Raw genomic sequence first — 139,694 nt, forward strand, 5'->3', positions numbered from 1 at the left:
AAAGCTTATGTCATGTACTTTAATTTGTCATGTGGCACTTTTTAAATATTCAAGATGGACGACGAATATTGACAAATATGTTGGAAGCTTAACAAAAGATTCGAGTCTGCAGCACCAGTACCAGAAATACTAAAAAGCCATTCCTTCCAAATCTCAAACAAAAAGGAAGTGATTATTAAAAGATTTTCCAATTCTCCAGAAGAAAAAAAAGTTTTACTGTGAAAAAAATCCTGTATTATGAAAAAAAAATTCCAATTTCAGCAATTTCCTTCAATATTTATATTCAGCAGCGAACCCAGAAACCCTCGAGCATCATGTCAATATTCGTCGTCCATCTTGAATATTTAAAAAGTGCCACATGACAAATTAAAGTACATGACATAAGCTTTTATTTCGGCATAGGGAAACATTTTTTTTATAAAAACTGTTCTGGGCAGATGGGGGTGTCCGGTTGGCGAAGAATGCCCCATATATATATATATATATATATATGTATATGTATAAGTTCTCAAGCTAAACTTATAGGAAGGATATACACCAGAGGTCTGCAAAGAAGCTAGAACAGACTTGAAGAAAGATTGCGTGAACCTTTTGATGTTAAGTATTTAGGGTATTCACAAGGGCGCGACAGTCCCCTCAGTACTTGCGGGCAAAGTAGTATTGTACAATATGCATAATAGATTTTAGGAATTAAAAAAATGCGTTTAAAAAATGTATAAAGCGTTAAGTATTAATTTTTTTTTGATCCTTTTTGTAACATTTCTCCTTTTAAAGCATTTTGAAACATTGGCACTTTGTTGAAAATCAGCACCATCAACTATTTTCGGTCCAGGTTAGTTCAGATAAAGAAACAAAAATTAAGCTTGGTTTCACGTTTCTTTCAGAAATATTTTTCTTTCTTACAAATCAAGTATCATATTTTTTGTGCTGAAGATGGAATATTTTAAAACTGTCCTTTTTATAAGCTTCTCTGCTTTCTTGCACGCGGAGGGTTCCAAGATACAGGTGTTGCATCAGTAATTGAAACAATGTTAAGTCCACCCATTTGAAGCCCTTTAATGGCTGACTGTAATTATAGAAAAATTAATGTACAAACAAATTATACTGTTTATAAAGTGTTACCATTCGACCAGGCCCCAATCCCCGCACTTTTACTCGAACGGTCTTCCAACCGAGTTCTACGGCTTTCTATAAGTAAATAAAAAACCTTATTGCCTGAAAATCGTTTGAAATTTACCGCCTACTCACTTCGCTTATAGTTATTGCAGTAGCTTGGGCAGCAATATTTGTGCCTTTTCGAGTATTTTTAAAGCCCTCAATGCCACAGGACCGTATAAGTCTAGGAACACCCTTGCTATCCGTAACACTTATTATAGTGTTGTTAGGAGATACACGAATGTTGCAAACAGGCAACTCAGCAAACGGAATTCCATTAAATAATTGTTGCGAGGTTTGATCATCTGGGAAGAATTTTTCTTTTCTGTCGAATATAGAGCATTAAAAATATCAAATCATGTATGTTAATTTGAATAATCTTTCATTTAATAATATTACTTCTATTATATGTTAGGAATCATTCCTTGCCGTATATTAGTTTTTTTCGTACGCTATTTTGGTGTCATAAGACTTTGTGCTTTACTATAATGTATAGAATGAATTTTTAGGCTGAAAATTTTAATAGATAATTTTAAAGTAGTTCGACGATTTTTTATATAAATTAAAATTGCATGCATGAATCTGAAGGGTTATTACAGCATCAATAGCCAGTTTCAATGTGGCGCAAAAGTGGTTACCCGATTTTATTTGGCTGTAATTTCTTAACAAATGAAAAACTTCGGTTCTGATTTTGGATTATATTTATTTGATATCTAAATTTTTTCCTTTCTTATCGAAGCCAGTGTTGATGACCGCAGAATTAGCTGGCATAATTCCCAGGTTATCGGTGGAGCTAGAGCAGGCTTTTGAAGCCAAGCTTAAAAATAAAGCTGACACAATGGTAACATAATAACATTAAAGCTAGTATAATGTGAAAATAACACTTTTCTTCCATATGAAGATTGGCAAGGTTTCACTTGTTGGACTTAAGGTGATTGAACTCCTCTTTGGTTAGTATTATGTACATAGTAAAAAGAAGAGTATCTACGAGTTGTTAACAATTTTTTCATTTATTAGATATTTTCGCAGGAACATCATAAGAGGAAATTCAATTCCAAAACATATAACTTTAAGCCACAATAGGAGTAACCAGAAAAAATATATTAATAAAAAAATGTTTGCTAATAGAGTAGGATAGGTATATAAAAAAGTACATATTAACAAGAAAATGTAAATAGTAACACTAAGTAGTGTATTGCAATATTATTTTTATACAATAAGATACCTAAACTTTTTTAAATAAAACATTTCGTTTGTAAAAATAAAATTGTTAATTTTCTATTTGTGTGCTTTATGCGGTAATGAAGACAAACACGAGTAGTTTGATCATTACTGCTGAGAACTGTATGACGATAAAAATGAGTAGTTTGCTCATTACCACCCACCACGCCCATTAGAAAGAGCAAGGTCATACCATTATAAATTTTCAGTATTTGTAAAAATATTTGTTTTTGTAATATCCCTATATGTATATTTGAAATCAAAAAAGCGCCCCTATAAATAATAAAAATAATAATAAAAGAATTGTTCCCTTTTGGTTGACTGGGTTTTTCTTATTTCGCTTTGTTCTTCTCTCTCTCATCGTTCGTTTGACAGTTCGCTCCTCAAATTTATTCTGCACGGTATTACAAACGGTTGGAAGACCATTTGTAATAATAGAATTTTAATAGAATTTGGAGTATTATTTAGTAAAAATAGCTTTAAATCGAATCTTAATGTAATAAAGAATGTTTATAAGTGATTTTATTACTTTTCTGTGTTTGTATTTAAGTGAAATAAGCGGTTGTAATAGGGCATTTTTTCAAGCTTATGCAAAAAAGATGCACTTTTAACGTTAAATATTGCTATTAATTCTTAATTTTAATTTATAAAAAGTAATATAAATCAAAAGGCTGATATAGTGACTACATTTGCGTATTATAATTTTTAAATTCGGTCCACGCACTTAGACATTATAAGCAAATATATCGTGGTAGAAATGGAAAGCACAGCCGTATATTTTAACGCACATTCACATATTACAGTTTCCACACACTTTGATTTGATATTTTTTTTTATATAATATATGACTAACACTGAAAATATTATTCCATACAATGAGCGCATCCATGAAAAATTAAAATAGCGTAATTTTTGTCTGGGTTTCCTACGGTTTTATAGGAACTCTATGTTAAGACTTTAATAACTGGAAAAGTTTGTCTCAATCCCCTGCGCTCGCCAACCAAATACAACGTGGGTGTAAAGGAAAGTTTTGCTGCATTTTTAACAAGTGGGGTCTCCTACTTCTCTTCATAACTACTTTTACTTTACACATAAATACATATAGAAATATAACTAAGTATAATTACTTGTGAATGAGGGTATCTATATCTATTGATTTTTCACCAGCTGTGCCTTCATCCTTATCCGGTAATGAAGCCATCATACCCTTCCGGTCTTCTACTTTTAGCAAAGCTATTGTTGTATGTATTTCACATAGTTGTTTTCTATTGAGAAGGCCAACTGTCCTATCGAACAACGAAGTTATTGATCTTCGCAACATATTTTGCTCGAATTAGAATAAGTAATATTTATCAAAGGAAAGTTACGTCAAGTCTTAACAATTAAAAAAATCGATAAATAATTGACGATTTTCTTCGCTTATCACAATATTAGGTTCACACAAAGGCACAATGAGCAGCACGCTGCGAATCTTTACAACATGTAGGTGATGGCTGGTTGTCAAAGAAAGAGCATTTGTATATATGTAAGTTCTTCCTTCAGCTGTAATTTGACAATAATCAGAAAAAATTTAGTATACTGAAACATGCTTTGAAAAAATAGGTTGTAAGGGGGGATAGAGGGGTGTATCACCATTTTAAAACAGAAAACCGTGCCCTCCGAAGGCTTGTAGTTTTTAAGTAATTTATTGTTAAAGTTGTGTAATTTAGCGAAAAGTTGGTGTTGCCTGACATCTGAAATAAGAACTAACTTCGGATGCAGCTTCATTCAGCTTATAAATCTAGAATATTTTTTGCTTTCCTGTAGAATTGAGAAACATTTTTTAAATATAAACATATAAAATTGAATTTTACAGGAGCGTCATCTAGAAGGGTTTTTGTAAATATGTAGAATTTTTGCTTAGACCTTTTTTCGGTGGGCAGAATTCAGCCGCGCTTCAAAAAAATAACGCTCCGGCTAGCCATCGACAGTATTTTTGCATAGAACTGCTTTCCACGTTAAAACCATTGAACCCAAATTAAAACGTCCTATGCGTGTGTGTTGTAAGGAGGTACAATAACCTCCATCCCCATCATCAACACTCCACTGAAATATTTTATTTTGGTTCATATTTTTATTTTTATTTGCCGGCATACGGCAACACTAACTGTTGTCAATTCCAATTAATTCTTATTCGTGTTTAAAATTGGAAAGTGATTATATGGGTAATGCATTTGCATTTATTCGGGTACAAGTATAAAAATAAGTAAAAACTCGCGTGTGAGTATATATTTTGTGAAATTAAGTCAAGTTTATAAAAATATATATTAATAATGTGCCAAACTATAGTGAAGTTCCCGAGGGCAATTTGAAGGCAAATAATTACCAAACTATTATTTCCGGAACAATTGGGATTTATAAAGGTTGTTTCTGAACCACTCCCTGACTTATCCAGAGAATGTAAATTCATATGGCCTCTGGTGACGATACAGCATGCTTGACTGAGCTTTATATGTGTTAGTGCAGTCGGGTGGCGTCGTGTCACACATACTTGTTGTCGGTAAAAATCAAAAATTTTAGATATTAGCGTCAAGCACCCGACACGCACACATATAAAGTTCTTGTCAAACAATGCTTGACCGTCACCAGAGGCCAATAGAGAAGGCGCAGTCCCGGCCCGTTCCTCATTTTGGGCTCTAACGAAACACGGGTAAAAAATTCAACTCAGAAATTACTTCACCACAAGCTAACAGTAGGAAATCAATTAATATGGCTGCCGGAGAGAAATGAGAGGGAGAGAGTGACACGCAAGTGTGAAAAAATGTAGTTTACATTTGCTTGTGTACAGAATAGATTTGTTCATTTGACATGAAATGATTTTTATGCATGTTTACGGATTTGTTCTCCTTGGTTTTTTTATGCAAATTGCGCGAAATTGTATGTATGCATGTTTATTTATATATGATGTATTAGAAAGAATGTTAGCGCTGTAGGCTAGCTACAGGCACTTTATCATAAAAAAATATGCTAAGATCGAAAGCGACTTAAAAAGAGGAAATCATCCAAATATATATGTCATACATATATTATGTCTGTCTAAGGCATCTTCTGTAACCTTTGTTTAATTCCTTTCAACCAAATCAAATCCTTCATAGAGAATTGATTCATTACCAGGCACTCAGGAAGATAGCATATGCAAATTTAAATATGTGAATTTATATTCATATGCGCATATATATATATGATGGTATGTGCTCTTACCACAGAAAAAAATATTACGATTCTCTAAAACTTCTCAAGAAATCCAGCGCACATTCATAGGCACAGCATTGTATGTACAGTAACTTTCAAATATGTACAGTAACCTTAAAATACTCTGATTTCAGAGTAAGTTTCCAACCTCGCAGATAGTTATATGCATATGTTTTTGTGCAATTTTTATCAATTGAAGAACTACATACGTAAAGTATTATACTAATTAACTATTTACCTACTATCAGAGAGAATAAAGCAATTGTTTCGAAATTTTCTCCTGGTCCGACACAGAACTTTTTTATAAGCTTTTTTCTGTAGCTTACTGTACGCTCATGCGCGCACTCAACGCACAGCAGCTGCGGCTGCCCAGCATTTAGAAGACATATTTACATACATATATTGATGCATACATATGTACGGAGCCGCGACCATTCGACATGACAAAAATTCAAGATTTATCAAATATTGGCAAATAATTCTACGGGAAATATTCCAATATTGACTATTTTCGAACTGTCGATGTAGGTCAATCAGGATCTAAATGGTTTTGAGCGAGAAGGATGAAAGAACAATTGGATAAATATGATCGTCTCGATTAGGCACCGAATTATTCGACAAGGATGGAGTCAATCTCTCTAGGTGAACTAGCTTGACTATAAAGTTTTGTATTTTTATATTTGATACACCACATTATTCAATCTGTTAATCGTTTTGTATGAATCTTTTCAGGGCGCTTGCAGTTTTGGAGAAGCGCCTTACTTTCTTTGTGGGTTATAAACAAGTACCAAATGATTCGCCGATTTCTTGGTCTGAATACAACTCATTAGGTACTCCAAACCGAGTCACCCAGTTCTGCACGAAAAACTCAGCAATGATTTTGGCCTCTTGGTTTGGTAGATCGTAAACTTCTGACTTCTTACCAAAACAATGAGCACATATTTGTTGCTATAATCATATGTGGGAAACGGACCCACAACGTCTATGGCCCTTTGCTCAAACGGCGAGTTCGCGTTGTATTGCTGTAATCTTCTACGACTTCCCCCACGACTAGACAACTGATCCTCTGGAATTTACCCAGTAAAACCGCTGCTTATTCTTCTTCAGCGTTTAAGTGATACCCAGATGACCTTCACTTCACCCATTGTGGAGCTCCTTTAACACGGACGTAACTCTGGATTTAAGAAAATAATTTGGAAAACAAGCGCTATAATCCCCATATTGAAACCTGGAAAGCCTGCTTGTGAATTCTCTAGCTACCGCCCCATCTCTTTAATCCCTTGCCTGAGAAAACTTATGAAAAAAATCGTTGCTAGGCTCTCCTGCTATCTTCATTCCAACAATCAAATCCATCCAAATCAGGCAGCCTTCGAAAAGGGCCAAGGCACTATCGATGCACTCTTACATCTAGACCAATTCATATCTGATGCCTTATCCAACAAAACCATTTCTCGTTACTTTCACTCGACTTTGAAAAGGCCTTCGATCGTATTGGTATACAGGTCATCCTAAGGCAACTCATCAAATGGAAGGTTGGGCCTCGAATCTACAACTTTGTTAAATCCTTTATTTCCAAACGCAAAATCAAAGTTCTTATTCCCAATATTTCCTCCCTCACTCTACCTCTTGATAACGGCACTCCTCAGGGTTCACCACTATCTGTCATTATCTTCACCATACCATTTGACGAAATAAGTTCTATCCTGTCTAACTTCCCCAATATTCGGCATCAAACATATGCCGATGACGTTATTCTATTTTCAAAATTTTCTTGCCTTAACTCGACAGTTTCTACTTTCGAGGAAATTCTCTCCAGTTTATCCTCATGGTCCTCTTCCTCCGGCGCTTCCATTTCCTATACTAAATCCAAGTTACTACATATTTGCAAAAAAAATAATTGTAGCTTCCCAACACTTACTTTCAACAATACAAATATTCCATGCTCACATACTTTCAAGTTTTTTGGAATTGTATTAGACAGCAAATACTCATTTAAATACCATTGTCAGTACCTCCAAGATAGACTGATAACGAACTCAAACATTGTAAAATACCTGCCATCCATGCGTTCGTTCATTGGTCAAGCTTTACTGGTCAACGTTGTAAGAGCTCTTATCTGTGATCAACTACGCTCTGTAAATCTACGATCATCACGCAAAAAATAATTTAAAAATGCTTGCGGCGCCATATCACACTGCTATTCGCAGAGCGCTTCGGGCATTTCCCACATCACCTATAAAAGCATTTTGGCGGAATTGGGGCTACCGTTCTTGAAAGACAACATGGAGGACAGTATCTGTAAACTTTACCCTAAGCTCAACCACGGCACCTACTTTACGCTTCGTAATGTTTCTACTCATCTATCTACATATGCGCTTTATTCACCAAAGAAAATAACTTACCACTAAAAAACCCTCTCTTAGGTAAACTCGTAACCCTCTGTGGCTGGTTTCAAAATCGCCATTTATAGATCAGTTAGCGCTCTTGCCCAAATCCAGCACTCCCAACGCAGTCTACAACGCTATGTTCGGCGAATCCTTGGTTCGATTCAAACAAGATAACTGGCGGTTTATTTTCACTGACGGCTCCAAAGCAGTACACACTACTTTCGCTGTCGTAAGCGAGAAAAATGAACCAATTTTATACGGCCTACTTTTCCTCTACTGCTCCATCTTTACAGCGGAAGCTACTGCAATATTGCGACTAAAAATACAGGAAAATACATAATTTGTACCGATAGACAATCCTGTTTTCACGCCACCAATCAAGGCAATAATACCAATAACATCATCAGCTGCATTAGACACAATCTCATCTCTTACCCAAATAAGATAAAGATAATGTGGGTACCAAGCCACACCGGCATCGACGGTAACACCTACGCAGACAAAATGGCCAAATACACGACTTTCATCCCGACAGTCACATCCAGCCTCTTCATCAAGAGCGACATATATCGCCTAGTCAACCAAAAAAGGCGCACCAAGCTGGCTCTCGACTGGATAGATTACAATCATAATTACTTCAGAATCAACCCAACCCGGATCAAATCTCACTACCCTTCATCCATACCGTCAACCATGCTCACACTTTTTATACGGCTCCGAATCGCACACATCATACTCACACATGCTCATCTCTTAGAAAAGGGGCGGACCAACCAATGCCCCTTCTGTAATGCCCCAACAAGCGTTCTCGACCTAATTTCTTTCTGCCCAGGACTCGATGCCAAAAGACAACAGAATTTCGCTGGAACTGACCCCACCGCACTTCTTATGAACCCATCTGAAAAAAAACATAAGAACAATGTATGGATTCCTAAAAGTCGCCGACCTACTCCGAAGGATTTAAAACCGTTCATACTTCCCGGACAGCTGATAGCCTCTGATGCTAGTGCTGCATGACAACCCAGTTTATATAATAGTTATTAACATTGTATAAGCTTAATTAAAATTAAAAAAAAAATCCAATTGCCCATGCGTATGCACCCCGTCTTATATACATGTCTGGCAAGTTCTGTTATTGCAGCACCTTACTAGTCACCTGTCGTCTTCCTTTAACTCACCCAGCGGTAGACCAGAAAGCGTGCCCTATCTCGTTATTTGCTGTTGCCATCAAGGCTAATTCATGTTTTTGGCTTGCATCTCTTTTGCTATAGTTGCCGGTCTGTACGCAAAACTTTGCTATAGTAACAATATATATAAATGCATTATATAAAGTTCTACATTTAGTATATTTATTCATATATTATCTTCTATGTATGGTGTTTTATACTGTTAATTTTTAGGGTATCTGACCGCACTTCTTTTTGTTGGAATAACCAAAATAGGCCGCCGCAGCCGCAAAGGAATTCAGAGAAGTTGGAATCTCTGTGAAACACCATAATAAAGAAAAAGTTTTTTCCTAATAGTGGTTGCCCCTCGACAGGCAATGGCAATCCTCCGAGTGTATTTCTGCTTCATAAAAAATATCTGCCGTTCGGAGCTGGCTTGAAACTATTGATCCAAGAAAGGGTGTACACGCCAATTATATATAAATGACCAAACTAGAAGAATTGTTGGTAAGTTTTACAAATCTTGAAATCGAATAACTTGAACTAGAACTTTTTGAAAGGTGGGATTTTCTTTACAAAATATAGGAATTTTGCAGGTATCTGTCATATGTTAACAGGTAGATTAATTTTGTGGATTTGTTGCTAATTATTGATCGTACTTTTAAGTATGCAATTTTATAGTATCTTCTTATTTATAAAACTAGAAGAATATGGTATATAGAAGGCAATTGTAAATATGGTATTATACACCTGATTTTGTTGCAACTCTGTCAATTATCACGTGGAAAGGTGTTTTTGTAATAAGGCTTTCTGTAATAATACATTTAGTGAGAGAAATTTATTTGCCCGTGTAAACATGGCTCTGAAGAGATTGAAAAGTGTGTAGATAGAATAAGACAATATAAAATGTATTATAAATATTTTTACACATTACAGCCAAAAAGTCCAAACGACAAACTGGGCGTCTGAAACATAAGATTGAGAAAAAGGTTCGTGAGCACAATCGGAAAGTACGTCGGGAAGCCAAGAAGAATCCCAAGAAGGGAAGCAAGAAACAAAAACTTATACAGATACCAAATATTTGTCCATTTAAAGAGGAAATATTAAAGGAAGTTGAAGAAGCCAAAAAAAGACAAGAAGAGGAACGAAATCGCCGCCGTGAAGCGTACAAACGTGAACGAAACGATAACAAATTCAAAAGTCTTCAGAACTTGGTGGAAGATGCAAATGCTCGTGTTGAATTGCATGCAGCAACGCATGGTGAAGATAACGTTGTTGAGGTACATCTATTTAAAAGCTATCTAATCAAACCAAATGGTTGATACTCAAATAGAGTTTATAATAACTATTTACATATATATCTGTATATATATACACTTGTGCTAGAAAAAGTTGTTTCTAAAAGCAAACGTCCTAGTGTAATGTGTCCTACTGTACTCCACCACTTTAGAGGTTGTTATAGCCGCGTCCAGTGCCTGGATTGCAGCTTGGCTATCCGAAAGAATAGCGATATTGCCCTTAAAAGAGAAATCCGTGATTAGTAGCCTACAAGCTTTGTTGTTGTTTTAACAGCATAGTTAGCCCTGTCAGTGTAAGTATATCATCGGTCGTCTTCGTCTAGCTCATCTAAGGGTAGGCCCAGGAAACATGCTGTTTCGACAGGTTGGGTCCAGAGCATGATGCAAAGAATAATGTTTATATCATTCTTGGGTCCAGAGGGAGAGGGGGGTTAGATGAGTCGATTTGAGGGGGCATGTGAAGAGGTGGTTAGTGTCGTGCGGGGTACCTTCACATGCCGGACATGTGTTTGGTATGTCGGGGTCAATTCTGGATAAGTAGGAGTTTAACCTGCTACAGTATCCAGAACGTAATTGTGCCAGTGTTACACGTGTCTCGTGGGGAAGCTGGAGTTCTTCATCTGCTATCAGTGGTGGTTGGACTCCGATTACGGCATTCACAGGACGGGAGTTCATGAAGGTGGTAACGGTCTCCCGGTGAATGTCGTTTATTGACTGTCTAAATACTGTCTGGTCCAGTAGGTTTCGGTCAGTTTTGTCCTGGAGTTCGTCAGCGTAGTCAAGGAGGTGTCTCCTGACGTGCCTGGGAGGCGGCTCAGGCTCAAGCAGGTGTCTGCAGGGGTGAAACCTGCGGTAACACCCCAGTAGGAACTGCTTGCTGAGCAATTTGTTGTGCTCCGCAACTGGGAGCATTTGTGCCTCGTTGTGTAGATGTTGGATGGGTGACATCAGGAGGCACCCGGTCGCTGTCCGAATGGCGGTATTTTGACATGTCTGAAGCTTTGTCCACTGCGAATCACTAGTTCCAAGCGACCAGACAGGCGCAGCATAGTTTAGAACCGGCCGGCCAATTGCCTTAAATGTCGAAAGCAACAGTTCTTTGTCTTTGCCCCAAGTGCTGCCGGCCAGTACTTCCACCTGGAAGACACTGCTGGTATTAGGGAGACACACCGATTTTTTAATTCCTGGTCTATGGGAAAATATACCAGCTCCAACACCACAATCCATTTTACTGCCATCTGTATAGACTGTGGTATCGAAGTTGTTTAGAGAGAATCCCTTATTCCATTCTTCCTTAGATGGAAAGAGTGTGGCAAAATTCATATTGAAAGTTACCATCGGGACGATGTAGTTAGTCCTCACCGTGATTAACTCAGCTTGTCTCAATAATAGACTAGCGTGACCATAAGTTATTTCTTTCCAGTGACCCGCGTCATATAACCTAAATGCACTCATGGTTGCCGTCTTCTTTATATGTAGGTCTATTGGAATAACGTGTGTCAGTGCATTGAGAGCCTCTCTAGGATATGATCTGATTGCACCGACCGTTATTGCACAGGCTGATCTTTGTATTCTGTCGAGTTATTTGGTATTGTAATCTCTCCCTAGAGCTTTCCACCAAACTACCGAACGAATACGATAAAATTTGTCGTATAACCGCCTTATACAGGCATAATGTATGCTTAGGTTGAAGACCCCATCTTCTTCCAAGCATACGTTTGCAGGCATATAAAGCAATTTCTGCTTTCCTTACCCTTTCTTCGACGTTTAACTTCCAGCTAAATTTGGAGTCCAGAATTACCCCTCAGTACTTTGCACTGGGTGATAGTGAAAGAGTTTGTCGGTTGATATTTTGTAGGGTGAAAGTTGGTACCTTGTATCTAGTGGTAAAAAGCATGGGTTCTGTTTACGAGGGTTTAAACTTAGGCCACATCCTGTGGCCCAAGTGTTAAGCTCGCCTAACGCCCTTTGGATGATCCCACTGATCGTATTGGGACACAGTCCTGACACCATTAGCACCACATCATAAGCGTACGCTACCACTTTTACCCCACCTCTATTAAGTTTTATTAAGATTTTGCTGAACATAGCCAAAGAAGTGGAGGTAATACTCCCCCCTGTGGAGTGCCCCCGTGAACCTTCTTGGTTATGTTGATATTACCCATATTGGCTTTGATGATCCTGGTTTCTAGCATAGAGATGACCGAGTTACTAATGCAACTGTCCACCTCTAGGTCTATCAACGGACGTTGGATGGCACCTGTACTAACATTGTTAAATGCGCCTTCTATATCCGTGCCGCCATGGCATAATGTTTGCTCTCTAGAGAGCCCTCTATTGTTCGGATTACCTCGTGAAACGCTGTCTCCGTAGATTTGCCTTTAAGGTATGCGTGTTGTGCAGTTGATATACCAGAGCCCTCCAAAGAGCTTCTGAGGTGTATATATAAATGTCTTTCAAAAGTTTTTAACAGGAAAGACGAAAGACCTATTGGCCTGAAGTTCTTCGCTGATTCATGTCCTCTCCTACCTACTTTTGGTATGAAGACGACCTTGACTAGTTTCCAGCTATCTGGAATATGGCCTAAGTTTAAACACGCTTTAAAAATTTCCTCTAGCCATGGTAGGATACAATCCAAGGCTTCCTGTAACATCTTTGGAATGATCCCATCTGGCCCCGGAGATTTAAAAGGTGAGAAAGATTTCATTGCCCATGCAACTTTCTCCTTGGTAATTATTTCATTTGCAAGATGCTGTGGATTATATTGGCTCCGCCTAATATTTCTCCTCTCACTTTCGTGAGCGCTGCATCCCGGAAAATGCGTGTTTAGCAGAAGTTCTAGCAATTCTTCTGCCGTAGCAGTCCAAGTTCAATCAGTTTCTTAACCCAAGAAGCCATTGAATGGTCTTTGGAAAGAACACGGCTGAGCCTAGCAGAATCCCTGGTGGATTCGATTGACGAACAAAATTCCCTCCAGCTCTCTTTTTTGGCGGCCCTGATTGCCTTCTTGTACTGTCTCCTTTCTCTGTACAATTCCCAATTTCCCGTCGAGTAGCTAAGGTTAAACGTTGATCCAGATTTTTCCCTTAGTTTTAAGAGCTCACTGCTCCACCAAAGAGGGTAAGTTTTTTTACTAACTTTTATAGGGTAGGACGTTTTGTAGGTCCTACTAAATGCCTTTTCCAGTGTTATGACCCTACTCGCAAGGTTTATCCGTGAGAGTGATTTGAGGGATAGGAATCTTTCCTATCCTCTTGTTTACTGCATTTTTGAACCTCTTCCAGTTGGTTCTTAAAGGATTTCGATACGGTGAGGGTGGATCTACCTTAAGATCCAAATCGTAGAGGATCCAAGGACTTTTTATTGGATATCCTCCAATTATCTTCTCTTACTGAGCTATTTTCAGACAGTAAAGTAACATCAATCACTTCCTCCCATCCTCTGAAGTACTCCGTAGTAGGGAAGGTGAAAGTGGGAGTGTTACCCTGTTACATACCGATAAATAAAAAAAAAATATTGATAATAAAATTATATTAAGACTCAGCTTGATCGTTTGTCTCAGAGCTTCCCCACAACGCATGCCTCGCGTTGACGTCACATCCGAGTAGAAGGATTTTGTTACAGGTTCCTTCAAGCACAAGCCTCCTCGGGCGGAGCTGGCCGATCATGTGCCATATAGATGGATGCAAGTGTGATGCTGACACCGTCAGCGGCTTCCACCTCAACGGCCGTCACATCCTGTGAACTATATGATGGGATTAAAAATATGTTTAAGTGTTTTTTGGCTACAATACATGATCTAGGATTACCTTGAGTACGCTTATAGTAAAGATTGTAGTTTCTTTCCGGGAACCCCTTCACCTCGTTGCTCCGCACCCAGGGTTCCTGGATTAAGGCTATGTCAACGTTCTCTTCCCCTAGGAGAACGGTTAGGTTGTCCGTTGCAGTCTGTGAATCCTGCAGGTTAATTTGGACAACCTTTAACACCATTTTTTATTGGTTTGTTTTCCCAGGTTCAGCGTCATTTAATTGCATGCCAGTCAGCAGTTCGCAGCAGTGCCGTCGACCTCATCCTGCTTCTCCTCCGTATTCGCAGAACGGAATATCTTCAGCTGGGCCTTCCGTATCCCAAACCGAAGTTTATTTTCCACTTTTTGCAGTGGTTCAAAGTTCTCTTCTGTGATTTGAAGAAGGAACGACACGCTGTGCTTCTGCGGAGCCTCCGCTTTGATGATCGACCAATCGGTCATCGGCACTGAGCCTGGAGATAGGGAATTAATTGATTGGCTTCAAACTCCATGTTTGGTATCCAGATGTGAGTCCTCGGCCTTCGTGGTATCCCGCTGGCTGGAATGAGCTTGAGCCTCAAGCCCTCCCAACTGTTGTGAATTTCGCCAATCGCGTTTGTCAGGAAATGCAATCAGTACTGGCCATCACATTTGATTACCCTGCAACCGCAAACCACTTCCACCGAGTCGAAACCTGGCGATTGACCCTCCGGGTTCGTCATGACATGGTCGACGATTATGCGAGACAACCACGCCTCAATCTCCGACCATTTGCCAAGCACAGGTTTGCCGCGGTTGGAAGTTTCGTCCACCAGTGCCATTTGAAGATGGTGCCGTGCCACCTCACTGAATTGTTTGGTAAGTTTGGGGACAATCGCACCCTGATCTAAGATCTTGTGCTTCTTTGTTGCCCTCTTGTTTTCGTCTTGCAAACGGTTAGCTTTTTTTGGCCTCTGTCTTTCGGGCGGTTTGGAATGCCAGGTATTCGTCCCCACCTTTTGACACCTTGCCTTGTCAGCCTCATCTTTGGGATGCGAGAAACTTCTGGTAGAGCTTATACCTTGATTGGCCATTATTACCGCGCTTTTGCCCCATGGCTTTAGCGGATGTTGTCGGTTCATTTATAGTTGTTGGCGTGCTGTGGCCCACAGCTTTACCCTCAACTGTTTCCTGGCTAGAGGCCAGGAGCTCATCCTCCGAGGAAGATCCGATCCCCAGTTTGTCATGGGTGACCGATCGTTTGTCCTGTCGCCTAGTATGTGTGTCCGTTTGTCTGTCCTATGCTGTGAATGCGTTCGTCTCTCTTTCCGTCACTGTCCGTCTGTTTTTCGCCACTACCCGATTTTTGTTTTTTGTTTGCTTTTATGATTCTGGTTCGTACGGTCACCTGCCCCGCCCAGGGAGCTGCGCATGTCGCCATACGCGGTGACCAACCCCACCAAAGAGGCACGGGTCGCATCACACCTTGGGTTGAGGGAGTTTTTTTTAACAAACTTTACGTTTTCGGCCTGTGTGGTTCGCGGGAGACCTACTCTCCTATCTTCCATATCTGGGAGGTGTTTCCATATCCACCACCCGGCGATGCACCCTCTAGGGATAACAGACTCCCCAAGGGATGACGACTGGACGTCACGTAAATTTAAATTACATGACATATGCCAGGCTGAAGCTCTAGCAATTGACGCTGTACTGAAGTGGGCTCAGAAAGAATTGAAAATGGAAAAACTAGTCATATATAGCGACAGTCGCTCTTGTTTGGAAGCTATCCAAAATCGGAGCAATCATAATCCCTTAATTGCATCAATTCATCAGCACCTGCACCTTCTTCGCCAGGGACACAGAATTGACTTTTACTGGGTCAAATCACATATCGGTATTGAAGGAAACGAGCGCCCAGATGAGCAGGCAAAAGAAAATACAAATCAAGGAGTCGATCTAGTATACACTGAATTTCCTTTAAGCTATGCTTTACGGCAAATACGTCTTAAAATATGCAAGTCATGGCAGCAGGAGTATGCCTACGATACCACTGGCTCCATTACAAAGACTTCCTAATTCTTGAAGATACGCAACTAGAAGTATTCTATTGCAGCATTTGCCACAAACGGCTCCACCCGAACTCTACCTCGGTTAGGTGCACTAAGTGCAACGGGTGGAGCCATCTTAAGTTCTGCTCAGGCCTTAAGATACAGGGAGTGGTCCACACGGTATGTGGCCACGTGTTGCTCCCGCCAGGCTCATAAAGTCGACTATCAATCTTACTCGTAAGTCGGTTACAGTTCAGTTGTAAGAGTTTAAAACTCCTCGGGAGTGTGATCGTAACTCGGGGACTGAGGGACGCGTGATGTTGTCTGCGTTGGTCCTGCTGTGCATTTCGCAAGAGTTGTGGTAGCCTGACGTTGACGGACGGCCGCGCCGCAGAGGGCGGTTGCGGGTGCAGAGCTCTGCAGCAGGGGGCAACGAAGTCGCGTGTCCACTCACGGGTGGTGCGCAGGCCCAGAGCACCTCCGAAAGTGGCACCAGCCATTGCAAGAATTGCATTGGACTGTTGTCAGGTTCCGAGGGATCCTGGTCTGACACACGGGATAGGAGCAGGAGGGCTGTGCGTCGTTGGGGAAGTTGTGTTCGCATGAGGGCTCTTTACCGTTGAAGTGTTGGTGGCGGCAGTTTGAACGGTCTTCTCGTGTCGAACTGTCACTTTACTCTTTAAATTTTTATGTAACGAATAATCTTTTGCTTTCGAAAAATTATTAGTAGTAAAAGCTAATTAGATATGGTACCAAATGTATGCAAAATAAGTTCTTAACAGTAATAGCTATGCAAATAGGGCAATTGGACATTCCAGCCACTTAACTATCTTCAAATGGCGAGTGAGCACATGATACTACTCATTATCATTCTGAATTAACTTTTTCTTATTTTGAATTTACATATTCCAAATATGAATTTATATTTCTCATTATTAACTGTTATGTTCCCAATATAATTTAATACTTTCTCATTTTGATTTATATTTTCTCATTTTTATCTTAAATTTATCAATTTCAATTTACGCATTATCTCTATAATTTTACATTTTCTCATTATTATCTAACATTTTCTCTATTGAACTTGAAATGTGTAGTTTTGCAAAATTTTATCTCAAATCAAATTTCTTACAGATAATAGTTTACATATTATTATTCATATTTATAGAAGACATATTGTTCTGCCAATAGTAAGGAGCAGTCATTGAAACAGTACTTTAAAGAATTTAAAAAAGTGGTTCAGAATGCTGATGTTATTTTGGAAGTGGTTGATGCTCGTGATCCCCTTGGAACTCGATGTTTAGAGGTTGAACGAGCTGTACGATCTGCACCAGGCAACAAGAGGCTGGTGTTAATATTAAACAAAGCCGATTTAGTCCCACGTGAAAATCTTAATAGTTGGATCCGGTATTTCCGGCGTTTTGGTCCAGTAACTGCCTTTAAAGCGTCAACTCAAGATCAATCTTCAAAATTAGGACGCCGAAAACTAAATCAAACAAATACCGAAAAGGCAATGCAAGGTTCCGTATGTGTAGGAGCCGAATTGTTAATGTCGATGCTAGGTAACTATTGTCGTAATAAAGGAATTAAGACGTCAATTCGAGTTGGTGTTGTCGGCATACCGAATGTTGGAAAAAGTTCTATAATAAACTCTTTGACTCGGGGGAAAACTTGCTGCGTCGGCTGCACTCCAGGTGTTACAAAGTAAGCATAAATCATAAGGTTAAATTTGAATTTTTTTAGATTTCTTTCTAAATTTAAGGGTAATGCAGGAGGTGGAACTTGATTCGAAGATAAAACTAATTGATTGTCCAGGAATTGTATTTACAAACTCTGGAAAAGATAATACGGAGGCTGTTGTTCTAAAAAACGCCCAACGAGTAGGAGATCTTAAGGATCCTTTTACGGTTGCTGAAAGTGTACTTAAGCGAGCAAGTAAAGATTATTTCTGCAAGCTCTATGACATTACCGAATATGACAGTTTTGAAGAATTTTTTGCGAAAAAAGCAGCTCGTATGGGTGAGTAAATGTATCTGCAGATCTTAATTTTTCATTTTCAATTGCATGTATATTTGCATACTGTAGTTGTCTAGCTTACAAGTGCCAAATATGATTAATGTATGACACAATTTGCAAAAATTATAAATCTTCCGATAGGATGATTAATTTTGCTTCACCTGGTACTAATATGTGTTGCTCTGCCTTTCACGCAAAATACAGAGTGGTCCATGTGGTGGTTTTTTTGTTATAAGTTCACACAATTAACAAAAATCAATATTATTGTATATAATATAAATATTGGGTATGGGAAAAGTTTCCGCCCTCGTAAAAGAGGTTCGCTGCTGATACTATTTTTGTGTTCGCTCTAGTAATATACTGGTGATTTGCAGGTGTATATTATATTTGAGAGCTCCTTTTTTATCTGACGTCAAAAATGTCTACGTTCGTCCCGAAAAAACAGCATTTGCGGGAAGTCATGTTTCATTATTACCTTTTCAAGAAAATTGCAGCTGAAACGTGTCGTATATTGATCAATATTTACGGTAATCACGCTCTTTCAAATACAACTTGTAAAGAGTGGAGAGGGATATCGAGAGACGTTAGGTAACGTGTGAGATGCTTCTCGAACGGCAGAAAAGAAAAGGTTATCTGAACTGTATCGTCACTGGCGATGAAAAATGAATTTATTATGAAAGCGTCCAAAAAGTTAGAGCCTGCCAGCTGAACCAGGTCCATCGAAAGCGAAAACATCCCCGAGAGTCCCGCGTAACCTTGGCACAATTACGTTCTGGATACTGTAGCAGGTTAAACTCCTACTTATCCAGAATCGACCTCGACATACTTAACATATGTTTAGCATGTGAAGGCACCCAGCACGACACTAACCAGCTTTTCACATGCACCATTAAAACCCACTCATCTAACACCCCTCTCCCTCTAGACCCAACCCGTCGAAACAGCTAGTTTCCTGGGCCTACCTTTAGATGAGCTAGACGAAGACGACCGGTGATGATGACCGACGCTACACTGACAGGGCAAAGGTACTGCTACAACAACAATAACAACAGCGAAAACATTCTCATGGTAGCCGGAATGATTCGGGTTTTTCCCGACCAAGTGCTGCCGCCCCAGCAATCTTGCTCCAAATACTTCTCCTCAGGGCTGCTATTGAATACAACCCTGCGCCAGAGGTATTCTATTGCTGCGTATGCCATAAACGATTCCACGCGCACTCCAAATCGGTTAGGTGCAATAAGTGCAAGGCATGGAGCCACCTTAAGATTTTCTCACGACTTAGGTCACACAGGGAGTGGTCCATACGGTATGTGACTCCCGCTAACAGGCGTCCGATGCCTCAACGGCTACTACCCCCCCTGATAGGCCAACCGCCACCACAACCCATACCTTTGGTATGCACCTATCGGTGCAACACAACTCCCCCAACACAGCCCATTCCCTTCCCTACTACTCCAACCCCAGTGCGGGGACAAACCAGCAACTCTTGGTCTGCCGCACGGTCTGTTCTATGTGTTAGATGCTCCCTGTAATGGAGCACAATAAACTGCTCAGCAAACAGTTCCTGTTAGGGTGCTACCGCAGGTTTCACGAGATCCAAGACTGACAATAATCGACATTCACCGGGAGACCGTCACCACCTTCCTAAGTTCCCGACCATCGAATGCCGTATTCGGAGTCCAACCACCACCTATAGAAGATGAAGAGCTCCAGCTTCCCCGTGAGACCCGCGTAACATTGGCACAATTACGTTCTGGATATTGCAGCAGGTTAAACTCCTACTTATGCAGAATTGATCCCGACATACCAAACATATGTTTGCATGTGAAGGCATCCCGCACGACACTAACCACCTTTTCACATGCCCCTCAACCCACTCATCTAACACCCCTCCCCAACCTGTCGAAACAGCATTTTCCTGGGCCTACCTTTAGATGAGCTAGACGAAGACGACCGGTGATATACCTTACACTGAAGGGGCTTGTATTACTGCTACAACAACAGCGAAAAAAAATATTCATGTTTCAAAGGTTATGCTGTGCATCTGGTGGGATCAGAAGGTTGTCTCTATTATGAACGCCTTAAACCATCTGAAACCATCACTGGCGATAATGCGTTTGAATCGAGCTCTCAAAGAAAAGCGGCCTAATGGGACGGTAGACATAACAAACTGATTTTGCTGCATGACAACGCCAGGCCACACGTTGCTAAATCGTTCCAGAAATATTTAGAGGGAATGGGAATTCTTAACCCACCCGCCGTATTCCCCAGACAATGCATCTTTGGATTACCATTTGTTTCGATCAATGCCCTCAGTCCTAATTGGAGAGCGGGTCACTTCTTAAGAGAGCATCGCAACCTGGCTCAATAATGGATCAAGTCAAGTTGTTAGAGGAGTCCGTATGCTGCCCGAAAGATGGAGTAAAGTTTTAGCTTCCTCGGTGACGGTTTTTAGCTCTATCTCTAAATCGTTATTGGTTTGTTTGTATAACATCGGATATGAAAAAGCTCCTCATAAAACCCCACTGCCGTTCGGAGGAGATATAAAATTGTATTGTAGGTCTCTCTATTGTGTAACATCAAGACGCACACTACAAATTGGGGGAGGAGCTCGGCCAAACAGCCAAAAAAGGATGTAAGAGCCAATTACATTACAATGGTACCCACTTTTTATATACGAAGGAATAGTGAGTAACACAATAACAAGAATAAAAGTCAGAGAGTATACAGTTTTAAGCTTTGCTTTGGCTGCTTACCCCCTCTTAGTGGAGTTTGGCAAATAATTGGTGTAAATACCTGTGAAATTGCAGAATTGTGCTGCATTTTTGCAGTTTGAAAATTGTATGATTTATTCACGCATTTCGGCTATAGACACGCTTCTTTTGTAAGTTTATTCAAGTTATGTTGGAAAAGCCTTCCAGGAGAGACTAGCATAGTTATTGCGTACACACATATTTTGCGACTTTATGTACTTTACATATAAGTAAGGCGGCGTAGAACTGTAGGTTCCTCCATTTGTGGAATGACATCAAGACGTCTACCACAAATTAGAGGAGGAGCTCGGCCAAACTCCTTGCAAAGGGTGCTCGCGCCAAGTATATACACATATAATATAATATGTATAATGGTATGTATTAATATATTTCATATTTACTTAACAATTACAGGAAAGTTTTTGAAAAAAGGAGTGCCAAATGTCGTTGCAGCAGCTCGCAGTGTGCTTAACGACTGGAATAGTGGTAAAATTAAATATTGTACACAACCGCCTGAAGCTGAGCAAGGTGATGAGGTCCACGTTAGTGCCTCAATAGTACATTCTGATGCTCGTGAATTTGATGTGAATAACTTCCATGCAATGGAGACAGACATTTTAAATAGTTTTAATGTCAATAATGAGGAAGTTATGAGAATTGATTCAAGTGGACCTGTGGAGTTGCAAATGCCGTTGGATGATGATGAACTGAAGCAGTCTTTGAACGTCGTAATTAATGAAAGTGTAATTACAAGCAAAAAACGTAAAATGAAAGACTCTGATGATTCTAAAAAGGATCTTGCAATGAATTTAGAAGGTAATATGTGATTAAGACTTTACATTCTGTCAAAAAAATATCGGGAATTGTTCATTTAAAAAGTGCGCGTTACACATACTTATGTCTAAATTTCTTTTGCTGGAATGTTGGTACAACTGTCCTCTATAGTGTCGCAGAGTTTGAGCGTGATCTGTCAATTAGCTTGTTTTTGGCATTGAATTATATCAGTCAACCGCTGGTGTGCTCTGCGATTTTCACTATGGATAAAAATATCCAACAAAGAATTTGTCTTAAATTTTGTGTTTTGAACGGGATTTCGTGTGCCAAATCGCTGAAAGTGTTGCAGAAAACCTATGGCGAGTTATGCTAGAGCTTCATCAAAAACACGGGTCTACGAGTGGTATAAGGCTTTTGCAGAAGGCCGAGAACTCGTGGAAGATTTGCCCCGATCTTGTCGCCTATCAACGTCTTCAACGGATGAAAACGTCGACAAAGTCAAGGAAATTGTGCTGGAAAACCATTATTTCAGTTTGAGGGAGGTAGCTCCTGACCTTAGAATGCCTCACGAATCAATTCGCAACATTTTATACCATCAATTGGGCAGAAGAAGATGACTGGACTAATCGTTGGCATTGGTGTATTGCTTCGAATGGAGCCTATTTTGAAGGCGACAAAATAAATTTCGATGATTAAACAATTATTTTGAGTTTTATTGAACAATTTTCGGTACTTTTTTGACAGAATGTATGTTAACTTTTAACGTCTCTGATTGTAGCTATAAAATGCTTTTAGTCAGATAATGTCGCTGACAAAGAGTTGCCACAAGGTTCAATAAATATATGAAAAGGTGTTAAGCCGCATCGTGAGCATTAACAAACCTAACGAGCTACCAGCTCAAATAAATGAAGCCACAAATGAGCTCACACAGATTTTCAAGTAACAGTCCCTAAATTCTCGTTTCTTCCGCTCTTCCAAAGATTTCTAATTTTTATAAATTTAAAAATTCTAATAATAATATATTAATAAAATGGATCTCTCATATCGAAATGAACAAAGCTATTTTTTAACAGTTAATGAACATGAGTAATTTTCGTTCTATCGTTCATGTAGTACGTGACTAGGGCGGTGGGGTCATCAGTTGTTCTTTTTGCAGCAGTTTACAAAACTCTGCTCAATGTAGGGAATCTATCGGTCATCGTTGTTGTTCTATCCCATCCAATGGCAGGCCATAAAAACGGCTGTGGACTAGTGAAGAGGTGGTTAGTGTCATGCGGTGCCCCGCACATCCCACATACTGAACATGTGTTAAGTATGTCGGTAAATTCTGTATAAGTAAGAGAAAGTTTTAAGCAAAATGAAGAAATGTATTTTGTTATGTATTAGTGGGCAAATGATTATTCAAGAATGTAAAAACTTAATAATTGTCCTATTACATTAAAATTTTTTACATTACAAAAAAGTATAGTACTTCAAATATATAGTACGTACGTAGATTTATCATATTCCTTAATAAATGTTTGTTTCGATAGTTTGATAAATGCTGTGAACAATAAAACATGGCAACAATAAAGAAGCTGGGCACATTTAAACCACCAAATCGCAAGAAAAAAAACAAAAACAAATTAGCTGCTAAAACGTGCATGAAGCACCAAAAGTTTTTTCTAATAGCGGTCGCCCCTCCGCAGGCAATGACAAACCTCCGAGTGTATTTCTGCTATGAAAAAGCGACTCAAAAAATATTTGCCGTTCGGAGTCAGCTTAAACCTGTGGGTCCCTCCATTTGCCGAACAACATACAACATCAAGACGCACACCACAAATAACTAGTAGGATCAACTCAGCCAAACACCAAGAAAGGGTGTAAGCGCATTTATATATGTATATATAATATAGTATATATGTATGTGTATATATATAGTATATATGTATATATAGTATAATAAAAAATAGTAATAGATTAGAATTGTATATACGCATAATGATTTTTCAATGGAAATCCAGAAAATTTTGGTTAAACAATTATAATATGAAAATACAGTATTAATGTATTGTACTAACAGGAATTACTCTTTTTCATTTCTTTAGGTAATCAAACTCTGAATAAAAACATGAAAGATGCAATTAAAAAACGAAAGAAGCAGAATACACGCAGCGAAAAGAAAATTTCTCAAATAACTGATGTCCTTGATGGGTTCAGCCTGGAAACAAATACTGATAATAAATATGTCTTTAACGAAGACTATGTAATGGAATAAAAGGATGAATAATCATATGTATATAGTTCAAATTAAGGATTTTTAAAATGCTTGTACGTTAGGACACAAGTTGTATCGTATTTGCAGAAGAGTTTATTTTTGTCACCCCCGTGCATTTTCGGATAGCTTGGGATTAAAAAAAAAAACAGACATCCGCATTGGTCTTTGGACTTAAATCCCAAAAATTGGCCAAAAATTATATAAAACTTGGTTGAGTAATACCTACATCTTAAAATGATGGGTTGTCAAAGAATAATACTCTAAACAATTGTATGTATAATGAAAGCAGGAATATTTCTTTTGCATAGATTTTCGATCTACGAGTGTCTGTTCTTGGTCCTTAAGAAGTCAAGGTAAAATGAAAAAAAACTTTTTACAGAGAAAATACATAAAAAATTATGTATCCGAAGAGGACGCCTAAGCGCCAAGTAATGAAGCGGCGCGATGGTAAGCTTGGCCAGTCACAAAATTTTAGTTTCAAATGTCAAAAGGTGTAGTCAAAATTCTATGGTCGTTCACAGCAAAGCACATTCGTCAAATTGCCAATTAATAAATCGCCAAAGTAACGAACTAGCGGGAGTACCCCTAGTGAGTTCTATAAGTTTTATTTTGTTAAATAAAATATTTTATGTACTTTGATTCATGTACTTATTTATCGCTAACCCATTATTTTAAAAAGTATTAGTCTATAAAGCTATAAATTATTTTTGGTAAATTTTTGGACTTTAATTTTAAACTGACTGGGTTTTCCCACTACAGATAGTCAGTTTTGTGTACATCTTACTCTGCATCCCCTAGCTATCAGAAAATTCGCGTGTAGTGACAAAAATTAACACTTCCATTATTTGTATGTATCAAAACATAAATATATAGAAACAAATACTGATTATAAGAATAATACAAATATTACATATGTAGTATGTACGTACATGAGAATAATCAGTAATCTAGTTTAAAGTATTTTGTACATACACACATGCTTATTTTTTATGTATTAATACATATGACTTGATACCAAGGCACATTAAATAGGTTGCAGGAGCAATGTACAATACATTTTGCAAATTGTGATTTTTTTGTATTTATTTGGCCTGTAAATTGTTAAATTTTGTTAGGGTTACTCTGATCTGTCAATCCTTGTTTATAGATTTTGACATTCTAGGGACCAAAAGCAAAAACAAAATGCATTGCTCTTCTTTTTGCTCTACTTCTGCTACCTGTTTAATGTGTCCTGCTTGGTATGCGCATTTGAAATAAAAACATCCGTAATAATATGCCACAGAAATTAACGTCTGAAAATGCTTTATTGTTTAAGAAAAAAAATTTGTTTATTGCTTGTTGAGAAATGTCGTCCGTTCTACTGTATATTGTTGAGTCCAAGTCTCGAAAATTGGACAAAGACACGATACGTTTGCAGTTTTTTTGTTGGAGTTTGCGTAGCTACGGTCCTGTGGTGGTTACTTCTACTTAACTTGAATTTTTCTCTGAAAGCAGCTATCGTAATATTAGCAGCAATGGACGCTTTAATTGGTAAGCACGATATTCGAAGAGTTTATATTATGTTTATTTGCGCTGCGGCATGGCATACATTTTCAAAACAGGAATAGGCTTTTTATTCACTTCGAGTATAAAATGTATTAGCTTTTTAATACTGGCTGGAATGGCAGGCAAATCTGGAAGAAGTTATTTAAGAGCTTTGAGCTTCGCATTCATCATATCAGGTATTTAAAACAAAACATGTTTTTATATTTCACAATTTGGTTTCCATTCATACATTTTCAGGACCTATAGCTAATTTGGCAGCAAATGGTGGAGAAGTTGTTCACGTATTTGCTTGTGCCACAACACTCACATATAACTTGACAAAGACCCGGTTGGATCTCATGACGAAACCATTTCAAAACACTTTAGCTACTATGAAGGGTGATGTGGCTGATGTAGGAACATCGTTTGAAAAAATAAGTGAAATCTTGGAACCAATGCGTGCAGAAGTAGAGGGAGCATACGTTGATCCAAATTATGTATTACCTCGTCGTAAAGTCGAAAATATGGAAGAGTATATACAAAGGACATATTCCAAAAAATTTGAAGACCGATGTAAAATGCAGCTAACAAGAGGCGAACAACGTTGCCGTGGAGCATTTGCTAAGGCATATGTTGAATGTGAGATTAAATTACCCCGAATTGTTCGGACCTTGTTATGCTGGCCGTTCCAAGCCGATTTTATATGTGGTATGAATTTGTTGGGAAATCCGGACAATCTTTGTAATCCTAGTGAGGTACTGCCCAACAACTTCGGAGAAAGCTACGCTCAGTTGGATGACGCTGAAAAACTATTAAAGCAGAATGCCTCCGAAGTAGAAGTGAAATACAAAATCAAATCTCCTGTACCACAAGCTGCTCAAAGGTAGATGATTTTGATTTATTTGATTGGTAGCTATCTAGTTGCAGCGTACGCTCAGAATCAGGGACCGGAATCATTATGGGCTTGATCTAAAATTAATATTTAATTATTATTTTGCAACTTTCAAATTTGCGATCAATAATAATAAGTTTCTGAGTTCACCTCATCTTAACCCTTGTGTTGCCACCCGGGTAGTAGCCGGGTGCCCATTGGCCCCCAAATGGTATTCCAAGCATTTAGATCACCGCACAAAATAAATTGAGAGGAGAAATTACAAAAGATGCGCGTGATTTCCACTGAGGAAAATTCTTGGGTGGGAGGAATGTACATGGTCATGGCTAAACAGCTAATGTTGAAATACTGGACTAAATTTGAACTAATTTGTTTGGAATATTTTTCCTAACAAGTATCGCTACTCCCTGTTTCTTTGCAGTTATATGGTCTAAGTTATGGATATAGCCTACATACATCTTGGAAGTATAAGGGTATTGGCTATGAGAGATGTGAGTTTCATTAACTCACGTCATTTCATCTCATGAAACTTATGCCACTGTGCCGCGGAACCGTGGAAATATTGACGATAGCCTGCTCAACCTAGTGTTATGTAATGCTATCTTTTATTTGTATGTTAAGATTGAAGCATACAACTAACTATCAGCATAATGGAAGGATTAAAATGAATCAAAAGAAGTTTCACTTTTGTAGCGCGGCCCCGGCGAAGTCTTTTTTATATATTTTTTTCAATAACCACAGATACGGGAGGCGTATTGTGTCAACCTGTTTTGGTGCATAACCTTCAATTTCATTAATATCCTTTTGCAAATCGCATCTTCAGTCTCATTGTCGGAGTCTTCATTCAATCTAAACACTTCAATTTAGTTGAGAAAGTTTCAAATTGCATCCGAAGCAGACGTAGGGGTAGAGCATTAAATTTTCAGCCTCACTAATTATTAACTAGTAAAATTTTCCAGTAAACGATTATACTCATTAATAGTGGGCTTGGATTCTATTCCTTTATGAATGGAAATATGAATAGGTAATATTGGGAAATTGCTGCCAATAGAATAATATGTGAATGGAATTTATGCTGTGTTAACAAATCCCTCCGAAATTCCGATCGTCCCCGATTGTTTTTTGGCTTACGCTTTTATGCTTTGAAATTTTTTTGTGGCATATGAACATACCATAATCTGTGCTTTGAATAATAATTGGCTGATTTGCGTGTCCTGCATGTTAAAAGGTTAAAAGCCCAAAATGAGTTAGGATGTTGGATTTAATTAGCAAATTTTAAGAATTTTATTTTTTAACGTTTTTAATATTTAGCTCTATCATGAATTTTAATGATAGCATTTCCTCGTATTCTGAACAAGAAGAAGAACGGTCTCAGGCAGCGAACTTCTAAACTTAAATTGTTTATTGTTATTGTTTCATTAAACGATTTTATAAAATACGATCCCTTCACATTCCTTGGGATATTGTTAGTATTTGTAAATTTTTCGTTAAAATTATTTAGCAAAATCAATCCATTTTTTTATTTCTGCATGAATTTCTAATATATTTTTGTGCATTTTTCATTTTCTCAGTTTTCAGTTTCATCTTGTTTACATATTTTTAGTTATTTATTTCTCTACAGCTGTTTTTAGGCCATAGTATTTGCTATTAAATTTCAAGAAGTTTTCAAATATAACTTTCAAAATAGTGCAATTTTTACTTAAATGTTTAATTATAATAGATTTACAAATGTCTTTTCCGGTTGAATATCTGCAAAATTTAGTGATTCTTGCAGAGAATGAAATAGCATATTTTCTTCTAAAAACTTTACATATGTATTTATTTTGTGAGTTCTTTGAGATTATGTAACTATTTATTATGTAAAATATGGCAGTTATTATTTTACCTTTTCTGCAATGTATGGATGTAAAGTGTGGGATGGTGGGGTATTTTTTTTATTGTGGTGAGTATTTATGTCTCCTGGGATGATCGAGTATTCGGTAAGGTTTATATCGTGTGGGATTCATTATCAGACTATGAGTAATCGAATACTTCAATCGAACCGTAGCAAATTAAGTAGAGGGTTAAGGAAATTAGTGTTCTAAGAAGAAAAGAAAATATGAATGCGTTAGTTTCGTATACGGACTTTATGGACTATTTTCCTGATTCCGTGGTTACTGTGGAGTGTCTGTTGTCTTTAACTATTTCTTCTTTGTACCTTTTTACGAGTTTGGTTCTTATTATTGGTTTATTCTGCCCAACAAAATTTTGTCTCTGGCTTTATAATATGTAGTTTCTTGCCTATGGAAAATTATTTCAAATTTGTATGTACTGGTTGACATTTCTAATGAAGAATTAAGTTTTCTAAAGAGCTTTCGCTACTGTTTACAGTAATTGAATTTAAATTAGAAGTAGGTAGTCTTGAAACGGAGCCCGCAACGATGCTCAATTGCCTGATTTGTAAAATTGTTCATGATTGTGTTTTTCTAATTCATTAAAAAAAGGTCTGCTGCCTTGGAGAGTACAGCTCCTAAAGCGTAATTGGAAGCGTTCGTGGCCAACTCAAAGCTTTTTTCAAACTGTGGTTAGGGAAGTATATTATCATCAGATGGCAAGCAATTTTTAAATTCTTTAGAGGTTGCTACTTGTACTGTTAAATTTATATAGCCTTGGCTAAAAGTATTAATTACTGAATTTTTCGTTTTAAAAATTTAATTTATTAATAAATCAGTATAAATAAAAGGAATTAATGATAAAACCATTAAATTTTAGAAGGTCTACCCTTTGCTTTAATAACAGCGTCAATGCTCTGGGGCATTACGTTCTAAAATAACCCACATGTGGTCTATGCGGTTTAGATCTGGAGATTCTGCTGGCCGATCTAACAAAACAATGTTTCTTCAAACCAACGCATCGTAGTCGCTGATTTGTCAAAAAGAGCATTGTATTGTTGTCTTGTAACCAGAGAAAAAGTGCAGTTTCTAATACAAGGTGAAGTCCAAAATAAACAAGACTGGCGTCATAGAAATGTTTTTTAATGAGTTAGTGCGTTGGAAGTCATCCCTAGCTGACTTCCAGTGAAAGCTTGGCGACATTCGGTTCAGTGGAAGCGAAGTTATTGCGTCTAATGTGTCTGTATGTATGTTTGTATCATCGGTACAAAAATGAGTTTCGAACAAAGAGTTAATATCAAATTTTGTTTTAAAATTGGTAAAACGTTTACCGAAACATTTGAATTGATGAAAAAAGTTTATGTCGATTGTCTATCTCGTGCCAGAGTTCATGAGTGGCTTACACGTTTCAGAGATGGTTGTGAGGACATAAATGACAATGAACATACGGGCCGCCCAAACTCAGTAATTACCGAAAACTCCATTGAAATAGTTCGTAAATTTGTCAAAAACTGAAATCATCGTTGAAATTCATAGAATCGGAGTTGAATATCTCCAAAACATCGAATTATCGCATTTTAACTGATCATTTGGGCTTCCGAAATGTCTCTGCACGTTTCATTCCGCACAAGTCAACTGAGGATCAAAAATTGCTCATAAAAGAGGCGAGACAAGACGAGAACTTTTTTTACAACATTTAATCTGGTGATGAAACGTGGAGTTTCCAACATGCACCTTAAACTAAGCGTCAAAGTGACAAATGGAAGGCTGCAGACGAGCCATCACCCAAAAAATCGCGCTTGAAGAAGTCAAAAATCAAGTTGATGCTCATTTGTTTTTACGATTCCAAGGGAATTGTCCACAAGGAGTTCGTGCCAACAGGCCAAACCGTGAATGCAATTTTCTATCCTAGCGTTTTGGAGCGTTTGTAGCATCGAAGTCGCCCTGAATACCGTGAAGGAGGAACCTGATGATTAATGCATGATAATGCACCATCCCATCGATCCACTCTTGTGACTGATTTTTTGACTAGAAATCGCATTTTAACCATCAATCACTTACCGTATTCGCCTGATATGGCTCCCTGTGACTTCTACCTATTCGAAAATTGCATTTGGCCATGAAAAGAAAACGTTTTGCGTCCGTAGAGGCCATCCAAAAGCCTTGTACCGACATCCTGAAGGACATTCTGATCAATAACCTGAAACACTCTTTCGAAAAGCTTTTAGATCGCGCAAAACAGTGTATCGAGGCCAGAGGAGACTATTTTGAATAAATAAACTCGAAGTTATCAGAACAAAGCTCCTGTCGATTCTATTTTAGATCAGTCTTATTTATTTTGGACTTCACCTTGTATATTTATGTACTTTTGACCCATCAGCAGTCATACATCCCCAGATCATATTGCTTCTTCCCCTTGCTAATCAGCGGGTACCTCGCAATCTGAATGGTATTCCTCGGCAATCCGCCGCATCACGAATGTCACTCCTGGTGTTACAAATACCTGTAGGAAAAGAAAAAAAACCGTTTTATAAGATTTGGGTTATTTCCTCGGACTAGGGTAGGATGCTATGGGTGTTGATATTTTAAAATGATGTAAACTAACTCGAAGTCCCAATCATCAAACCACAGAACATTTGATCAATCTTCCTCTATAAAATGTTGGTATCGGGGAGCCTATTTTAAACGCTTTTTCTGAAAACCATGGTTTGTCTCCGATTCTTTTCAATTCCTTCCGACAGGGCAGCTGCAAGGGCAGAGAGTATTTTTTACGATCCTTGGCAGACTCGCGTACACTAGTGAGGTGTTTTCCCCACTTTTTGATTTATGTGATACATTCGACTGCGCAGCGCGAACATCCCACCAAATTGGCAATCAACCTGATACTTTCCTTCCTCACTTAAAACTTGGATTCACACTATTTCGTCGTAACAAAGTTGATTTTTTTTTAGTAATTTCGATAAAAAGAAATTATTTATATCCGCTTGATGATTTTGCATTAAAGATTACGCACACATTGACTACCAAATTTAAAATGCCAAATTATTTTAAGTATACTTTTAAAAATGCCACTTTTTAGACTTTATGCGTCAAGTATGCCATGGCTTTTCCCATAATACAGTTTATTGTTGTAATCAAAGGTTAAACACACTAGTGACACATCTGCAGAAAGCAGCGGCCACTTTGGTGGCCTCATTTGAAATTACTTTTATTTTAATGGGGTTCCTATTCTGGGATTCATATTCTTTCCAGTTTACCTATTAGTATTTCCGTGAGAGGTTTTGGAATTTGACCGTGTGCTTTTATAAATTTGCGATTATGTTCAGTCATTCCCAAAAAGAAGGTTTCTGGTCCTTGGAAATATATTATGGCGTGAGATGCCGTAGTGTAGATACCATTTCAACTAATTATTATACCAATAAATTCCATTCCTTCTTTGATACATTCACATTTCTCGAACTGTGCTTTTAAATGTGGTCTTTTGAGAGTGTCAGTGATGATCTTAAGATCATTAAAATGCTGTTCTTAACTTTCACTGAAAATAATTGTCATCGACATAGACGTAACATCGAACACCGATATGTTCTCTTTTCACATCGTTCCAGGTGCGTTGTACAATAGCAGGCTCATTTCTTAAGCCGAACCTAGATTGGTTAGGATAGTGGTGATATCTGGAATGGGATATTTATCTGGTATGGTATCATTTAATTTGCGGTAGTCGATTACTATACGGAATTTTTTCAACTCTGAAGAATCTTCTTTTTTCGACGTCGGAGGATTATTAGGACATTTGCATATAAGAATATTTGCATTTTTTGAGTAATGTAAAATAATAGTATTAGTAATAGTAAAAATGACTTCAAAAGTTTTTAAATTTTTAAATTTTATTTAGTTTAGTTTTTAATAAGGTTTGTAATAAAATTTTTAGTTCAATTTAACTTTTTATATTAAAACGAAAATATGTATGGCAGTGAGGATTTTAGTTTAAAAAATTGATGTTATCACTAGAGGGCATTCCGTTTTTTTTTGTCAAATTCGCATTGATAGTCTTTGCGAGGACTCGCAGTATTCTACAAGATACTGCACCTTTTCATTGTTTCAGTACTATAAACCCTTTGAATTTTGTTAGAAAGCGGTATCATTTGAGAAAGAGGTCTTTTGTTAGCTTGGTTATTACTAAACCGCGCTGGTGTATTATTAAATTTGTGTGGTTTATTATTGAAGGTTTGCTGTCTTTAAATGCTTGGTTTTGTTGATATTGTAGCCTGTTCTGAAAGAACATCGAAGGTATTGCAAATGAAACTAGAAACATTTGATTAAACTGGGGACTAACCAAAAAATCGGCGTGGAGCTTAGATTATAAAGTCCTCAAATATAATACAAGGTGGAGCAAAATTAATGTTCCTATCGGAACATTTATAATTTTTACAAATGGCGTTGTACGTCAATCATATTTTACACTTGTGAACTGCACAGCAGTATGTAAACAGACAAACAATGGAACACGTAAAAGTCAAAATAAAGATTTCTATCACTCAAAATAATTTTTTTATTTAGTAAAAAAATTATTCAAAGACAAAGTTAACTTTGCGCCACCTTTTACTATTATAAGGCCAATGAACGAACATTAACATAATTCAGTCCAAAACGCTAAGAGCATTATGGTAAATATATATAGAGTCTTTCAAATAGCTATGGCCAAAGCTGAAGTGAAGAATAGCAGAAAAACATCGAAACCACACCAATCCGTTGGTAAATACCTTCTGTAACTGAATAAATATGTTATATCAAATGAAGCAGAGCCTAACCAGCCTTTGAAGGGCGACATTTATCCAACAGGGCTCAATCACAGAACTTGAGCTAATAACACATCAAACAGGATTTGAAATTTTATTTCTTATTGTTAGGCTTTATATATGTATAAGCAGATTAAATAAATAAGTCATATTTTTTTAACGAGTGTTGCCTGCTAACTTTTTGTAGCAAAAGATTTTATTTCTAGGCTATTGAGTACTTTTCCTTAGAATTTGCTTTAAAATAAAAAGTAGCTTTCCCAAGAGAATATCACGGATTTATTAAGTAGCTCAAGATGAGCCGACCCAGGGGGGAAATCAGACATTTTAAAACATGGGCTAAAAAGTCACGGTCCTAACACTTAGATGGCACTAGTTTTGTTGCATTCACCTCTTTTTCAGTTAGTACTAACCTGCAAAAACAGCTGTTAAAGTTTCATTATATTCTATTCATTAGTTCGAGAGTTACTCTGCTAAGATTGTCGCTACTTTTGTCATTTTCAAAACAAGCGTTCAAGAAAAACAATGGCTTGAAAAGAGTTATGGGGACTACGCTGCAATAGAAACACCAATAAAACGATGGTTTGCTGACTTCAAACGTTGTCGTAGAGACACCAATGATGCATGAGGCAGTGGACGTCCAAATGAGGCGATAACACCGGAAATCATCAAAAAAATCTACAAAATCGTTTTCAATGACGATTCAAGTGGAGTTGCGTGAGTTGGCTAACATCGTAAAGATATCGAAAGAACATATTGGCTTTAAATTTCATGAGCATTTGACTATAAGAAAGCTATAAAGTGGGTGTCGCGTTTACTCACTGTTGATCAAAAACAAGATCTTTATGATCCTGAGCAGTGTTCGGCCATAATAAACCGGGATCCTTTCCGCCAGATGTGATTCCCAGCGACTACTGGCTGTTCGCAGCCGGTAAGAAATTTTAGCTCGAATGAAAAGGTTATCGCTGAAACTGAGGCATATTTTGAGGCAAAATATAAATCGTTTTACAAAAGTGGTATTGAAATGTTAGAGCGACGCTGGAATGATTGCGCTGTTCTTGATGGAAGTTACGTTAATGAATAAAGCTAATTGTGAACAAAAACAAAACGTATTTTCATTTTTAGGCCCGGGACTTTTCAGCCCAAGTGTTATATATAAAAATGTTTCTCCATATCATATGGAAAAAATATTTTGTACATGGGGTGCTGGTACTGGCACTCCATTAAATAAAAGAACAGTATATCGTACAGCATATCATCTTATTCGTATCAACTTCTGCTGTGCGGCAATCCCAGAAAAAATCAGAAGCAATCTGTATTCGGATATATATGTATATACTAACAGATACAAGAATAGGTAATTTAAGAAAATTATGCTCACAACTAACAACTCTATCTCTCTCTACGTTCGTATTTTTGTTCTCTTCTGCTAGATTTCATTACAAGAATCGAATTATCTGCTCGATTTTTTATACTCGTAATTATTTAAACATTTGTAAAAAACCACTGATTACTTTATACATACATATATGACATTTTTTTTTGTATCACTCTATCTTTTAATGTCATGTTTATGTCACATACGTAACATGTTCATTCTGCAGGGCTGCTACTGGTTATAATTGTGTGCAGAGTACGTAATGGATATAAACGTTTCCACCGCTTCATTTCATTTTATTTGTCAGTAATATATATCATCTTTAACAAGCTTCCAAGTATGCCAAAAAATCTGATGGCTTGTAAAATTTGGCCATATCTAAGTTTACCTGATTTTAAACACTTCGTTATTCGTATATCCTGTATTTCATTATTTTATTACCACATTTATATCAACTCACTTTCTTATTTATCATTGATTCAAAGATTTTAGTGGGAACTTTGCAGTCGGTTTTTAAGAAACTTAACTTAACTCTAACTAGAGACTTAAAACGTTAATACTTACATGAATAATACCGGATTCAATTCAATATTTAGCAATTTGTTTCAGTTTTCAACGAACTTTATAAAATATACAGACACTTTTAGTTTCACACTTACTATAGATATGTTTAGGCAAGACTAAAAAGTAGAAAATGAGACTCAACTAAAAACAAATTTTGTGTACCACGTTTCCATACATGGATTAAAAAGTAGAAAATAATTTTTCCTAGACTCATATAACCAGTTTTGAATTAAAATTAATTATTAAGCTTTGAATTTAAAATTTTAACAACAGTCCATGATTCACTGTCGAATTGTCGAATTCGGTATTACGTTTTCTCCAGACTCGAATCCTTTCATCCAATTGAAAAAAGTTGAACTCTCGTCGTTAAAAATAACGTTGATCCAGAAATCAAGTGGGTTATTTTTACATTCCTTTGCGCACTCGATTCTTTTATTTTTATTGACTTTGCTGATGAGTGGTTCCTTCGAGCCATTCGCGAGCTATATGCGGCACGTTTCAAGGACCTGCGAACTGATTTCAGATGGACTTCTTTATTAATCTCTTCAAGAACTTCTGCTACCACTTGCGTTGATGTAATTTTTGGATTCTTTTTCATTTTTCTTATTACATGGCGTTCATCACTGAAGGCCAATTTGTGAGGTCATCCAGTATGAGGTCGGCTCTTAAAATTTCTTTCCCCTTTAAAACGTTTTATCACTAGAGTAGAATGGGGTAAGATAGGTCTTTTTTTTTGAGAGCTCTTGCTACGGTGGTTTTGCATTGATTTTGAAAAATAAGCAAGATTTTGAAAGGTTATTTATCTGCTAACATTTTGGTTATACTGACTTATGTTTGGTTAAATATTTTGGAAGCTGCATTCAATAAGACAAAGGTACTTTTTTTTCGATATTTTCAAAATCGGGGGCACGATAGGTCACTATATGGGAGGGGAAAAGAACAATGTACATGGCTTGGAAATTAACGTTTTAACCTTTATTTATAGAGTATGAACACTGCACATGATATAAAAGTTAGGAATTTTTCTTTAATTCATCACGCAAGCACGTAATGTTTCGAACGGAATTTTAAATTGTTTAGAGGCTGATCGAACACTAGCGCGATCTCGGACTGCCGCGATTGCGTTTTTCACGTCCTCTTCATTTCGTTTCGGCGTTTTTCGCACATAATTACGCACCATTTTGCTGCAAAAACAATTAAAATTTATTTTATTCCATTAAAAGTAGTGACCTATAATGCCCCCAGACGGCTGACCTATAGTGCCCCCAAGCACATGTTTTATGTTAGTGTCGATATTTTTTTAAAAAACAAAAATATCAGAAAACTGACACATCATTCGTGTTCAGCATTATTTTCTACGTCAAATAAAACTCACCTGACAAATATTTACTTACATTAAAAGCACTGCACCGTAGAATAAAAAAAATGCTATGTCGGAGAAAAGCTCACAAAAAACTAAACGACGCCAGAACTAGGATAACTAATCAATGGTGACGGCCGAAATGACAGTCGCGAACGTTGTTCCCCACCACGTATTCAATTCACATAAGACGAGTGATCTCTGCAAAAACAGTGCGACGAAAACCCCACCTACCTATTGTGCCCCATACCTATTTTACCCCATTCTACTCTACATATTATAAAACAAAGTCGCTTTTTCTGTCCCTATGTCCCCGTATACGCTTAAATCTTTAAAACTACGCAACGGATTTTGATGCGGTTTTTTTTTAAAGATAGATTGATTGAAGAGGAAGGTTTATATCTATATAATGTGAAGAAATATATAAAGGGGGCGTGGCAATCGGTCAAAATGTGGCAAAAAAACATAGTTTTTTTGTTTTCACGGCCATAAATCATAAACGAATCAACCAATTAAAATGAAACTTTCTTAGAGTTTAACTTTGAAATATTTACTTTCGTTCTGCTTAAAAAAAAAAAATTGATATATTTGTTATTTAACCAAAATTGTTTAAACAAAAGCAGCTCTTTTTCCAAAAAAAGCTGTTTGTGTGTTTGTTCGCTGTCAACCGAATGAAGCAACAGGCGTTTAGCGATAATCTCACCACACCTCATTAATGTTGAATTACATCGTATGGTGACGTATGTATGTATGTATTTACGAATCGCTCGCATTATTTCATTTCGGACGTATGTACATATGTATCTACAGTATCGGACGAAACATTTGCAACTAAAATGTGGGCAATGAAAACTTTCGATTGCTCAGCCGTTATTTGTTTGGAACCTGTTAATTTCACTTTATTTGTAATAAAAGATGTTGATTTACGTAAATAAAACAAATTTATTCAAATTCAATAGTTCATATCTTAAATTTAAAAATCAAATCTGTCCAACACCTGTATCTAATAAGACAAAACAATTGCAACTATAGGAAATCAGTAAACTATTTTTATTAAACTTAGTATTTCGTGGCAAAACCATTGCTCTGAATAACAGCTCTGCATCGTCTCGGAATTGAAGCTATCAAATTGTCAACTATCGTTTGTGGTATATTTCTCCATGCCTCCAGGACTCTTTGGAAAAATTGGTCAGTATTTGTCACATTAGTCCGATCAATTCTCTTTTTTACTATTTCCCCATAGGTTTTCTATGGGGTTAAGATCTGGGGATTGTGGAGGCCACTCCATTACGTCCACTTTATTCCTCTAGTCATTCCTCTAGTCCTTCGGGTCATTATCCTGTTGGATGACCCACTTCAAGGGCATTTCCCACTCAGCATGTGGCAGCATTACCGATTCCATAATGTCCCTGTAAACGTACTGGTCCATTATGCCCAGAATACGATGGAGTGGTCCCAAACCAGCAGCAGAAAAGTATCCCCAGACCATAATGTAAGCACTATGCTTGACAGTCTTTACACAGTATGATTTTTGAAGACGCTTGTTACGTGGGCGTCGAACGTAGGATACGCCATCACTTCCGACCAAATTAAATTTGGATTTGTCGCTGAAAAGAACAGCTTTCCACTTCCTTAATGGCCAATCTATGTGATCCCTTGCGAACTGCAATCGTTTTTGTTGGTTACGCTTACTAATAAGCGGCTTCTTTGCTGGTCGGTACGTCCGTAAATCAGCTTCAGCCAGGCGACGACTGGCAGTTTTTGAGCTGATTGGTAACCCAAGCTCCTTTACCAATTGGGGAGCACTTCTAAATGGATATTTTTTACCTCTCTCGCTATCAGTTTGTCAGTTCTTTCATCCGTTTTTCTTTTTCGGCCTCCTCGATGCACTACCGCGATAGTTTTGTTTTTTATAAAGTTCGCAATAATTCGAGAAATTGATGACTTATGAATATTATATTTTATGGATATATCTTTCTGGGTCATTCCTTTGTTATATTCATCTACAACACGCGCGCGTAATACTTCACCGAACTTATTTCGAGCCATTACTTCATTTAACTCAACTTTACAAAAAAATTGTGTTATCGCCACAAATGTTCATGTTCACAAATTGACACGATTAAACTAAACTCAGAACAGTTAGAAAACAAAATTAAGCTCAAGCATTTTTACCGTTATATAGCTAAGCTCACAAGGTTGCAATTGTTTTGTCGCTCATAGTTGCCAAATAATTTAATTTTTTTTTAAATACAGCTACAAAAAGGAAAGGATCTTGAAAAGATTTTTTGGAAAATATTACTCAGATGCTCTAGTATCCATAGCGTGAAATTGAATTGCAATTGAGTGAAGAATGACATTATGACAAAAAATAAATTGAAGGCTGCATTGCAGTTGTAAATGTTTTGTCCGATACTGTATGTATGTACTGAATTCCATGTAATTATATGCACATACAATTTTACAGCGAAATAAAACGCTATTTTCACGTTCTATATTAGTAATTCCCACATAATTAACACGTTCCCTGTCTGCTGAACGTGCGCCTGATAAGCACTGATACGTTCCTGAGCCATATGTGCGTCAGGGGGTGACTAGGGTCTCAAGATAGAGACCAAAACGTGGACCCTAGAATGTGTTTGTACAATATGGATATCAAATTGAAGCTGTTGGTGAATGCTTTAGTACAGAGTATTTTTCATGCCGCTCCGTGACTGGGGTCTCGAGATATAGGTCAAAACGTGGACCCGGGTAACCTTTGGTTGTGTATGTACAATATGGGTATCAAATGGAAGCTGTTGGTGAATGCTTTAAAAAAAATAAATAATTGGCGCGTACACTTCTGTTAGGTGTTTGGCCGAGCTCCTCCTCCTATTTGTGGTGTGCGTCTTGATGTTGTTCCACAAATGGAGGGCCCTACAGTTTCAAGCCGACTCCGAACGGCAGATATTTTTATGAGGAGCTTTTTCATGGCAGAAATACACTCGGAGGTTTGCCATTGCCTGCCGAGGGGCGACCGCTATTAGAAAAATGTTTTTATTAATTTTGCCTTCACCGAGATTCAAACTAACGACCTCTCGGTGAATTCCGAATGGTAATCACGCACCAACCCATTCGGCTACGGCGGCCGCTACGGTGAATGCTTTAGTTCAGAGTATTTCCATCCGCTCCGTGACTAGGGTCTCGAGATAGAAACCAAAACGTGGACCCTAGAATGTGTTTGTACAATATGGATATCAAATGAAAGCTGTTGATAAGTGCTTTAATACGGGGTAATTTTCATACCTATTGATGACTAGGGTCTCGAAATATATGCCAAAACGTGAAACCGCCGTGTCTTTGAACCGAATTAAACCAAACTTACACACACTGTTAAGTAGGTATTGAAGATGATTTCCGTATAGTTTGAATACCTATTGGTAGATAGGGTCTCGAGATATAGGTCAAAACGTGGACTCGGGTAACCTTCGGACGTGTATGTACAATATGGGTATCAAATGGAAGCTGTTGGTGAATGCTTTATAACAGAGTATTTTTCATGCCGCTCCGTGACTGGGGTCTCGAGATATAGGCCAAAACGTGGACCCGGGTAACCTTTGGTTGTGTATGTACAATATGGGTATCAAATGAGAGCTGTTGATAAGTGCTTTAATACGGGGTAATTTTCATACCTATTGATGACTAGGGTCTCGAAATATATGCCAAAACGTGGACCCGCCGTGTCTTTGCACCGAATTAAACCAAACTTACGCACATTGTTAAGTAAGTATTGAAAATGGGTTTCGTAAAGTTTGGTTGTAATTCGGAGCAGTGGCAACGGGTACAGCGTTCTTTTGAACCAGCCATAATGTCGCTTACTTTTTTAACGCTTAGGGCGGAACTGAACTGTCAAATTGACAGTGTGAGTTACAATGTGTCAATATTTCTTTCTGATTTGGATGCCATAAGGAAAAAACGTAAGTGCAACATGTAAAAATTGTTTGTGAATTTTTTTGGAGTGGATTTTGGAACAGTGAATAATTTCTTACGAAATTTGAGAATTTAATATGAAATCCGAATGAAATTATGTGTTCGTGGAAAAAAAAATTTGTTTCGTTTTTTTTTTTTTGAAAAATATAAATGGATAATGGTTAAAAAAGCTCCAATGCTTAATAAAACATATAAATTGAAACGAAAAATTCATGGATGATCAGGAAAAAAAGACGATTGTTTATTCATATGCGATGATTTGAAATTTAAAAACAATCTTCTTTTTTCCTGATTTTCAATTTATATTTTATATTTACTCAAAAACAAATAGAAAAACAAAAAATATTGTTTATGCCAAAGCGCTTGAATAAAGAATAAAGAATTAAATAATATGAAAATCATATATTTTCTGTTCTAAACCATATCTATTCTATTTTAGTGTGCCCAGCGAAGGGGGCCGGGTTTGCTAGTTATGCTATAAATAGTACAACTACTTCGATTCACCGTTTGACCGATTTCTGCACATGATTTGCCCTCATTATACATACATATGCAAAATTATTTTTCTTTCAACTTCAGTTGTGTCTGCTTGATTCGGACCCATGATGTACTAATAGCGCGAAAGCAAGACTTGAAATAACCGAATAAGTTGAGTTTCAAATGATCATATTCATAACGGCACTTATTCGCTATTTGCTTTGAATATATGAAGAATCGTATGATTAAGCTTCCTTGATCCAAATGTGACTGCCAAATAAGCGGTAATTTCGTTTAATTTTCCTCGAATGTGATTGTGAAACATTCTTATGACACTGATTTTTACTTCCAATCTTGTTAACGTCCTTATGTGTTGATGATGGTTTATGTGCTACTTCTAACTAGACGAAAATTTGCATGCGAAAGCAACAACAAAGTTATTGAGCAAGATTCGCCGCTAGCGAGTATAGTTATACCTCATAAAACTGATATAACTCACTATTTTACAAACACATGTAATTTTAGGCAGTTCTATTGCAGCGTCATTTATACCAGCTGCTTCATCTATTCGCCACTTGCCAACGTTTGGCGAAAAGAAGAGGCCTATAATAAATATCTAATTGTAGATTTTTCTTCCAGAAGTGCTGACCGTACTGCTGATTTGGTCATGGAAGAATTTTATGCCAAAAAGAAAATATTCAATACCGTAATGCATATTGCTCAAATGTTTTTATCACTCCTTTTCCTCAAATTGATTATTGGTAAATTCGTACTTGTAAAGTATTTGTAACCTCGACGATTTAAAGACAAATGCATTTCTTTACAGGTGCCATATTGTATCACAAAAAATACTTAGGTAAAATTGATTTTGATAACTTTTATATATCGGAATATTTTTATAAGATAGATGATCGTCGAAAGGGAGTCAAGAAGCCAACTATCTTACCATTGAAAAAGGTAAACTTTTCACATACGCTACGCACGCAAAATTTTAATTCAATTTCAGTTTTCATTTAGTTTGAAAAGAAGAATTTAGTGGACTTGAGGCGTACCTGTCAACATACTGATAAAGAATCGAAGGCAATAATTTTTAATTTATTTAAATTTTCGTTGGAAATTTTGACCGCATTTTTTTTCTTAATGCTTGACTATTCGGTTGTGACATTGCTACATATAATACGCATTAAGTCTTTAATTTCATATGTCCAAGAAGGGGAGCATACAATTAATTTTCAGGTAAATTATAACCATTAATTTCAAGCAACGATTACAAATAACACAATTAACATATGCTTACGATATGATATGTATATATAGATTATATACAAGTATATATAGGATGCTTCATATGGTGTTTTTCAATCGCACTTCGACAAAGGTAGCTCTTTCCCTTCGAAATCTTGACTAACAAAATAATTAATAATACCACACCTCGACTTACTACGATATCAAAAGTATTTTTGCGTAAATCTCTTCTCTTTTATGATTCTTCTCTCTACTATTGCATGATTCAGATTAAAGATTTCTTTGGTCGATTCTTGTAGTTGAGAACACAGTGCTTAGTGCTTTTTGACGAGTCTCCGAGTGAATTGCACGATATGATCGATGCAATCCATGATTATAGCATTCAATAGGGCCTTAAAGTAAATTAGACAAAGTCAAAATGCATGGTGTTTAGAGAGTCTAGCAGAACTCCTTCTTCTTATAATTGGAGGTTTGGCGACGAGAATATCGAGATTGTTAACGAATATAAATATTTGGGCGTAAACTAGCCTAGTCTAGTGCAACATACTCCATCTGGGCGTGCTGCTTACATACAAACTCTCTTATGCGAAATATTTAAATCTGAAGCTTGCTGATTGTAAAACCGCTATTAATGCAACTTGGCTTAAATATATTCATAATCCTCGAAGCTGCTTTTCAAATAAACTAAAAATCTACGATGCGTGCTCAAGGTCGATCATGTTTTATGGGGGGCAAGTTTGGGGTGTCGACGAATACGACTCAGTTCAGAGACTTATACGTCTCTTTATTAAAGAATTATTTTTTTTTACCGCTAAATACTCCGAACTATATGATTCCCATCGAAACATATTTGGTTCCGCAATATCTACATACACTCCGAGCTTATATGTATCATACTTTGGCTTGTGGTGTTTTATTATGCCAAGTCACAGGCTTCCCCGCAGGCAGGAGGCTGTGCGCCTCGGCGCTCAGTGAGTAAAAAAGTGGAAGCACATCTCGCTAATGATAAATATGAAGCCTCTTACTGCTTTTATTCTGAGTCTTTGTCTGCGTTCATACCTTCGTTTTTGGACAATCTTAAGAATAAAAAACTTTCGGACTCTGCTATTAAATCAGAATCACACGACTTAGCACTTAGAGATATTAAATATTTCAGTGATGATTTTTCAGCCTACGCTCTTAGCTTAATTTTTCGTGCAAGAGGAAGTCTTCTTAACCTAAAAGCGAGACCTTTTAAGATTGTACTTTCTACCGCCTGCACAGTTTGTAACTTGGTTGACCCCGAAAACATCCAACACGTTATAAGCATCTGCCCAATTTATAAAAATTTTTGTTTAGAGCGTTTTGGTGAAAAGACGTTAGATCTATCTTATATTATAAATATCTTAAATGACTGTGATTATAGAGCTTTGTATAAAATATTTATCCTGCTGTCTCAAGTATAAGGAAATGATTTTAAATGAATTTTCATAACTACACTTTTGAGTTTATATAATAATATTTTTTGCGCACTGAAATTTTAGTTATTGTAGGCATTTTTGCAATAATACACTTGAACCTTTAAATTAAAAATGCAGAAAATGTACCATCATATACAATACTTATTTTAAATAATTCCTACTGTCAACTATAAGTACCCATTGTATATATACATTTGTCTTTTGAGAATAAAGAATGTTATGTTTTTCTATTCACACATTTGAAGAAAGGTTACAGGTCTGCTTATGCAAGCGCGCGTAATTCAAATTTGTCAGGTGTTAGAAATAAAAAACAAAGTCGGATACTTTTCTAACAGACCTCGTACATACATACATACGTACATACAAACAGTGACACAATTTATAAACGGATACACCTAATACTTACCACGATTATTCATAGGAACAAAATTTTAATATATTCTTAAAAAATAACATTTTTATTCAATATTTAAGGAATTTAATTTAGACGTTATTCATTTCAGGAATTAGAGAACTTAAGGTAATAACGAAATAAGGCACAAATCCATGCAAAAATATTATTCGTACATAGTCATATAAAGAAAGTTTATTAAAAAAAACAATAGAAAAAACGAGTATTCAGTATTTTGTTGGTACAGTACTTAAATAACTGCCTCCAAACGTCGATGCATACTTTTTACCAATACATTGGTTTCATTAGCTGCAATTTTCCCCCACTCAACACTTAATGCTCTCTTTAATGACGCCTTTGATGTTATTTTGTGTTTTCTGATTCTCGTTTCTAAGAGCTCCCAGACATGCTCAATTTGGTTCAGATCCGGTGATTGGAGGTGAATATTTAAGCTGCTTACAGTGGTAAATAAGCCATTCTTACGCGAGATTATCATCAATAAAAACCATTTTTTCCACTCCATATGCAGAGCATCCTCATCATCCGACCTTAACGATAGAATAAGATTTTTTTTCATGCAGTTCTGTATTTTCTTTTCGCCAAACTTTTGAGGGCAATCTGATCCGAAAACATTAAGTTTCGACTCATCACTGAATTCGGTTTGCCAATTGTTTTGCCGATTTCGCGCGGATACTTTTTTTCCAAGTACAATTTAATAACAATTTTACGCATTTCTGATGGTAAATCCGCACTTCGTCCCATTTGTCACTAAATCGGCGATAAAAAATAAGAAAAAAAATCTTATTTCGTTTTCAGTAATATTAGCCAAAAAACACAAACGATTTTTACTGTTATTTTTGCAAGCAACAATATCATGAGCTGAAAGTGTACGAATAAATGTTTTGCAGTATTTTGCAGCAGACGTAGCAAGTCTGCCTGCTTTCCTTGGAACCCTTTAGCGTGAGCTGAAATAACAGAAGTTTTGTTTGCGGCAATTCACTACGAATGTAACATTCTTACATTGATCGAAATGAAATATATTGTTACAGCAAATATTTTGCGCAAAGTTAAAATTTTTTACATCCTACGTAGGGCGTACGAATAAATTGTGTGAACACTGTACATACACACACACACTTTGGGAGTAATAGCAGAGCAACAAAAGCGAGGGCAGTAGCGCTATCTAGAGCACACATGAATAATTCACTAGTAGTACTCCGACTACAGAGAGCACTTAAATTCTTTTTTTGATTATTGCTCTAAGCTACTAGCAGTGAAGAAATGTAGCTAGAAGCGGAGCAAAACAATTGCTCCCGAGTTTTGCGCTACCTTCTCTGTTCAGGTTGGGAGCACTAGCGAGAGCTATGAAATAGCGTGCCAATTTCAATCACTGGAAGAAATCGTTAGTGTGCGAATTAACAATGGCTAAGGCAAGTTTGAATTATTTGTATAGAATCACAAACTTTCTGGAACTTTTAAAATATCGAGGTGGGCTTCAGCCCCTTGAACCACTCACCTTGCTAAATACTTAACTGCTTTGCATGATAGGGATATACCAAAATTTGGAATGCTATTTGATTACGATAGGACGCTTATTAACGAAACGTGCTTTGCATAATTAGATTTTGTACGACTGACGTAAACTAATGGTACCCATCGTAGGTGGCGAAGGGCCATTAAAATTCAAATTTAACGAAGACGTTAATATTTAGAAGTCGTAGAAGGAATCGGTTCATTAAAATTTAGAGATCATAAGGTGGATTTAATGAATATTCTCTGAATTTTTTGGAAGTGTTTGCTAAGTGCAGATCCGTAGCAAAAGGAATACTATTGCGTCGGATAAACTTATGCTCATTTATTATATTTTAACGATTTTCCTTGTATTCTCAATAAATTTTCTTAAAAACACCATTTGTGATTGGATATTTGCTAGTTTTAGATTAATATTATAGTATGTGTAGGCAAATTCGTACCCTACTCATAACTTTTTTCAAATACATTTTTTTTTTGTTTTTACTACGTTACTCTCAAAAAACATTGTTGTCAAAAACCACATAAGAAAGTTATCTATAGAGGAACTTAACGATGAAAATATTTTTGTAATACCTACAAACCTTTACAAAAACTCGTTTCTGCTTGCCAACAACATAATCAACATATCGTAAAATGCAATATTTTGAGATATGGCAGATGAATAACGAAGCATTTTTCTGTAGATTTAGTTCAGCTTAATTAAATTTCTCATTGGTTTATAAAAATATCATCGATTTTATTAATTATAATGTTTTATTAATAAGTATAGTTATATTTGTCGGTAACAAAGTTAGTAAAGATTATTATCTACTTATATACTCGTATACCAATTGGAAATAAATGGCAAGGGTATTAGTTAATATTTTGGTGGGTTTTGGAAATTTAAGTAAACTCCCTTCTAGCTCAACTTCCTAGAGGTTACATTAATAAGAGTATCCGCTTCGAGAGAAAGTTCAAGATAGGACTAGGAAGTAAGACAAATTAGAAAGAGCTTGTTTTATTTTTGAGTAACCTCAGTAACTTGTGTGTTCTTCTTATCTTACGTTATGATAATGATCTGCAATACCAATATATGTATGTAGTTAGGTTGAGATATCGCTCTTTGAGACGTACAGCGGTCAGCTCTTGCAACCAATATGAACAGTTGTGTATCGCTATGAACTGATTTCTGATAACAACGCGCCATATGGGAGAAGGTGATACATATGTAGACATCCAATATATGCTAGCGGTCACTTGAGTGCATTAAGTCATTTCCTCCTCCGAGCTTCGAGATTCCTTTTATAGGAAGCTTAGGGTCGAGAATAACTCTCAAAAAGTGGGACTCTTTTAACTGTTTTAGATTTATGCCATTAAGTGATTCAGTTTCGAAGCAGCGTATTTACTTTCAGCGTGGATTAATCATTTGTTCAGTCCGGTTATATATAAGCCGCATCAACCGTTTTTTCTGCAACTTTTCCTTCCCACTGCATCTATGGTATTAAAGGCTAAGGGAGAGACGAACTATTTAGATTGTCGTCAAAGGTTATTGTTCTTTTGAGAACGGTTGATATAATATTGTCCAGGCCCGGAGATTCATTGTGTTGGAAAATTTTAATAGTCAATACTTCTTTATTAATCTGCCCCGACTGCATGCAGTGGTCAGTATTGCTGTGAAGTCAGTGATCCCTCCATTATTATCACACACAGAAAAGTGTAATACATGTGCTGAAAAGTCCCGGTTCTAACACTTAGATGACACTAGTTTTATTGCATTCACCTCTTTTTCAGTTAGTGCTAACCTTAAAAAACAGCGGTTAAAGCTTTATTATATTCTATTTATCAGTTCGTGAGTTATTGTGCTAAGAGTGACGCTACTTTTTTCACAACAATGGATCAAAGGGAACTTTGTGTTTTAATTTTACACTGCTCCTTGATGGGGGAAAATACCGTTCAAGCGAAGGCTTGAAAAGTTTTATGGGGACTCCGTTGCATCAGAAAAAACAATAAAACGATGGTTTGCTGACTTCAAATGAGGCGGTAACACCTGAAAACATCAAACTCGTTTTAAATGATCGAAAAGTGAAGTTGCGTGAGTTAGCTGACATCGTGAAGATATCAAGATAAGGTGTTGGCTTTATATTGCAAAACATTCGACTATAAGGAAGCTCTGTTCAAAGTGGGTGCCGCGTTTGCTCACTGTTGATCAAAAACAAGAACGGCACAAGTCAGTCAAAACAATGGCAAAACTACATGAATTGAACTTTGAATTTCTCCCACATCCATCATATTCCCCAGACTTGGATCCCAACGACTACTGGCTGTTCGCAGCCCTAAAAAAGTGCTCGCCGGTATGAAATTTCGCTCGAATGAAGAGGTTATCGCTGAAACTGAGGCCTAGTTTGAGACAAAAGATAAATCGTTCTACAAAAGTGGTATTGAAATGTTAGAGCGACGCTGGAATGATTGCGTTGTTCTTGATGGAAATTACGTTCATGAATAAAGCTAATTTTGAACAAACAAATATGTTATGAACATTTGAAATTCTAAGATTTCGAATCTGTTATCTAAATAATCGGCTTTCCTGAAAATGATTCGAGATCTGCGCAGAACTCCGACCATAAGTCTTATTGAAATCGTGACAATAGGGGTACTGTCCTGTACATTTTTAATTTTGTTCTTTTAAAAGCTTTCCTAGTCGCTATCTTAAGTAGTTTTGGCTCCTTTGTTTACCAATACGCGGTTTATTTGGCAGCTTTGTTTTCGTTCAAATAAATTAATGCAAAATAATTTATATGCTCCATGGTACAGGTTCAGGGCAATGGGTTGATGGCAAGGTTATTACGCAAAACCCTTCTCAATTTTAATATGCACGAAAAGGTGTCTACGTATCTCACAAATGAGGCTTGTTTACCCACTCCGTATACTCTACCAAGACGGTGTGTCTTTTGAAGTTCATTTAATTTATAAAAGCTATCTTACTAATAATTTTATAATTTTTCCACAGGTTTTATTTAAAACTCACCGCGACGTATGCAATTATTATTGTACTTATTTACAAAAGCACATTCTTTATGCGCCTAAGGCGATTAATTTGCAGTTACTTCTATCGCAGACGCGAGAAACAACGGGTACTATATTTGTATAATAATTTGCTTCGAAAGAGACGTACTTTATTCGAGGTAATGCGAAAGGCTGTAGAATTTAATGTAGTCAAACAAAAGATGCGAAGACGGGTCAATCTTGCATTGGTAAGTCATTGCACATTGTGTTAATTTTGAGCTTATGGTTTTCTTATCATTAATTTTAGCGTGTACGCTTGCGCTGGCCCAATTGTTGTGACTGGCTGAAATTTTTTACTATCGCCAGACTGAAATGCTTAATTTGTGATTCATTAGAAGGTAGTAAAATATTTAAATTTATTAAAATGGTGAAGAAACTATGTTGATTAATTTTATTCCAATACTTATTTGTTATAAAAGCGGTGATATGAATGATATACCGGCTAATTAGAGTATATTTGTAATTTTAATTTCATTTAGATGCACTTATGTTAGTTCCACACTTAATGTTAGTCATGTTAGCCATTTGACTTCTGCTGTTACTAAGACACTTTCATCGAAGCTAACAGATGGAAAATTGTAATTAAGGTTTTTCATCTGTCTTCAATTCAATTCCAATTCTATTTTATAAAATAATAAAAGCTGGAAACCCTGAGCATCTTCTCAATCAGAAGCAAGTTTTCTATTTAAAAAGAATTATTGGATGGTATCGTTCGGATTAGTTAGGCTGTTATTTTGAAATGGCATGATATATAGGAAAGGGGGAATGTGGTTAACGTTTTGCAATATTTTAGTGAGTATGGTGTTTATGGACTTCTATTTTCTAAATGTACGTATTCCACCAAATCTTTCAAAGAAACGTTTATTGTTTCATCAGCTGTGATCGAAAAATACGGTTTCGCAAAATAAGTACATACATATGTAGATAAAGTTGCTTGACTAGCCAGTAATTCAATCCGTTTTGCTAATTTTATGTATGTACGAATGTAGAGAGCATACTACCATTAGGACCGAGAGGTAATTGATGAGGCAAAACGGAAGGATGCATCGTAAGTGAAACTAATAATCCAATTTCGTTTTGGAATTTCGATTAATGAGAATCTTTATTTTGACCTTTACGTGGTCCATTACTTGGCTGTTTGTATACTGCAGCTGTCTAATTCACAAGTCTTAAATTTGATGCCATCTGCAAATAATATATAAATCTAAAATAAAATATCAGGCCAGTTCATAAGTTCGTGCGTATTTTACCCATAATTTCACTTTTGTACGATTTTTGCATACAAAAAATCATTCGCGGAATATAACGGAAATTTTATATTTTCTTTGATATATTGTGCATTCAACAAGTGATTTTAATCGCGGATAGTAGCACGTCGGCTGTCGTAGCCGACTGGGTTGCTGCGTGACTACCATTCGGAATTCACGCGGTGAAAACACCAAAATTAAGAAAAACATTTTTTCTAATAGCGGTCGCCCCTCGGCAGACAATGGCAAATCTCCGAGTGTATTTCTGCCATGAAAAGCTCCTCATAAAAATATCTGCCGTTCGGAGTCGGCTGGAAACTGTAGGTCCCTCCATTTGTGGAACAACATCAAGACGCACACCACAAATAGGAGGAGAAGCTCGGCCAAACACTCAAAAAGGGTGTACGCGCCAATTATATAATATATATATATAGTAGCACGTGTTGTTAAAAAATAAAATGGAATCTTCGAACGCGTATAAGAGGCATATTTTGTATTTTTTTTATAAAAGTGGTAAAAATGCAACAACTGCTGCTGCAGAAATAAACACTGTTCACGGAGAGGATACCGTGAGTGTAAGGACTGCGCAAAAGTGGTTTTCAAAATTTCGAAGTGGTAACTGCGACGTGGAGGATGCCCCGCGCACTGGTCGTCCTGAAGTGTTTAACTCCGACGCCTTGCTCGAACTCGTGGAAGCTGAGCCAAATTTGACAGTCGATATGATAGCTCAGAGGTTAAATTCATCGCATGGAACAGTTCACAGGAACCTGGTTCAGTTGGGAAAGGTTTCAAAGCTGGGAAAATGGGTTTCGCATAGACTTTCCGTCACCAACCGTCAGCAGAGAGTGAATGTGTGTTCTCAGCTGCTGCAACGGCTTGAAAATGAAAGTTTTTTGAACCGTATTGTTACTGGTGATGAAAAATGGGTCCTTTACAATAAATAAGATGAAACACCAGAACCGAGTGCACCTTGTGAGTGATTACACAGGCCTGCGAAATTTATTTTTTTTCAGTTTCTAGAATGGCTGTACTTGTTTCTTGTAGTTTTTTATGCGCTGAAAACGAATCTGACCTTCAAAATGCTCCATCACGTCAGGATTTTTGGTAAATGAAGCCTAAAAGGTCAAAAAATGGCCATTTTAGCGTTATACCCAACTATTGGCGTAACTGAAACTGTTAATTTCAAAATGTCATAACTTTTTTTTAAAAAATCGTACAATAATTAAAAAAAATGGGTTTTAAAGCTAAAGAATTGTACTATGCAACCTTTTCGTCGAAAATTGAAAAACAAAATTTTCTATCCCAAGAAAAATTATCAAAAATGGCTAAAATGGCCATTTTTTGACCTTTTAGGCTTCATTTACCAAAAATCCTGACGTGATGGAGCATTTTGAAGGTCAGATTCGTTTTCAGCGCATAAAAAACTACAAGAAAAAAGTACAGCCATTCTAGAAACTGAAAAAAGATAAATTTCGCAGGCCTGTGTAATCACTCACAAGGTGCACTCGGTTCTGGTGTTTCATCTTATTTATTGTAAAGGACCCATTTTTCATCACCAGTAAAGGGATATCGAAGCGTATTTTGGCTCCAAGGACAAACAATTTTTTGAGTAGGGAATTAAAAATTTGCCTAAACGTTGGGAAGACATTTTAAATAAAGAAAGAAAATATATTATTGATTAATAAATACTTTAAACATCTTTTTTATTAATTTTAAAACCACCTTTAAAAAACGCACGAACTTATGGACTGACCTGATATAAATCTTCAGATAAGGTGATTAATTTTGCGCCATCTGGTTGATGTTTCGGACAACCAATACTGGTTACGCTTTAATTCATTCCGCTACTGTGGCCGTACAGTAGGCAGGGTTGGGATTGATTCGATAAATATGTCGGTGCAGACGCATATTTCTTTATTACCAAGGCGCATAGTTTGAGGCTATTGGTTTTTAGTTAGACGTTATCAATTGAAGATAATAAAGAGACTCAATGCTTACATATGCAAATTTTAATCTTCTAGAGATTTTCAGGAGCTAAAATTATTGGAAATTTCTCTATAAGTAATAACTGCACCATTCATAGATTTTATTGCAAACAAAGTCAATTTCAAATGCCAAAATTAATTTGGGTTTGATGGATTGATGTCGACATACTTTTATAATATTATATTTAACTCTTTTCAGATAATGATTTTATTATTTGCAAAAACCCCAAATGCCGAATTGGATATTGTTATCAGTGTTGGCGAGAAATGGGCTTGTTATGTATTTCCTGCAAAGATGTCATAAAGACAATTGAAATTCTAGAATTCAATAAATTTTTCGAACTTGTTGAATATATACCGTAAACTGTAAATTTTTAATTGAAATCTATTTTTATATTCATGTTTACATAAATATGTATTGTTATTTAATTGTTGTTTGTTTACTATTGTACGTCGCGCAGCTTCAACTCGTACGGGACCCAATGTCCTTGCTTTTGGATCATTCCCATCGCTTTTAGACGCTTGCAAACGGTTGATTTATCAACGCCCAATGATCCAGCAAGCTCTTCTTGGGTTTGGCACGAGTCCTCGTTTACCAATTCCCCCAATTCCGCGTCCTCGAACTTTTTGGGCTGGCCAAGACGCTCCTTGTCTTCGGTGTGAAAATCACCACTTTTGAATCGTCGAAACCAGTACTCACATGTTGAAATCGACGGAGTATGGTCTGGGTAGGCCTCCTGCAGCAATTCACGGCTTGGGCTGTATTTTTTTTCAAATTGAAGCAGAAAAGCAAAGCTTCCCGCAAATTGCGTTTCGACGGCACGAAAGTTGACATACTCGGAGCACGAAAACACTGCGTTGTTTATACTTCAGCGAAATGACAGATACTGATAAACAAAGCCTAGGGATGAGGCTTTGTCATGAATATATATTCAGTATTGCCAACGCGATAAAGTGATAAATAGCGCCATCTGTGTGCCACCTTTAAAACTAATTCAACCTCCCAATATATATTATAGGGTATGTTCAACAATGCATTATAATGCGCAACATACCATTTCAGAGTGAGCAGTACATTCAAAAATGCAAATATGACAGTACTGCAAATGCAACGCGTTCTTAAACGTCATTTTTGTATCAAAAGTCGTGCATTATTTGCAGCAAAAATTTTCACACTGCCAATAAATACGCTAGTACAATGTCTGATGAAAAGTGGGAATTTAATTATTTATTTTAGCTTTTAATACAAAAATTGATGAAAAATACGATATTTAAACTTTGTTTTATTATACTTTTCTTGGTTTTAGTGATTACTTTAGTACATCGGAGATAAAATTACTGCTCAGAGTCCGACTGATATTAAACTTTTGACTAGATATGTCCTTCTTTTAAGCTTTACACGGTTTTTTTTCTTAAATTTAATAAAAGGCTATCGGTTTTTTCCTCACATACATCGTCCATGACCAAACTTAGTAACAATTCCATTTTACTGCACAGCGCGTTCATAAATGCAACAAATCTATTTGCAATTTTTCAACAAATCTATCAGTTGTATGAATTGTCACATTGACAGTGCTGCCAGCACTGCAAGTACTGCGCATTATAATGCGTTTCTGAACATAGCCATACATATATTACCGTTCGAATTAGCTTTATAGAGTTTATAAAATGATTTCATTACTAAAAATTTTGTATGTACATACATACATCATTTTTCTAATAGCGGTCGCCCTCGGCAGGCAATGCCAAACCTCAGAGTGTATTGCTGCCATGAAAAAGATCCTCATAAAAAATATCTGCCGTTCGGAGTCGCCTTGAAACTGTAGTTCCCTCCATTTGTGGAACAACATCAAGGCGCACACACCAAATACGAGGAGGAGCTCGGCGAAACACCCAAAACGGGTGTACGTGCCATTTATATATATATATATAGGGTATATTCAGAAACGCACTATAAATGCGCAGTAATTGCAGCGCTGGCAACACTGCCAATGTGACAAGTGATGCAATTGATAGATTTGTTAACGATTTGCAAAAAGATTTGTTACATTTATGAACGCGTTTTACACTAAAATGGAAGTATTATTGAGTTTAGTTGTTGACGATATATTTGAAGTAAGAAGTGATAGTTTTTTGCTAAATTTAAGAAAAAAAAGACGTGTAAAGCTAAAAAGAAGATCACATATAGTAAGATGTTCATTAAAATGAAAAATTCCCAAAAATAAATCTTTTTTTCCTAGTCGCTAATGCTTTTTAATTTATTGTGATTGTAATTCACTACTTTTCCAATTTTCAAAAAAAAAAAAAAAAATCTTTTTTTGAAACAATTAGAAAATTTTCGCTGCGCGATTTTCCCGTCTATTTTCAAATCTTTATTCACTTTTTTTATTTCTTCCGCCACCTTATTCCACAAAACACTCTTTTTCCTCCTCCCTGAAGCAAATTCACTTTCCATGCTCAGTCGGACTCTGAGAAGCAACTTTATTTCCGATGTACTTAGATAATCGCTAAAATCAAGAAAAATGTAATAAAATATTGTTTTAATAACGTATATTTAATATATCTTTGCATTAAAAGCTAAAAAAATTAGTTTTATACTACTTGAAAACATCAGACATCATATTAGCGTAATCAGCAGTATTAAAATTTTTCCTGCAAATAATGCGTGACGTTTGATACAATAATGGCGTTTTGGAACGCGATGCATTTGCAGTACTGCCATATTTGCATTTCTGAACGCATTGTCAACACTGCAAAAGTACGTTGCGCATTATAATGCGTTTCTGAATATACCCTCACTTGTAAACATTTTTTGACTCAGAATACTCTCACCGTATGCCACTGTCAACATTACAAGTGCTTCCATTTTTTAGTCAAAATTTGATGCAACTCTTTGATCTATTTTTTTCGATAGCAGAAAACCCCGAACACGCAAAACACTTGTCTTATTTATGCCTGTAACAAACAAACTAAACATGCTACATTGCTAAAACCGTGAACATATCTTCGAGACGAGTGGACCAGCATAAAAAAAATAAGGGAAAGTCGAATGTATGTAGCCCGCGAAATTTAAAAACTCCCCTTATTTTTCGAACACACCTCGTATATTTAGAGGAGTTCGCAGATAAAAATGGACTGTCGCAAATATTTACATGTATGTACACAATTTTATTGTCATTTGAAAAAAACACCTCAACCGCAACAAGAAAATTACAGATGTACACCAACAATGTAAAGAAGTTTAAAAGTAAATGAGGACAAATCTGTACAAGTAATATTTACGACAAGAACTGAGCAGCAACTATGCGGATTAAGCTCAACAATAAAAATTTTTTTCCTTGTCAACTGTGCCCCACAAGTAATAATCAAGAGGATTGCCAAAAATCTGCTGACCAGTGGTAGGGTAGGTTATTCTTGAGCCAAGCCTGAGTCTTCTTTGTCTTGTGAGCAGGTGCGGAGTCCTGCTGAAACACATATTCTCTTCCAGCAGCCACGCGGTCCATCCAGGGTTTAACAACTTGCGTTTTTTTTTTAATCAATTTAGGGCTTTTTCCGGCGCGAAGTGACTCTAGTATCGCAGCTCTTCTGTCCTGCTCTCGACTCATTGTTTCACTCGCACTTACTCCGGCACTCCAATGTCAATCAGGAAACAATACACTAAAAATATGTCCCTTTATCAGCGGTTTTAGACTTAACGCTACTGCTCCAGAGCTTTCGAAATGTTTTCCGGATTTACCTCGACAGCCCTGTACCAAAGCAACAAAAAAAAAATAACACACTAATTCGACACTGTCAATACACCGTTTTTATAAACTTTAATATAGGTTTTTTTTATTAAATACATGCTGTGAATACGTATTTAATAAACTTTTTTTGATTAATTTAGTATTTGGTATGATAACCGTTAGCTTCAATAACATTTTGCAGGCGCTTTTTCATGGAATGGACCAATTTGTCCATGTCGCATACGTTCGGTATATTCTGCTGCATTCTTTGGATGCCTTTTAGCGACTCTTTTCTCCAAACAGGTCCACAAATTTTCAAACACGTTTATGTTAGGTCTCTGGGATGGTATATTTATAACTTTACCGCAATTGTAGAGAAACCACATCTGCACATTATGCTCCTTGGGCTTTGGATCGTCATCTTTGTAAAATTTTAAATTTGTTTTATTTTCAGAGATAAACCTAAATTTCTTAGCCGACTATGTTTTTTTTAATATAATATATTTAAATATTGTTTGGTGTCCATTGTGCCGTCAATAAATACCAAGTCTCGTACTCCTTTATTTGAAATGCACCCCCAAACTATACGGAAATTTACTCTCTATCAAGCTATCAAGGGCTTGCGCCATACTCTAGTCGGTACAGTATTATCTTTGTCTCGTGGCAAGATATAACGTTGTCCCAATAATCTCCTGTTTCGGAAATGTTGTTCGAAGCAAAAGACAGGAGTTTTTCTATATTTTGTGCAGACAGAAATGGTTTTTTGCGTGTTGATCTCGATGAATATTTGTGGTGCAATATGGCTTGACGCGAAACCAGATCGATCATGTTGTGATAGATGGAAGACACGATTCTAGTGTATAAGATGTACGTTGCAGCCAAACTGCGCACACGCCTCTGTGCAGCAAACAACGTACATCTACCTACGCAAGGAATGTTCGACATCGAAAAGCTGCATTCACAGCAGACATCCAGAAGATTCGCCACTCGACTCTCAGAGAATACTTATCCAGTTTGGAGAAGGCAGAACTAACAGCGCGGTTGTTAAGGGCGATGATGTCAATATCATCGGCATACGCCAACAATTGTACGCTCTTATAAAATATTGTGCCTGATCGTTTAAGTTCTGCGGTTCATACGATGCTCTCCAACATCAGGTTAAAGAAGTCACACGAAAGCGTGTCACCCTGTCTGAAATCTCGTTTGGTATCAAACGGCTCGGAGAGGTCCTTCCCAATTCTGATGGCGCTGCTGGTGTTGAGCAACGTCATCTTGCATAGCGGTATTAGTTTTGTAGGGATACCAAATTCAGACATCGCGGCATACAGAAAACTCCTTTCCGTACTGTCGAATGCAGCTTTGAAGTCGACGAAAAGATGGTGTGTGTCGATTCTCCTTCCGTGGGTCTTTTCCAAGATTTGGCGTATTGTAAATATTTGGTCGATGGTAGACTTTCCAGGTCTGAAGCCACACTGATAAGGTCCAATCAGTTGGTTGATAGTGTGCTTCAACCTTTCACACAATACGCTCGCTAGAACCTTATAGGTGATATTTAGAAGACTAACCCGAGGTAATTGCTAACGAGTGTGCTAACGTAGGTCCAGACATCTGTATTAAGTGCAGTTAGTGACGAACACGCAGAACGCCTTTATCAAGTGGTCGCTGCATTTGAAAAGCGTTACCAAAGAAGTTGGGTGGAAACTATGGTCACAGATTATTGTAGAAGAGATGCCATCTGAGTTCCATTAAGAGAAAAACCAGCTGCATATACTGTGAAGTGAGATGTGGTAGAAAATATGAATTTACGTATTCTTAATAATCAATACCAAAGAATAGTAATCATATTGTGTGATCTCAGCTAAATTTAAATTTGTAAAGTTGTTAAGTAGTGTTAGCGCAAAACCCAGGTCGGCTTGGTAGGGTTCGTGCTTTAGTTGAGAATTTGGTAACATGTGACATGTTAAGTAATGTAGCAATAAATATACTCCTATTCATATTCTAATATATTCAGTTGACACAAATATGTGGTCCCCTTTCCACATGCTTATAACCATAGGTAACCCTAAAAATTGGAGCACAACAATTTTTATTATTGATAGTTCTTCATTGTCAATTTTTATAAAAATTCTGTAATTCTGTCATTTTTAAACTGTGACAAATAAATTTCATGGTATTGCGGAGTCTTTGGATAACCTAAACAAAACAAAAAACTTTGACATTGAAAATGGGTGATGTTTTTCAAAAACATTTTTTATACGATTTGGCAATCAACACCACGATTATTACTTTCGGTCATTGTGTTAAGGGTTCACTTACTGCTTTATGTTTGTCTGTGTATGTATGCATGGACAGCAACATATATATATTTGTCAGATGTTCGCTTCTGGCAATATATATACTTCTTCTCTATGTACATATGTATGTGAATTCTATAGTTTTAAAAATACATTTAAGCAATTGAGCCTTTTTTTATTTTTATGATTCTTACTAGAACTGCCTTAGGCATTTATTTTTTTTCTGCGTTTGCTTTTCTTTGCTACTTAAGCATAATTCAAGTATACACACATTTTCAGACACTATGCATTCTTAACGCTAATCATCTGTATCAGTTTGAATTAGGCACTAAAAAGCGATCAACGCTCGCAATTCTTGAAATATACTATTTTTTCAACACAGCTTACTAAAATATAAAACGTACTCAAAAAAATCTTAACTATTGTAAGTTTTTGAATCACAGGATTTCCCTATCTTAATTATCTTAATTCTTTCGTGGTATCGATATTCATTGTCGGTATCGACAGCTTCGATTTCTCCACGAACTTGATTGCTACGATATTAATTACATATGCAAGAGCTTAATTTCATGAAAATATGTTTCAGCTAAATTATCTCATGCTAGACCGCTGTTTGTTCAATTTCTGTGGCCGATCGTAACAATTTATATCTTATATCGACCATTCCATAGTTGTTGGGTGAGGTACGACGTCGCAGCAGTAAATTTCTCCACATTCTGGATTGTGATATAATTATTGGCGAAGATTCCTTGGCTTGACTTCCTCACATATAAGTTTTAAAATCCAATTTTAAAGTCCCAATCGATATGGGGTGTCACCGTTGACTAAAAGAAATTTCAAGCCAACATGGGCATTTCATAATATCTTGCCGCTTGTAGTGTTCGCCCCATCCTTTTACAAAACTAATGCAGATGCTTTGCATGTTTATTGGACCTGCTTCAGCACCAGGAAATTGTGAAGAACAGTTAAGTGATTGAGCCCTAAGGGACGATAAAAGAAATGGTTAGTTAAAATTATTTCCATATATTGTAGTTACTTATAATATTATACCTATTATTATCGAAGGCTTTCAGACAGTCTCCTGGTGCCACTTTATAAACACATGTTAAACTTTCATTCAAAGTCGGTGATAAAATAAAAACTGGTGCCTTAGACCGGTTGTAAAGCCAAACACCATCAGATTCCTGACTTAGTATCAGACCTAGAAAAAATTTATTAAGAATAAATATAGTATGTGTATTTAGGTATTTATGAGTGTAATTAAATAATTTAAGTAAAACTTACCTAAGCCAATTTTCTGTCTTGTGTTTTCAACGCCCTCTCGAGATGGTGTACCCTTTTTTGCAGCTAATTCCATTAAGCACATATCCTGACTCCACTTACAATCACTTGAACCTTCTGCATAAATGTTCACAAAGGGCTTTTGCACGCAATAACGATTTCCAACACGCTCATTCAGCTCCCAGTATGCCACTTGGCACCAAGATTGTCGCTCTAAAAAACATGGTGAGAAAATAGGGTGGAGATTATAGCTGTGTGTTTGTCTATTGGACTCAAGGCTAAATCTATAACTACAGTAGATCATAAGGGATTGTTCGAGTTACGTCCCACGATTTTTTAAAGTATCACGTTCGATGTGAAATTCCGGAAACTTTGGCCAAAGTATTTACAGCTTTCTATTGAATTCTTAAAAAATCGGCCATTGTTGCGTGCAAAGTCTTTTAAATTGGCATAATAAAAATTTTGTTTGCACGAATCCTTCATTCTTTTCTTCGTAATCTGCAAGCAGGGTTGCAAACGTTTATAAGTGCGGCAATACAGACGCATTCATACTCGCCTCGAACAAGTCTCATATAACCTTAATTCAATATTTCTACCCACACTATTAGTGTGCACAACGATTTTATTTTGTTCACATAATGGTTGATGTAACAAATAGACATATGCATATATATTGTACCTAAAGGCTCCGGTTGATGAAAGCAGTCAATGTCTGTCCAAAATTAATGCATTTCAATGAGCAAAAATTAATGCATTTCAATGAAACTTCTTACACATATTACCCTTTGTCAATTGCCTCGCCTCCGGCCATGCAACGGCTATTTTCAAAAAAGAAAAAACATGGTAAGAGGCAAAATTTCGCAAATTTGGTATAAATAATGAGCCCAAGAAAAGAAATTTGTAAGTACAGTTTTGAAAAATGGGTAGTGCTACGCTCACTTTTGGGCAAATATGTGTTAGAGTATATCGATAACTTGATAAAAATCTTCCAAACTTGGTGCATTTCATTATTATTGAGATCAGATAAAATATAACATTTTATATACTAAGGTTGAATTTCCGTCTGTCCCTCTGACGTCAGAAGCTATATCACTCAATATCTATGAACTTGTTTGATTTTAAAAATTAACAGCCGCCGCCCCACAAACTTGTTTTTTTTGCTAATTTTGTCTTGCTAAGGACCCATAAGAAAATATAATGGTGTATAATTTCGGATTTCTTCCCCTTATCAAATTAACTTAAAATTCCCCTATGAAGCCAAAATAACACTAATTGCTGACATGTTTACAAAATATGAGGTAATTATTAAAGTTGCAAAAATATTTTCCAATACATAAAAACATTATTTTTTATATTATTACATATTACGACTTCGATTACCCAATTTGTGTTAACTTGTTTGGGCTCTGCTCGGTCAAATAAAAATTTTCATTATAAAAGAAAAAACTCACGCCAAATACGTAATCGGTCAAACGAACGAGTTAGCAGAATTTCGCTGAAATACGTTACTTTCTTCCCGACGCTATATATCTACTTATATATATGTAGATATGTATACATATATAATGTAAATGTAAAATTTGCTTTTTGAATCGGCTATAAAATAAAACTAATCAATATTTTTTAAAACTTTTTTTTTTATTTTGAAGATTGAACATTGTCATTTGTGAATGAAAAATAATATCGTTCAAATGACTGCCACGACTGGCTTTACAGTAGGCCATTCGATCAACCCAATTTTTAAGGACATTTTCTATTGTTTGGGCTCCAATTTCATGAATGGTTCGATTTCGTGTTTTAAAGCATCAATCGTCTCTGGATGGTTCGCATAGCATTTGTTCCTAACGGCTCCCCACAAAAAATAGTCCAACAGGCTTAAATCAAATGTCGTCCATGTCATGTTCTTCAATTTTTAGAAACAACTCGTTGAGCATGTCACGGTAACGCTCGCCATTTACTGTAACCGCGGCTCCTCGCTCATTTTCGAAAAAAAATGGCCCGATGATGCCGCCAGACCAAAAACCGCACCAAACAGTGACTCGTTGTGGATGCATTTGCATCTCTACAGTAACGTGTGGATTTTCTGAGCCCCAAATCCGACAATTTTGCTTATTGACGTAGCCACTGATGAGAAAATCAGAAAAGAAGAAGAAGACTCACCACTTTGGAAATAGGTTTTCAATATTTCCCAATTTTGTTCAAGCGTATAGCGTCCTATTTCGTAAATGTCAAACCTTTAAGTAAATTATGAACACATTTGACATGCCATTTGTGTTACCATTCTTAAAAAAATAGGTGGTTCAAAAAGCAAACGCTATATGGCCCACCCTGTATTTACCAACGTAAACGTACGCCCGTACGCCCGTATCAGCTGACACGATGAAACAACGATATACAATACTACGGAACGGAACGGTGGTGAAAATTCATTCATTAGTTTCATCGTGTCAGCTGAGACTTTCCTGAATGTTTACCCATAAAGGCAACCGAATGCGAAAGATAAACCACACAATAAAAAAAAAACCAAACGATGATAAACACTAGTTTACACGTATAACGAAGCTCGTTAAAAAGTGATTTTTAGGGATTTGTAGTTAAAAAAATTGTATTTCCTGTTTATAAAAAGAGGTGAAAGATGATCAAGATCACTAAGATAATTAATGCATATTAATGATAATTACAAATAAAAATAAATTACAATACACTGGCTAATTTCTACCTATCACACAAACTCGTTGATAGGTATATAAACAACATATACAAGTGGCAAAAAAAAAATCATTCACATCCCAAATATGAATGCATTGACACGTTTTCCTATACCTAAAAAAATACCGGCATACATATGTAGATTAAACATATATATTTTAGTTCCTGGACTTTAACTATTCCATTTTCATCATCACACCTTATACAAATTTATAAATACTCGTACGTATTTAAAATATAAGGAACTTACCTTCACTATCAGTCATTTTGCCTATTTTGGTTGAAATATTGTTGTTGTTGCATAAAATTTCGGTGCAGTCTTCGTCTGTAAAAAACAAATATTATTCACTAAAGCACAATTTTTTGTTCTAAAATACGCTGAAATATGTATATATGTATATGCAAACACATCAACATGAAACATAAAAGATACAAAACATGATTGACTGAACAACAATATTACACTGGCACATACATCCATGAGAGGTATTTGGGCCAAGCTGTTGTCACACAAAAAAGGAATCTTCAGTATTGTGCCGCTTCCGAACAGCGGATGGAAGAAACGCATTCGACGGTTTGTCGTTGACTGCCGAGGAGCGACCCTTATTAACAGCGACCATTATTAAAACAATTTTCCATCACTTGGTGGTAAATGTCAGCAGTGGGGGACGATCCCAGGACCTACTGCCCATGCCACAGCTGGCTAGATCATGGCCACCGCTGCCTATAAATATTTATATTCAATTGCTTTTATTAAATACAATTGCTCACAGAAAGTGAAGATCTTATTTTTAACCATTTCTTGTAAACAAACTATACACTGAACCTTATCCCTCTACTTTTTATGGAGTTTTTAAAATCTAATGCAAATACGAAGATACATGTGTGTATGTAAACATCTAAACTTTCAAGTATATTTTGTGCACAAAATTTAGTGTATTTACATTCTGTAAAAAAAAGAGGTTGTCTGTAAAGTCGGCTTACTGACGATAGTTTAACGTGACAACGTCATAAGAAAATACTGATGTAATGGTTGCAATTTTCAAAACAAAATTTTAATTTAATGTCCATATGATTGTATACATCTTGAAAAATGCACCAAAGTATATGTATGTATGCATGTTTATATACATATATTAGTATACAAGGTAGGTGCTAAATATTACCATAAATTTTTTTCCTTCATATACATATAATAATAAATTAATAATAAAAACATTAAAACAACCGTTATTATTAACAACTAGTCGTCACTAATTATAAATTCGGTAAGGATGATGATGATACACTTGGCTTTATTTTAAATTTTTCAAGTAAATCAAATTAATAACAATCAATACAAATCTGTGAATTTGTATACATATGCGCATAATACATACATATGTATATAATATGCTCACTCAAGTAGGAGAGAGCCAGATATCGAACGTTGCCGAATGCGAGGGTCGATTGTGCTCTTTGTCGTTCGTTCCGAGCTCTCGCTTGCAGTTCAAGCAAGGTAACGACGCATGAGCAAGATAACGACACATTTTTTCGTGCGTGCAGCCGGCTAAATCGAATTATAAGACGTTATCACGTCAAAAATATCGGGAATTATTCATTTAAAAAGCGCGCGTTACACATATCTCTAAAAATTTTTTGCTGGAATGTTAGTACAACTGTCCTCTTAAGTGTTGCAGAGTATGAGCGTGATCTGTCTTGTCTTTTAGCTTGTTTTTGGCATTTGATTATATCAGTCAACCGCTGGTGTGCTCTGCGATTTTCACTATGGATAAAAATATCGAACAAATAATTTGTCTCAAATTTTATGTTTTGAATGGGTTGCTTTGTCAAAAACACGGGTCTACGAGTGGTATTAGGCTTTTGCAGAAGGCGGAGAAGTCGTAGAAACTTTGCTCCGATCTGGTCGTCAAAGCCGAAACCCCAAAAAACCACGTCAGTGTCAAAAGTGAAAATCATGCTACTCGTTTTCTTTGATTATCATGGTGTTGTGCACTCGGAATCTCGCATACGTTCCAAATGGTTCTACGGTAAATAAAGAATATTATTCGGAAGTTATGCGACGTTTGAGAGAATATGCGTAGGAAACTGCTCATTTTGTGTAAAGAAAACTCATAGATCTTGCACCATGATAACGCACCGTCTCACAAAGCTCAGTTTGTGAACACTTTTTTGACCAAAAACTCGACAAATTTTATCGCACACCCACCGTATTCATCGGATTTAGCCCCCTGTGACTTTTTCCTTTTCCCAAAATATAAATTGCCACGATAGAGGTCATTAAGGAGAATTCGCTGAAGGAGCTGAAGAAGATCTCTTCAAACGCGTGCTTTGATGACTGAACTAATCGTTGCCATTTGTGTATTGCTTCGGATTGAGCCTATTTTGAAGGCGACAAAATAAATTTCGATGATTAAAGAATTATATATATGTAAATAATTGGCGCGTACACCCTTTTTGGGTGTTTGACCGACCTCCTCCTCCTATTTACGGTGTGCGTTTTGATGTTGTTCCACAAATGGAGGGACCTACAGTTTCAAGCGGACTCCGAACGGCAGATATTTTTATGAGGAGCTTTTTCATGGCAGATATACACTCGGAGATTTGCCATTGCCTGCCGAGGGGCGAGAAAAATGTTTTTGGCGTGATAACGTCTTACAATTCGATTTAGCCGGTTGCACGCACGAAAAAACGTGTCGTTATCTTGCTCAATCGTCGTTATCTTGCTTATGCGTCGTTACCTTGCTTGAACTGCAAACGAGAGCACGGAACGAACGATGAAAAGCACAATCGGCCCCGCGTTCGGAATGTTCGACATCTGGCTCTCTCCTGCTTGAGTGAGCATATATATGTATGTATATGCGCATATGTATATAAGTTCACATATTTGTATTTGCATATGCCTTCTTCCTGTGTGCATGGTAATGAACCATTTCTCTGTTGAGAATAGGACGATGATAGGAAAAGTAGGAAATGAAAGGGGGTGTTTCGAGTGTAATGTGCCTTGAAAAAGGCAAATCGATGATGTTGCCTCTTAGTGTTGTTGACTTATTAACGTCTGATGACCAAACGAAATTGAACATATCTTTCATGAATTTGATAAATGTTTCGTCATTTTTCACGTTTGTGTAAATGTAACTTGACCTATTCTATTGCGATTCCATTAACCTCCTTCTCTATATCCATACAAAATATCTATCAAACAAATAAAATTAAAATTTTGTTTTAAAAATTTCAACCATTACATCAGTATTTTCTTATGACGTTGTCACGTTAAACTATCAGTAAACCGACTTTACAGACAACCTCTTTTTTTTATTAATTTTGGTTTCACCGAGATTCGAACCAACGCTCTCTCTGTGAATTCCGAATGGTGATCAGCAACCCATTCGATTTGTTTGTATGCAAAAATGTTACACAATACGAACAACCGCAAATGATTATGAAAAAGGATGTCACCCAGAAACCTGCTTTGCGGAAAACAGTACTGAAGTACAATGAAGAAGGTTAAGGTTTTAATATTTTGGCTGAAAGTGGCAAGTAATTTATCGAAATGTTTAAAGCGACTTCAAATAAAATTTCCTGTTTTCAGGTTACTGCAGTAGAATTAACCAAGGAGTTCTTTTTAACTGTTTCATGCAATGTGAAATGCGGAAAAATTTCGCTATTTAGAAATAAATTTTAAAATTTAATATTCTAATTTTTTTTGGAGATAATTAGTATAGGAAATAATATTCCTTCCTAATATTCCATAGTTTTCTTCTGTCATTTGATACCAATTATACTGCGAGAAATTTAAGTCATGTTTGCGTTTTTTTATTTTTGTAAAAAGCTAAGGAATGATTTTTACATGATACAGTCCTCTAATGGATACCGATCAGTTCAGCAGTATTGCCCCTAATCTACAGAATTTGCTATACCTACTAGAACAGTGTTTTCAAGAACAATGCTTTTAACTCCAAGTATTTGTAAATAACTTTAAGCCACATTCTGCTCAAAAATGAATGTCTGTCAAGTAGTCCACACTAACCAAAATTACGAAAGTCTTAATCTTATCAAAAATCCGAGGCAACTGCTCGAAAGCAGATATCACATATTAAACACCATTTTCTCCGAAGACATCCCAAAACTAGCACGATTAATGATCTGGAATTCTCAAAATACCTTCAAATAGCCATCCACAGAAAACAACCAACAACTGAAACACTTTCACAATGGTAAATATGTAAACACCATCAAACCAATGGTCAAATGGTCCCATGCAACTCGATGAAAATATCACATATAAACGAAGCAAAATCTCCTAGAATTATTTAACATCACACATACATAGATATCTAAATTCCTTGCATCGGGTGTTTTTAGCTTCATGACAACTATCGATATCGATAACTATGGTTTCACAGTTGAGATTGGTAAATTGTGTTAACATTTCTTTTCAGTACGGTTTGACAAGTCAACATTAGTCGTTAAGGCCAGAACAACGCTTCCAAATTGTAGAAATACTCGTACACTTTGAAAAAATTATATCTGTTCATGAAGTTCTTGGAGCGAAGTGTCGAAGATGATGCCGAAATCTCGATTCATCGTCGTTCTCAACTTGTTAGCCTTTGTCTTTCAACTACGTGGAAAATTTTACGTAAGGCTTATTTGCCTATCGTTTGCGTCGCATTTTTGCTGATTTGTATTTAATATTGAGATTTATTAGAAAAGTTTGTAGATTTATTCGTAGTTTTGCTAGGTGTATTTAAATGTAACAAATAATTTAACAAAAGACCTTACTAACATTATACAATATTATTTTCAAAATGTCTTATTAGAACCTTACATACTATGCACATATTTGTTTAAAAAGGGGCGTAATAAAACTCGAATTTTATTAACTGTTAGCACGCCCATTTCTTTTTTTAGGCTTATCATTCCCACCAAATATGAGCAATTTTACTTTATTTATAACAGAGATCTCAGATTTTTTTTTAAATTACCTCATACCCAGGAACGGAATTTCAGTTTTAACGTATAAAAACGGGGTGTGGTTTTTATTCGATCTAAACAATATCTATTTATGTCGATTTTAAGTGAGGTGGAGAGCAATGCATATACCAAGTTTGGACGAGTTTTATTAAGTTCTTGTTGAGATAAAGTTATTAACGAGAATTTTGTTTTTTGTCACCAGTGTGCCAAAGTCGTGTGTTATAAAGAGAAAAATGTGTACCAAGTTTCAAGAAACTGTGTACATTTTTTACCAAGCTGTCGTGCGCATGGACGGAGATACATGGCTAAATTGGCGCCTTTAATCATTCCGAACCTTTTGGTATATACATATACGCACATATATATACACCGATCTCTTAATGCTGTTACATGCAACCGTTATGTGAACAAAATTACAGGGTCCGGCACTCGAAGTGTAACCAATTCTTCTTTTCTTCTTAATTGGCGCGATAACCGCTTACGCGATTTTAGCCGAGTTTAACAAAGCGCGCCAGTCGTTTCTTTCTCGTGCTAACCGGCGAAAGTTGGACACACGAAGCCAAGTCCTTCTCCACCTGATCTTTCCAACGCAGAGGAGGCCGTTCTCTCCCTCTGCTAGTACCACCTGGTACCGCATCGAATATTTTCAGAGCCGGAGCGTTTGTATCCATTCGGACGACATGACCCAGCCAGCGTAGCCGCTGGATCTTTATTCGCTGCGCTATGTCTATGTCGTCGTAATGCCTCATCATTCCATCGCCTACGATATTCGCCGTTGCCAACGTACAAAGGCCCAAAAATCTTACGCCGAATCTTTCTCTCAAACACTCCAAGCGTCACTTCATCGGATGTTGTCATCGTCCAAGCTTCTGCGCCATACGTTAGGACGGGCATTATGAGAGTCTTGTAGAGTGTTAGTTTTGTTCGTCGAGAGAGGACTGTACTACTCATTTGCCTACTTAGTCCAAAGCAGCACATGTTGGCAAGAGAGACTCTACGGTGGATTTCCAGGCTGACATTTTTATCGGTATCAATGCTGGTTCTTATAAATACGTACCTAGTCTTTTAGAACCTCGAAATAATCACTGCCCCCAGTGACGTGGGTGTCGATACGCGAGTGCGTCGACTGTTTGTTTGATGACAGGAGGTACCTCGTTTTGTCCTCGATCACCACCAGACCCATTCGCGTTGCCTATTTATCCAGTTTGGAGAAGGCAGAACTAACAGCGCGGTTGTTAAGGCCGATATATCATCGACATACGTCAACAATAGTACGCTATAAAATATTGAGCCTGAGCGATTAAGTTCTGCGGCTCGTACGAGCCTCTCCAACAACAAGTTAAAGAAGTCACACGACAGCGTGTCACCCTGTCTGAAACCTCGTTTGGTATGAAACGGCTCGGAGAGGCCCTTCCCAATTCTGATGGCGCTGCTGGTATTGAGCAACGTCATTTTGCATAGCGGTATTCGTTTTGCAGGGATATCAAATTCAGACATTACCGCATACAGGAAACTCCTTTTCGTATTGTCGAATGCAGCTTTGAAATCGATGAAAAGATGGTGTGTGTCGATTCTCCTTTCGTGGGTCTTTTCCAAGATTTGGCGTATTGTGAATATTTGGTCTATGGTAGACTTTCCAGGTCTAAAGCCACACTGGTAAGGTGCAATCAGTTGGTTGATAGTGTGCTTCAACCTTTCACACAATATGCTCGCTAGAACCTTATAGGTGATATTTAGAAGACTAATCCCGCGATAATTGACACAGATTGCAGGATCACCCTTCTTATGGATTGGGCAGAGCACAATTAGGTTCTAATTGGTAGGAATGCTTTCAGCCGACCATATTTTGCATAGAAGCTGATGCATACACCTTACCAGCTCCTCACCACCATGTTTGAATAGCTCAGCCGGCAGTCCGTCGGCGCCCGCGGCTTTGTTGTTCTTTAGCCGCTTATTGCTATTCTCACCTCGTCATGGTCGGGTAGCGGAACGACAATTCCGTCGTCAACGATTCGGGATCCTCACATTCTCTGTTACATGCGCAGCTATCTCTGTTTTACAGGTTCGAGAAGTGTTCCCTCGATAATTTAAGTATGCTCTGGATGCCAGTCACCAGATCGCCGTCTTTGTTCTTACAGAAAACGCCCTAGTCTTAAAACCTTCTGTGGGATCGCCGCACTTTCTGGTATAATTTTCGGTCGTTGTTCCTATTGACCAGCATATCTAGCTCCTCACGGTCACGTATTTCGGCCTTTCGTTTCTTCTTTCGGAAAATACGTCTCTCTTCCTTTCTTAGCTCTCTGTAGCGGTCCCACATGGCTGACGTTGCGCCCAATCGCAGCGTGGCTCTATAGGCAGCATCTTTTCTTTCTGCGGCAGCATGACATTCCTCGTCGTACCAACTGTTTTTTCGGGCTCGCCGGAATCCGATTACTGGCTGTCTGTTATGATTGCAGCTTTTCGATGTTGAACATTCTTATCGTAGGTAGATATACGCTGTTTGCGGCACAGAGACGTGTGCGCAGTTTGGCTGCAACGAGGTAATGAACATAGTCGATGTTGGTCCTCGGATCGTACGTACATCTAATATACTAGAAGCGTGTCTTCCATCTATCACAACATGATCGATCGGGTTTCGCGTTTCGCTGGCTGTCTCCTGGTAGCTTGGTGGATCTTCTTATACAGGAATCTAGTGCTGCAGACTACCATGTTTCGGGCCCCGGCGAAGTCGATCAGCCTCTGTCGGTTACCGGATGTTTCGTTGTGCAGGTTGAATTTTCCGACTGTGCAACCAAAAAATTCCCTCCTTGCCCACCCTGGCGTTGAAGTCGCCAAGCATGATTTTTATGTTGTGATGGGGGCTGCGCTCATAGAAACGTTCCAGGCGCTCATAGAAGGAATCTTGGGACGCATCGTCCTTATCTTAAAAAGTCGGGATTTGATGCGGATTATTGCAAGACGCTCTTCCACCGGAGTGAACGACAGTACTTGGCGACGAAGTCTCTCTGCTACATCAATTCTGACACTGAATTTGTGCTCCTTTACATGGCAGCTGTAGTAGACGTCACAAGGTCCTATGTTTTCCTTGCCTTGCTTCGTCCATCGCATCTCTTGAATGACAGTGATGTCAGCCTTTACTCCCACGAGGACATCAACCAGCCGGGCAGAGGAACCTTCCTCATTAAGGTACCGAACATTCCAGGTGGTTAGGTTCCGAATGAAGTATACCTTAAGCAGGCAGTATGAATAGTGAATGCCGTCTATGTGACGGTATCTTGAAAGATTATGAAAGACTTTATTTTATAAGATGCTGTCAGAGTTGAGCTGTTACTAAAAATCGTCTTTTATCTACCAAGGCTCTGAATCAAGTTATTACAAAAAATCCTATTTATAGTCCAATGGGCGGTGTGTAATTTTAACGTGATAAAAACAGTTTTCCAACATTTTTAAAGAGAAATTCGGAACTTCCTCTAAACTTAGTGCTTTGCATATAATGCAAAGGTCTTAACAAAAGTAATCGGATTTAATCGCTTACCACACCACTAACGTGAAAAACTACGACGACCCGAATAAATTAATCTGTGAGATTTGACGTTAGTGGTTAGCTTAAAACATATACAGCATATACAATAAGCGTTCACTTTAGCGTTAGTTTTTTGGCTAATTCATTACGACTTGATAATGTCATACAAATATTCTAAGTCCCCTCCCCTAACGCTATTAAAATATCTAAAACTATGATTGGATATTTCATGACCAAATACGAAATTGCACAAACTATTAAACCATGGTGACTGCTACGGAATGGAGCTGACAAAAACTGATAAGTGTTTTCTTTTCTCGAAAAAAATGTCACCTCATTTTATGGCAACATTAACATTGAAACATAAAAAAATTTCGGTTAAAAAATAAATTTCGATGGCACACCTATTTGTTGTCTTTGAGTCTTTTCCAGGATTTGACAAAATCTGGTTTGTGAAAATCTAATTGATAGTGCGTTCGTATGTCTGAAGTCAAATTTATAAAACTCAATCAGATGCTTAATGCCTTCTTTGCTAGGAACATTCGCTAATTCAGACCAATAAATTTCTCAAAGGGCTCTCAAAAGATTTTTTCACCTGCTGCACCAAGTTCAATTCTGAGTATTAACATGGAAACATAGGATTAAACCGATGTTGGTGGACTCCAGAAGTTCGATCCACTTCCCCAGGATGAGGGAGTAAAAATATGTTGAGCAAATAGTATAGAGTTCGCATTTATCTTGACAACTGAACATTACACGCTCGGGCAAAGTAAAGTCAGCTAATTAGGCATGGCTTCCCACTAGTTCAAAAACGTGTTGCTCAATGCCTCCTTTTGGCTCTTATGTAGGGGTTTCTATGTAATGTTTTACTTTTAATTACCACCTTACTGTTAAGTATCTCTAGTTTAACTTAGACAAATTTCGAATCTATTTAGAATTACCTTCGAACTTCGATCTGGGCACTCCTTGCATTTGGTATGGTGGAGGTGCAGTATCTGTAATAAAAGAATAAACCCCAGTTTTATATAACATCAATACTAGAAGTCATAAATTGAAGCTATATATTATTAAAATGTAATTAACTACTTGAATTTGTGCAAAAAGTTTTTTATAACACACGTTGCACCTGTATAGGGTCTGTAAATAATACATATTTTGAAGAGAACGATATTTCAACTGTAAATCATCGCAATGCATTTTATCAAGAGCTAAACAATTCGGATATGCTCAATTAGTTGTAATATTTTATGTCTCATACATTTTCTGTAGAAAACCGCATTCAACATAAAATTTATTTCTGAAATAAAAGTTTTTTAATTGACATAGCGGTTCGTACTTAATAATTTACTTCATGTATCTTTTTCCACTTTTCAATTAGTGCAAACAAAATATTTTATGGGAAGCAACAAAAATATCACATATGTATTGTAGTAAACACCTACATACATACAAGGCATTAAAGAAAAATTCAATATTTCAAAAACTAATATATAACTATGTACAAATATTGGGTGGGGGGATAAGTTCGTAGCGTTTTTACCGAAAAATAAAACAAAAAATGCTGAAGCCGTTCCCCCAAAATTCGCCTGGTCTGTTGTTAAATAAGTTGTTGAGCCAGTTTTTAGGGACCTCTTTGTTATCGAAGGTAAAGCCCTTCATATGGTTTGACAGGGAGCGAAAAAGATGGTAATCGGTCGGTGCAAGGTTCCGAGAATGCGGCGGACACTGAAGAACCTCCCATTCGAGCTCTTGGAGTGCGGCTTTGACGTCTTGTGCAACATGGGGCCTGGCGTTGTCGTGAAGGAGTGTGGTTTGACGATTCGGTATAAAAAGCGCTGTTTATGAGCTCGTGTTGCTCTTTGTTCTTTTCGTTGGGCCCGTGAGGCACCCGCGATTGAGAATTGTTTTATAATCCTAAGTAATTTTTCCGCCAATTTACAAATGTTGCCATCTCAAAAAATGATTTATAAATATCATTTAATATATTGTGTTGGCTACAGAAGAATTTTCAATGCATAAATTCATTTTAATTTTTGCATTCGGGAAAATTTACACTTCTCAAATATGTATGTGCGCACAGTATTGATCCAATTCTTCAAATACATGTTTTTTAAATATTTTTGAGTCTTTAATGAACTTACTAAGTACTATGTCTTTCTTACCAACAGAAATAAACCAAAAATCGATTATTTTGAAACACACTCAGTTTTTGCACAGTGCACAAATTAAAAGAAATATGCGTAAAAAAAGTTTGCAACTCCCTTAGAAGTTCAAGAAGCTCCGAGATATCCACCTCACTTCTGTTGCGGTATACAATATTCCAAAAATCGAATTGAAAAGGACATGATTTTACATAATTAAATATCCTTAATATGTGGCATCATTTGCTTAATCGCCAGTTCGTCTATGCAACATGTAATGACTGGAACTACAACTATCTGTCCAAATGTAGATGCAATCATTCCAATTAAGATGGTTTTCTTCAAAAACGTATCAATTTTGTTAAACAAATCTTCTTCGGTAGTGTTAGTAGGCAGCGTTGAGCACATAAGGTTGCCTTCTTCAAAATAATGTTTATATGGATTTCTCACACTACTGACGAGACAGCTTGACCAGTCGAATCCACTTGCAAGACGAATTGAATTTTTTTTGTTCACGTGCAAATAGTTACTGTTTTTGTCTTAGCTTGTTAGATCATGAATTCGTCGCAAAACAGTAGCGTTAGAAAGCGGTACTATAGAAGGAGTCTTTTCAGTTTTCTCTTACGTTGAGCATACAGTGTGTCACCTCATACAAAGAGGTGAGCCGCTGAAATCAACAAATCCGAGATTTAAATATGTTACATTATATCTCCCTTACCACTACTATGGCAGAATAATAAAAGGTGAAGTATTAAGGCAACAGCTTCCTTTGTTCATTTTGTGACATTGCCTGCCTTATATTTTACAATGTTGCTTTTATTCGCTGGGCATTTCATGTGTTAGTTCTTTGGAGTTATTTACATTTATTTAGGGGGGGCGATTTTGCTATTATCTTTAAACATTATTTTTTCTTAAATTATCCATTTGAATGTCTGTAAAAAAAACGTGAAAACTGTGACAGGTAGTTTATTTGTGAATAGAAAATTACAAATCCATAAGAGGGAAAATATATCCTATGGTGGACTTAAAAATCCTTCACACGATTTTCGTATAAAGCTTCATTTTTTGGAAGAGATATTTCAAGTGTTTAATGATATGCGTCTTAACGTTGTTCCGCAAATGGAGTTTTACAAAGAAGGAAGAACTTGGCATCACTTGGTGTGTCCAACTGATGCCGGTTAGCACGAGAAAGAAACGACTGGCGAGATTTGTTAAACTCGGATAAAATCGTCATGATACAAATCAGTCAATGAGAAATCTTCACAGCCTATAAAAAATGTGGGCGTAAGGTTCTTTGTTATATACATATATATATACCTGGCAATGTTGTTATAAAGCAAAAAAGAGTCGCAAGTGGAGATAATCGAAGTGCTCATAAAGCTCCAAAAATGGGGGTAGCAAAATGCATTGTTCGAAAGGCACTGTAGTTGAGTCCTCTTGCGAATGCTGGCCGCAAGACTGATGTAGCAAGGGAAACTTGGAGGCTAGAAAGCATCGGGAAGACCTGGAGCGAATTAAAGTTGCCAAGAATCGCACAAGATGGTGCGTAGGCGTAGTGTATGCCTATGTCTGAAGAGAAATTAAGGACCGGAAAAAGTCTTGCCACAAAAAATCACTCATGTGATGGAACTGTATAACAGTGATATTTTTTGGTTTAAAACTACAAGTTTGCGCTTAACTCAATGTCAATATTTAGTGTTCTGTTAAGGGCCGCCGAAGCAGCAAGAGTTGGTGCGTGACTACCATTCGGTAGTGACCGTGTTCGAAGCCACGGACATAAAACACCAAATGATAGAAAATGTTTTTTCTAATACGGTTACTCCTTGGCAACCAATGACAAACCTCCGGGTATATTACTGTTTTGTAAAAGCTCCTCATAAAAAAACATCTGCCATTCGAGGGCGGCATAAAAATGTAGGTCCTTCCATTTGTGGGAAAACATCACAACACACACTAAAAATTGGAGGAGGAGCTCAGCCAAACACCCAACAAAGGGTGTAAACGGTTTTATTATTATTATGTTAAATAAAATTATTCGAAATAATTAAATTAACGTAGTGCATAATTCAGCGCATTCGAATTAATTGCTTTGAATGTTGTATGAAAATGTTCAATAGTGGACTTTTTTTCATATAAGAATAGCATTGTGCTCGAATTTAGTAAACTACTTTTTTCTGGTTTGGACCTAGTTTTCGAGTTATTCGCGTTTTAAGATTTTATCAAAAAGACATAAAAAAGCACAAATATTTTATTTTACTTCCACCATTTATTCAACATTTAGCTACAGTAAAAATTCAATATATAATTATAGTATTAACTGATGTATGCGTTAAATTAAAGAACTTAGGTAGCGATTGCTCCATTTTGAAAAAGTGGAAATTACGATTTCGGTAATCATAATCTAAGTAAGTGATGGTTTACTTTATTTGCAATCCTCTCTTAGACTTTGTGAATATAAAACGCTCCTCTGAAAAAAACCGATTCTTCTTCAAGTATATTGAAAGTAAAAGACACTAGGTAATTAAGAAAATATGGCAGAAATCGTAAACTAATGATGTTTAATATTTCCATAAAAGAAAAGCAAAACATTTTAAAAGCTGCGTAAAATAATTTCAAATATAATACAAATATATAACAAAAATTAGTTACGAAATATTTTACTTAGAAATTCTTTGTACTCGTAACAGGGTTGCCACATTATGATTTAATATTAATTGATGAAGCTTTTAAACAGGTAAAATTTTGAAAAAGGATGCCAACATATTTTATTAAAAACATTTCAAGGGAATAAAGTTTCATATTTTTCCATATAAACAATTTAATCCATTAATTACTTAAGATTAAAATGGGTAAATACGTGAAACCAGTAACCAGTAACCAGAATTAATATATATATATATATATAATTGGCGCGTACACCCCTTTTGGGTGTTTGACGGAGTCCCCTCCTCCTGTTTGTGGTGCGCGTCTTGATGTTGTTCCACAAATGGAGGACCCTACAGTTTCAAGCCGACTCCGAATGGCAGATATTTTATGAGGAGCTTTTTCATGGCAGAAATACACTCAGAGGTTTGCCATTGCCTGCCGAGGGGCGACCGCTATTAGAAAAATGTTTTTTTTCATTTTGGTGTTTCACGGAGATTCGAACCTACGTTCTCCAAATTCCGTATAAGTGTCACACACCGACCCATTCAGCTACGGCAACCACCCTTTTTAATGGGAGAAATACATTCGGAGGTTTTTCATTACCTGCCAAGGGCGGAAAAAACTTTTTCCAACATTTGGTGTCTCACGCCTGGGGTTTTGGAACCGGGCACATGCGAACCAACTCATTCAGTTCGGTGGCCGCTTACATCCTAACTACACATGATAATGACGAAGAATGCCAATTTTTAAGAATGTTAGTTATGATTCTTGCACCTAAGAATTCTAGTTAGAATTACATTTGAAAGAAATGTTTTTTAAGGTTTTTTGATAATAATTTACCTGTTTCGAGAACTCGATACCAGTGCAAAGGGTTGCAGCAAACATACATAGGATGGCGGTCGTTTGAACAGCTCGGTAATCGTTTCAGCTCCGTTGCATCTCTCAAATTTTGCCAAAAAAACAGTCGACATACAATTACGTACGGCTCTTCTTTGTAAATTAAGGATTTTTTTAGTAGAATACAACACGAAGTGTTGACGACCGACATTTCTTTGCGGCTTTTGACCGCATCCAGTAATGTGGCTTGCTGTTGCCAATTCAACATTTTCATAAGCTTTCGAAAAGTTTGTTGGAACTTTTGTTGACCAATAGCTTCTTTGTCGTTTTGATAGAAAGCGTTCGATATCGAATGGCTTGCGCGCGAGTCTGTGGACAAACCACTGCCGCCACAACAATTCCGCAGCATATTTACTGTGGCAGCAAATGTTCCTGCTGCTGTTGTTGTAGCCGCTGTTGCAACCGTCGTCACTTCTGACATCGCCAGGGTTGAGGCCGACAGATTCTTTAGACTCGATTGAAGGGAACGATGGGATAATCTCGCTAAGTGATCCGAGGAGCGATTGGGGTTTTTGTTTTTTTGAGCTTTTACCCGTATGTAGGAGGCGACGCTCATACCGTCGCAACTGCTTCCATAACTGCAACCACTTACGGAATCGTTCGCTTTCTGTTCGAAGCTCACTTCCGTAGACGAACCAGAGTATTCGAGATTGGATGTCAGTGTGCTCGATGTAATCGTGGAATTGCAAAATGAACTCTGGCACTGAAGCGAGTTCCGGTAGTGATGGCTCGCTAGAAGGGGGTGTTGATGTTGATGGGCATGCGGCTGTTGTGGCTCCAAATTGTTTATCCCATCGAAATTTCTTGACAGGTTTTTTGACGCATAACGCCATAGTTCCTTCTCCTTTGGAAATAGCATGGAGGGACATAAAATGTTTTCGGAACATTTATTTTACTTACTGTATTAACATTATTTAATCTGACTGATCTATTAAATTGGCTGCTGTCACTGCTTTGCGAACCAAACCGCTGTTCAACAACAGCACAAACAAAAGTACACACGCAAACACGATTGAAAGCAAAACGATTGGCCCTTTAAATTTCGAGACAAATGGCGTATCTACACATGTATGTTTGTTGACATTATTTGCTTGTCACTCCTGTGTATTTTGCTTAGCTTTTAGATGTCCGTGCTGAATATTTAGAAAACAAAAGCTCTTAACTTTAACTGACTTCTGTTCACGAATATTTTCTTTGATATAAAATATAGTTGTGTTTTGTTTACTATTAGCTCATTTATATATTCGAGTAATAATATATGTATGTATTTATCACTTCAATTAATATTATGATATGTTGAGAGTTTTGCATTTTTTTGTTTTTTAGAAGAATCCATTTTAAAAATTCGTTTATTCTGAAATAGAAAACGGAAAATTATTGAAATAGTATAAGTAGTTTCAAACAAGCAAATATTAGCTTAGCCACAGACTAATTAATAATTAACCTATGTTATATTATTCTAATTTATTTCCGAATTTCCCCAAGATCAAATAAAATGTCAATTTTAGTAGTTTAGAAACTCCTATTCCCTTAAGCACATATCTATGCATCTTTAATTTTTCTTGTATTGGAGAAGTGAGTTTTCCGATGTGGAAGATCGAGATGCACGAACTTAAAGTAACTATAAGTCATGTACGGCCCCAAGTTTCATGCATAAAAATTAAATTGGTGTTGATCAACTTTTGTAAGCCCTTGTAAGAAACTCGAATACACTCTCTTTTAGGTTCAATTGATGACATTGTCGACATGACTGCTTCATATGTTGGTCAAGTACTGGTACCATAATACTATTTCTGTGTAATTTTATTGATTTTGTGGTACTTCTCATTAGAGGCAAACAATTACTAATTAAGATTACTAAATTTGGCCTTTAAGAGTATCGATAGGGTTTGAAATTTCAGAAACCGCCTTAACGACTCCTATAGGAAATTCATGCACTACTTTGGAGCCGTTCGTAAATTAAGTGACGAAAATGAGAGGAAGAAAAATACAAGTCGGTTAGATATTTTTCAGACAATCCAAAAAACTTTGGCCCCCACTGTAATAAACATAATAAACATCAATAGAGTATTTTTTCATGAAATCATTCGTGTTAAAGCAAACTGAATCAAACTGAGTTCTTTACATTGCTAGTTATTATACGGGGTTTTCGGTGGCAGAATTAGGTCTTAACCTAACATCTACACCTTCTACTAAATGTGTCTAAACATCTTTCAAATTTTTGTTTTGACTTTGTCTCGTTTTCTCATTTGGGAACATTTCTTTTCCAAAATGGTACCCAGCAAACCAGATCGCTGTATTCGCCTATGTAAATGGCCGGGAAAAAAACTATAGTAGTTTATGTTAAAACAGTGATGACAAGAAATTCGGTAAAACAGATATGTTTTAACAGCGAAATTCGCTGCTCCCAATTGAAATTTATTTAAATTTAAAGTTTCTCCCCTAACCGCTGAACGTACATATAGGCAAGGAGGGGATCGCGTTAGCTTTGTTATTCGTGCAGGATATTTAGTCATGATGTCGCGGTGGACGTGTGAACAACTTGCGTTCGCAATCGAAGCGTATTTCAAAGCCAATGATTCGGGTGCAACGCCTCGTCATAGATTTTGTTCACTTTACAATATTCGGCCTTTACGTGATGCCCCAAGTTAAGATGTGATTTATGGGTGTGAAGGTTTGGGCAACAAGTTCGGTGGCAAGCAGTCCACGGTTAGGGTCCTATCGAGAACAAATGAAAATATTAAACTAGTCACAAATTTGCATCATAATCCGTGTCAGTCCGTGCGCAAGAAAGCGGCTGCCCTGGAACTTTGTAAAACGATTGTGCACGAAATATTGATGAAGACATCACCTGTTCAAATTTCAAATCGCGCAAGCGCTTAAATCTAACGATTAAAATTTGCGTAATTCTGCGAGACAATTTTGAAGCGATATCATACGGTAAACACTGCCTCTTGGAGTGATGAAGTCTATTTTCATTTAAATGGCGAGTACATGCGCAAAATTACCATTATTGGATACCTAAAGCACAGAATCCACTATTAAAATATCAACAGGCACCACACAGTCCCAAAGTGACGGCCTATTATCGGCGAATACTGAACGATTGTTTTCTGCCAATAATGAGAGAACATCCTTCCTTTAGTACACACACATGGTTTCAGAAAGAACAGTTCTGCACATTGTTGAAAGCTTTATGCATTAAAACCGTGTGGTAAATAAGGGACGTCAGACTTCAAATAAAATTTTTACAGAGAAAGATTGCCAGTGGTTAGTGCGCCAAGTGAAGAAAAATCCACACAGAAACCCACCAACGCTAACTGAAATGACCTAAAAGGATTTAGGTAAGACTTGCTATCCAGAAACTGTTCGAAAAATACTGAGAAAGCAAATTTAAATCGGAGAATATCCCGTAATAAACCTTTCGTAAGTGCAAGAAATAAAAGTAAGAGATTGCGGTTTGCGCGTGACCATCTAAATAAGACTGCAGGAGGAGGTCCGTTTGAAGGACAGTACTTTTTGGAGACGAGTTAAAATTAAACTTATTTAATTTTATATGGCATGAACCCAATACGGAGCTCAAACCCCAAAATTCCTGAGCTACTATAAAACACGGCGTTGGCAACGTTATGATTTGGGCATGTAGGTCATCAAATGGAGTCGGACATTTGACCTTTACCGAAGAAACAATGAAGAAATATGTTTCTTTAAAACTTCCTTAAGCACAAGTCATAAATAATACAAACATGGTTAATATTTAAATGTCCCCACGTTGTTGAAACTCCCGGTTTTGAAGACAAATATAAGAAAATATGACAACCATAACAAATCTGATCGCAAAGAGGCGATACTTGAAGAGTGGAAAATTGGTTTACTCCATGCCACGCAGACTTCAAGCTGTAATTGATAATAAAGGATACCAACCAAATTACTAAGTACCTTAAAATTAAGAAAAATTGAAATAAATAGCTTCTCTTTTTTAACTGTATCATTTAAGCTGTGGCGTAAATTCCCTGTACGTTTTTGGTTTTTTTTTTGTATTTTATGTTGAGAAATGAAATAAAACAAAGTAAATAAAATATCTGCATATTCTGTTTTCCATTCTCGCAAAATATTACGAAATATAGAACACTTTACTAAAGAATCGTATCTGTATCAAATTAGTTGTGAATGACTGTATGTGTATACATATGTAAGACTAAACTAAATTATGAAATAGTATAGGTACATTTTTTCTTTAGATTGATTTGTACAAATTTTTAAACAATAAAAGCTTACTCAGTTCGATTGAATGAGTTGATGTATTTGTAAATATTAAAGAAGTAGATTTCAACGCGAATTAATTTATACCATATTGCATAAGTAAATTAAAGTACTTTTTCACGTTCGATATTTTAAATTTTATGAAATTCCGCGGTTTGGATTAATCAATACATCGAGATCCCGGGTTTGGCATTACTCAGTATGTGTATATATTAAAGCATTTTGGGCACAACTGTTGCAATTCCATTAATACTGTCAATTTTAAAATTTGTCAAAACCCGCACTGCTTATGTAAAAGGTTCTGATACTTTTATTACAATAAAAGTCCATCAACCTTCTGGCATTGGTGTTTTGAAGTACACGTTAATATACTTATAGTTAGGTCTGAATATCATTTATTTACGTTTTCTTAACTATCATTTTTCAAAAAGTATAGTGCTAGCCTAGGGGTAAAATTTCCGAAGACAGATAACATAACGTCAGCGCAATATCATCAGTGGTTTATCGAATCCCGTTTTCCGGTCCATCTGTTATTTGTGGGTTATTGAGCATATGTACTATTTGTAAATCTTTCCTTATAAAAAATTTCAAAATATAAATCGGACTCTCCTTGGACTTCTTCTTACTTTATGTTCACGCAGAAGCAATAAATTGGATCAAACCATTTGGATCAAATTCTGGAAGTTCTTGAAGAAATGACCGAAGACAAGAATCAAACAAGTGAAACAAGAAGTGATGCCCGAATGTTGAAGTAAGATTTATTGATTTTGCTGGGATTTTTGAATAAAGTACTAATCCGCATTAACCGCGTTTAAAAGAGGCTGCAAGATCTCACGATGAATTCTCACGATGCTGCTGAAGATTTGAAGGCTCTTCAAAATTATTTAAAAAATGAAAGAGAGGCCATCGCTGATAGTTCACTCGAGGAAAGGATAATTTTATGTCAAAAAGGGGACGTTGCAACTGAAAGACGCCGAAGAAGAATAAAAAATATGGATGATCGACTATTTCAAGAAATGAAAGCAAGAATGAAATCGATGAAAATGTTCGATTCCTTTTCGATGTCAAAGGTCCTATTTATCAGGAAAAAGAATACGAACTCAAAAAAAAGTGCAACGAGTTAGGTCAATTATTAAGTATAGAAAGGGATGAAACTGGAAAAACTGATTTCGATGATATTATCAATGAATTCGCGTCAAAAAAAGCAAGAAAAGTACAACTGTAATTTTTGCAAAGCTTCCAAATCAGTAACAAGTTAGTTGAAGATATATTATTGCAACGATGCGAGATCTTTCAATCAATAATTTAAATCTAACCTTAAACGTGTTACGTAATTATTGAAAAGCAGCATCCTGAAGTAATAAATTATCTTGAAAATACAAATTTAATTTCCATTCTTTAGCATTATGATAGTGAAATAATTACGAAGTACTTCTCATTAAATTGTTATACAATTTTTTTTTAATTCATAAGAATTAAAAACGTTTTTTTTTTGCTGCCATGGGCGATACGTCCTCCAGGTACGCCTTTTCTAGGAACCTCCGCGCATCTTTAATCATTGTGGATATGTTTTACATGCGCGCAAATTCGCTTCCAGTTATCACCCGATTTCAGCATGAAATCTATAATATTCTCTTCGTTTAATATGCCATGCAGATTGCGCAGTTTGCTGAACTATCATAGCCGAATCTGTGGAGATATTTTCGAAACACCCCGTGCCCTGAAAGGAATTGGGTTATATGGAATTTTTTTCCCCCTTTGTTTGGTTCCTTTCTAACCACGTCCTAAGAATAGGTATATATGCGTCCATCTACCTTTCGATGATCTGTTCAACCGGTCTTGCCAGTGGCGATCGAACGATATATTTTTACGACTTGCTCAACCATCGGGCTCGAATAGCCTTAAATACACTCGCTGCATTTCTTTCGCCAAAATGTCTACGGGGACTAGACCGGCTATAACGAAGGCAGCATCGTCTGAAATTGTACGAAAGCCACAGATAGTCCGCAAAGCGCTTAGCCTATAGATTGCTATCAGTTTTTTTGTGTAGCTATTTATGTTCAGTGCGTCAGCCCATATCGGTGCGCAATATAAAATAACCGAGCTGACTACCCTGCTATATAGTATTCTTTTGCTGTGGCTAGGTCCGCCGTTGTTTGGCATTATTCGCAACAGACAGGATTGCACATTCGATGCCTTCTTCACAGCATATTCCATGTGCGTTTCGAAGTTTAACCGACTGTCAATCATCACTCCTAGGTATTTAATAGCGGGTTTTGAACTAATAGTTACAGTCCCAACATTTACATTTATAATTTCTACTATCTTCCTGCTGCTTATTAGGACTACATCAGTCTTATGCTCAGCTAGTTCCAACTTCATAGACCTTAGCCAAGCATTCATCCTGCTTACTTATTCGCTGACGATCCTCTTAATTTCGTGGATTTATTTTGCCACCATTACCACCGCGATGTCAGCCGCGAATCAAATGACTTTAGTTCCAGGAGGCATATCCAGTCTTAGAATCCCGTCACACATTAAGTTTCATGGCAGTGGACCCAGAACTGATCCTTGAGGAGTCCCTGCTGTTACGATGTACTCCTCAGCGTCATTGTCGCTTCTAAACCGCAGTCTACGGTCCGTGAAATAGCTCTCAATTATTCTGATAGTTATATTATCGGCGACCCTATTTTTGCGAGGGTTTCCAGTATACGCTGCTAACGTCCAGAGTTACCACAGCGCAGTACTCTTTTTTCCCGCCTCGCCATCTTTTGCCTTCAATGGCTTATGTTGCTAAATCTACCACGCATCCACTGTTGAGCGGGATTTCCTGAAGCAAAACTGGTATGTGGATAGAATACCTTTATCTTCAGTGATAGATGACAATCTGTCGCAAATAATACTCTCGAATATTTTGGATAATTTTGGATGTGACAGGATGTATATGTATTTCTACATATACGCAGGAATCCACTCGGAGGTTTGTTCAGCTAAATATTAAACTTTAAAGTCGTATTTAGTAAATAAAAGCTTATTTTCCCTCCTTCATTTCAGCTTTAGCTAGTGATGACCATCAAATTGTCAACATTTTGCTGATAGTACGCATGGCATTGTTGCAGAACTTATGTGATACGAGTAGAACGTGCTGCTATCTCATAAAAAATAACACTGCCGCAATTATTACAGCTCGAGCATATTCGATGTCTCTGATTTGTATACAAAAAAAAAAAACAACAATGTTACCACCTGGTAAAATCTCTTGAAGTTAAAATGCGGTAAAATTAATATACCAGATAACATAGAATTACGAGCAACTAAAGTATTGTCGTTCTCACGCAGAATAAATTTTATATGTGTAAATGCTTAGAAGTGTAAATGTGTAGTGAATGTGCGCTTTGGATATTAACTTCATTTTCGATCAAATATTGGCCCCTATTATGAGTTGTATTCGATCTTCGATATTCGCTGGTTGTCGAAGATCGAAAATCGAATGTCAATTTGGTATTATGAGCGGTGCAACCCTATCGAAATTTTCGTTGTTTACCGAATTTAGAGTCGAATGCAATTTTGCTTTCGATCGTGTAGCGTATAGTGGGAAAACTTGTTAAAGTGTAAGTTGTTTGCGATTATTTATGGTTTTATAGTAACCAAATAATAAATATATACTAATTTTGTTAATATTATGCAGGGCGAAAGTCGTGAGTACCAAACAACAATTAGAAAGACGAATCCACAATTCGCAAAAGGGATTTGCACCAAACTTCAAGCAGCAAAAAAATGGGAGGAATTTACAACGGAGCTGAATTGCTTGGGACCACCAGTGAGAACGGCAGCAAAATGGATTAAGCTTAATAATGGTTTTTTTTTGTGATGTTTATAGAAATACATTTTCATATTTTTTTCGAATGACGAATAATTGAATAAAGAAAATTTATAACAAAAATAAAACAGAAAGTGTGGTGTAAAGGTTTCTATTTAATTCTTTTTAGATTTTTCTATAATATTCTCAAAATTTCATTTCTTATGTTTTCTAATTCTCCGTTATTTGACTCCACTTCAATATCTTCAGCATCATCGTACACATTGGGTTGAGCAAGTCCTAGCATACCTTCATTACCAATACTCAATTGGTACGATCCCTGAGCACAAACTCGCAGAACTGTGGCTAGCTTTAAAATATTTGGAATCAATTTGGCTCGGGTGCACTGCTGCAACTGGTTTTCTGTACTGGACAGTAGGTTCACAAACGGCTCTTTAGATAATCTAAAGTTCTTTAAAAATCTGTAAGGAAATTTCTGTAATATTAAGTACGTCAACACATTTTGAAAGCTCTAAATTTACTCAGTGGAAGCCATTTCTAGGTGGTTGGATGCGTCCCTCAATTGTTTCCTACTTCTAGCTAGTTCCACTAATCTTTCATCGTCCGATGAATCGTCGAACCACAACTCCGTTGTACTCATTTTCACAAAAAATACTTTTTTTACCTTTTAAAAATAATGTTAGCAAAGAATTTCAACACAATCGGTTTTTCTTTTATTTTGATTTGCTGTATCAGCTGAGAAAAAATTATCTATTGTAAATGCGTCGAGCGATCGAAATTCACAATAGTCATATTCTTCAACGAATGAGCACCATAATACCAAATGAAAATTCGTTCGATCAGCACTTTCGACTACAGTCGAAGATCGAATGTTGCTCATAATAGGGGCCATTATCTTATTATCATTGCAGAAATTTGTATTATTAATTTTGAACGTAATGACGACATATTCATTTAATTAATTTAGTTATTAATTAGTTAATTAATTTAATAATGCTTTCATATTCTCTAAGAAAGATACATACATATGTATGTATGTAGCTCAAATTTGATATTTTTTTGTAAAACGATTACAAATTACATCAGCTTGTTGCTAGCATGCGTGACAAAAAACATGTTAGAACATATTTTGGGCTGCCCTATTTATATACTAAGTATCTAATATACATATGTATGTATATGTATGTAATTAGTGGAAAGGCTGAATTTTTCTTGCTCTTTTCTCACATGTGCACACATATATACACATATGCACAATACACGGCACAAGTTATTTTTCTGAGCATTTAACAAGTAGTCTTCTTACTGAGTTATTTAAGTTTTGCGATTTTATTTTACTCATTTAACCATTGCAAATATTTCCCGCATTTTTAGGCAAATATCTACTTCAATGTTATATGTAAATACCCACATACATACATACATAGATAGATATGTATGTATGCACTGCATTTACATATATATGTACATTAATAAATGCTATCTCTCACACTCCCTCTCTATATTATATATGTATGTATCTAAACGTGATTATGGTTGAATGTTTTTACATACATACAGACATATATAGTAGTATGCATATGCATCTGCACAACTGTATGTAAGTACCTGTAAGGTGCTAAGGCGTGTGGCTGACGGCAGAAAACCAGACACTACGACAGCTAGTCAGAAACGCAGTGGCGTCATAAACCAACAATAATACATACAGCTTGTTTGCTTGGACTTGCGTGTAGCCACACTGGCAAACGAGCAAGAACAACAAGTATAACGCAAGGCAACCGGTTGGCGGGTGGGCAGCGGCATCTTAAACATTAGGCGCCAGTGGGCGCCACTGACGTAATAAAAGAAATAATAGTAACGTTACCGACATCGTCATAATGGCGCCTCGAATTCAGACACAAACACGGCGTGGCACAGACAGACACATTCCTTATACATTTACAACAGCATTCACCTACAATATATGTGTATTGTACATGCAATCGTATGTTCGTACACAGACATAACGAGTTGAGTAGTGCCAGCGTTCCGACGCCAGTGAATAACCAGATAACGACAAACACGTCTGCGGTACACCACCTCTCACCGCGCCACGGCACTCGAAAAAAAAAAAATAAAGCAAACCGATTCTCTTGGTAAGGCGCCTTGTTTATAGCTGGCGCGGACATACAAACAAATTTATGAACGTACTCTACATGTGGATACATATATAAAATAAATACTTATGTATGTATGCATTTAACGAATTTAATTGTATATACAGTTACTCACACAGAAAATGAGACACAGCGTACGTAAGTACAAATTTTAAACTGCTAATTCCCTAAGAGATTGAGTGATTTTCAATTCCAACTGCTCCTTTTTATTTACGCTATGCAATCTCTTCGATATAAACATAATGGCGTATAGTTCATAGTCAAGTTAAATTAAAGTCGGATCATTTTGACGTGTTTTCTCTTCTCAAAAAAAAAAATTCATCTCATTATATGACAACAAATATTGTCATATGACCTGCGAAAACGCAATACTTAAGAGAATAAAACAAGAAAAACACAGCACTTCGATAAATCACATTTTATATATGTATGTATGTATATACATGTATATACATACATGTATTCAATTAATAAATTACAATTAAACAATTAAACTTTTTCGTACAACTCCAATATTCACTTGGCCTGGTATGCCAGGTCAGAGAGAAATGTTTTAAAAATAAGACGCAATCCTATGTACATACACATATACATATATGCTCAGAAAGGAACACGAAAATTTGATAGTCCTGGCGCAGAGCAGAATAAATCCGATATTATTAGGAGAAAAGAAAACAACATTAGTTAACTTAATTAGATCTTAGGCATCGCCAAGTTAGAGTCGACCAGAAGATAAAGCGCGATTTAAATTAAAGTACGAGTATGCTTCAACCTGATTTTATTTCTTGAGCTCCTAAGTTGAGTGTTTTTTCTGCCAATGTCACATTACTGAGACATCAAAAACCTAAAAAAAAATGTCATCCGTTCGGTTTAGATGATGACGATTTTTATTCTAGGTACCGATTTGACAAAACCACTGTTGAATTCATCATTCGTATGAAAATTTGTACGAAAATATTTCAAAACTACTTAGTCTTCTTTTGTTCATCATGTTTCAGTTCTTAATTTGCGGATTTATGTAAGTATGTATGTATGTATCTGAATACGCAAATCAGCTAATTTATACATATGTATGTATGTATTCTAAACACGGGTTGTATGTAGGTATATTAATTGATATATTTAGATATTAAATTGCAAGTAAAATATTCTGCATCAAATGTCGACTTTTTCTCAATAGAAAAGCCAGACTGTCAATTAAACTTTATTTTTAAGGATTGCTAGCGTAAAAGTAGTCTTTTGTTGAAAAATTATGTTTTAGCTTATAAACAAAAAATATTTTTAAAGTATATTCATTAGTTACATTACGACATTTTCCCCTCAGAAGAACATCGCTACTTTTGCAGCGTTGCCATTCCAGTGTATTTCCTAATTAACAAAGTCCTTATTATTTATCACTATATATTAGACTGACTCTGACAATAAGTACTAAAAGCAGGGTTTGCTATTTTCGTTAGTTGGTTGCTAAATATAACTATGCCCCATGTAAGCATATCAGTTTCTATAGGGTATTCATCACACCAAATAAATTGTTAATGTCACAGTAGAGGTGCCTGTCTTTTTGAAAAACTGTAAAAGAGTCCCGTGCTCCCAAGTGCACTTTGTTTAGATTAATTCGATTGACGAGTCAAATCACTCAGTTCACTTTGCGGAGTTAAATACTTTTTCCACGACCAAATTGCTTCTACTACTCGTTTGTTGAATTCATAGATTCCAAATATATCAAGCGACCATTTGTACAGTTTTGTTACGAGAACATTATAAAACAATTTCGACACCCACTGCTTGTGAGTGGTTACTGCAGAGAAACCAAAGCAGTGAAAATAAACATTTACACGCGCATTTGTTATTATTTTATCACTTTTATATCGAGTATACCATATAACATAAAGAAACACCTTAAACAGACTTTACAATGATATATGTGTGTTTTAAACCGTTATAAGAAAAAAACCACGTATCGAATACAATATTTGTTTTTAGTCTCGTTAAACTTGACACACAATTGGAAGATTCAAATTCAGTGTATCAACTTACGTTGATAGTTGTTCCCATACCTATGCTCGAGTTCAAATGATAACCGGAGATAGTAAACTTAAGGCCGGCGGGCCAATTAGATGTCCTAAATTCAGTAGTTTTCGCGAAGCGTTGTAGGATGAGAAAAAAAACAATTAGCCAAATGAAGTTTTGGGGATAGTTTAATATATATTTGAACTAAAAAAAAAAATTTGTACAATCTCCAACAATATATTGTAAGCCGAGTTATCAATAGATTCCCAGAGCGCCTGTATCCAACTTCTGTACAAGATACAACTTGCAATTTTCATCTGAAAACAAAAAACAAAAAGATTATTAATTTTGATGTAATTATCTTCTATGTGAACTAAAAAAACATCCAAAAACTTTTTTAAGCGACTTTTTTACCCAGTTGAAGAGTTTTTTTTTCCTTGAAAACCACTTTTTTTTCTACCTTCCCCAAAAATTCGAATTTTACGTGTTTCTCCCAATTTTCTTAGTTCACATCGAAGATAATTACATCAAAATTAATAATCTTTTTTTTTTGTTTTCAGATGAAAATTGCAAGTTGTATCTTGTACAGAAGTTGGATACTTCAGTGGCAAGTCGCTCTGGGAATCTATTGATAACTCGGCTTACAATATATTGTTGGAGATTGTACAATTTTTTTTTTTTTAGTTCAAATATATATTAAACTATCCCCAAAACTTCATTTGGCTAATTGTTTTTTTTTTCTCATCCTACAACGCTTCGCGAAAATTACTGAATTTAGGACATCTAATTGGCCCGCCGGCCTTAAGCTTTCTGGTGAATTCTTCAGTTAATAATTTAAAAATCCTGTTTTTACTATTTGAATATTATATTAACCCTTTTTCTGTAAATAATTATGGGTAATCTTTACCGATTTACTACTAAAAATCACTATCCAAAATTTATCCAAAGAAATGATTTTATTTTAACCGGAAGTTTTAAATTATTGGTTGAATTATACAGTGCACTCGCGATAACTCGAACTAATTAAAACAGGCGCTGTTCGATTTATCGAATTTGTTCGACTTATCAATTGAGTGTGCTATGTTAAAAAAACAGTCATCGATATCGATTTTTCGATCGATTGTTGAAAATGGAAGCCAGTAGAAAATTTCTGTAGTATAGTTTCGTTATACGAATTACATTTTGGTCCATTGGCTGGATCAATGGTGTCACATTCGGCGGCATAAACATAGTTAAAATTAAACCATCCTCGGACTTTAATTCGATTTTGTTGGGCTGAGATGGGGCATTATCAATTAGAAGAAGAGCCTTCTCAGGTAGTCCCCATCTTTCAAATTTTTTCTTACCTAAATATTAAAGTCATTTAACTTGGTTAAAACAATTGTTTTAATGAATCTGGATTTTACCTGCGGCACGAACGAATTATGAAACCAGTCTTTGAAAATCGCCGAAGTCATCCAGGCTGATTTGGAATTTTGTACTCTACCGGACAGTTAAAATTTTTGAAAACTCGAGGATTTCTTGCTTTGTCAATAACGAGAAGTTTAAGCTTATGGTTGCCGGTAGCGTTAGTGCAAGCCATAAATTGCCTTATCTTTCTTTTTTATAAGACTTATGGTGGACTTGGCTACCCCATATTCCTTCGCTAGAGAAGTAACACTACGTCCACGTTTAATTTTGTTAAGGACTTCAGCCCTCTCTTTTAATGTTAAACACTTCAACCTTTTACGATCCATTACTCACGTGCACTGATATACTACAAATGACAAATTTAAAGCAATTTGGTCAATGCAAGATGTTGTTCCCAGAAAACTAACGGGATATTAACGCCGAAATATTCATATGGACAATACACTAGTATACATATAATTTATATACATATACTATTACATATGTATCTATGTACAAAATGTACATGTTTGAAAAGAATGTGTGTACAAATAAATTTGTTTTTTTGTTCGAGTTATAGCGCTTTTTTATTGTTCGAGTTACAAAGAAGTCAATAGGGGAAAAAATGTGTTCGAGTTAGCACGTCGTTCGACTTAGCGGCTATTCGAGTTACCGCGAGTGCACTGTATTTGAATAAAATTAAATGCATTCATACTTTGAATGGGTAATGTATTTCTTTTACTAACTATTTAACTTTAAATTGCTAAGTCCCATTCTGAGTTTGAGTAACTGTATTTAGATATCTACGAACACACTCTTGTGAAAACGAGTCACATATATATGTTCCTTTACCTATGCAGTCATCAGTGTTACCGTTATATGACTGAAAAGAAAAATTGGCCTTTTTTGAAAGCAAAACCCCTAACGTCAACTTTTAGCAAAATTCCACAATTTAGGGACTTTTTTTTTTAATTTTAGCGACTCTTACCCCCTTTAATATTAATAACTGTATTTTATATATTTGATTTTCCTTTTACGCGATCACGATCGGAATGTTGAGCGCTTGGTTATATGGTACTTCGATGTGAACTAAAAAAAGAAATGGAATGCTATCGAAGTACCAAAAATAAAATGGCTCAAAGCTTAAAATCCTATTTAGTACAGAATTAATTGAAATCGTTCTTATGAATTGTCGAAATAATTGTCTATAACATATATGTATTTGTATTTTGTATTTGTTTATGTATGTGTGTAGTTGGCCCGAGTTACTTCCTATGAAAATTTGTTTTTGTTTTTTTCTACGCGTTTTTCTTTCTTACGTTATATATTTTAGAAAGCTATTATTTTTGAAAACTATTTATTTTTTACGCAACCAATTTTGGTCATAATCTAACGCGAAAAACCAGCATCAGGTGTATTTTCGCGAGGCTTTTCAAATATGTATATAACACATGTCTGTCTATCTATTACATGTACTATACATACTTTGTTCATTAGGAACTACCATATCAAAAAATTTTATCAACTAACGAAACAGTTCAATATGAATTTACTATTTTTAGTTATATGATGTGAATTATTTAACACAAGTTGTTTTCTTCTGTAATTATTAAAAACCATAGATTTCGATAGTTATTGTAATGTCAAATTAGTATTGGTATAAAGAATTAGTGACACTTTTTTTGGCCGCATCCCTTTTTCCGATCTTTGAAATTTCAACAGTAACACTGGCAATCAGAACTCTTTGTGTAGCGAAACGAGAATGGGATTTGAATTTCTCACAGATACTACAACTACAACCACATCACGAATATATTCCTGAGTGACAGGCCATCTCATTGGAGTGAGGGCCAAAGAGAACATATTCTACTCACATACGTAAATACACTTACACACATGTATGTGTGTACATATGTGTATAGTTTGAATTCTTCAAAATCTTTTTGGCGCCATCCTCTATTAAGTACGTATGTTTGTATGCAGATATTTCTCTCGGACTTTGATTTCTCTTTAAAATTTGAACAGTGCGAAAGTGCCGCAAATCAACGATTGGAAACAATAGTATTGTGAATTGTTGCATAAAATATTAAATAAATAAAATATCGCCGGTTTCTATTTGCAAATTAGCTTATAGGCTACACGTTTAAGAAATGTGCATATACTGCATATGTATGTATACCTACATAGCACTCATTTACTGCTTGAGTGGCATAATCCAAAAAACCAAAATGTTGAGGAAATCGGCTTCAATGTTTCCAATTTACTATGCCTTATGTATGTGATGAGATACTGCTAAGAGATATCGCCGTGAAATTTTTACATAGCATAAAAGAAGAAATTGTGATAATTTTTGCATAGTTATTTAAACATTTTTTTTTTGGATAATGACACTAATACATACATATGTACATAAGAACCCTATATTTGAAAGCTTACATACAGTGACATTAAGTAGGTGCGAGTTTACTCTCACAATTTTGCTTCGGATGGCCAAATCAGGTAATCTATCATCCTTATTATTGGACGGTTTGATGTTGGCCACAACTTTGCTCTATACATCGTGCAATGTCGGGCCGAACATAGTGAACTAAGTAAATTTATTGCCATATAACTTAAAAAAATTAGGAAATAAAATTAAGCAAAACCTCTTAAGACTAAGTTTAATGATTCTTCCTCATATGTTTTGTCTAACATTGGATGCATATGAGATCTTCAATATGTACATACATACGTATCCGCTCCGCAAAGCAAACTTTCTTCTTTCAGTAAGTTTTTAAAATAGATTGTGTACTTCTTTTAGAAAATAGGACGTATTTTCATTATATTTTATATATTTTGTTTTGTGCTTTAAGGATTTTTTATGGGATCATAAATGTATGTAACTTCCAATCTTTAAAGCACGGCAGGGAATTTTGTACTACCACTCTTCAAATCATTAAATCCGATTATTGCACTTATTATTCACTGCTTTAAAGCTAAAAGTTTTCAAACCAAATTTTTTTATCTATAACGAGTTATTCAATTCAATCTAACGGCTGGCCCAGCATCACTTACGACTTGCCAACAAGTTACATACATAAAGGGTCTTTCAAAAGAAATTTGGATTCTTTCAGGTTCCACTATTTTGATTCCAAATACGGCTATTAACAACTACATGTGAAAAATGGCATTATTTAATTGTTCACCATGAGTACGTCTTCAGATAAAATCCGCAACACAGTCGATTCATGAATGCTTAATTGTTGAGAACGGCGAGATATTGATGTTCTAGGTTGCTTATCAACACTTCGCGCTATTTTCTTGATAAGTTTCAATAATTTTAAGGTATTATTCTATCGTGTAAAAGTGTACAGTTGTCTCTTGACAAATGTGAAAGATGACAAAAAAAGGTACCATCTAGGAATTATTCCCTACTGACATCTAGACTTCACTTTTGAAAGACCTTTTTTTATATAATGACAAATAAGAAAATCTATCTCGATGTAATAATTATTACCCATATATCTGTACGATAAATCATTTGAAACCGCCCCTTCAACTATAAAATGATAATAAATTGCCGTCTGACTTTGCCATTTTGACGTTGACGATAAATAAAAATTGATTTTTAAGTCTAAACAATATTGTTAATTTAAATTATAGTAATGAATTTAACTTTAATGTAGTGCAATTTGGCTCACAATATTTTTAGGTAATCCATCTATTGTCATAAGCGCAGATTCTATGGTTTCTATGGTTTACCCTCATGTGTTAGTGCAGAAATAGTTGGGCAATTTTATGCATTGTGTGTTTGGATGGAGTCCGAATTTTCTGTTGGCAGTATCCAACAATTGATCAGAAAATCTCGCCTAGAGGTAACTCGAGCAAACATTGTGCACATATTACCTTTTGTCCAAGGTAGTTTGGTTTGAAATTAGTCTGTAATTAAGCCCACCTACCATATAATGGTAAGGTGATATATCCGCGTTAAATGAAGCAAAATTATTCAAATATGATGCAAACAATGAGCACAAGAAAAAAATTATATCGCAAAGAAAATTTTGAAAAATGGGATGTGCCACGCCCACTTTTATATACATGCGTACATCTCGATATTGACTCAATAAAACTCGCCCAAGCTCGATATGTATACTGCTCTCCCCATCATTTAATTCTACCAAAAAAAGAGCAAAAAGCAGCTCCTCACAAATTGCAGCAACCATTGCGGAAGAAAATAGCATGCGGTTGGCTCAAGCACCATCCGATGGACCCTAAATGTAGCAGGTTATAACGCTAGAAAATGCAGAAGCAGACTTTTGATAAGTAATGTGAATAGAGATAAGCGTTTAGAACTATAAAATTATATGTAATTAAAAAAAATGTATATTAGCGTACCACAAATTGTTGAGATTTTGTAGTCAGAAGTCGGTGAACATATTTTCATTGAAAATACAATGACCAAAGAAGACATCTTTAATATTTTAAAGGAAAATTTAAAGAAAAGTACAACGGAAATGAACTTAGGCAATAACTTATATTTCCAGCAAGGCAATGACGCGAAGACCACGACGAAATAGTGCGACTTTGGATACTGCACAATTTTCGTTCACGTATTAAAAACACCTTCCTAATCGACCAGGCTCAATCCAATCCAACGTTTGTGGAACGAGCTTGAGAAAACGAATAAGAAAGCATACTATAACACCCAAAAATCAACTAAAAGCTGTTATCCTAAAATAATGTCGACAAATATCAGTTGGAGTCATTAAAAACTTGGTACAATCTGTACAAAATAGGCCTAAAGAAGTTATAAAGCAAAAACTAATGCAAACTACATAGATACTAAAAGTAGTTTTACTTGTAGATTAGATATACATATATCTACATTCAAGTATGTGCAACGATTTTAAATACCGAGTACTTCGTCCAACCCAACAGTGAGGTGTCTTGATGTTTTAAATTATTTTAAATTTAATTTAAATTTACTTTAAATTCAGTTTTAATTCCATTTTTCATAAATTAATAATTAATTTCATTTTTAATTAATATATTTTTTGCATTTTATTCCTATACTCGATTGCTTATTGCTTGATGATACTATGCCAGAAATTTTGTCCATCACTGTTTATACAGCAAATATAAAATAATATAAAAATTCCTGCAGAATCAGTTAGCCATTACTGTGAAAAGCATAATATATGAAATGTATTTTAATTAGTTTCAAATGGTTTAAATTGTGAACTGTATACCACTCATACCATTTAGTATCACAGCAATAATGAAAGCTATAAAATTCGGGTCAGCGAACATTGTAATTTTAAAGGTACAAGAAAGGGAATTCAATTTAAGAACATGAAGAATAAAATGTTATCTATTCAAGTTCACCGCAAATAATTTAAAACCAGTCTGCATCAAATTCTGATGTAAAAGCAATCGTGGTTAAGTTTTACGCAGCCCCTTTCATGATCAGACTTTTTTAATTACCGAATTTCTTACAATTTAACTATTTTTACGTTTGTCGTAAGTTCCAAAAACAAAGCAAAAATAAGATTAAAAAATAGTAAAAGGTAATCTTTAGCTAAAGGAAAAAAGTTACTCAGAAAATGCACAATATTTGCTGACATGTATTATATAACACAATACTTGTTGAACTTATATACGTAGACATATGTGTGTGCATATGTACATACATATCTGATTGTATGTATGGCTGTAGGTGTTTATTATTTAAATAGCTCTGAAATAGCAATACAAATTTTGTACTTACATGATAATTTTATCGCTAACATCCGAAGTTTAGATAGTTTTTCTTATCGCCAGATTAATTGATTAAAGTGTTGATTGCAGCGCTAATGATATTTAAGTGGATTGTATTTGTATATTTTCGATATGTTTTTGTTGCGTTTTCACTTATTTTTTATTATAAGTTCATTCCTTTCTCCCTCCTACATTGACATACACGATAAATTTATTCAAATTTTATGTGCATGTACATGGTAGGTATGTATGTATATTCATAGATGCAAATTTGCATATTTTATAGTTAACTGGCTGATTCTGGGTTCACCACCGCTAAGCTTTTTAATTTTGTTGTTTCGCTTCACAGCATAAATTTAAAAACATTTGTTCACACCCGGTAGTATTGCCTAAATTGATGTATGATTTTTTGAAATTATTTACTCGATACACTTGTTGCCATTCTTAGTAAACATAGTAAATATGTATGGGCTTACATAATTATTTACATTTATACGTATGTACATACATGCAATTGTATATGAACGTTGTTGTGGAAAGCATTATGTTACTGTATTTTATTCGAACTCACTCACATTTCGAGTTGCACTTTTCGTTGTTTATCTGCTTGGTAACCAAATATAATCCATATTTTATTTAATAATTCGCAGAAACCGTACACGAGATACTTACATATATCACTAGATAGTGCATATATGCTTATAAACACATATACATACATACATATATGTACATTTATGTATGTACATATTCTGTTTAGTTATTTTTATATTACATATACATATATTCATATTCATATGCAAGTAAAATATGTTTTAAGATAGGTTTTAAATCAGTGTAGAAGCAATGGAAAATTATAAACACATAGATAAAGGCCTATATACGCATGTATGTACCAATATACATCTGTACATATATATGAACGTAAAATGTAAGAATACTTACGTATATATATATATTGTATGAAGTTATTTTGTTTTATTTTAACCTACATATTTTCATTTTCGAAAATGCATCGAAAATGTTAATGTAGATACAGAAACGTGTATACATACATATGTACATATATTAAGCCGCCCACTCCCTTCCACCCGTAAATAATAACATTGCTATTGTAAAATTATGAATTGTAGAGCGCGACGATTTTGCTCTTTATTACAAAATTCACGTGAAACTTCACCGAAATTGGTATAGGTTTAGTTTTTGGTGATACCTCCTCAAACCTCTGGAATGAAAGACTTTGCAATTAACAATCTACTGTTCGGAGTAGGCATAATGTTTCAGGAACGCGTTTGAAACAATATAAAATACAATATGTACATTTCAAAAATATTTTATTTGGTTTCGACCAAAAAGTCACAGCATATTCAAGTTATTGTGCTATCCCACGAATGTTTTTTAAACCTTAATTTTATGTATTGTGGGTGCTTTGAGTTTATTGGACATGTAGAAATTTAATATTATTCGTCATTGCACATGAACATTTGTATGATTTAAGTAAATCGATTGATTTGGTGTCTTCACTTTTTATGACATACAGTATTAGAACTATTTGCATGTATGTATGTATGTGGGACTTGTAAGGTAAGTTAAAATTATTGATTAGTAAAGTCCTGTTATTGGCTTACTGCGCCTTGCTGTGCAGTCTCTATAATATGGTATTAAATGCTTTTACTACTTGAATCCCAAAAGTTCCTACTGTATCCATGCAAGGAATATAAAAACACAATAAATGCAAAAAATGCAATATTGATCACTAATCTAACGGAATCACTAAATCTAATATAAAATTTAACGGTAAGACCAAGAGACGTGCTGTTACGTGGGGAAAGGGGAGCTAGACGAACTGATTTTCGGAAGCATGTGAGGAGGCTGTGAGTTTCATGCAGGGCATATATAATATTAGTTTTTCATTCATAGGATGAGAATTAACGAAGATTTTAATTGCTTTTCCGGGAATATGGTTTGATGCTTGTCGATACTGAAGCGGACTCGTCAATAAATTGAAGAGATAACTTATAATTAGTTGTGGAATATAGCCCGAGTAGGATTTGGTCTGTTCTCGATGACAGCATCTCAACGAAAACTGCCGTTAACGTAATTTAAATGAACGAGAAATTAAATGAGCACAGAAAATTCTAGGGGCCCAAAACTTAGATTCTTAAGACGCCACCGAACTAGATTTTTAGCTTATGTGAATTTCAATATTTTGTAAGTAATAGTTCCTTATGCCCATTTCAATGAGTAAATACATGAATGTATAATTGAAATTTTTGCTTTGAACTTCTATTTTATATATATAATCGTATATCTATTATATTTACTGACTTAATTTCAAAATATAGCTTTAAAATTCATGCATTTACACATACAAACATAATTTTTACAAATAGATGCATGCGTTCATTCACATTACTTACTTACATACATATATACGTATCTGCATACGAACATACATGCACACATATAGATACACATTTGTTTCCAAGTTTAAAACATACTGTTGGTAGCGCCACCTCTTAAGTCAAATCATAAATTTTAGCTATTTTTTTTTTTTTGGCAATTTCTTTTTTTCCTACACATCGGGTTTAATATAGCCGCACACATATACATACATCACATACTTACACATCTGTTCACAAGAATACCTACGTACATACATACATACAAACGTATGGGTGTATACATATATAATATGTATATGAATTACAAATTATATTGAAAATATGTAGAAAGAAGAAAATATACGAGTGTGCGGTAGGTAGAAGTGGATGAGAGCAGCAGCGATAAAAATACACAATGAAGGTGCATATGTACAAATGTACATACATATACTATATAATTTATTCAACACTGATCAATCTACATACATGTACGTATAACAATGAGTAAAAGATTGTACATTTTTCACCGATTTTATATAAAAAATTATCGGTTTATTTATTGGGTGCGATTTACGGAGACAAAAGTAATATTGTAATTCGATAACACGCACAATTTTAATAGGCTGTCACTGCGTTTTAATTTGAAGAGATGACACACTTTACTTATTTATACACAACACAGATTTTTTAATGTACTTTTATTGCACTTCACATTTTTGTCATTGAATGTAGTCGTAAAGCCGGAAAACATTAAAATAAAAAACTAACTAAATCCCCCAACACATAATTACACGTCTTACACCAGCCAACAGACAACAGCAACTAAAAATTTTGTTATTTGGAAAATTCTCTTTTACCTATACCCACGACATACCGACGAGTTTATTTGTGTATTTGTGTGCGTGCATATCTATGTGATTATGCTCAGACTCAGAGAGAGTGATTATACTCTTAAGTATCTACATATGCACATTGCAGAAGTAGTGGTAGCAGTTCCAATTCAGTTTGTTTCATTACTATTCATTTTTAATTCTCTCGGATCAAACTTAGCGTTGCCATCCACAAATAAAACTTCTGGCTTCTTATAAGATTTGATATGCATATGTACAAGAGTCAGTATATAAGTAGTTTAGAAATACATCAGTTATGTTAAAAGTTCTGTACAATTTCAAATAAAATTCAAACCTTTGTTTTCTAGGAACTTAACATAATTTCAAAACTGAGTTCATACTTATGTAAAAAGCTGCTCTCATAAATACTTGTTTTTATAAACTGCCATATAATGCGCATATTTGCCGAAATGTACTAGAAAAATTAACTCGATTTGTAGCATGGAATAACCAAGGAAGATTTAACCTGGAAAATACTCAAAGTTCGTAATAAAAATTATTACGCCTGCTATCGGAAGGCAAGCGGAACTCATCGACATCAGGAGACTGAAACATCCAAAACAGGTTTTTCTGCTCGTACTTCCAACAGAATCAGAAAAGCCAATAAGGAACATTAATTTATTGTCAAAATTCTATATTATATCTTTATAGCTTCACACATGCAAATTGATTCCAAATGTAACACAATGTTTTGAATAAAGATAAATTACCACGTTCATTAAATTTTAATTTATACCAATTACTAAAACTCTTAAACTCGAGGTGCTATGAAGCGGTCTTCTGCAACAGGCTATCGCCACAGCACAAAATCTTGACAGTGTGAAGTATTTTAACGCAACAGTAATATAATCTATCTATGCATTGAACGATTGCTAACGGTTTAAACGCCGCATCAGAACTGCTTTCAAAAATACTCTTCAATAGGTTTTAGTATTCTCAGAATCAATTTTAACCAGATAGCTTTAATATTACTTTACAGTAGACACACATTTTTGGCGTGTTTTCCTGGGCTTAATTCAGTGTCCCCATCAATTTCCACGAAAACAAGCCGAATCATTTTACGGTTGGTGCCAACACAACAATTGCTGTTAAGAACATGACGACATTGAAGATGAAGTATGATATTAATGGATGATGAGGGATCTAAATATAACTAATACGAAATTTCAAGTGTTATTGCATTTACGCGAAATTTTTTTTAAGCGGGTCTCGATATTGGCCTTTAAAACACAGCTTGATTAAATTGCGATATAGGAAGCGAGCTACCTCAATGCATTAAATTAATAAAAATACATAAACAAATGCATGTGTATGGTAGATGATGAAGCAGACTTAATTAGTTATTGTATTACGTATAGGTTCTTTTAGAAGTTTGAAGGAAGGTAAGGGTTACGTACCTAGATATATATGTATGTATATAAAGATTTCACGTTGCATTTTCGTTCACTTCGCTTAGCTCCGGACGTGCGTCTGCCTTGGAGTAAGCGGCGCACTATATGTGTACACATTTCCTAAACACCACCTCCAAAGATGGAAATTTGAAAACAGCAACGACTTGTCCTTTGCCGAAACCTAATAAGACGCCGGGTCAACCAAGCTCGTATCGACACCTCTCTATGATTGATACGATGGGCAAAATTTTAGAACGGCTTATTACTGATCGTTTGGAGCAGCACCTTATTGAAAAAGAAGGCTTGTCCGACAACCAAAATGGTTTCCGCGGGGGGCGCTTGACTATTGATGCAATAAAAAAGCTTACACCAATAGCGGAAAATGCCATTGAAGGAACAAGATGGATGCATGGTACCAAGGAGTATTGCGCCGCCATAACACTGGACGTAAAAAATGCATTTAACTCTGCATGCTGGTCCCACATTATGCAAACTTTAGGGAACCTGGACACGCCACCATATCTATTGCGTTTGATAAAAAGCTACCTGTCGGATAGAATACTACTCTATGATACAGACGAAGGAGTTAAGCAATATAGAGTAACTGGGGGAGTACCGCAAGGTTCTGTGCTGGGCCCTCTATTGTGAAATGTGCTCTACGACGGAGTCCTCCGCATCCCAATACCAAAAGCAGTCGAATTAATCGGATACGCGGATGATATTGCGTTGGCAACAACGGCAAAAGAGCTTCATCAAATTAAGACTATATGTAGTGCGACAGTTTACAAACTAAAAAACTGGCTTACATCGTCAAACCTACAGCTTGCGGGCCAAAAAACTGAAGCAGTTTTGATCACAAGTAGGAAAAAATTGAGAACATTACACTAAGCATAGACGGGCATAACATCCACACCCAACCGTACCTGAAATACTTGGGAGTCATGATTGATGCACGCTTAAACTTCAAAGTGCACATTGAAAAAGCTTGTGAGAAAGCAGCACGGGTAAATACAGGCGGGCCAAGCCAGAACAGAAGGCTACTACTGGCAAAAGTTACCCAATCCATTGTAAAGTATGCCGCACCTGTGTGGGGACAAGCGTTAAAATACGAAATATACGGCAAGAGTACGGGTAATTTCTGGAAAAATGCCCCCAGATATAATGGCTCTGGAAAGTAAGAGAATATATGACAAAAGCCGAAGCCTTGGCAGGTCGTTAATAGCTGAGGAGCGCACAGTGCGGCCGATTCCCAAAAAGTTGGCCAAAAGTCGAAAAAAAAAGTTTCTAGATAGAGTTTTTTTGTCTTTGGGTTGGCTACAGTAATGCCTTGAGTAGTGAAAACCGTTCATAGCAACGTCCTGTACCCTAAGTATCCTCTGTATTTTCAGTCGCAACGTGGCCTTCGTTTGAGCATCGTATTACTGTCGATGAATAGTGAAAGTTGTACACATTTGAAAGATTTTGTAATGGAGTAAATTGAACAAAACCAAATGGAATCATCTTCGGAAGGTTAGTAAAATACGAGAAATCTTTAGTACATATCAATACCTCGACACAAAATTTTTGGCTGCAGCAATACGTAGATACATTTTTTGCAATTTTTTTTATAAAATTTGATTTGATGATGATTTTCAAAATTTTAAGATCAAATTCGTAATCAGCGACCTCGACAACCCCCGAGTAAGAAATTTTGAATCAATTACTTAATTTTTTGAGTTTTGGCCAGCTTTTCGGGAATCGGCCGCACTGTGGAGCGCAAAGAAATCAGATACGAGAGTCTATCTAAATGGCAAAGACGCTGGGATATAACAACCAATGGGAGATGGACACACCGACTCATTAGTAATTTGCAAGCATAGGTCGGTAGAAAACACAGTAATGTCGACTTTTATATGACGCAGTTTCTGACAGGACATGGTTGTTTTAGAGAATACCTCCACAAGTATGGCCATGATGATGGAGTTATATGCTCATTTTGTGCCAAGACTGATGAAAATGTGGAGCATATTTTCTTTCACTGCCAAATATATAGTAAAGAACGAGAGTTTGTGGAGAACCAAATAGCAGAACCAATAACACCGGACAATGTTGTTCCACACATGCTACAATCTAAAGAAGTATGGGATTGTATCAAAAAATTATCAGCGTTCGTACTCAATGATTTGAGACAAATGGAGAGAAGGCGAAAAAGCGAAAGCATAGCACTAAATAGCTGAAATTCCATAGTAGTAGATGTAGTAACTTTTCCTGTAGTAGTAGATTTAGTATCTTACGGTTGTGCCACTTTCTAGATAAATTTATTTGGATGCAGGTAAACTGACGATACCAGACATAGAAACTTACCTTTCTGGGGTATGGACAGAGACATGATGGGTGGGGGAGTACTGTTATGACAGGGGTGGTTCTCTCATCAGATGACCTAAACAGTGGGTGGTAATAAGCAGATGCTACTTTCGACGTATTGCATCAGGACAATAACGGACGTTGAGTTTAGTGCTCAAACCCCCTCCCGACGAATACTTAACGGTTGTACCGAGGGGATCGGTACTTTGACGGTAGGAGGTTTAGTTCGGGTTAAAGTCCCACACTGACGGGGTTAGGCTTTCGATGCTTCCTCCTCGTAAACAAAAAAACCTCCAAAGATCGGTCTCTTGTGTTTCGGACACGTTATATAAAAAAACTGACAGTGAAAAGCCAGACAAAGTTTCATATAATGAAAATCGGTCTTGAGTTTGTGGTAAGGAGAGATTTTGTTACTGATATTATCTTGACTCTGGTGAACGACTGCCTTGCCCCAATCCGTATCGAATCGCAGTTCTTAGATACCTCGCTCATTGATAGACTTGTTTATTAAGAAGCTACTTCTCTGAGACTAAAGGAATTAAGTATTTGGAAAAAGTATGTGTTTGAACATGCGTGTATTCTTCAACAACCCAGAAACTTGTAGCAAATGGAATAATATAGTATTTGGTGCACTATTCTAATCTAACACATTTCTATAGGCGGAGGAATCTATTCATCGGAGCTTCATATCGGGAGGTCTATGCATCTATGCATCTATGCTTCAACCCTGCAACGAGTCATTAAGCCAAAAATGGGTCTCATTACTGAAAAAAGTTGTTGGCCTGAGCGCGTGTGTAACACTTTTCACAGAGCATCGAGGTTGTTGAGGCGTGAGTCTTTTCCTGATGACATTTTATGTATTTAGTTTGACACGCGTGTCTCGCGCAGTCACGCGTGATCTGTCAAAACAACCCTATTGGAAAAAGTACCTACAATCTGATCGCCCTTTATATAGTTAAACGCTGTCTATGCTTGTGCAGCAAGGCAGGGACCGGTCCACAAATATTCCTTCGCCAAATTGGTTACATAATCAAAGTATATTCTATCTTCAAACAGAAAGCTTATTCCACGCTATACACGCCGACACTTCTAAAGGCATTAGAAGTGATACCACCATCCAAATGGAGAAGGGCATAGCCTGGCTCAGTTGAAAAATGGGTTTGTGAAAACTTAGCCAAAACCAACGCCAATCAAAAAGAATAAGAATTTACCAGCTTTGTAGGTAAATGCAAACGGAGCTCAGAGTGTTCTCTTGCCTAATTTTTATTTGAAAATTTGCTTTGAACAGCTTTTTGGATCTTTGCCGACAGGGAGTTTTCGTGTCTGCTATAATTTTTTCCAGAGATCATTTCTTTCATTCAAATAAGAACAAGAAATATTTGCGTGGAGAGTAATGTGTCTTTGTGTAAAGATTGTTTTAAGTTATAAAAAATATTCATCCAAAATATATCGAAAACGATAAGAAACAGTATAATGAGCTTTATCTGATTTTATTTGTTGGTTCATACATCTATGTACCAGATAAAACTCTCCTAGTACGATACTATGAAGTACGGAGAGGGAATTTCGTATCATGCACACGTAGTTAAAGCTATTTATTTATTTATTTCAAGAAGTCAAGAGAACATGACTTCAAACTGACTACTAGAATTAGAGAATAATGATCAACTGTCAAAAATGACACCTAAATCTTTAGACTCTTTAACAGATTGAAATACAATATTAGATATGCGGGGAATAGGGGTTTTGGGAAAAATGTCGTGATAGATTTTTGGATATTTTTTGCTTGAAGCCTACATACGTCAGTTGTGTTATTTATAACGGAAAATATTTTTAATTCGTCAGATATTAGAGAAAATCACCAAATGAGAAGCAATTGCTAAAATCGTTGATAAATAACACAAAGAGTAGTGGACTAAAATACTTCCCTGAGGCACTCCTTAACAGACAATGAATGCTTCAGCGGATATACCATCAATTGTGACTACACAACGCCTTCTACATAAATAGGACTTTAACCGTTGCAAGAAAACAGAGTGAAACCCAAGCGAATATAATTTATGTATATAATAAAATGTTGAAATAGGTTTAAACCCCATGCGTTTCCCATGTGGTTCAATTAGACAGTCCCCAGTCATAATACAAATGGAAGATTGGTCTAGTTCTGTCTTCATTCATTTTAGGTCATACCTGCCTAGTTACCTTACAAGTGGGCTCTGTTGTCTGTCCATTGTTGGCCTGCGCGATGTAGACCGGCCTGATCCAGAGATTGCTTGAGAATAAAAGGAGCCCGCAGAGCCAGCCATTTAGAATAGCTCTACATTTAATTACTACTTTGAAGGAAGTATTATTGCATTGTAGGGATTTAATAGCAGCTTGTCTGCCAGAGTAGATAGTGATAAGATGTGCAATCCCAAATGAGTCCCTCACCCGCAATTTAGCTTATTTTATAGCTATTAGCTTAGTTTGAAAGACACTGTAGTAGTTAGGTAGCCTCAGGGTTATAGTATAAACATTTTGACGGCATCACTTCATGACGTAGCGACAGTCGATTTTTAAAAATAGATTTAATTCGGCGACAACGTGTATATTTTTATATTTGACAGATGTCGCCGGTCGCCTGCTGTTGTCAATGTATTTATACTATTATATTATGGTACTGACCCAATGCAGACTGGCTTGGCTTCGACAAATGTCAAAAATAGAACAACACTAAAACATATGAAAAGGGACTAAATGGCAGCTTTTCTTAAAGCGCTTGAAGTACGACGAAGTTTGAAATAGCCCAATATTCTATTTGCAGCAGTTTTGACATTAGGAATTGAACATCCCTGTCGTTCATTTATGTATTTGATTTGGTTTAGCTTCATTAGCGAATTTTAGGCATTATGCTTGAAGAAAATTTAATCAACTCCATTGAATAACGTAGATGTATAAATCACTCTCGAACTGGTGCTCGTCTCTTACAAGCTTGCGCAAAGCTGAAAAACTTTTGTCGTTGGTCACACCGCGTCTTATCCTGTACATTTTAAAAGAAGCATTCGCAATATGTTTTCGCAGCTTCTAGTTAACATCTTGATTCAAAAATATATTATCTATTATTGAACACGGCTAACATCTCTGTTTCCTTTTTCCTTTTATGAATCTTTTGATTGTTATGGCAGCGTTCAAAACGCTCATTTGGCCACACAAGCTTTCAAAGAACAGCGAGCAAAGGCTGCCTGCATTGGGCCAGTATTTTTAGGCTCAGCTGCACCACTTTTGCGTGAATTCAGACGACCTCATTATTTAGCCTTGATCCATCAGTTAATATAACCTTTTTATGTCTTCCCATTCAAATCTTTCTGGGAATCTGGTGGAACAATTGTTTTCAAAGAAAATTTCCGAAACAGTGTAGTCTAGATCTTGGGGGGTTTCCAGAAATATTTCTAGAATTTTTGAGTGTCCAAATCTGAATTTTTTCCAGCGTAGGCATACATTGCTATTAGCCGGGCATTCGCCATGGATATCAAAGGGGAGAAAGTCCAAAAGAGTATCAAATTGCACTGATTAAAAATCTCTCTCTGCCAGTTCTGGTTATTCAAAGACGGCAACCAATGCTTTGAAACCAAAAAATCGACAATGATGCTTGCACAATGTGTATAAGTGTGGAACGAACCGATGTTGTTTACTGTAGATTTACTATCATCAGAAGAGTACTTTTAGTCATGGTAATCAACAATAATAACAGCATATAACAATAATAACATAAAAACCGTTACGGCGAAAAATTAAAATTCAATTGGTCTGTACGGTTACGGTTATGACCACGACATTATGGTATGTCACCGCTAATCGATTACAGTGTCGCCCATAGGTTGGTTCGATCAGCAGATTTATGTGGCTATGGCACGTCTAAGCCACTAACTTATAATATGATCACGGATTTGTTAACGTGAAAAATTACAACGAGCACGAACAAATCAAACGGATTTAGCTACCTACCTGAATATATACAAGTATATCGCACGTACACGCATGTACATACATACATATGTATGAATGCCGCGACAATGGTCCTAAATATATTGTTTACCTCCATGGTATAGTTGTTTACGTTTTTCTTAACTGTGTGTAATTTTATTAGTACTCCTTTGTATGTTTTTGACGGCCGTCATAACCGTGCTGCTTCTTTAGTAGTCATCATTTTGTTGACTCTGGGCTCGATGCCCACTGTTGCCATGAAACATAATAGAGAAGTTATTTCTCATTAATGGCAAGCGTAGGGAATGGAAAAATCCAAAGAGTAATTCTGCAATGAAAAGGCTTTTCATAAAACCATTTGCCCTTCGGAGGCGGTATTAAACTAAAGGGTCCTCTATTTGTCCAACATCAAATCACATATTGAAGGAGAAGTAGTACTAAATATCTCACAAAGGATATATGCATCAACTAGTTGAAAAAGCATTAAAGTTCTAATTAAAGGGGGGGCTATACGTGTACCAAGTTTGGACGAGTTTTACTAAATCGTTATCGAGATACACGCATTTAACCAAAAGTATGCGTAACCCATTGTCCAATTTTCCATTTAATGTGTTTGTTTTTGGGTTTAGCACTTATTCAGAGTTATCAAGATTTCTTGTTTTAGAAAATTTCCGTTATATGGGTGATGGGCGTGGTTATTGACCAAATTCGCCCATTTTCAATACCTACTACCTTGGAAAGAGTAATATTTGTACCCAATTTTACTGAAACATATTAATCCTTTCTTGAGTTATCGATACATAGTATATGGCTAAATCGACTAAATATGTATGATATTTATCTCGATTCCTTAAGCTGTTATATGCAACCATTTTGTCAACAGAAGTTTACTTAATACTTTTGTACTCAAGTGAGCGGGCATCCAAATTCCGAATAAGCTTGCGCGTTACTACATATATTGAACATATCAAATTTATGAACTTTTCAAAACAACTTATTTGACTTTAGAAAGTTTCAACAAATATTAAGTCTGAGAAATACTTGTATACCTGAATGTACTGGCATTAGAGACGGTATTGAATTCAATCATAACTGCATACCCAGGGTGTTATGCCTCAGAAAAAAATTGTGTCTAAATTCTGAAGCCTTCTGATTCTGTAAATTACTTGATAACCGGTCCCAATCCCGATTTAATTTTTTTAATTAAAAATAAACTTATAGTAGTTTTCAACATTTGCGTCAATTCCAAGCGATAACCCTTAAAGTCTCGCAAGAATATGCATCAAATGACAGTTGAAAATAGTTTAGTGATTATTTTAATTTGTGTTTTTGAGTTGTGATGGTATTGCAGCATAAAGGTCAACAAAGGAACAAAGGCTTGGAGGAACTTACCTTACTTCATTGACACTCGTTGATATAATGTTTATTTATTCTACATATTTACTTTTGTATATTTCCGTCCCACATCCATTGGTATATAATCAAATAAATAAACACAAATATATAACGATGTAAGTTTGGTATATTTTTTTTGCACTTAACGGTTTTCTTATTTAAAACATCTGTAAGGTTCCTTGTTCAACATATTAGGTTTATAACCAACAATATTTATGTATTTTCACTTTACATATAATCTTCACAAGTGTTGTGGATAAATTTTCACATATTCAATAATTTTTTGAATTAGTCGAGTCGGAGTTTAAAAATTTGTTAAGCTTGTTAATCGCGTAATTGATCACTCGCTGGTGAAAATATTGCTTGGAAAGCCACGTGTTTCTTCTCTTTCTCATAAGTCTTTTTAAGAAGGCAGAAGTATTATTTGTGATGTTTGGAAGAAGACTAAATGCGAACACATCGCGTTTGTCCCTTTATATACAAGTACAAAGACGTGGCTCGCTGGTTTGTTGTGAATATGAAGAGTTAGAATATCGAACAATTACATATGTACATACACATGTATGTCTATTACAGCGACTGTGATGATGGTGAGCGCGGGAAAATTTTTGTACCTAGTATATCCTCAAACCACGCTAGTGTAATTTGCTCAATGCAAAGTCCTTTTTAGTCATCATCAGTTTGCCGGTCGCCATTCATCCTGACTGCTGAGTTTCTATGGCAAGCTCGGCACCATAGAATGGTAGCCAGGATTTTTTTCGTTTTCGACGCCAGACTGCCACTGTCTTTGGCGCGCTGTTAGTGGCATTAGAAGAACTTTATTTTCGTAAACAAATATTCGGTTTATAGTGTTACGCGAATGTTAGGGTAGTAACATCAACGTTAGATAAATTTACAAATGAAAAAAAATTTTAAGAATCAGATTATTTAAAGAACAAACATAAAACTTAATTTTTTTAATATATGTGTATATTTCGTTGTTGGTAAATGCTTTTTAGTGCGCAGGTTGCCGATATGTTTGTTTACGAAAGGAATTTCAAATTGATAATAAATAGTTATAATTTGGTTTGACATAAATAGCGTGGGATATTACAATACATTTTATTTTCAATACACAATGGTTGTAAAAAATATGAATATAAAAAATCTCATTTTGGAACTATGTACCTCTCGAGATTTCCTCAAGTAATTTCCATATTGTACTTAGAAATACTTATCTCTGACTATAGTAAGAAAATATTACGGATTAAACCATCAAGAGAGAATATAAGAAAAAAGTACGGAAAGCCAAACTTGAATCCTATAGAAATTTCTGCAGTAACGTCAAAGAAATGAGGAAAACAGCGAGACTCTGTAAGGTCCTTCATTTAGACCGCTCAGTAAGGCTGGATTCGATTCGAAAACCTGATGGTTCATACACCATTTCAAAATTGGAAACGTTTAATGCTCTACTCGAAACCCATTTTCCGGGTAGTAGAACTCTCTCTGAAGCAGAGAGTGGCACGAACAATAACGGTAGCAACGGTGGAACCTCTAGGTGCAGCTGGTATATTGCTAGTCGGATAGTGACAAGGGAATCGATAAGGTTTTCCTTGTCTTCCTTTGACAACTTTAAGTCCCCTGGACCTGACGGAATATATCCAGCAATGCTTAAAAAAGGAGGAGACAGGCTGATTGAGGCCCTGAAAAGGGTCTTCACAGCCTGTCTTGCATTTGGATATATACCATCCCAATGTCCACGCGTAAGAGTAGTATTTATTCCGAAACCAGGAAAAGATGACTATTCCCTAGCAAAAAGTTTTAGACCAATCAGTTTGACATCGTTCATGTTGAAAAGTTTGGAACGAGTGGTGGAGAAACATATTCGAGTGGGGGTATTGCCGAGAAGTCCACTTAGTAGAAATCAACACGCTTACCAAAGTGGAAAATCATGTGAATCAGCCTTACACGATCTTGTTAGCAAGATTGAAGCCGGGCTGGAAGCTGACGAATACACAATGGGCGTGTTCGTGGACATTGAGGGGGCTTTTGATAATGCCACTTTCGGCTCGATATGTTCTTCTGCCGAACGGCACGGAGTTAATCAAGCCATTATAAAATGGATATACTCCATGCTCTCTGAGAGGCTGTTAACCGCTGGTGGGAGCGATGACGAGCAAATCACAGTCAGGGCCAAGCAAGGATGTCCCCAAGGGGGTGTTCTTTCTCCGCTGCTGTGGTGCTTCGTCGTAAACTCTCTATTAGTGGAGATGCAGGAACTCGGTTTTCATGTCCAAGCATATGCGGACGACGTCTGTGCACTAACATCGGATAAATCCTTAAGGAGGCGTTGCACGAAAGTGCAGAGGATTCTTGACAAAATCGATGATTGGTGCATGAGACAAGGTCTTTCCTTTAATCCGACCATAAAACAACCGTAGTCTTGTTCACGAGAAAACGGAAATTGGATGGACTCAGTCTTCCTACACTGAAAGGTTTGACACTTGGTATTTCCAACGAAGTTAAATATCTAGGAGTAATCTTGGATAAGAAGCTGACTTGGGAGACACACGTTTCACTGAAGGTGACAAAACCTGGGGTCTGAAACCTGCTGTGGTCCTATGGATATACACGGCACTTATCAGACCAATCATAACTTACGCTTCTGTGGTCTGGTGGCGACGGAGCATGGTTAAGTCCACAATCCGAGAACTATACAGGCTGCAAAGAAGTGTATGTTTATGCATCACGGGTGCCATGAGTACAACCTCTGGTGATGCCCTAAATGCTATGCTTGATTTGCTCCCCCTGGATCTTAAGATACAACAGGAAGCAATAAAAGCAATGTGTAGACTCCATAAATATGATTTCTGGCACGAAGATGGAACTTCGGGACACAGAGAAATCTTTAAGTTGCTGTCGGAGCAGTATCCACTGTTTTTGGCACCTAAAGATGACCTGATACCCACAGTTTCATTTGGAAGGAAATTTGATGTCAGATTTCCATTGCGTGAGCAATGGAGCAACCCAGAATGCATTCAGGGAGGTTTGACGGATATTTTCTTTACCGATGGGTCCAAGAATGAAATAGGGTCTGCAGCCGGATGGTACTTAAACCATAGTAATAAGTATCACTATGCTATGGGGGAAATGGCAACTGTTTTCGAAACAGAAGTTTTTGCCATCCTGAAAGTAGCCGAATGGATAATCGAGAGGAGATGGAGCGGGAAACAGATTGGAGTCTTCAGTGAAAGTCAGGCTGCATTGAAGGCCCTGGAGAACGCAAAGCAAACCTCAAGGATTGTTCAAGATGTAAGAAGAAGCTTAATTCTGTCGCAATACAGAACAGGCTTGTACTTATATGGGTTCCGGGACACTCCGGTGTTCAAGGAAACGAATTTGCCGACGAATTGGCCAACCGTGGATCAGTGGTGCCCCACAGGGGCCAGAGCCAATAATCGGAATCAGTTCCGCAGGAATCAAGAATTGGATCAGCGATTATGTAGGCAATCTACATAAAGAGCGATGGTCCGGTCTAGAATGCTGCAGAACTGCAAAGTGTTTTGAGACAAGTCCGAACAGAAAACTATCAAACTTTCTACTAAAACTTAGAAGGAAAGACATTCGGTTGATGGTCGGCATAATTACGGGACACAACCCATGGGGCCAGCATATGACCACCATTGGAATCTCGAGGACCCAGTATGCATGTCATGCTTGGAGGAGGCGGATAGCACTGAGCACATTCTCTGTGAGTGTCCTGCCTTTGCTAGAGCACGGCTACGAGTATTGGGTTCCGATGTCATGAGAATGAGTAATATTCGTTCTCTAAAACTGGAGGATATTTACAGATTTGCCAAAGAATCTGGAAAATTCTCACAGGACTGACTATCTCTATCTCTGTCTCTATTCTTTCCTATCTCTTTCTCTGATACTTTTCTCCTTCCCTCCTTGACTATCTACCCCCTTTCCAGAGCTCTAAATGCAATGGGCTCTTTAGCCTGAGTGTTTTAGGAGCCACCAAATCTCCTGGTGCTCCTTGGCTCGACCTTTTCAAATTTCAATTTCAAACCATCAATCATCCAATGGCTTTTTATAAATGTGTAATATTATATATTGTGGCATGACAACGGATACGTAATTTTGTTTAAAGAAGGACGCATCATATCCAGAAAATCCTAATATGATATAATTCCTTGGAGGGAAACCTAGGTCAAACAACCAAGCAAGTACGGAATGCAACAATACAAGATCGTTGTTACAAAATATACAATAATAGCAATTTTTTTAAGTTGAGTGCAAGAGCATTCACAGCATACTAAAAGAGATGCTTAGTTTTCCATTCCTTTTGTTTATTTACACCATGATAAAAGAAGGGTCATTTACACGTTGACATTTAATGATGTCTATTACTTCGAAAGAATTTCCCGAACTTCTCCAATTTGTTGTGTGAGCCTTGATGTTGTTCCACAAATGGAGGGCCCTATATTTTCACGCCCCTCCTAACGACAGGATGCTATTCGGCTACGAATTTAAAGAAAATACGAGTGCAAAATACTAAAAAATCGCTACAACTTTTATTTTAAGCCTATAACAGTTTGTGTATTTGACTAACTAAATGTAGTCATAATATTAAAAAGTTGCGTTCTCAATTTGGACAAATTCCGCTAATTTTTAATTCAAACTACGTTCCTATATCAGCAGAATAGTAAACTATGGCAAATATTCCGCTGAAAAAAACTGTGAAAATACTTTGAAAATATTTTAAAAATAGCTGACTAGCCAACGACTATTAAATCATATAACCACTTTCTGTTTGGGGAGTTGAAAACATCGACGGGTTAATTTTATCAAACATTTATTTAACTCAATTGGATGTAAAATATTTGACGAAACTTCTGGGCAAAAATATATAAGTCGATTTTGAAGTCCTACATTTTTCAAATCATCAATCACTGCTGTATATGTACATATGTATGTATATCGAACTGAATTCGAGCAATGGCCAGAGTTATGAGTTATATTGATTTGCGACTTCAAAAAGCTCCACAAGAAAAATTCGAATGGGGCATATCGCACGATCTTAGCGGGCAACCCTCCCAGCGAAATATAAGTATTTATACTCTCAAATCTTTCATACTAAAGTTCAATCATTTGTAAATGATAAATTGATATGGTTACTTGGCATCACCGACTGAGGATTAAACAACATACAGGTATTTGGCAGACACCGCCAAAACAACACAGTCTATCATCATCGACTACCTTTCCATTAGACTACCTTATATATGTATTATCCCTCATATATGAAAAAGTCTCACTTAAGTTTAAAAATCCAATGGAGATACACTATGACAAATGATTGCTTGGTGGCAAATGTCACTGCCTTTTGTGATATTCACGTAATCTGTTTTGAATATTTGTTTCGAAACATTAGCAAATATTTTTTTCAGTTGAATAATAAACTAGATCAAAATCTAATAAACTAGGCAAAATCTGATAACTTTAAGGGAATACGTAAAAAATAAAGACCATAAACTACACAGGTATACCGATAGCTTCTTCCGCAAGTGATATTTTAGCTAATGTTACCCGCTATTTTCAAATATGAAATTTCTAAAATTCGAAAAAGTTCAATCAAAATTTTAAGTATTTTTATCAGATTACTATTCACAGTTTAGAAAGTTTGGTCTTCCCATTTCCCCTATACAAGTATAATATATCCGTTATGTGAACAAAGTTATAATACCCTAATGCACCCCAATTATGATGTGCGTATGCCGATTTTATATCTTAAATTATTAATATTATAATTAAATTATAATTATTAAATTCCAACTGCTTAGTCATTGCTAGGTATAAATATTGGCATATTATATTATAGTATGTAGTATGTAAATATTTATGCAAACAAAAATACTTACTTAAGAACGTCCTGGTACACATACATATTCACACATTCTATTGAGTACTGCTACCAATTATTCGGTTTGGCAGTAAACCGAATTGCAAACACCGGCTCTTATTATAAATGCGTGGTAGCTATGGACCCCGGATGAATAGTCGGTAAGGTTTGTTTTCGATTATTTTGCTCTGTCTGTTAGCCAGTTTGGCATCAAATACAGTCAAGGGGGCAAATGCCGACTCCAGCCAAGTTGCACGAAACAAAAACAGACGCCACTCGGGAGGAGCGACTGAATTCAGTTGATTGTAAAACATTACAACTAACCACACAGCGTTCAAAACGACTCGCACTCCTGCGTGCAGCCTAGGGAAGTAAAAAACTTTGATAAAGCACTGAGAACTAGTACAAAAGTGACTACTTATGGATTATGTATAGATCTGAATAGTGGTACACTTACTACATACTTATGTACGTATTGTAAAAATTAGTAGAATAGAAGAATAGATTAGGTTATGGGTTATGTTAAATAGTTTCTCCCAAAGTAAGAGAGCCCACCTGAACGAGAATTATAAATACGTCTATTGTGGTAGCATTTAAGTGTGACGGGGGAAGCGGGAAAGAAGAATAGGAAAAACTATTTACGAAAAACAATGGTTTATGGTTACGTAAGCCGCTTCGTGCTAATATCAAAACCTACTAGAAAGACTAGATTTCTTAACCGTAATTTCGCAAAAACAGAACAGCAAAAGGAGAAACTTTAGAAGTTCCTCAAGTGCCTTCGATCCACATATGGCTTACAAGTTGGTGTACTTGCGTAGCGCTCGCCAAAATCGACGCGAAACCCTTTCTTGCGCGGAGAAATCACCTCACGGGTTTCGAGTATAGCTAGCTCATTAGCCCAGCATTTTCCTGTGATGCCCCTGTGACCAGGTACTGAACACTCTTCACAGCGTCACCTAAATAAAGAAAAAAACAATTAAGTTTAAGTTGGGTAAAATAGCAATAAGCGTTGTCGAAATTAACTGGCTCGCATGACTCATCATGAATCATTACCAAAGAACAGCAGTTGGATCTTCAATATCTGATAAAAGAAATGTGGTAGTCAGTCTGCCACAGGGATCTGTACCAGATAACATTTTTTTAATATCTACCGTAATGATATTGTAAACGGTATTACAATACCTATATTAATATAAAACTTTTGCTGATGATGCTCTAATTGCAATAAGTGGGGAAAATGTAGTTGAATATAGTAAGTACGAGTATACAACTGGCTGTGCCTGAACGGACTCAAGCTCAATGCCAACAATGCCAAATTTATGATCATATCCAGAAGAAACTATGATATTTCTGATTTATATAATTTAAACATAAACCTTGAAATAATCAGAAAAATTCGGAGCTTCAAATACAGGGGAATAAACATCGACTAATATTGGGCATATAAGTACCGTGCGCTAACCAATATTGGCGGCCGCCGTAGCCGAATGGATTGGTGCGTGACTACCATTCGGAATTCACAGAGAGAACTTTGGTTGGAATCTCGGTGAAAACACTAATAGCGGTCACCCCTCGGCAGGCAATGGCAAACTTCCGAGTGTATTTCTGCCATGAAAAAGCTCCTCATAAAAATATCTGCCGTTCGGAGTCGGCTTGAAACTGTAGGTCCCTCTATTTGTGGAACAACATCAAGACGCACACCACAAATACGAGGAGGAGCTCGGCCAAAAACCCAAAAAGGATGTACGCGCCAATTATATATATATATATACGATTGTACAACTGTATATATATATAATAATGGGCATATTGACTATACTGTGAGCGAAGTAGCAAATAAAAGTTTACTTTACGCAACGCACTTGTAAATTCTTAGGAATAAAGTTTAAAATAATGGTTTGTAAAGCAATAATCGAAACTCTCATTTATTTCCAACCATTATTATCCTTATGAAAGAAAGTCAAATTAATAAACTACAGAAACTACAAAATCGTGCAATGAGATTCATTATTCGCAAAAGATATGATACACCAGTCAGAGGCATGTTGACATCCCTAGGTGACTATGAAATTTATTAAAAACATTTTTGACGATAACGTGCTAAATTACCTAAAGATTCACATAAGATAGGCTATAGTATACACAGTAGCCACATACTTTTGTTTGGTGTTTTCAATGACAAAGTGATCAGCTTTTTTTGTTGTTTCGCAAAAATTTTGTGCTGGGCAAGCAAAAAAAATTAAACAAAATATAGCCAGTGTAAGTAAATGGAACATATAACCGATCTCGAGTGTTATTTTTGCCCGTCGGGTGCAAAAGAATGCAGCAAATATATATAGATACACACGAAAAAAATAATTATTAAATATTATTAATTATAATTAATTACTTGTTAGCGTGAAGCGCTGTAAGAATAACAATGAATTTGAGAGAAAATTATTTGATCACTTGAAGACAATGCAATTATAATGACATACACTTATAATACGTTCACATATGCATTAATCACCTATAAATCCACCAAATTAATCTACCCATTCACATATAGCAGATTACCTGCAATATCTACAATCAGCTGTCAATACTGCTTTTCTTCACAGAAATTATTTTGGTGGAATACCATACTTCGGTGTTTTTGGTTTCTTTAATTATTATTAATCATATGAAGAAAATACAAGAAGGAATAGCTAATTTAATTGCGCAATTGGCTGCTAATAATAAAGAGTTCAAGGAAATCCGTAAAAGAAGGACAAAACGTTTATGGACACACGCTTTTTTCTGTTAAATGAATCCATATTTTATTATATTTAAGAAACATTTTATTAGAATTATGTTTAAAGACCTGTTTTCTTTGTCGGCATCCATTTCATTTAGTTTTTATTTTGATATTTTTCCTTACATTCGTAATAATAATTATTGATAACACAGAAAACACAGGGTTGTATGTCAGTAAATATAATTATTATCTGGGATTATTTTATAATCTCAGATTTTGGGAGAGACATTTTTTATGGGAAATCGCGCTTTTTAATCACGTATTTTGAGTTAAGCGCGAAAAAGTAGATCATCTACTTATATGTGAACGTATTATTACTTAAATTTCATTTCATTTCATAGTTTAATCCTTTCCTACTTATGCATCTAAGCTATACCCACTTGGAATATTAATGCTTACATACTTGTAGATGGGCCCTTGGTCCGCGTGTCATGAAGTCATTTGAGAGCCTTTAGTGGATTAATTTGGGTTGTGGGTTGACACCACCTACTTGTTCGGAGGCGGCGCAATATGTGTAGAAATATACATATGTACCCTTTTTGGGAGCTTGGCCGAGCTCTTCCCCCTATTTATTGTGTGCCTCTTAATGTTGTTCCACAAATAGAGGGACCTAAAGTTTTGAGCCGACTCCTAAGATATTTTTTATGAGGAGCTTTTTCCTGACAGGAGCACACTCGGGAGGTTGTCATTGCCGTTATTAGAAAACACTTTTTCGATCATCTTGGTGTTTCATGGACACTTCCGAATGGTAGTCCCTGCCAATCCCATTTAACTACGATGGTCGCCAATCCCCACATACTTGCATATATTCTATAAAATAATAAATAATTTATACTTGATTATTACTAATGTCACAACGCCACTTCTATTTTCTACAAACTAAGGAACTTCGATAATGTCTTTATTCGGTAAAAAGAAATTTAAGAGGAGCTACCTTCTATTTTTGTATCAGGATTTATAGTATAGTAATATAAAGTGTACCAGCGAGTTTGATGTCCGCACATTTAAGTTTCCTTACTTAAATTTTTGATTTTAACCCATTACAGCATTTTTTTATTATTCTTGCGTAACTCATTTTGTTTAAATGCTTACTTCTGTTTTCTATTATTTTTTATTTATTTAATTTTAAATTTCCAAAAAATAAATTTTCACAAAGCTTGCTAAATATTTTTTGAAGATTGACGCAGAGTGAAAAAAATAATTACAGTATAACTTCTAAGTCTGCGTACTGAACTCGAATGTTTTTGCTACTTGGCACTCTTTATTTCATTACAGCATGGTTCCATTGATCAGAAATTAGCAAATCAACGCTGACAATAATACAAAATACTATAGCTCTTGCGATCCCTGAAATATTTTTATAAAAAATATGTTAGTTAATGCGTACGCGTATTTAAAATTTCAATGTAGTGTATGTAAAGTTGTTATATTTTGATAATGGCGAGAGTTCACTATTTTCCTGATTAAAACGTGCTATAGCGAACAGCTCTATTCCTCTATTTTGCTTCCACATCCACCTCCATATTTGGCGTTCGGTGCTATTGCGGGTTCTAAAAATAGGCGAATAGGTGTTGTGAAAAGTTGGGGCGAGGCCGGACGACAAACTTATTTTATCCTCCTCCTAAAGTACATTCACATATGCAGTAATTAGCAATAAATCCACAAAAATTAATACCTATACCCGTTCACATATAGCAGAATAGCTGCAAAATTGACAATCATCTATCACGACTATTTTGAAAGGTTTCCCTTGATAGAAATTGGTTTAGTGAAATATTTTATTGTTGTCTATTTGCTAAATTATTATTAAAAATATCAAGAGAAGACAAAGAGAAGCAATAAAATTGTGCAATTTGTTGTTAGTAATAGACAGTTGAAGGAAATGTGTAAACGAGGATTGCAAAAAATTATGGCAGAAATTATTATAACCTGTAATATGAATGCGTATTAATAATATCTAACACGAATTTTATTAGAATTATGTTCATCAAACCTCTATTCTTGGCCGGCATCTATTTTATTTAGTTTTGACTTTGATGTTTCTCCTTACATTTTTAAAAATAATTATCAATAACACAGAAACCATAGGGTTGTACTGCAAAAAGCATATCTATAAGCTGTGGTTATTTTTAAATCTCGGATTTCAGGAGAAAAATGTTTATAACCGATAAGCGCAATCTTATTTTGTTAAATGCACAGAATACGTAGACTTTTATTTTCCAGTAACAAAATGTACGTTACGGTCGAAAATCAATCGTGTACGAGATTAATTTGAGTGCGAACTAACAAACAGTGGATAAAAGTATGTACTTGTATACGAGTATAAGTGAGGCTCTCCTGGTTCAAAAATCATTGATAATAATTCCTGAGTGACTGAAAATACACTAATTTGGCACCATTGTTTTCCATGCGGGGTTAGTACTATATTCATGTGCATACATATGTATGTACTTTTAGCATTGTCTTTCATGTACATACATATGCACGTAGAATTGTTCCATATTCACATAGTTACTCGCAAAAGATTTATTCTATTACCACTAAGGATGTTCATCATATCCAAATGAGTCTAAAAATTCTTGCCAACCCCACATTTTTTTCTGATCATTCATTCACTTGCAATATATAAATTGTAATTTACATACATATGTGCTCACCTACTTTTTGAAAATTCTTGAAATAATATAATTTTATTAAAGTAAATGTCAGATATGGTGTTATTTTGGAATGGTTTGCGTTATCGAGAGATGATTCACGATTTTTTATGGCCAGAATTGGATGGTATTGATCTGGACAACGTTTATTTTCAACAAGACGGCGCTAGTAACGAAACCATTAATCTTTTACGGGAAAAGTTTCCGAACCGTGTTATCTCTCGAAGAGGTGATCACAATTGGCCACCGAGATCTTGTGATTTAACACATTGCGACTTTTTTCTTTGGGACCACGTGAAAGAGAAGATATACGCCAACAGCCCAGGGTCGATTCAAGACCTCAAAGATGGAATTCGTGAGGTTATAGAGAACACAGGGCAGCCACTTTGCAATTCGGTTATGGAAAATTTCATGAAAAGGATATTGTCCCGTAAGCGTGGTCGTGATGATCATTTACCTGATGTTATTTTCCACTATTAATGGCATACCTTCCTCTTTATAATGAAATAAACATCCGATCCTTTATATTAAAAAATAGCACATTTCTTTGAATATAAAAATAACACCTCTTATTGGAAAACCCTATACAAAGTACATCTATATGAACAGGCTTGTGGTGTCGTAAAATTGCAAAACCTGATTGGCTTACATTAAAAATGAATGCGTTAAAAATATCGGGATAAGGTACAAGTACGGGAGAGGTCTTATAAGCAGTGTTGCCGCTCGCGATTTTTAAGTCGTAGAGAAATCGGTTGAAAGAGAATTATTTCCTTTAATGATATGTGGGGCATGATCCCACTAAAGCAAACCTCCCCTCTTCGGCTGACTTTCATCCCAAGACCGCATTTGCACTACATCGAGAGTGGAGCCGTAATTGTGTCTATAAACCACCATTAGGAGCAATGTCCCATCTTCGCTGCCATTCGTTAAGTGACGTAGTTCGCTGGTCCAACTTTTGGTCCCTTGTTGGTTTTGCTCCTTGCCTTGGATAGAGATAGTTAAGTTCACGTGCTCGGATATTCAGTGGGATTTTTCCCTCAATCAAGCTAATTGTATTCTCCGATACCGGTAAGCACAGGCAAAACGCATACCCTATAAACCTGCCTGGCCTCTCGTAGATGTGTTTCTCGGGCCTGGGACAAAATGGGAGCGGCATGTAACAGGATGGAGTGTGACACAGCAGATAAAAGCCTCCTCTTTGCCCCTTGGGTTCTTCCAATGTTCGGTAGCAGTAGGGTTAGAGCAAAGGCACCTTTCGTGCAGACTTTCATCTCATGATCCCGAGGCACTGTATTACCGGCTTAGACTGACACAACAAAACTGCTTTTATTTTTTACGCTGATAGCTGGAGTTTGGCATTGTACAAGCAGCGCTCAATCCTCGCGATCGCATCGCTGCAGGTGGTTTCACATCAATGACACGTTTCCTCGTTACAACCAGTGCAATACCGTCTGCGTATTCCACCAGTGTCGCATTCATGGGCAGCTCCATTTTGAGGATGCCATCGTACATTGCGTTTCACAAAATAGGACCAAGAACCGAGTCTTGCGGGACACCACCCGTCACTATATATTTCTGATGTCCGTCATCCTATCCGTCGTCCTATCATCGCAATGGCTCCGGATAATCCTAAGCAGGTATGGAGGCACTTCAAGACCACTCAGTGACGGAAGAATTAGTGTTAGAGTTGAAAGCGTTCTTTACGTCCAGTGTTATGACAGCGCATTATTTCATAGAGCATGCATCATCTATACTATAGCCTCGCTCGCTGTTTTATCATTTTTAATGGATTGCAATTTATAATTTTATAATGTATATCTTTAATAATGCATATTGAGTTTTAAGTTGCTTGTACTTTTTCATTTGGAATCGAATAGGTGAATAAAATGCGATTTATTCAGAGAGCAATGAATATTCATTCAAAGAATAGAGTTATTAAAATAATAGTACAATATTTAGTTCCAATCAGTGGTTACATTTTTAACAACTACTCAAAAAATTGCCAACAAATTATTTTTTTGCTTTTATTTAATTTTTAAGAGATAAAGTCTTAGCCCAGAACGGATTACGAAGCACTGACTGATAGTAAATTTTGCGAAATAAAAGAAATTAAGCTGCAGCCGTTTTGAAAATTTAATTTAACGGCTGCAAAAATTTGAAAGGCGGTTTCTCCGAGCAACAATTTTCTAGCAAGATATGGCAAACAAAAATGTTTAAAAGAATTCTGACGCGATATTTTTTTGTTCTTTATTTGTTCAGTTTAAGTTATGTACCCACGTTTTTTAAGAAGCTTGGGTTGGTGCGTGACTTCCATTAGGAAGTACGTAGATTCGAATCTCCGTGAATGAAAAACAAAAGTTTTTTCTAATAGCGGTCACCCCTGGGGAGCAATGGCAAACCTTCGAGTATATTTCTGCCGTAGTTCCCGTTATGATTTGTTATGCATTTGTTTAAAAAGTGTTTTTACGTTCGTTTTATGTAACAGTTCTAAAAATGAATGGGCAGCGTATGCATCGGATCTCGTGTAGCAATATTTGACAAGGCACAATATCGTACATCTCAGTCAGCCTCTGTGCAGACCTGAGGTGCGATTTTTTTAGTTTCCAAAATTTAAATTTCCGTTCAAGGAATATCGATTCGACAACAAAGAAACGGCCTATGTCTAACGTGCTCCGAGACTACTTTTAAGAGTGGACTTCCTCGAGTGAATTATGACCATACTTGGGATACCAGCGTCAGATTCAGTTTGAGACAGACTAATAATACAAGTGAATGGGATAGGCTTTTGCATCAAATAAATAGACCGAAAGAAAAACTATTATAGCAGACACCATATTAACAATTTGTATGCGAATGCATGTCTTTATACCTTAATCCTGCCAAGAAGTTGTTATTGTATATCGTTGTTTTAAGTCAAGACGAAGAGAATAAGCCTCATTTTTTAAAGTATATTTCGGCACATTTTACAACTATTTTGCATATCTAAAAGGAAGTGGCATAACTTTCCTTTTTAAGGCATAATTTAATGTTTTGAGCTTAATTGGTATAACTCGATTTAATTTTTTTTGTACATATATATTTTAGATACATTTGTGACAGTAAATTTTTTGGATAATCTGGAAAAATTACAAATTAACCTTCGATAAATACATTGTTACATACATATTAGCGCAAGCTTAATAAAACCACCATAGATATTTCTTAAACGTCAATTTATATTTCTTAATGTAAATTAGGTATATACATATGCGAAAATACATTACAAACTGGACGCGTTTGCTCTTGCATTAAATGCTGCTTTAAAAATTGTTAGTGAAGTTAAAATACAGGTATATAAGTACATATAATTGGCGTTTACAACATTTTTGGGTGTTGGGCCTAGCTCGACCCCTATTTATTGTGAGCCTCTTGATGTTGTTCTACAAATGGAGGGACCTACAGCTTTAAGCCGAACGGCAGATGATATTTTCTACGAGGACCTTTTTTTGTCAGAAATACACTCGGAGGTTAGCCATGGCCTGCCAAGGGCGACCGCTATTAGAAAGAACTTGTTTTCTATCATTTGGTGTTTTATGCATGGAGATTCGAACCTGTTACAGCGGCCGCCGATCAGGTATAAGCTGCAAATTTGATGATTTATCTTACAAATTGTACTCTATTATTCTGAAAATAAATGATTTTAAATATTAAAAAAAAATTACAAATTCCTTAAAGAGTCCAATTCAAAAACATACAACAATGCCAAGAGTTAGCAAGTGGCGAATAGATGAAACAACTGGTACAAATGAACATAGGTATACTGGCAACGCGGGAATAGAGCTGGCTTAAATTACATGTGCTTGTAAGATGTGAGTTATACCAGTATAATTAGCTAAAAGTATACTCGCTAACGGCGAATCTTACTCGATAACTTTGTGGTTGCTTTCGCATGCACATTTTTCGTTAAGTTAGTTAGAGATAGCGAGCGGGGAAATGGCGAATAGAAGAGGCCTACTCTTTCAGAGTTAACATTTTTGATTTACGCACCACTAAAATTAGCGTTATATGAATAAGAAATAGTAAAGCAATAAAACATGAAAATATTCATTATTTTAAACAAAAATTATATATATAGAATTTGGAAATTCTCTGCAAAGTTCGCTTTCTTTTATTTTTGTTAAATAGGAATTTATAGTCCGAAATTTACAGCCGATGGTGTTGATCACCATTCGGCGTTCCCACGACAGTCGGTTCTACGTAACCGGAATGACCCGGATTTATATCCGGCCAAGGACTGTCACTTCAGCAGCATTCCTCGTATATGCACGGGTAATGTTTATGCTACTACAACAACAACAACAACATCACCATTCGGTAAGGCCTCGGTTCGAAACCCCGGGCATAACCCACATTGATAGAAAAAGAGTTTTCTAATAGCGGTCGCTTCTCCGCAGGCAATGACAAACCTCAGAGTGTATTTCTGTCATGAAAAAGCTTCTCATAAAGACCATTTGTCGTTCGGAGGCGCCATAAAAATGGAGGTCTTTATGGAAAATTTACCACCAATAGTAGGCGGAGCTCAGCCAAACACAACCAAGGGTACCTACAACGCCAATTAGCATTGTTACTATTCAAAACTTGCACCTCTTTCTGGCTGTGTCAGGTTGTTAATAAGAAAATCATAAAGTTTTGCGCTGTGTACAATGCATCTACCATAAAAGATGCATCTACATAAAATTATTTATTGCGTTTTAAAATTTCCTCATCTCAAACTACTGAAAATGTATCTAGATTTAAGTCGGAATACAATATTTCATACCATATAAAACAACTGTTCAGCCAAGTAACAAGTAGGAACAGTAATGAAAATCTGATCTGTACACCAATGTATTTTGACTTTTATGATTCAACAAAATAGGTATAAAGGAGTTCCATTAACACTTTTCAGACGACATACTATCCACCGTTCAATTAAATAGATTATAACATTTTGTGCTATCATCCAATATTTTTTTTTAAACTGAAAAAGAAATTGAAAAAAATGAGAAATGGAAATTCTAAAAATGTGCAGCTGAGACGCCCACCGCAATAACAGAAGTGTACGCACCAATTAAAATTACAATTTTAAGCCGGCTGCGAACGGCAGATAATTTTTATGAGGAGTTTTTTCATGGCAAAGCAATATATAGGGGCCTAGCGTTACTGGGTGTTTATTGAGTATCTGGGATCTAATACATTTCGTTTTTGGGATTACGGGAGGAAATGTTTTTTAAGGCAATCTTTAGAAGACTCCATATATATTTTGTCTCAGACTCCGATTCCAGGACCTCCCTAATATATGCATAGTATCTTAATACACATACATATGTATGTATATTATAGACATATTAAGATTTGTGAACATGAGCAGAAAAACGGCAAAAGGCTAGCAACAACGATATTAATAATGACTATAACAACAAGCACATTACTAACGGTGGCAGTCGAAATAATTATGGCAACTATTATGCTATTTCACCGTCATCGCCACCGCCGTCGCCATCGCCATCGTCATGGCACTAAAAATTTCTTTTACTGGCGACATTCGCAGTCTAGCCCCCGTGGTGTCGAAGCGAAAATCTATCTGTGGCGCAGACTCAATTGCAAATGCGCGCTGCCCGACTGTCTCTACTTGCATATTTTCATTCTGAAGCTTTAGTTTGGCATCAGAGACATAATATCAAACTGGCGACAACTAGCTTCGGCGGGGCGGCGATGGCGCACTTCATTTGCTCTCCCTATGACAACCCAGTCAGTCGTAGCCAAAGCGTAATCACTTTCGGCAAATGGCGGCAACTTTAAAGCGCCAGCGCCATCGACAGTCAACAATTGGCGTCATCCTTTGGCATTTACACGACTGCGAACATACGCACTTGTCCGCCACTCTCTTTTATCAGAGGTTAAAGCTAAACCAAACGTAACAAAGCATCCTCACCCGACTGCCTTCAACAGTTTAGATGCCGATTGATAACACAATTATGAAAGCTATCGACAATACCCGATCCCAAGACGAAGTCATATTAGAAGATGAAGCCAAAGAAACCAATAAATAATCTAGCTGTATTCTATGGCAGTGCAACACAAAATAGCCGGATGATTGCAAAGGCAATAATAAAGGTATATAAAAGTAGATATACGCGTATACTATATACTACATAGGCAAGATTATACCACAAGTGGCTGAAACATAGTCAAAATACACTATAAATATGTGAAGAGCAATACGATGGCTTAATTTTTTATCCAACTACTATTTATATTACTTTCATACACATATACTTATAGTATGTATTCGGATGCATGCTTCCTCCTCGCTGGTAGAGGAAACCCAGAACCATAGAGTAAGTAATAGTATTATTACTCAGTGACTGAATTAGTGAATATATAACACAGGTCACCAACGATTTGTTCTAGGAAAGTGTAGTGTCATTTCCGAAGTAATTTTTTGCGTAGAATCCGAATCCGGGGTTTAAATTGCTCTATCACGTCAGGACTTTGAGATATCCTAACCTAAAATCTTCGTAGATAACCTCAAAAATGGGCAAAAACAGCGTTTTTTGACCTTTTAGGTTAGGATATCTCGAAGTCCTGACGTGATAGAGCAATTTAAACCCCGGATTCGGATTCTACGCAAAAAATTACTTCAGAAATGACACTACACTTTTATAGAACATTCCGAACCCATTTTTTTGCAGACCTGTGTAATTATTCTTTCCTGCAGTGCCCGTTTTAAAACGGTTTAAAATTATGTTCGCAGTATCGGAAATTATTTTTCAATGTTTTCACAAGTTTTAATCTGTTTATGAAGTTAAAATATATACTAAAATGTGTATTAAAAATATACAGCCGTTGAAAAATACTTAAGAACAAAGCGTTGGCAACCATATATGCGCATCTTTTATCGAGTACGGTGCCGTAACGGTACTTTTTGTACCTTGATATATTTGCTCTGATCACATTCTTCGAAATGCTTTCATTTTTCTATTTCTCTTGGACGGTCCACATTGACTTTTACGTTTTAGTAGAAACACTGATATTTTTGTGAAAAATATACTTAACAACGATTCGTCTAAAATTTTGCGAATTGTTTTCTGTTTTATATTGTAAATAAAAAATAAAGAATCTGGGGTATTCCTACAACACTTTACTTACTTGAAACGAGTTAATAATGTTGAAAGGGAAAAATTGTACCCCAGTAATCATAGAGTTGCAAAGGACCGGATTATCCTATAGTGCTATTTCAACGCAATAAATTTTTGAATGCTTTGAAATATTTGTCTAAGTATTGAACAGCACAAAACGTTCCCAGAAAAAAAGTGCGAAAGACTACTAGCCAGATTGATAAGATGATAGTTAGATTTTCAAAAGAAGATCGCAGGAAGAGTGCTGGTGACATCCATCGAGAAATTTTTGTTCACCTGAAAAAGCCAAAAACGAAAAAAAAACAGCTGCCTTCGTCTGGCAGAAGCAGGGTTTCAACTAGCACGGTAACATCATCGCAACGACAACGCCAAATTGAGTTTTCTCGAGTGCGCATATCCTGAACTCAAATCAGTGGCGTTATATTTTATTCAGCAATGAATTAATATAGTTGGTCCAAATGGAAGGAAGTACGCGCATTCGGTTCCAAGTTCGCCTATTCAATCATAAAGCGCTGGGGAGGCCCAACAATGGTGTGGGGCTGCTTTTCATGGAACGGTGTCAGGATAATTAAATGTATTGAAGGTGATATGGATGCGGGCAAATACGTTCAGATACTTTAAATTGAAATGCTACCTTATGCGGAAGAGAATTTACCGCTGATTTGAAAATTTCTCTGAAAAAGCTCTGCCGTTCGGCTTAAAACTGTAGGTCCTTTCATTTAAGGACAAGGAAGAGGAACTTGACCAAACATCCAAAACGGGTGAAAGCTCTAATTATATACAGGGTGGCTGATGAAAGCCGCTACCAAAAAAAAATTGAATAACTTTTTTTCTTTTTAAGTTATCTGTTCCATTTTTGTTTTAATTTGCAGATTGATCTTTAAAATTTATTAAAATGGATAACTGGGACACGCAAACAAGAATTTGGATAGTCCGCCGCTATCACGCACTGGAGTCCGTAGTTTTGGTACAGAGAGTACAGGCGGATGTTTGGCGGCGATCCCCCGAGCAGATGGACCATAATCAGACTGGTGAATAATTTTGCTGAGCAAGGAACAGTCGCAATAAGGCCTTATCATCGAAACCCACCAGTTCGGACGGAGGAAACGATCGCTGCTGTAGCTCCAGCTATACAAAGCAATCCAAGGGTTTCAACAAGAAGCTTGTCTGCTCAACTTGGTGTCAGCCGACAGTCTTTGCAAACAATAATGCACAAAGATTTAGACTTATTTCCCTACAAAATTCAAATGGTTAACAAACTGAATGCAGCAGACTTGCCGATTCGCTTGGAATTTTGCCAGAAGATCCTGCAAATGGTGGAAGAAGACCAAAACATGTTAAACTGCCTTTTCATGTCTGATGAGGCCCATTTCGATTTAAACGGCAATGTGAACAAACAAAATTGTCGAATATGGAGTACTTCTAACCCACAGATACTCCACGAGACGGAATTGCATCCTCTTCGCGTGACAGTGTGGTGTGCGGTTTCTTCACGCTGTATTGTCGGGCCTTATTTTTTTTGAAGAAAATGGTCACACCGTTACGGTTACTGGAGAGCGTTATTTGAAAATGCTGAAAGAATTTTTCTATCCAGAACTACGCCGAAAGAGAATTCCTTTCAACTCTGTGTGGTTTCAACAAGATGGGGCAACGTCTCACATAGCCCAGACTGTTATGACAGAGTTGCGACGAAAATTTCCCAATAAACTGATTTCAAGAAACTCCGAATTTCGTTGGCCCCCCAGGTCGCCTGACCTTACTGCACCTGACTTTTTCTTGTGGGGTTTATGTAAACAAGAAGTTTATAAAACAAAGCCAACAAATTTGGATGAACTAAAACAATCCATTCGGGCAACAATTGCGGCTATTCCTGTCGCAACTCTCAAAGCAGCAATGAACAACTTTTTACTAAGATGCCGCACTTGTGTCAACGAGCATGGGGGGCATTTAAATTCAATTATTTTTAAAACTACAATAGTTAAGCTACATTTAATAAAATTTAATGACCTTCAACTTGAAAAAAAATAAATGAATTCCATACACTAAAAAAAAAGTTATTTGAGTTTCTTAATGTAGCAAAATTCATCAGCCACCCTGTATTATATATATATACATATATAATGATTCGAAGCACATTTCTCGCGATGCAAAAAAGTTCTTCGAAGACAATTCGATCACTATTCTGGATCGGGCATCGTCGTAAAAAATGCACTCAATACGCAGCGTAGGAATCCATTCCTGTTGAACGTTGTATCAAACCTCATAACGCCAATACAAAAGTGCTGGGCAGCAGTAATGAAGCAAAAGTGATTTTCAACAAAATAATTATGTACACTTTTCCCTTTCGCCTTATGATTAGACTATTATTTTGCCTCATTAGGCAAGAAGAATTTATGTTACAGATAACATATTGAAAACATTAAATTTATAAAATAATACCTATGACAATTAAGGTGAGTGAACTAGCCATTTTGTACACTACCAATAGAGCGGGGAGCTAAGGAAAACCAGAATGCAGTGATTACATAAGTGTAGAAAAAGTGCAAGAGAAATTTTCAAATTGCTGAAAAAACTTAATATTTCGAGAATTTTTGAAATAAAATTTTAATTATTAATTCCCAATAAGTTTATTATTCATTTTTATTTTGTAAAAAAAGACAAGTGTCCTGATAGAGGACCAAACAAATATACGGTATATTGAAAGTTTACGAATGCATTTTTTTACATTTTTTTACATTTTGCGTTGTGACTTATTTCTAGCGTATACAGTAGGTTCTGTTTTTATGCGGTTTTGAAATAGTGCGGTTTTTTTTTAAAACAACAAAATGCATGTCGACCTATCGGGAATTGTACATATAAACAAGATTCTAAACCAGCTAAGCAAAAACTCATCACAGATTATATCAAAAATGCTAACCCTACAAGTATGGAACCGCCTGCATCACCATCCAGATCAGACGTGTACATTTCCTCAAGTGACGGAAGTGATTTTACGCCAAATCCTAAACGAATGCGCAGCATGCGGGTATTGTCTGATTCTATTGTATTTCTGACGATGTAAATTTATTTTTCGACTCTGACGTTTCTTAAATAAAGATATAATTTAAAAAAATACAATTTTTTGTTTATGCGATTTTATTTAATTATTTCAGATTCATGCGGTCTATGGAACGTATCTATAGTTATAATATGGGACTAGTACCCTTTTTTATGCGATTTTATTACATTATTTCAGATTTATACGGTTCTTAGCACTTTTGAAACGTATCTATAGTTTTACTATAGAACTGGTAGTTTTTTTTATGCTGTTTTTTTTTTATGCTGTTTCTTGCGGAACGTATCTACCGCATAAAAACAGAATCTACTGTATTTACCATATAGTACTCGTAGAATTTTATAAGAAATATTTTTAATGCCTTATATCACACTTATTATTAAGAAGGTGGGTCAAATGTCTTAACCGAATACCAGTGGATTTCATTTATTTTTAACTCATCGAAAACAAAAATAAAATGAATTCCACTTCTTGCTATGATATTGATTTCAAATAACATCACTCCTTAAGATATACTATATTAACACTTTATATATATAATTAAATATCTATATATGTATATATATATTAGGGCAGGTCGATTTAAAAATCGCTCATTGCTCTGTGAAAATCGTATTCTAGGGATCAAAATAAGAAACTTTGCCGAAGGAACCATACCTCTAAAACGAATTCTGATGTCCCCCAATTTGGGTCGAACGAAAAATCCCACTTTGACCCATTTAGAGTGCTACAATCGAGTCCAAATGTATGACCGACCCCCACTAACTTTGGACGGCCGATCCACCCATTCCAGTGGCACACCCATACAATCATTTCACAATATCACCATTTTTGGCCTTTACATGAGAAAAGAAACTAAAAAGTTCGACCCAAATTGGGGGACATCAGAATTCGTTTTAGAGGTATGGTTCCTTCGGCAAAGTTTCTTATTTTGATCCCTAGAATATGATTTTCACAGAGCAATGGGCGATTTTTTTGCTTCCCCACAAAAGACACTAAAAGTTCGACCCAAATTGGGGGATATCAGAATTCGTTTTAGAGGTATGGTTCCTTCGCAAAGTTTCTTATTTTGATCCATAGAATATGATTTTCACAGGCAATGGGCGATTTTTTTGCCTCCCCACAAATCGACCCGGCCTAATATATATAATATATATATATAATATAATATATACAATTGGCGCTTACACTATTTTTGCATTTTTGGGTATATGGCTGAACTCCTTAATAATAATATCACTCCTTAAGATTTACTATTATATATTCACACTTTGGGTGTTTGGCCGAGCTCCTTGTTCTATTTGTGATGTTCGTCTTGATGTTGTTTCATAAATAGAGGGACCCTAAATTTTAAGCTGACTCCCAACGGAGCTTTTTCATGGCAGAAATACACTTACATACACTTACGTAGGCTTACCATTGCCTACCGAGGGGCGACCGCTATTAGAAAAAACGTTTTCTTCATTTTGGTGTTTCACGGAGATTTGAACCTACGTTCACCGAATTCAAAATGGTAGTCACGCACCAAACCACGTTATTGAATAATCATTTATATCATTGAATAAAATAAAAAACTTTTTTATCGGATGTATAAATATAAAGTTAGGGGTAAGTATATCCTTCAACCTAGGAAAATTTGATTTTTCGGCTCTGACCCTAGATTTTGAGGGCAAATTCAAAATTCGGCATATTCAATTTTTTCTACTTGACTAAGTCTAAGAAAAATATATATTGAATTTTTTTCGCTATTACTGTGAAAAATATAGCGAATGATCAGGTGCCTGGGCGCATAGGAATTACTAGGAATAAAACGGCAGATAAATTAGTCAAAAAACGAGCGGCCTCTTCATTTATATAGAGTAAATTCTCTTCTATTATTCAAGAAGTAGAGGAAAGACAAAGAAGATCATGCTGAGGCAACGGGTAACGGTTTAGCACAATCAAAATCAATGATTAATACCGTTTTAAAGATTGCATGGAATTAAATAAGAATAATTTGAGAATTATCACAGGAATTCTAACAGGGTATTGGAAATTAAACCATCGTCTTTCTAACCTGGGGATATACTCCAATGTAACTTACAAGCTCTGTAGGGAGGAAGATGAAACCCACAGACAAGTATTAGGGTCGTCCCAACACTGATGCATAAGCGGGACAAACACCTGGGTAAAATACCATACTCGTATGTTGCCAGAGCAGGAAATAAAATAGGACAAATAATAAAATTTATTGAAGAAGTTGAGCTCAGATAAATACTAAGTAGGTTATTTAAAAGTAGAGTAAACTTCCTAATTTTACGCTCTCTAGCGGAAGGAATAAACAACAAAAAGTGAATTTCTTGTACCCAAAAAACAGACACATACAAATTAATAGTTAAATTAAAAATAAAGAGGATCGAAGTCCATTTCAGAGCAATTTTTCCAAGAACAAACTGGCCGATCCTAAAGTACACAACCTGCACTGGTATACTTCAGAAAGAGAGACAATTTAGCTATATTATTCATTTTCATATTTCTGTGAAGCTTCCGCTAACTTATGAAATATTTCATTTTCATTGGAATATTAAAATGCCGAATGATTCCAAAATACATAGCATTGTAAAGTTGTATTTATTTTATTATAAAACATAATTTAATTTATTATAAAGAATAAGTCTTGTATTTTTAACCGTAATAAAACTCTCGAAAATAAATGCGTTTAGTAAGGTACAAAGGTAGTCATTGGCAAGCACCTAAGCTCTGCTCACCGCCGATTACCAAAAGAATGTGTTCTTTCCAAAAGCGCGCACACTTTTTTATAGGTAAAAGCAAACCCAAAGATGCTTCAACATCCAAAGGGCCACCTCAGAGCCAAGAATGAGTACTGAACAGATTTATGTGCACACTCTTAGCCTCGAGAAGGCCAGAAAACTTGCTAGTCCCAGTGTCGCAGGCACCAAATTGTATCTACGCTTGAGATAGAAGGTTTAACGAGAGAGAGAGTGCGAAGCAGAAATTAAATTTAAACGTTTATAGAATAAATTCAATTCAAAACAAAAGAGATCGATGGACTAAGATGTACCAAATACACAATCAATTAGTTAAATTCAAAATCGATATGGCAGCCGATGTCAATTGTGTTCCATTACGGATTATCAAAAATTTTAATATTGAAATGGAAAATAAAAACAATGGCTTCCCTGTCTACGATTATATATTAGTAGTAATAGGTCTACTTATAAGTTCGTGCGGTTTTACAACAGATGGCGTAACTTGATTATTATTCCATCGATCCACATTTCCAAACATTCATTGGAGAGCTACTGTCGTAAGGCACAAACGTCAGTATAAGTTTTTTATTTGAAGCGTAAACAACAATATTTTTACCACACTTGAAAATGTCGAATTTCGTGCCAAATAATGTGTTTTTGCGGGGAATTCTTCTTCATTATTTTAATATGAAGAAAAAAGCAGCCGAAAGTCATCGTATCTTGGTGGAAGTTTATGGTGAGCATGCTCTATCTGAGCGAACGTGCCAGAAGTGGTTTGCACGCTTTAAAAGTGGTGATTTTGGCTTGGAAGACGAAGAACGCGAGGGTGCGCCGCCAAAGTTCATGGATACCGAATTGGAGGAATTGCTCGATCAAGATCCGGCTCAAACGCAAGAAGAGGTTGCAAAAACTTTGGGAGTTGATCAATCAACCATTTCCAAACGTTTAAAAGCCATGGGAATGATCCGAAAGGTAGGCCATTGGGTGCCGTATGAATTGAAGCCAAGAGACGTTGAACGCCGTTTTATGGCATGCGAACAACTGCTTCAACGGCACAAAAGAAAGGGTTTTTTGCATCGAATTGTGACTGGCGATGAAAAGTGGGTCCATTACGACAATCCAAAACGTCGGGCAACGTATGGATACCCTGGCCATGCTTCAACATCGACGTCGGCGCAGAATATTCATGGCCTGAAGGTTATGCTGTGTATCTGGTGGGACCAGCTGGGTGTTGTGTATTATGAGCTACTGAAACCGAATGAAACGATTACGGGGGATGTCTACCGACGACAATTGATGCGTTTGAGCCGAGCACTGCGAGAAAAACGGCCGCAATACGCCGATAGACACGACAAAGTTATTTTGCAACATGACAATGCTCGGCCACATGTTGCACAAGTGGTCAAAACATACTTAGAAACGCTCAAATGGGATGTCCTACCCCACCCGCCGTATAGTCCAGACCTTGCGCCATCCGATTACTATCTCTTCCGATCGATGCAACATGGCCTGGCTGGCCAGCACTTCCGTAATTACGATGAAGTCAAAAAATGGATCGATTCGTGGATTGCGGCAAAACCGACCGAATTTTTCACAAAGGGAATCCGTGAATTGCCAGAAAGATGGGAAAAAGTAGTAGTAAGCGATGGACAATATTTTGAATATTAAATTTGTAACCATTTTACGTCAATAAAGTTTCAAATTTCGAAAAAAAACCGCACGAACTTATTCATAGTCCTATTAATAAATTTAAGATATTCGGTAACGCTAAATTAAATCTGTTTGATTTACAAACAAAGCAAAACAAATTAGAGGAATTTCTGGTAGTTATAGAAAATAACTATGGGAAGAGAATCTTGCACTGAATTTGAATTAATCAAAGAACTAAATATTGACTCAGTTAATTTGTCACCGGATAAAGAAAGGTTTGTGAATGATAACAATTTCAGGGGAAATTACTATTCATTTAAAGGAAAATTCTAAACCAGTCTTACATTACAAAACACGTTTCCCGGACACTATAATTAAAAACTCAAGCTAAAGTTGGATTCAATGGCTCAATCTGGAATAATTTCACCCATTACACATCCAACTGACTGGGTTAATAATATGCAAATAGTTGAAAAATCAAATGGTGAGTTGAGGATTTGCTTGGATCCGAAACCTTTAAATGAATGTATTAAACGGAAACAATTCTTAATTCCAACAATTGATAATTTTACTTCGGAACTGTCAAATAAAAGAATATTTACAGTACTAGATTGCTCCAATGGGTTTTGGCAAACACTACTTGATAAAAACAGTTTTGAATTTACCATATTCATGACACGTTTCGGTCGATACAAATTCAATCGACTTCCATTTGGGTTAAATTGTGCACCGGAAATTTTTCAAAGAATTATGATTCGCATATTTGGTGATATTCCTTGCGTGCTTGTCTATTTTTTTTTCATGACATCGCTATTCTTGCCGAAAACGAAATTGAACCTGACAAAATTCTGTCAATGGTTCTAGAGCGTGCACGCACTAATAATGTCAAATTTAATCCGGAAAAAATTCAATATCGCAAATCGCAAGTAAAATTCATGGGTAATATTCTCTTAAAGGGTACAATTAAACCGGGAAATAAACACATTCAGGCCGTTTTAGATATGAAAAGACCAACTGATAAACATGGTGTTATGAGATTATTGGGGCTTTTTAAATATGTTAAATCCCCTCATTAATATAATTGTATAATTATATTTTTTGATTTTATTCGTACAGACAGGATCGCTAATTGAAGTGTATATTATATATTATATATTTATTGTATGTAGATTATATACAATATTATATATACCTATTTGATTTCACAAACAACTTCAATAATTTTTTTTTAAGCAAGTCTATATTTAACAATATACAGCACTACGGTAGCTTTCGGAATATTAATGGTGGATTCTTCAAAGCAGTTGATTATTCAAAGAGCAGAAAGGAGTTTGCGAGATTTCCCCATTGCAACGGAACTGCGTCAATTTTTTATACAGTTACAATATTGCAGATTCGAAGAGTAGACTCAGGCTTATATGGTACTTACCTTGTTCATAGAGCTTGATACTAGACTCTCTACCCTAAGTCTTCATTTCTTTTCACTTCATTCTCTTAATCTGTGTAGCCAACGTCTATCGGAGTTATTTCCAGTCGGATGCACCAGACGGTATTATAGCTATTCACCTTACCGGTACCTGCACACCTCAGTGAGTAACGTAATACAGCTGGCCAGTTCGAGTACAATATCGAAAATACTGGCCATCATTGACAAATCCAATAAATATGGACGCCTAAGTTTTAGTTCATTATAAATATATTATTTTTTCGTCATAATCTGGTTTTGCAGAGCAACCATAGGAACAAATCAAAATCATGATAATAACTCCAACAACAGAGAGATGCAGTCCGATATCACCCCGCCTCGGAACAGAAGTGAGTAGTACCAAACACCAGCATCGAACCATCCATAAAGCTACTTGACGGATCCCAAATCGAACGAAAAACCAAATTCGCCATATTCTGCTAAATGGAATGTACACTTCTAACGTGCTTGACGTACTTTAAATCGGAGGTCATTACCTGGTTACAGCCGAAATACCCATACGTATCTGCTCGATTTTGAGTTCTTCAATCAGCTTAACGAGAATCTAACATCGAGAAACTGCAATCACAACGGTCAGCTGAGAAATTTTCCACTTTACTCTCAACCCTGCATAAATAAGCAACTTCTTATCGACCGGAAGAAAGTGAGCAGCGGTACTCCTTTTCTCAGGAACAATTGGTCGAATGAATACTTGTAAGATTGTAACCTAGGTAGGTAGGTAGGTAGGGTGGTTGTCGTAAGACACACTTAGACCTTCGGCAGGTCCATTGTGATACCACTGGAGCTTATCCTTACTCTACGTGTTCCCTTTCAAACCATCCGGTTGCTTTAATAAACGAGCAGAGCTTCGTTAGTTTTAGATGGGCTATATCCGCTACATCGGTTAGAAATGCTGTATCGAGGGTGCGCAGCCTTCTCCTAGCTAGGCTTTCACACTCACATAAAAGGTGTCTGACTGTTTCCTCTTCTTCTGCATTTAGACAGCTTCTACAGAAATCGAAGTAAGGTAGTCCTAACCTTCTAGCGTGGCTGCCTATTAAACAATGACCTGTTAATACACCTATCATTTTTCTTATAGATTCCCTGTTGAATCTTAGCAAGATCTTCGATCGACCGCTGTTCCAGTTCGGCCATGTCTGTCTGCTTAGTTCGCATGTTGTGAGGTTTTGCCAGATTGTATTTACCTTTTTGATGGTTTCCCTGTCTATAAGTAATTTACAAGTGGCTATAGGCATGGGTATCAGCGTCTTATCCGGTTCGAGATCGAGCGTTGTACCGGCTCTTGCAAGTTCATCCGCCTTACAATTTCCTGGAATGTCCCTGTGGCCTGGTACCCAGATAAGGTGCACCTTGTAGCACTTAGATACGTTATCTAGTAGTTTAAAACATTCTAGAACTGTTTTTGACAAGTACGTTTTTGATTCCAGCGCTTTTATTGCTGCTTGACTGTCCGAGTAAATGAAGACTTCATTTGTGGATAATACTCTCGTTTTTATTTCTTTAAGCCCCTCTTTTATGGCAGTGACTTCCGCCTGAAATACACTGCAATGATCAGGTAAGCGAAATGATTGGCATACTCCGAGTTTGTCGGAGTAGACCCCTCCACCTACTTTGTTATCCAGTTTTGAGTCATCTGTGTAGATGTTTAAGTCATTTATCTTAACAATGAGCCCGTTATCCCATTTCTCTTTGGAAGGAAATACTGTGACGAAGGATTTATTAAAATTGATGTCCTTGGTCCTACAGAAATCCGTTGTGTTGGGAATGCAGGGGAATTGTTCTAAAATTGAGGAGTGTCCTCTTTGGTTCGTTCTGAGTAGGCCGATTTCTCTTAGTCTGAGATTTGCTTTGGCAGCTGTTTGCTTACCGTACTGCTCTATTGGTAAAATGTTAAGCATGATATTTAGTGCATCTGTGGGTGTGGTTCTGAGGGCCCCGCAGATGCAAAGACTGGCCATTCTTTGTACGTGTGCCATGGTTCTTTTAATGTACAATTTATCTAAAGCTGGCCACCATTCTAATATGCCGTATGTTAGGATAGGTTTGACAATTGCCGTGTAAAGCCAGTATACGATAGATGGGGAGAGACCCCAACTTAGTCCTATCAGCTGTTTACAAGAGTATAGTGCTATTGTCGCCCTTTTTACTCTATCTTCGACATTTGCCTTCCATGTTAGCTTTCGGTCTAGTATTAGACCTAAGTAGCGGGCCTCATCACTAAATGACAGTGCCGTTCCACCTAGAGTCGGAGGAAAGTGAAATAAGCATCAACTACCCTATGATAAGTATTATTATCTCATTCCAGACCAATTGGTTGGGCATAATCTGTGTAGCTTCAAACCTGGAAAATGCATCTTTGACGAGATTTTTTTACGTTTGGTAGATTGTCTTCTTCAAAAATTTGAGAACCGCTTTAGACAGTACAAAAAGCAGCTTCCTATACGAGGCACACGTAAACTTAAACAGTTATATATAAAATGACGTTGGGCACAATCTTCAGCTGCCCGAGCCGATTCAAACCGAATAAGGTCACTTCTTCAATCCGATGTTAGAAAGAGTAATACGAGATGTCAATCGTCACGTTAATTGTCACATCACAATATGCAGGATGTTATGCGTATGCAAATGATATTGACACCATTTGCCTAAATAAGAGAAGGAAGCAAAAAATATTAGTTTAGCAGTGAACGAGGACAAAGCAGAGTATATCCCGGCAACACATAAAGAGAGACCAAACAAACATGACCAACAATGTCATCCCAGAAAACAAACAAAGATTAACTCCTGGCAACAGATTCAGACTTCGGACTCAGTAGGAAATTGAAAAATAAATCCCTCTCTTGACGTTCTAAACAACCCTCGCAATGTCGGTTCTTTAAAATGCGCAGAAACGTAAACGAAAAGAAAAGGATGCTTTGGGAGCATTTGAGAGAAATATGTGATTATTCGCAAAAGGTATAGCTATCTTTGCGTGGGTGACGGATATATATACCTATATATACGAGGTCTGTTAGAAAAGTATCCGACTTTGTTTTTTATTTCTAACACCTGACAAATTCGAATTACGCGCGCTTGCATAAGCAGACCTGTAACCTTCCTGCACATGTGTGAATTTTTTCCCGCCTGTTGCTAGCGTCAGTTGCTGTCAAGCAGTGTGAACGTAACATGGTATTTAGTGCTCTCGTCGGTTTTTGAATATGGCTTGGTGACGTGGAATGCTTCCACTGTGACGACTGCATTTTGGTTTTCCGGTCGTACCCGTACACCCAGGACTCATCACCAGTGATAATGGTGTTCATAAAGTCAGGACCACTGTTTATAGAATCCAGCAAAATTTGATGCACTTTACTTTAAATATAATAAATTTTTTATTTCCATACGCAGTCTTTGTAAAGGCATGAGATTGAGAGAAGAATACAAAAATATGACTGGGTTCATTGCTGTTTCTGCAAAAACTATGTTTCATTTATTATTTCATAAATGTAACAACTTTGACTACAAATATTTTTCTTATTTCGGATTTGACATTCCATAAATGTAATTTCTGGTCAGACCGGTGATGCTACTATGAACAAACTTAAATTCGTCGCTTTCCGCAGCGACTCAGATTTATATACGGCTATAGATTGTCTCTTCTACAGCAATCAAAATTTTTGTGTAATCGTTATATGGAGAAAATTTGCAGCACCGTAACGGGAAAAATATCAGAAATTAAAGAGAATTTTGAGTCGTTTAAATTTGGGCATTATTATACTAAAATTTAATGGGCTGCAAAACTTAGTACCCAATTTGAATACTGAGATTTTTATGAAAGTTTGCCGAATTTTTATAAATCCTATACAAAGTTTAAAACTTTGAATTACATGTTATTTACTGTAGAATAAACTACATTTTTATAAAAAAATTAAGTAAAATTAAAGCACAACAGAAAAGTAAGCAAAACTATTAAAATATCGCATTAACTACCAAAGTGTGTATATATCCACAGCTAAATTTTATTTCTAAAAAAAGTTAAGGATGGAAGAAAATTAATCAAGTAATCGAATCTAATACAAATACTCAAATATGTACCCGTATACTTAAATACCTCCTAGATGCATGCTTTATGTTGATACTGGATTAAAAAACTAACACGTTTAAACAAAGCAGATGTGGTGAATTTTCAAACCCAGTAAAATTTTGCTATTTAAACATAGCTTAACTGGAAGGCAAAAGTGTAGATATGGAGATGAAGAAAAGGATACAGGAAAAGATAAAAATAATAAATATACGTAAAGATGAAGTCAATAAGAAAGATAAATTTAAATACTTAATTAAAGGACAAAGGAAAGAGAGATAACGGACAGGAAAAAGATGAAAAAGCGTATTGAAATACAAACATAGAAACAACAACCACGTTACCGGAACCACCCAGATTTATATCCGTTGAAGGACTACCACTTCAACAGCATCCCCCGCACGTATATGGGGAATGTTTATGCTGATACAACAACACCAGGGACAAAGATATAGATAGAGATTGGGACAGATTTAATGATGAGGATA

At 36.3% G+C, this 139,694-nt stretch overlaps 5 protein-coding genes across 14 annotated transcripts; 2 read left to right on the forward strand and 3 right to left on the reverse strand.

Moving 5' to 3' along the window:
- Positions 1-664: 664 nt before the first annotated feature.
- LOC128871900 (30S ribosomal protein S11) lies at positions 665-3,822 on the reverse strand. Of its 2 annotated transcripts, XR_008456076.1 has the most exons (5): positions 3,504-3,822; positions 1,249-1,480; positions 1,123-1,188; positions 904-1,066; positions 665-817 (listed from the first exon to the last, which is right to left on the reverse strand). XR_008456076.1 is itself a non-coding variant. In XM_054114058.1 (4 exons), exons 1-4 carry the CDS (start codon positions 3,695-3,697, stop codon positions 959-961), a joined length of 600 nt encoding a protein of 199 aa, XP_053970033.1. In that variant the 5' UTR covers positions 3,698-3,822; the 3' UTR covers positions 858-958. The 2 variants fall into 2 exon arrangements, 1 of the variants encoding a protein (XP_053970033.1); XM_054114058.1 differs by lacking the exon at positions 665-817 and having other exon boundaries at positions 858-1,066.
- Positions 3,823-9,924: 6,102 nt separating this feature from the next.
- Positions 9,925-25,358, forward strand: LOC128871902 (guanine nucleotide-binding protein-like 3 homolog). Of its 2 annotated transcripts, XR_008456077.1 has the most exons (7): positions 9,925-10,038; positions 10,097-10,440; positions 17,442-17,977; positions 18,036-18,292; positions 21,457-21,858; positions 23,349-23,678; positions 23,904-24,029. XR_008456077.1 is itself a non-coding variant. In XM_054114062.1 (6 exons), exons 1-6 carry the CDS (start codon positions 10,017-10,019, stop codon positions 24,071-24,073), a joined length of 1,731 nt encoding a protein of 576 aa, XP_053970037.1. In that variant the 5' UTR covers positions 9,926-10,016; the 3' UTR covers positions 24,074-25,358. The 2 variants fall into 2 exon arrangements, 1 of the variants encoding a protein (XP_053970037.1); XM_054114062.1 differs by lacking the exon at positions 23,349-23,678 and having other exon boundaries at positions 9,926-10,038; positions 23,904-25,358.
- An 11-nt stretch (positions 25,359-25,369) lies between these two features.
- LOC128871901 (protein sneaky) lies at positions 25,370-52,494 on the forward strand. Of its 3 annotated transcripts, none has more exons than XM_054114059.1 (10): positions 25,370-25,603; positions 25,675-25,794; positions 25,856-26,480; positions 41,541-41,662; positions 41,728-41,858; positions 41,919-42,137; positions 48,321-48,448; positions 48,517-48,760; positions 48,820-48,910; positions 52,004-52,494. In XM_054114059.1, exons 1-10 carry the CDS (start codon positions 25,372-25,374, stop codon positions 52,165-52,167), a joined length of 2,076 nt encoding a protein of 691 aa, XP_053970034.1. In that variant the 5' UTR covers positions 25,370-25,371; the 3' UTR covers positions 52,168-52,494. The 3 variants fall into 3 exon arrangements, with proteins under 3 accessions (XP_053970034.1, XP_053970035.1, XP_053970036.1); XM_054114060.1 differs by having other exon boundaries at positions 41,544-41,662; XM_054114061.1 differs by lacking the exon at positions 48,820-48,910 and having other exon boundaries at positions 52,004-52,200.
- Positions 52,495-57,657: 5,163 nt separating this feature from the next.
- Positions 57,658-108,157, reverse strand: LOC128871904 (mothers against decapentaplegic homolog 7). Of its 6 annotated transcripts, XM_054114064.1 has the most exons (9): positions 98,239-98,577; positions 95,877-95,971; positions 95,379-95,757; positions 75,938-77,348; positions 71,252-71,305; positions 62,064-62,138; positions 59,108-59,317; positions 58,874-59,024; positions 57,658-58,803 (listed from the first exon to the last, which is right to left on the reverse strand). In XM_054114064.1, exons 4-9 carry the CDS (start codon positions 76,851-76,853, stop codon positions 58,638-58,640), a joined length of 1,572 nt encoding a protein of 523 aa, XP_053970039.1. In that variant the 5' UTR covers positions 76,854-77,348; positions 95,379-95,757; positions 95,877-95,971; positions 98,239-98,577; the 3' UTR covers positions 57,658-58,637. The 6 variants fall into 6 exon arrangements, with proteins under 6 accessions (XP_053970039.1, XP_053970043.1, XP_053970041.1 ...); XM_054114068.1 differs by lacking the exon at positions 95,877-95,971 and having other exon boundaries at positions 98,364-98,577; XM_054114066.1 differs by lacking the exon at positions 95,877-95,971 and having other exon boundaries at positions 95,379-95,556.
- On the reverse strand, positions 84,227-84,958 carry LOC128871905 (uncharacterized). The gene is made up of 2 exons (XM_054114070.1): positions 84,599-84,958; positions 84,227-84,538 (listed from the first exon to the last, which is right to left on the reverse strand). Exons 1-2 carry the CDS (start codon positions 84,715-84,717, stop codon positions 84,253-84,255), a joined length of 405 nt encoding a protein of 134 aa, XP_053970045.1. The 5' UTR covers positions 84,718-84,958; the 3' UTR covers positions 84,227-84,252.
- Positions 108,158-139,694: the final 31,537 nt, after the last annotated feature.

This window comes from Anastrepha ludens, chromosome 2 (assembly GCF_028408465.1).
Source record: "Anastrepha ludens isolate Willacy chromosome 2, idAnaLude1.1, whole genome shotgun sequence".
Lineage (NCBI taxonomy): Eukaryota > Metazoa > Arthropoda > Insecta > Diptera > Tephritidae > Anastrepha > Anastrepha ludens.

Bases quoted from the DNA above. Each gene is read 5' to 3' on its own strand.
- LOC128871902 (XM_054114062.1), top strand. From the start codon at position 10,017: ATGGCTCTGAAGAGATTGAAAA. The intron at 10,039-10,096 runs GTGTGTAGATAG...TACACATTACAG, and splicing joins GGCTCTGAAGAGATTGAAAA to CCAAAAAGTCCAAACGACAA. The intron at 10,441-17,441 runs GTACATCTATTT...TCATATTTATAG, and splicing joins GTGAAGATAACGTTGTTGAG to AAGACATATTGTTCTGCCAA.
- LOC128871900 (XM_054114058.1), bottom strand. From the start codon at position 3,697: ATGTTGCGAAGATCAATAACTTCGTTGTTCGATAGGACAGTTGGCCTT. The intron at 1,481-3,503 runs GTAATTATACTT...TATATTCGACAG, and splicing joins ATAGATACCCTCATTCACAA to AAAAGAAAAATTCTTCCCAG. The intron at 1,067-1,122 runs GTAACACTTTAT...CTATAATTACAG, and splicing joins GATTGGGGCCTGGTCGAATG to TCAGCCATTAAAGGGCTTCA.
- LOC128871905 (XM_054114070.1), bottom strand. From the start codon at position 84,717: ATGAGTACAACGGAGTTGTGGTTCGACGATTCATCGGACGATGAAAGA. The intron at 84,539-84,598 runs GTAAATTTAGAG...ATTTCCTTACAG, and splicing joins CTAGAAATGGCTTCCACTGA to ATTTTTAAAGAACTTTAGAT.
- LOC128871904 (XM_054114069.1), bottom strand. From the start codon at position 76,853: ATGCTATTTCCAAAGGAGAAGGAACTATGGCGTTATGCGTCAAAAAAC. The intron at 62,139-71,251 runs GTAATTCTAAAT...TGTTTTTTACAG, and splicing joins GCCCAGATCGAAGTTCGAAG to ACGAAGACTGCACCGAAATT. The intron at 59,318-62,063 runs GTAAGTTCCTTA...CATGTTTTTTAG, and splicing joins CAAAATGACTGATAGTGAAG to AGCGACAATCTTGGTGCCAA.
- LOC128871901 (XM_054114059.1), top strand. From the start codon at position 25,372: ATGCTTTATTGTTTAAGAAAAAAAATTTGTTTATTGCTTGTTGAGAAA. The intron at 41,859-41,918 runs GTAAACTTTTCA...GTTTTCATTTAG, and splicing joins CTATCTTACCATTGAAAAAG to TTTGAAAAGAAGAATTTAGT. The intron at 48,449-48,516 runs GTGTGTCTTTTG...ATTTTTCCACAG, and splicing joins CCGTATACTCTACCAAGACG to GTTTTATTTAAAACTCACCG.